The sequence below is a fragment of the Lithobates pipiens genome, unplaced genomic scaffold (assembly GCF_037356315.1).
Source record: "Lithobates pipiens isolate NorthernLeopardFrog02 unplaced genomic scaffold, aLitPip1_a1.2 Scaffold_27, whole genome shotgun sequence".
Classification (NCBI taxonomy): domain Eukaryota; kingdom Metazoa; phylum Chordata; class Amphibia; order Anura; family Ranidae; genus Lithobates; species Lithobates pipiens.
The window spans coordinates 131,200,492-131,344,670 of NW_027507788.1; the positions used below are offsets into that span (position 1 = coordinate 131,200,492).

The 144,179-nt window shown below is 42.1% G+C and overlaps 1 protein-coding gene across 1 annotated transcript; it reads right to left on the minus strand.

Annotated features, from left to right (window-relative positions):
• Positions 1-38,346: 38,346 nt before the first annotated feature.
• KCNJ14 (potassium inwardly rectifying channel subfamily J member 14) lies at positions 38,347-118,463 on the minus strand. Its single transcript, XM_077457450.1, has 3 exons — positions 118,016-118,463; positions 52,559-53,424; positions 38,347-39,696 (listed from the first exon to the last, which is right to left on the minus strand). Exons 2-3 carry the CDS (start codon positions 53,327-53,329, stop codon positions 39,127-39,129), a joined length of 1,341 nt encoding a protein of 446 aa, XP_077313576.1. The 5' UTR covers positions 53,330-53,424; positions 118,016-118,463; the 3' UTR covers positions 38,347-39,126.
• Between the last annotated feature and the right edge of the window lie 25,716 nt (positions 118,464-144,179).

Genomic DNA, 144,179 nt, shown 5'->3' on the forward strand with positions numbered 1-144,179 from the left:
ACAAGTCCTTTATTGTAAAATAGATCCGAGCCGTCTTCTTCCTTGAGCCGTCTTCTCCTGCCACTGTCTCTCCCACTCCCATCTTCTCCCCAAGCTGTGTTTTCTCTGAGCCGTTTGTCCTGCCACCGTCGTCTTCTTATCTGCTGTGTTCTTCTGTGCCGCCGGTTAACCGCTAATGAAAAAAAGGCTGCTCTTCTTTTGTGTTGTCACCCACTGTGTGGCGTCTCTTACATGGGGCGGGCTCTCCTGGTGATATCATCGGATGGCCACGGAAGACCGCCACAGAAGAAGAGTGGCTTTTTTTTTTATTAGAGGGTAACTGGCTGCGCGGAAGAACACAGCAGCAGGAGAAGACAGCGGCTGCAGGAGAGTCGGCTCAGAGAGAAGACAGCTCTGGGAGAAGAAACATCAAACACTAGTAAACTAGTAACTAACCAAAGCAGCATATACTGAAAATAGGCGAAAGCCAATGCACTTTATTTTGGCTGATTCTGTTATATTAACTCTTCAAATACATGCAATGGTATGTAAGTATTCAGTAATATTATGGTGTGGAATTCCAAACATCACACACTAGTTAATGGGCAGTTTATATTTCTTTGTTTGCTTATTTTAATTCGCTTGTGCACTGAAAAAATAAACACAGCTGACGGATGGTAGGTTGGGATTTGAACTCATTTCTTCAGGACTGTGGAGACATCTGAGCAGACCACCAAACCATTGTGCTATGTATGCTGAGACCTGCATAATAATATAGTATGATTAAAAAATGAACATAAATAATTACCGCTTTATAGTCACCTAAATAAATAAAATAGAAAAATATGAAAAAAAAACAATATATAACAAATAGGTAACCTAAATGTTCAATACATGTTTACAGAAGTTTACAGAATAGCATATTACTCTGTAATCATTCATAACTGCATTCATTAGCAAAATAAGGAAAAAACCTAGGAATACTAATTGCAATATACATCTATAGATGCACACAAGGTAGAGCACATTTCACATAAAAATGTTTCTTTCACATATATGGATCATGGTTGCAGTGAAGTGCTATATAATAACTTAGTAGAAATTGGCATTTGCACATCCGGGGAATCGCTAATTAGCGATGATTTCCGAATTTACTAACGTATGTTCATTGCTAACTGCGCTCTTTTTCATTCATACATTCACCTGTTGAAATCTTAATTGCCTAAAATGGGCGCTATGACATGTAATAGCGCCCAGTACTTCCCGGCGCTATAGTAAACCACCCACAGTGTGTGTTATTAGAGTACCATTTCAAAATAATGCTGTTTTTTTTAAGCCAAAGGTGATTAAAGGAGTCATTGTAATCATTTGATGAAGATTTTTCTTTTGTTTGTTCACTTTGCTGCATTCAAATTTAAAACAATATAATTTTTTTTACAATCTTCTCATTACATTGGGGCTTGGTGTACAATCCTTTCATTCACACTAGTGGCCAGTGTGAAGCCCCCCCTTACATTGGTGGTCAGTGTAAATCCCTCTTTACATTGGTCGTTACTGTGAATGCTCCTATTACATTAGGGGTCAGTGTAAATCCCCATTGCATTAGTGGCCAGTGTAAAAACTCCTTTTTATATTGGTAATCATTGAAAAAAATCCAAACTTGCATTTGTAGTCAGTTTTAAATCCTTCCTTACATTGGTGGTCCATAGAGAAACCGCCTTTAAATTTGTGGTGAGAGTAAATCCCCCTTACATTGGTGGCCAGTGTAGAAATCCCCCTTTATAGGCTGATGTAAATTCTGTATAACATTGGTGATCAGTGTACATTTCCGTTTAAATTGGCGGTCAGTGTAAATCCCCTCTAACATTGGTGGTCATTATAGAAGTGTCACCTTACATTGGTGGTCAGTACAAATCTCTTCCACAATGGTTGTCAGTACAAATTCCCCCTTACATGGAGGTCATTGTATATTCCCCTTACACTGGTGGTTGGTGTGAATGCTCTTATTACATTAGTGGCTGTGTAGAAATCCCTCTTTTCTATTGGTGGGCGGCAAAAAATCCCCCATTACATGGTGGTCAGTGCAAATTCCCCCCTCACATTGGTAGAATCCCCCACTATTGTATATACGTGCCAAAGATTTTCAGCTTTACTCTACGATTCTGAATTTGCCACAGTGTCCTGCCTCCTATCTAATTCCATCCCCCACCACTGCCACTGATCATCCCCTCTCCCTCAGCATTGCCATCGATCAACCCCCCCCCCCCCCCAGCATTGGCACTGATCAACCACCCCCCCCCCCCCAGGAGTGTTTTGTCTATTGATGGGTTCCCTCACCTCCCCAGTCCATGGTGTGCAGGCAGTGAGGAGATGATATGCTGTAACCTTTAGGAACTAATCAGTGAGCAGTAATGCTGTTAACTAACCTCTTGCAACCAACCATTGAGTGGCAAGGATATGCAGTAACCTCTAGGAACCAATCAGTGAGCAGTAATAATATGCAGTAACTTCTAACAACCAATTATTGAGTGGTATAGATGTCCAGTAACCTCTAGCAATCAATCAGTGAGCAGCATTGATGGATAGTAATCTCTAGAAACCAATCAACAAGCAGAAGTCATGTGCTGTAATCTCTAGCAAATAATCAGTGAGCCATAATGTGTACTGTAGTCTCTAATAGCCAGTCATTGAGCGGTAATGATACACTGTAACCTCTGGCAACCAATCGCAATCGCTGCCTGATCTGATTCAGTAAACTGATTTTGAGTCTAGTCTATTTATTGTATGTCTCAGAGCATGTAGAGAGCAAAATTGCATGGGGGGGGGGGGGGGGGGCAAGAAAAAGTTGGCCCAGGGTCCAATCAATATTAAAGACAGATTTATGGATTTGCTCTGCTGATAATTTCAGGGTTATACTTTAGTGATATTCAGAAACTATAATGTTTAGTGCATATTAATACCTATTAGTGAGTTTTTTTTGTAGCCACACTGTTTGTCCTTGTTTGGCATTTCCTGATATATTACCCTTGAAACAGTAAATGCTTTTGGATCATTTGGCCAATGACCAGGTACCCATCATGTAACTCCTTGATTGTACAGTGGAAAGGGAAATCGGCAAAATGATCAAACGGCGAATAACTTTAACATGCAGTTTACAAAATAGATAAAGTTACGATCAATAATGCAAAACCGGTTTAGGATGGCAAAACACATGCATACACTGAATAATGAAAGCTGCACAAACATGAACTCTTCACAGCAGCAGTGTTAATTATGACTAGTGATGGACGAACTTCCGACGGGACGTTTCGCGAACGCGAACGCGGCCGATAGTTCGCAAACCGTAATGTTCGCGGCGGGCCCCATTGACTTCAATGGGCGGTGAACTTTACAAACCTACAGGTCAAATTTGCAGCCACAAAATAATTACTAGCTGTGCACACATAGTCCCACCACATGGCCAATGACATAACACATGTATGAGGTGAATCTGGGATCGACAACTACAAGCATTCTTTTTTAATATGTGAAATTGTGACAATTCAGGACTGTGGAGCGCATGAAGGCAATGGAGGAGAGGAAAGGTCAGGATAGGCAAAGAAGAGGGTGCAGGAGATGATCACCAGCAGCGTGACATACTGCAATGACACCAGCAGCGTGATAGAGACGAGCACTGACATCAGCAGCGTGACATAAAGCAATGACACCTGCACCGTGATAGAGTGATCTGACACCAGCACCGTGATAGAGAGCACTGACATCAGCAGCGTGACATACAGCAATGACACCTGCACCGTGATAGAGTGATCTGACACCAGCACCGTGATAGAGAGCCCTGACATTAGCAGCGTGACATACAGCAATGACACCTGCACCGTGATAGAGTGATCTGACACCAGCACCGTGATATACAGCACTGACACCTGCACCGTAAGCAGCCCCAGGAGTAAGTCAGCATAGCACAGGTATGGTGGGAGCCCCTCATAATGAGCATAGCACAGGGATGGTGGGAGCCCCTCATAATATGCACAGCAGAGGTGCAGCCCCAGGAGGAAGTCAGCACAGCACAGGGATGGTGGGAGCCCCTCATAATAAGCAGCCCCAGGAGGAAGTCAGGACAGCACAGGGATGGTGGGAGCCCCTCATAATGAGCATAGCACAGGGATGGTGGGAGCCCCTCATAATAAGCAGCCCCAGGAGGAAGTCATCACAGCACAGGGATGGTGAACTTTACAAACCTACAGGTCATATTTGCAGCCACAAAATAATTACTAGCTGTGCACACATAGTCCCACCACATGGCCAATGACATAACACATATATGAGGTGAATCTGGGATTGACAAATACAAGCATTCTTTTTTATATGTGAAATTCTGAAAATTCAGGACTCTTGAGACAATGGAGGCGAGGGAAGGTCAGGGTAGGCAAAAAAGAGGGTGCAGGAGATGATCACCAGCACCAGCACCGTGATATAGAGCACTGACACCTGCACCATGATAGAGTGATCTGACACCAGCACCATGATAGAGAGCAATGACATCAGCAACGTGACATAAAGCACTGACACCAGCACCGTGATATACAGCACTGACACCTGCACCGTAAGCAGCCCCAGGAGGAAGTCAGCACAGCACAGGGATGGTGGGAGCCCCTCATAATAAGCAGCCCCAGGAGGAAGTCAGGACAGCACAGGGATGGTGGGAGCCCCTCATAATGAGCATAGCACAGGGATGGTGGGAGCCCCTCATAATAAGCAGCCCCAGGAGGAAGTCATCACAGCACAGGGATGGTGAACTTTACAAACCTACAGGTCATATTTGCAGCCACAAAATAATTACTAGCTGTGCACACATGTCATTGGCCATGTGGTGGGACTATAACACATGTATGAGGTGAATCTGGGATCGACAACTACAAGCATTCTTTTTTTATATGTGAAATTCTGAAAATTCAGGACTCTTGAGACAATGGAGGTGAGGGAAGGTCAGGGTAGGCAAAGAAGAGGGTGCAGGAGATGATAACCAGCACCAGCACCGTGATATACAGCACTGACACCTGCACCGTAAGCAGCCCCAGGAAGAAGTCAACATAGCACAGGGATGGTGGGAGACCCTCATAATGAGCATAGCACAGGGATGGTGGGAGCCCCTCATAATATGCACAGCAGAGGGTGCAGAAGAGTAAGGCTGAGTGAGCCACTCAACCAATTCTGGTGCTTCCTTTGACATAATCGCACGCACCTTCTGCAATTTCCCACTTTGGCTCAAGCCTGTTGCTCCTGCCCTACCCTTACCACCCCTGCGGAAGGGCCTGGCTCTTCCTCTGCCTGTCATTTTTTAAATGACCCTGTGATAAAACTCTCTACAGAAGTGCAGTATGTATGTGGAAGAAGGTATATAACACCCCGCTTCAATCTATTGTTTTTGGGGACCACTGGTCTATCACACCAGTTACAATACTTTTTTTTTGGATTGCGTTTGTCACTCTTTGTAGTATCGCTGCAGAACCGCTCAGCAGTCACAATGCTGGACAGTGGAAACGCACTATACTATGCTTTCTATATGTGCAAGTATTTTATACATGTATTACACAACTATATACTGCACGCCAAGTAGTACACCTATACCAGTCCTTAAGGACCTTTGTGGAACTAGTAGGTTGTGATTAGCAGACTGTACCTCACTCAACCCTATATACTGTAGTACACTATACCTTACCAGTCCTTAGAAGGACCTTTATGGAACTAGTAGGTTGTGATTAGCAGACTGTACCTCAGTCCCTATACTGATAAAGGACTGCTGAAGAATAGGGCAGCAGTCAGCAGTAGTGCACCTCAACCCTATATATTGTGGACCTATACCAGGCCTTCAGGATTAGCAGACTGTACCTCACTCAACCCTATATACTCTAGTATGCTATACCTTACCAGTCCTTAGAAGGACCTTTGTGGAACTAGTAGGTTGTGATTAGCAGACTGTACCACACTCAACCCTATATACTGTAGTACACTATACCTTACCAGTCCTTATAAGGACCTTTGTGGAACTAGTAGGTTGTGATTAGCAGACTGTACCTCACTCAACCCTATATACTGTAGTACACTATACCTTACCAGTCCTTAGAAGGACCTTTGTGGAACTAGTAGATTGTGATTAGCAGACTGTACCTCAGTCCCTATACTGATAAAGGACTGCTGCAGAATAGGGCAGCATTTAGCAGTAGTGCACCTCAACCCTATATATTGTGGACCTATACCAGTCCTTAAGGATTAGCAGACTGTACCTCACTCAACCCTATATACTCTAGTATGCTATACCTTACCAGTCCTTAGAAGGACCTTTGTGGAACTAGTAGGTTGTGATTAGCAGACTGTACCTCAGTCCCTATACTCATAAAGGACTACTGCAGCAGAAGGGCAGCAGCCAAGTATAATATTCTTTCTATATTTGGAAGAAAGAATATTATACGTGTACAAGCCTATTACCATACCAGTCCTGAAAAGAACCTTTGTGGACCTAATAGTAACCGCTACTGATTAAACTGACTGTCCCTCACTGCCACACACAGCTTCCTGCTGTCCCTATTTAACCACCTTCAGACCGGACCATTTTGCTGGTAAATGACCAGAGGTCTTTTTACAATTTGGCACTGCGCTGCTTTAACTGGTAATTGCGCGGTCATGCAATGTTGTACCCAAACAAAATTTGCGTCCTTTTCTTCCCACAAATAGAGCTTTCTTTTGATGGTATTTGATTACCTCTGCGATTTTTATTTTTTGCGATATAAACGTAAAAAGACCGCAAATTTTGAAAAAAAATGATATTTTCTACTTTTTGTTATTAGAAAAATCCAATAAACTCAATTTTAGTCATACATTTAGGCCAAAATGTATTCAGCCACATGTCTTTGGTAAAAAAAAAGTCAATAATTGTATATTTATTGGTTTGCGCAAAAGTTGTCACATCTACAAACTAAGGTACGTTTTCTGGAATTTACGCAGCTTTTAGTTTACGACTGCCTATCTCATTTCTTGAGGTGCTAAAATGGCAGGGCAGTACAAAACCCCCCCAAATGACCCCATTTTGGAAAGTAGACACCCTAAGGAAATTGATAAGTGGCATGTTGAGCCCATTGAATATTTTATTTTTTTGCCTCAAGCGATTGAATAATGACAAAAAAAACATTTTTTTTTTTTTTTTACACAAAGTTGTCACTAAATGATATATTGCTCACACATGCTATGGGCATATGTGAAATGACACCCCAAAATAAATTCTGCTGCTTCTCCTGAGTACGGGGATACCACAGATGTGGGACTTTTTGGGAGCCTAGCCGCGTACGGGGCCCCCAAAAACCAAGCACCGCCTTCAGGCTTTCTAAGGGCGTAAATTTTTGATTTCACTTCTCACTACCTATTACAGTTTTGAAGGCCATAAAATGCCAAGATGGCACAAAACCCCCACAAATGACCCCATTTTAGAAAGTAGACACCCCAAGCTATTTGCTGAGAGGCATTTTGAGTCCATGGAATATTTTATATTTTGCCACAAGTTGCGGGAAAATTACAAACTTTAATTTTTTTTTATTTTTTTTTCACAAAGTTGTCACTAAATGATATATTGCTCACACATGCTATGGGCATATGTGAAATGACACCCCAAAATAAATTCTGCTGCTTCTCCTGAGTACGGGGATACCACATATGTGGGACTTTTTGGGAGCCTAGCCGCGTACGGGGCCCCCGAAAACCAAGCACCGCCTTCAGGCTTTCTAAGGGCGTAAATTTTTGATTTCACTTCTCACTACCTATTACAGTTTTGAAGGCCATAAAATGCCAAGATGGCACAAAACCCCCACAAATGACCCCATTTTAGAAAGTAGACAGCCCAAGCTATTTGCTGAGAGGCATTTTGAGTCCATGGAATATTTTATATTTTGCCACAAGTTGCGGGAAAATTACAAACTTTAATTTTTTTTTATTTTTTTTTCACAAAGTTGTCACTAAATGATATATTGCTCACACATGCTATGGGCATATGTGAAATGACACCCCAAAATAAATTCTGCTGCTTCTCCTGAGTACGGGGATACCACATATGTGGGACTTTTTGGGAGCCTAGCCGCGTACGGGGCCCCGAAAGCCAAGAACCGCCTTCAGGTTTTCTAAGGGCGTAAATATTTGACTTCACTCCTCACTACCTATTACAGTTTTGAAGGCCATAAAATGCCAAGATGGCACAAAACCCCCACAAATGACCCCATTTTAGAAAGTAGACACCCCAAGCTATTTGTTGAGAGGCATGTTGAGTCCATGGAATATTTTATATTTTGCCACAAGTTGCGGAAAAATTACAAACTTTTTTTTTTTTCACAAAGTTGTCACTAAATGATATATTGCTCACGCATGCCATGGGCATATGTGAAATGACACCCCAAAATAAATTCTGCTGCTTCTCCTGAGTACGGGGATACCACATATGTGGGACTTTTTGGGAGCCTAGCCGCGTACGGGGCCCCGAAAACCAAGCACCGCCTTCAGGCTTTCTAAGGGCGTTACAGTTTTGAAGGCCATAAAATGCCAAGATGGCACAAACCCCCCCCCCAATGACCCCATTTTGGAAAGTAGACACCCCTAAATTTAGGGGTACACTAGTGAGACTAGGTAATAAATGGCGGGTGCCCTGAAACTATAAAAAAAAAACTAACCAACCAGCGTCACCTGTAACAGTTATATGGTGATCACTGGTGAAAGGGTTAACTAGGGGGCAATCAGGGGGCTTTATGCGGTAGTATATGGGGGTCCCTGGCGCTATAAAAAGCTGCGGCGAACCTAAATACCTACCTGCCTAACAAGCGTCACCTGTGACACTAATACAGTGATCAGAAAAACGATCGCTCATTAGGCTGGGTTCACACTGGAGCGATGCGGGAACGCCACGAATCCGCGGCGGGTTCCCGCATCACATGCCTCCCGGCGGCAGTTCACACTGCCCTATGCGAACTGCTGGGAGTGTCAGTGAAATGTTAATGACACCCCCAGATCAGTTCGCATATCGCAGTGCGATCTGCAAACTCGGATCGCATGGTGTGAACACCCATGCGATCCGATTCTGCTGCGGACCAAAAAAAGGGTCCCGTGCGAGTTTGCGGCGGGTGCGGCGGGTGTGACACGAATTCAGCCATACTATCTGTATGGCTGAACTCGAATCGCACAGAGATCGGATGTGATTTGCACTGCAGTGCGGTGCGAATCACATCCGTTCTCATAAACCGCTGCAATGTGAACCCAGCCTTAGTGACACTGGCGATGGGGGGTGATCACGGGGTTAAACCTTTATTGGGGGGGTTAGGGGGGTACCTTAGAACTAAAGGGGGCTAACCCTAACTGCCCTAACAGTTATTACAGTCACAAATGACACCCGCCGGGTGATCAGGGGGTTAAACCTTTATTAGGTAATAAATGGCGGGTGCCCTGAAACTATAAAAAAATAACTAACCAACCAGCGTCACCTGTAACAGTTATATGGTGATCACTGGTGAAAGGGTTAACTAGGGGGCAATCAGGGGGCTTTATGCGGTAGTATATGGGGGTCCCTGGTGCTATAAAAAGCTGCGGCGAACCTAAATATCTACCTGCCTAACAAGCGTCACCTGTGACACTAATACAGCGATCAGAAAAACTATCGCTTATTAGGCTGGGTTCACACTGGAGCGATGCGGGAACGCCATGAATCCGCGGCGGGTTCCCGCATCGCATGCCTCCCGGCGGCAGTTCACACTGCCCTATGCGAACTGCTGTTAGTGTCAGTGAAATGTTAATGACACCCCCAGATCAGTTCGCATATCGCAGTGCGATCTGCAAACTCGGATCGCATGGTGTGAACACCCATGCGATCCGATTCTGCTGCGGGCCAAAAAAAGGGTCCCGTGCGAGTTTGCGGCGGGTGCGGCGGGTGCGACACGAATTCAGCCATACTATCTGTATGGCTGAACTCGAATCGCACAGAGATCGGATGTGATTTGCACTGCAGTGCGGTGCGAATCACATTCGTTCTCATAAACCGCTGCAATGTGAACCCAGCCTTAGTGACACTGGCGACGGGGGGTGATCACGGGGTTAAACCTTTATTGGGGGGGTTAGGGGGGCACATTAGAACTAAAGGGGGCTAACCCTAACTTCCCTAACAGTTACTACAGTCACAAATGACACCAATGCAAAAAAAAAAAAAAAAAAAAAAAAAAAAGCAATTGGTGTCACTGTGACTGGGGGGGCAGGGGTAATTGGGGGGTGATCGGGGGTAAAGGGGGGTGTGAGTGTGCCTGGCATGTTCTACTGTATGTGGGGTGTGTTGGTGCAACTCACCGAACCTCTCTCCTCGGTGCCGGAACGAAAACTACCGACACGGAGGAGAGAATACATCACTTCCTCTCCTGTGTTTACATTACAGGAGAGGAAGTGATGTCACCGGACATTTTCATTCGCCGGGAGCGATCGAAAGGGGGTGGCCATGAATGAATGGCTGTCCCCTCGTCCGGGATCGCTCCCGAACGAATACCGACCGCCGCAGGCACCGGGCGGGGGCCCGATCGGGCCCCCGACCGGCGGGCAGGTAAGGACGTACATGTAAGCCCTTATGCCTGCCCGTGCCATTCTGCCAACGTACATCGGCGTGCGGCGGTCGGCAAGTGGTTAAACTGACAAAACACAGGCTGCTGCAACAATAACTTGAATAGCACTCAAAACTATATCCTGTACTACTACACCATACCAGTCCTGAAAAGGACTTTTGTGGACCTAATAGTAACAGCTAATGATTAAACTGACTGTCCCTCTCTGCAACACACAGTGTCCTATCTGTCCCTCTCTCAGCACTGACAAAAGACAATCTGTTGCAACAATGACTTGAATAGCAGTGCCTCAAACCTATATCCTGAACTACACCTATACCATACCAGTCCTTAAAAGAACTTTTGTGGACCTAATAGCTAGCGATTTGGGTCACTGCAGTCTCTCCCTGCTCCACACAGCAACCTTTCTACCGACAGTAGAAAGAATGTAAAATGGCAGCTGGATCGGGTCTATTTATAAGTTAGGGGGAATGTCCAAGTGTCCATGTGCTGTAATGTCTCAATTGGCTGTCCTGTACCCCATGATGGATGTGTCATCATAGGTCAAAGTTCTTTTACACAGTAAACACGTAAGTCCGCCGGGCGAACAGCGGCAATAGTCCACCGATCGGGCGGACCGCGAACAGCCGAAATTCGCTGCAAACCGACCGCCGGGCGAACAGTTCGGCCATCCCTAATTTTGACGCCAAATTTCAATCTAGTTTTAGACTATTAATTAAAATGCAATTTTAGTTATATTTTAGTCATCTGAATTGTTTTAGTTTAGTTGTATTTTAATCAAGTAAAATCTCATAAACAAACAAAAATATTGCTTTTTGACAAACAGAAGTACAACATTTAAATTAAAAGTAAAATAAATGTTGTTGGTTGTAATTCCATTGAACATATTACCTGAATATAAAAACATTAACAATTCTCTGTTAATAATGAAAACAAGTGTCAAGTAACTTATTTAGGCCTCATGCACACTGCTGCTGTTAAACTCACGTTTTTGTGAGTTTGGCATTTTTTTTTCTGAACTAAGGGCCAGTTCACACCATAGAAACACAGTCCAGATGCATTCCAGATGCTTTTCTGCATGCACGTATTTAATGTGTTCCAGTGTGTTTTTGTTGCAGTCCAGTGCTTTTTCCCTTTTTTTCTTAACCTTAAATAAGAACATGTGTGTTCCAGTGTGTTTTTTGTGCATTCCTGTGCGCTCCGGTGCGTTCCAGTGCGTTTTTGATACATTTTACAGCATTCCAGTACAGTGCAGTGCAGGAAAAATGCAACATGTTCTACTTTTTTTTCTGGAACTGGAACTGCAAACACTGGCGTGAACTATGCCTTTGAAAAATATATAACCTACTTTCCATGTGCTTTTTATGCAGAAAAAAACGTACTGAACTGCATGTGGTGTGAATTGACCCTATTGGCTGTTTTATGAATATTATGAATGAATGAATGAATGAAATACTTGTATAGCGCACAATGCGAACTGAATCGCCTCTAAGCGCTGTGTTCAGGCCACGAAAACGCTGAATCATAAACGCACATAAACTTTAGGCACATTTAGCACTTCAGCCAGTGGCGTAACTAGAACCTTCAGGGCCCCGATGCAGGAAACCTTGGAGGGCCCCCCCCCGACCTCCGGACAGGGCTCTTTTCTCCGAACCCGATGGTGGAACACCGGGGCCCAGTCCCAAGTGATTTAACCACTTGCCGACCGCCGCACGACGATATACGTCGGCAGAATGGCACGGGCAGGCATATGGGCATATATATAGGTCCCTGCCTGCCCGCGGGTGGGGGGCCCGATCGGGCCCCCCCCCGGTGCCTGCGGCGGTCGGCATTCCTTCGAGAGCGATCCGGGATGAGGGGGCGGCCATTCATTCATGGCCACCCCCTCGCGATCGCTCTCGACGAATGGAAATCCTCCGTGACATCACTTCCTCTCCTGTAATGTAAACACAGGAGAGGAAGTGATGTATTCTCTCCTCCGTGTCGGTATTTTTCGTTCCGGCACCGAGGAGAGAGGTTCGGTGAGTTGCACCAACACACCACACATACAGTAGAACATGCCAGGCACACTCACACCCCCCCTTTACCCCCCGATCACCCCCCCAATTACCCCTGCCCCCCCAGTCACAGTGACACCAATTGCTTTTTTTTTTTTTTTTTTTTTTGCATTGGTGTCATTTGTGACGGTAATAACTGTTAGGGCAGTTAGGGTTAGCCCCCTTTAGTTCTAAGGTACCCCCCTAACCCCCCCCCCAATAAAGGTTTAACCCCGTGATCACCCCCCGTCGCCAGTGTCACTAAGGCTGGGTTCACATTGCAGCGGTTTGAGAACGGATGTGATTCGCACCGCACTGCAGTGCAAATCACATCCGATCTCTGTGCGATTCGAGTTCAGCCATACAGATAGTATGGCTGAATTCGTGTCGCACCCGCCGCACCCGCCGCAAACTCGCACGGGACCCTTTTTTTGGTCCGCAGCAGAATCGGATCGCATGGGTGTTCACACCATGCGATCCGAGTTTGCAGATCGCACTGCGATATGCGAACTGATCTGGGGGTGTCATTAACATTTCACTGACACTCCCAGCAGTTCGCATAGGGCAGTGTGAACTGCCGCCGGGAGGCATGCGATGCGGGAACCCGCCGCGGATTCGTGGCGTTCACGCATCGCTCCAGTGTGAACCCAGCCTAATAAGCAATCATTTTTCTGATCGCTGTATTAGTGTCACAGGTGACGCTAGTTAGGCAGGTAGGTATTTAGGTTCGCCGCAACTTTTTATAGCGCCAGGGACCCCCATATACTACCGCATAAAGCCCCCTGATTGCCCCCTAGTTAACCCTTTCACCAGTGATCACCATATAACTGTTACAGGTGACGCTGGTTGGTTAGTTATTTTTTTATAGTTTCACCCCCTGATCACCCGGCGGGTGTCATTTGTGACTGTAATAACTGTTAGGGCATTTAGGATTAGCCCCCTTTAGTTCTAAGGTACCCCCCTAACCCCCCCAATAAAGGTTTAACCCCGTGATCACCCCCCGTCGCCAGTGTCACTAAGGCTGGGTTCACATTGCAGCGGTTTATGAGAACGGATGTGATTCGCACCGCACTGCAGTGCAAATCACATCCGATCTCTGTGCGATTCGAGTTCAGCCATACAGATAGTATGGCTGAATTCGTGTCGCACCCGCCGCACCCGCCGCAAACTCGCACAGGACCCTTTTTTTGGTCCGCAGCAGAATCGGATCGCATGGGTGTTCACACCATGCGATCCGAGTTTGCAGATCGCACTGCGATATGCGAACTGATCTGGGGGTGTCATTAACATTTCACTGACACTCCCAGCAGTTCGCATAGGGCAGTGTGAACTGCCGCCGGGAGGCATGTGATGCGGGAACCCGCCGCGCATTCGTGGCGTTCCCACATCGCTCCAGTGTGAACCCAGCCTAATAAGCGATCGTTTTTCTGATCACTGTACTAGTGTCACAGGTGACGCTAGTTAGGCAGGTAGGTATTTAGGTTCGCCGCAGCTTTTTATAGCGCCAGGGACCCCCATATACTACCGCATAAAGCCCCCTGATTGCCCCCTAGTTAACCCTTTCACCAGTGATCACCATATAACTGTTACAGGTGACGCTGGTTGGTTAGTTATTTTTTTTATAGTTTCAGGGCACCCGCCATTTATTACCTAATCTCACTAGTGTACCCCTAAATTTAGGGGTGTCTACTTTCCAAAATGGGGTCATTTGGGGGGGTTTGTGCCATCTTGGCATTTTATGGCCTTCAAAACTGTAACGCCCTTAGAAAGCCTGAAGGCGGTGCTTGGTTTTCGGGGCCCCGTGCGCGGCTAGGCTCCCAAAAAGTCCCACATATGTGGTATCCCCGTACTCAGGAGAAGCAGCAGAATTTATTTTGGGGTGTCATTTCACATATGCCCATGGCATGCGTGAGCAATATATCATTTAGTGACAACTTTGTGAAAAAAAAAAAAAAAAAAAGTTTGTAATTTTCCCGCAACTTGTGGCAAAATATAAAATATTCCATGGACTCAACATGCCTCTCAGCAAATAGCTTGGGGTGTCTACTTTCTAAAATGGGGTCATTTGTGGGGGTTTTGTGCCATCTTGGCATTTTATGGCCTTCAAAACTGTAATAGGTAGTGAGGAGTGAAGTCAAATATTTACGCCCTTAGAAAACCTGAAGGCGGTTCTTGGTTTTCGGGGCCCCGTACGTGGCTAGGCTCCCAAAAAGTCCCACATATGTGGTATCCCCGTACTCAGGAGAAGCAGCAGTATTTATTTTCGGGTGTCATTTCACATATGCCCATAGCATGTGTGAGCAATATATCATTTAGTGACAACTTTGTGAAAAAAAAATAAAAAAAAATTAAAGTTTGTAATTTTCCCGCAACTTGTGGCAAAATATAAAATATTCCATGGACTCAAAATGCCTCTCAGCAAATAGCTTGGGGTGTCTACTTTCTAAAATGGGGTCATTTGTGGGGGTTTTGTGCCATCTTGGCATTTTATGGCCTTCAAAACTGTAATAGGTAGTGAGGAGTGAAGTCAAATATTTACGCCCTTAGAAAACCTGAAGGCGGTTCTTGGCTTTCGGGGCCCCGTACGCGGCTAGGCTCCCAAAAAATCCCACACGTGTGGTATCCCCGTACTCAGGAGAAGCAGCAGAATTTATTTTGGGGTGTCATTTCACATATGCCCATAGCATGTGTGAGCAATATATCATTTAGTGACAACTTTGTGTAAAAAAAAAAAAAAAATTATTTTTTTGTCATTATTCAATCGCTTGAGGCAAAAAAATAAAATATTCGATGGGCTCAACATGCCACTTATCAATTTCCTTAGGGGGTCTACTTTCCAAAATGGGGTCATTTGGGGGGGTTTTGTACTGCCCTGCCATTTTATCACCTCAAGAACTGAGATAGGCAGTCGTAAACTAAAAGCTGCGTAAATTCCAGAAAACGTACCTTAGTTTGTAGATGTGACAACTTTTGCGCAAACCAATAAATATACAGTTATTGACTTTTTTTTTTACCAAAGACATGTGGCTGAATACATTTTGGCCTAAATGTATGACTAAAATTGAATTTATTGGATTTTTCTAATAACAAAAAGTAGAAAATATCATTTTTTTTCAAAATTTGCGGTCTTTTTCCATTTATATCGCAAAAAATAAAAATCGCAGAGGCAATCAAATACCATCAAAAGAAAGCTCTATTTGTGGGAAGAAAAGGACGCAAATTTTGTTTGGGTACAACATTGCATGACCGCACAATTACCAGTTAAAGCAGCGCAGTGCCAAATTGTAAAAAGACCTCTGGTCATTTACCAGCAAAATGGTCCGGTCTGAAAGTGGTTAAAAAACATAAATTAAAGCCACTGTGCCCATCAAACGCCACCACTGTACATCAAATGTCACCACTGTACCATCAAATGTCACCACTGTGCCCATGAAACTCGGCCGCTGTGCCCATCAAACTCTGCTGCTGTGCCCATCATCAAATGCCACCGCTGTGCCCATCAAATGCTGCCAGTGTACCCAACAAATGCTGCCACTGTGCCCATCAAATGCCGCCACTGTGCACATCAAATGCTGTTGGTGTGCCCATCAAATGCTGCCACTGTGAATCCCCACCACCCGCTCGCTGTCTGCCCGCCACTTACCCTGTCTGGGTGGGGCAGCGGGTAACGGCCATGAGCGGGGTCCTCCATGCATCTCCTGCCATCCTCATCTCCTGTCCTCTCCTCCTGATAAGCGTCCAATAGCTGCGCCTATCGTTTCAGCCAATCAGGTGATGGGTAACAGACCCGCACACCTGATTGGTGGAGAGGCGGTTCAGTGTTAGGAAAGTGAATATTAATTCACTTTTCTAACACACCTGGGCAGACTGTGAGCGTCAAGCATGACGCTCGCAGTTCACCTATTTTGAAGCCTATTAGAGCCCATGGCTTTTATATTGTGCTAACAGACAGGTAATTATCCATCATCTTCGTAAATATCACTATGTAGGTATGCTTGAAATGTTATTGTTGTATGCTTATTAGGTCAGACAAATAAAAATATATATTGTATGTATTTCATGGTGAGGGTAAGAACATCCACTTTGCTCTCTGAAATGTTTTAATTAAATGAGAAGATGATTTAAAAATAATGATTGAGACCCCAGAACATGATATCTGTCAATCTGACTTCATTCTGGTGCAAGGTGTAAATAGAAATAACTATAGCATCAAGAGCATGCACTGAAGTAGGATCATCTTATTTCTGGCGGTGGAAGGGGAAATGTATCTGGGAAACACTGGTTTAGTGCTATGTCATGATTTAATCAGCTTTTACTTGGTATACTCACGTGAGATTCTAAAATCCGGAGGAGATTTCTTTAAGTAGTTGTCTCTGTCTTTGTCTTTCTGACGTAACTGATGGTTAAGGAAGGAATCCTTCATCCATGTGCCAGAGGTGGGTGTGCTCATGATGATCCTTGGTTAATGCTGACCTTCCTTCAGTTAGGTAAGTAGCTTTATATGTCAAAGTAACTATATTGCATGCAGCAACCAAACTCAGATTTCAAATACCTTGAAACTAACTGGATAAATGGCACTGATGGAACAGTAAAAGAATAGAAACATATAACCTATTACAAGAGAATTTTATGAGCGTTTACAGAAGCCCCAACTAGTAATGATGCTCTGCTGAACCTGGTAATCTCAAACCATGTGGAGCTAACTGATAATGCTCATAACATCTGGGTAGCAATGACTACAGCGTTTAATGAAAGCTGTAAACAGCAAACACGTAATGGAAAGATAAAAACATTTAAAGCGTTATTAAACCCCAAACAAAAAATGTATTATATTGCAGCCTACCAATTATTAGATGTGGTGGCAGAACCAGATTTTGTTTCTTTGACTTTTCCAGTTTGCACCCGGTGATCTGGCCAGTAACACATCTTTGGTATTAGTGAGACATCACTCTGAAGGAATAAGGGCAAGGGGCACAGCAGACACCACCATTGTCAGACTGGGGGGGGGGGGGGGGGGAGTGTTAAATGTATTGGCAGATTTAAGCCAGCCATAGGTTCAAATCTTGGCTGGTTTAGCAGGGACAGGCCGAGATTCAATTCATCTATGGGCAGACTGATTGTACAGAAGTCGATCAATATACACATTGATCCACTTGGATAAAACTAGCATGCTATCATTACCAGCAGCTGTAGCATCTAGCAATAATCATTGTGATCTCCTGGCAGGAACAGCTGGGGACAGTTAGGGACAATCACCCCTACCAGTGTTAAGTAATTTGTCTCATCCATGTAAACTGATACATTCTGCTAGAGAGCTTGTGCTTTTCAAAAACAACAAACTTGCTTGGCTGGTTCACCAGATGAAAATAGAAGAAAGTAGAAGAAAGAAAGCCTAAAATAAGGAAACTAAGGCCAGCCATTCACAGAGAGAATTTTTTTTCTTTTTTTTTTTTACCTTAACCACTTACATCGGCAGAATGGCATGGCTGGGCACAAGCACGTACCTGTACGTTGCTTTTTAAGTGCCCAGCTGTGGGTCGGGAGCGTGCCGCTGGTGTCCCGCGATCGGGTTACAGAGCTGAAGAAGCTGTGTAAACAAACCTCTCCCCGTGCTTCCCTGTGTGGCTGTCACTGATCGTCTCTTCCCTTTTATAGGGAAGGACGATCAGGCCAGGCCACGCCCCTACAATAAAAAAAAATAACGTCATACATAACACCTACACTGCCCCCTAGTCAGGGGCGTAACTATAGGGGGTGCAGCAGTCGCGACCGCAACTGGGCCCTGTGATGCAGAGGGCCCATGCAGCCCCCTCTACATATGGTCGGCAGCAGCATAGGCAGCTAGGAGTACCAGTGCACCATGCACACAGGTGGCTGGAGGTGGAGGGTGACTAGCAGAGCTCCATGCTCGACTATCGCACTGGCTGCTCTTTAGTTGTGCATTCCCCGCATGACCTGTGTCCTCAGCCGTCTCCTCAGAGTACCCCTCTCCTGCTCCATGCATTGCCGCTTAATCCGATGTCTGTTCTCCCCAGCCAGAGTCCCGCCCCCCCCCTGCGTCCGGCCCACACTGCACTCCATACTTCTCCCGGGTAAACAAACTTTAAGCACATAAATGCAGTGCAGCCCTATGAGAGCCCCCCGGAGGACACTGCAGGCTTGCCTGCCAGCCCCCCTCCTCCCCCATCATACACAGATGATGAAAGGTCTTTCTGGGAGATATGCTGATTGCCCGTTCAGCACACTGGATGGAGCCCAGGCCAACATGGATGAGTGAGCGGCCTGCAGCTTGGTCATGGTGAGTGAGAGAACCCCATCCCCCACACACCATTACATACCCCCTCCATCTCCCCCTGGGGACAGGGACCCCCACCTCCCCTGGGGACAGGGACCCCTTCTCACCTGAGGGCAGTAACTTCATCTGCCCTGGAGAAAAGGACCTTATCTCTTCTGGGGACGGGGACTCCATCCTGCCTAGGAACAGTTCCTCAATGGGACACCTAAAAATGAAAAAAATAAAAAATAAAAAACAACGACTGATACCAGTGGTGGAACTACAGGGCTCACAAAGGTCATACCTGTGACCACGCCCTGGAGTTCCACCGCCGGACTCGGAGGGAAGGGCTCTGGCTGGGGTTCAGGGGGGTCCTTCATGGTTTCTTGCATCAGGTCCCTGAAGGTTATAGTTATGCCACTGCCCCTAGTGGTTAACTCCTTCACTGCCAGTGTCATTTACACAGGAATCAGTGCATTTAAATAGCACTGATTGCTGTATAAATGACAATGGTTCCAAAAATGTGTAAAAAATGTCCGATGTGTCCGCCATAATGTCGCAGTCACAATAAAAAATCACTGATCGCCGCCATTACTAGTATAAAAAACAATATTAATAAAAATGCTATAAAACGATCCCCTATTTTGTAAACGCTATAACTTTTGCGCAAACCAATAAATAATCGCTAATTGCGATTTTTTTTTACCAAAAATATGTAGAATACGTAACGGCCCAAACTGAGGGAAAAAAATTTTTTTATATATATTTTTTGGGGATATTTATTATAGCAAAATTAAAAATATAGATTTTTTTTCAAAATTGTCACTCTATTTCTGTTCATAGTGCAAAAAAATAAAAACCGCAGAGGTGATCAAATACCACCAAAAGAAAGCTCTATTTGTGGGGAAAAAAGACCATTCTTGTTTTGGAGCCACATCGCACGTCTGCGCAATTGTCAGTTAAAGCGACGCAGTGCCGAATCTCAAAAAGGGGCTTGGTCCTTTGGCTGCAAATTGGTCCGGGCTTAAGTGGTTAATGCATTTTCTGCATTAAGGTAAAAAACCTTGTGTGTGCAACTCAACCCCTCCCCAGCCCCATCTTACCCGAGCTCAAACTCTAACTGGCATTATGCCCAAGAGTCTCTCCACTCTCTCCCTCCTCGTAGGGCAGATTCATAACAGTTGGAGTCTATGGACACAGGTAGCATGACTCAGGATCGAGTCTTCAGGTGTGCCACAAAAGGATGATGGCAAACCAAGAAGAGAAGCCAGGAGTGCTGGAGGAGGACACTAGAAAAGGACTGTTCTGTGCAAAACCATTGCAAACCATTAAATGTTTAATTAACATTTATTACACCAGAGATTATTGATCCAGGGAATATCAAATTGCCTTCTGGGGATCAGGAATTTACATATTTTGTGTCATTTCTATACTTCCTTTTAGACATGTGCAAAAGGAAAAAATTTGTTTAGTTTCATTTCGTTTTAATTCGTTAACCAATTAATTTAGTTTAGTTATATTCATTCAATTCTTTAAATTCGTTTTCGTATTTCGTTTAGTTTTCTGACGAATTCGAAAAATCGATCACAATCGAAAATATTTCAACCAAATTCAAAAATATTTCAACTGCATTCAAAATGATTTCAACTGCATTCAAAATGATTTCAACTGCATTCGAAATGATTTCAACTGCATTCGAAACTATTTCAACCGGATTCGAAAATATTTTGTGACCCGACTTTAGGGCCATGTATCTCGGGGTCACTTAGTGCTAGAAACTCCCAAATTTGGATATGTTGTAGTGCTAGTTCTATTGTGTTTGCATACCAAATTTGGTGTTTCTAGCTAAAAGTGACCCCGAGATATGTGGCCCCAAATTCGGGTCGCAAAATGTCATTCTCTGCTGCAAAAAAGTACTTTTATATTGCCCATATCTGGGGTCGCTTGGTGGCAGGTGATGTGGCAAGTGGACAATCCACAACTTGGTAACATGGCACTCGTGGCCGGTCACATGACACTTGTGTTAAGTCACGTGGCACTCGTGTCAGGTCACGTGGCACTCGTGTCAGGCCACGTGACACTCGTGGCCGGTCATGTGGCACTCATGGCCGGCCATGTGGCACTCGTGGCCGGTCACGTGGCACTCGTGTCAGGTCACGTGGCACTCGTGGCAGGTGTCGTGGCAAGTGGACAATACACAACTTGTGGCAGGTGACGTGGCAAGTGGACAAATACAATACACAACTTTTGGCAAGTGGACAATGACATACAGCATATGCACTTGCCTTGCGATCGACATCCGTGACTTCTTCAATCAGGCATGCTGACAACTTCATTGATACCATAAATATAAATGAAATAAGATGTGTGTGGTTTTTTTTTGCAGTGGTACACTGCAAGTATGAAAAGTTGATGTGACAGATATATATAAGTAAGTATAAGTAACTAACCATCTTCCAAAATTTCTAATTCAAATCGTAAAGATTAGAACAGAATAGAAAAAAAATAATTTAATAGAATAAAATAGAAAGAATATACAACCATCTTCTGAAATTCAAATTTGAATAGAATAAATTAGAATTTCGAATAGTTTGAATTCAAAATTTTAAATGAATTAATTTTAAATTTGGATAGAAAAGACTATAATAAAATAGAAAATAGACTAGAAAAACGATAGAACAGAATAGAATATATTATATTTTATTATGTTCTGTTCTATTGTTTTACTAGTCTATTCTTTTATATTCTATTAAAATCTTTTCTATTAAAATCAAAATCGGGGGCGTGACCGGATGTCAGGGTGAGAGGTTGCGGCGGGCTCAGACCTACCGTTCGCCCCAGAGACTAATGCTGCCGAGGTAGTGTGGAGGAGGAGGAGGGAAGGAGAAGCCGGGCGTTGAGGTGCCGAAACGAGGGGATGCTGCGAAGCTGTGACGCCACCAAAGTAAGAGCAACGGTACAATTGGTTGACCGAACGGCGCTACAGCGAAGGTATGTGGGGGCCGCCACAGGAAGCTCTCCCATAGAGGAACATCGATCCCCACGTAAGAAACCCTGTGAGAGAGGGAATCAAAGCGAAGGGAGGGATTGAGCGTTACCCCCCCCCCCCCCCCCAGGTGGAAGAGACGTTAGGTCCGAAGGTATGACCAGGAAAAGGGGGGTGGAGGAGGCGGCCACACATAATGGATTACAAACATTACGCAGCTCTAAAGATAAGGCTGGTCACTCGTCCGGGCTGACAGGCGCTGCCGCTGCTGCCGCCGCTTCTAAACTTGAGCGATATGCCCATACGCCTAATCAGACTCCAAACCAAACACCCAAAAAGAACGTGCAGAACGTGAAGAACAGAAAGAAAATGGACATTATTTTTTCTTTTTTTTCTCTAGGACTAAGAAGGAATGCCCCCATATTGCTTGTTTGTCTCCTTCCCTTTCTCCTTCCCCCCTTTCCCCTTTTTTTTTTTTTTTTTTTTTTTTTTGCTCGGCAGCAATGTGGATTATTTTTTTTGTTATAAAAATAAGGGTAATGGGAGTGGGTGGGTAGGGTGAGCAGGTGGGGAGGATATATCACCCGGGGAGGTAAAATCGGTCATGTTGGAAGCCCCTTAGAAGGGCCCCAAGTGGGGCATGGGAGGGTTGGGGAGGGGAAAGAAAAAAGGGATGGGGAGTATGAATGGATGAATGATAGTGAGAGAAAGGAGGTTGAAAGGATAGGGAAGGATATAGGTAGGCATGGTAGAGGATTGTTAATTGCACAAAAAATATTTAAGTATAAAGTTGATGTGTGGAATTGCATTAAATATGGTGGTCAGTGAAAAAGGGCACAAGAATATGAAATTAAGTGAGGCACAAGGAAATAAATTGTTCAATTTATATAAAATGTGTGAAAAATGTGTATAGGAAATATGGTAAATTTGAGATACAAAATATGTGCAGGACTAAAATTTTGGAGCACAGGGAAAAAAGTAAGGGGGAGATCACGTGTGAAAACACAGAAAAAGCACGTAGAATGGAGAATAAAAGTATGATATTGTGATTTAGGTTTTAAATATGGGAGTAAGCAGTAAGGTAGGGAATTTCACTAAAAAGGTAAAAATCTGTTCTTGGAATGTACGGGGGGTGAAGGAACAGTTGAAGAGACGTGCGTTATTTTCTATGGGGAATATGGGTAATTATGGGATGCTCTGTTTGCAGGAGACCCACCTGGACCGAGATACAATCAGTGTGCTAAGACACAGGAAATATAGGATACAATATCATTCTACATACACCTCCTATTCAAGGGGAGTGAGTGTCTTAATAGATCCTGGGTCGGGTCTAACCTGCAAGCAGAGCATCATAGATGTTAAAGGGAGATATGTGTTCCTTTTTTGTGGTACAGAGGATAGAGTATGTGTGATCGCAACTGTGTATATCCCACCGCCATTTAATGCAGAAATATTATATGAATTGTTGAAGTTTATAAAGGATAAGCCTGGAATCCCAGTCATAATAGCAGGGGACTTTAATATGATAATGGATCAAAAAATAGATAGGTTCCCACAGAAGGTTGGTAGTAGGGAGGGTCCTAATGGGTTGTTATTTCAATTCTGTGAAGAAACAGGTTTTGTGGATATATGGAGAAGGTGGAACCCCTTAAGAAAATAGTATTCTTGCCACTCTAAGACGTACTCCACCTTGTCCAGAATTGATATGGTGCTATGTAATGAAGAGGCGCTGGGGATGGTGGAGAAGGTGGAGTACGAGCCAAGGGAAATTTCGGACCATTCACCGGTAATGTTTTTAATGACAATAGGGAGAGGAAGCAGTAGAAGGGAATGGAAGATAAATCCATTTTGGTTAGAACTAATGGATAACATGGAGGGGGTAAAAGAAAATCTAAAATAATTTTTGAGCATAAATGTGGGATCTACGTCCCTGGGAATAATGTGGGATACCTTGAAAGCCTTCTTAAGGGGGGAACTAATAAAAAAAGATATCGCAGATTAAGAAGAATGGGCTAGCAAAGGAAATAGAAGTAAAAGAAAGGGTAAGGAGGTCAGAAGAGAGGTATATAAGGGCCCCTTCAGAAGAGAGTTCTATGGAATGGGAGAAGAATCAGGCAGAATATAAAAGACTTATATGGGAGAAAGAGGAGAAGAAAAGGCAGTTCCAGAGGCAGTCCTTCTTTGGCGAAGGGGAACAAGTGGGGAGGGTATTGTCATTAATTGCTAAATCAAATAGTTCGTCCCCAATAATACCGGCGATATTGGACAGGGAGGGAGGTATGAGGAAGTCAACACCTGAAATAGTGGAAGAGTTTAGAAAATATTATGAGGAACTATATAAAGTTTCAAACTCCGAAGTAGAGGGGGAGATGCAGGAATTTTTTAGGAAAATAACATTACCGAGGCTGTCGGAGGAAGATAGGGAGGGCTTGGAAGCACCATTGACCCTGGAGGAGCTGCAAAAAGTAACAGCAGAAATGATAAATCAGAAAGCCCCAGGTCCGGATGGACTGCCGATATAGATTTATAAAAAATTTGGGGAGATACTTTTACCGGCTCTCCTACAGGTGCTCAATGGGGCTTTTGAAGTGGGGCAGTTGCCGCAATCAATGATGGAGGCCACAGTGGTGGTCCTGGCAAAAGAAGGGAAAAACCAATTGGAGACCGCATCATATAGACCTATATCGTTACTGTGTTCAGATGTTAAAATTTTGGCAAAAGTACTTGCAACAAGGGTAAAAAATATAATATCAAAATTAATACATCAGGACCAAACTGGGTTTATACCAGGGCGGTCCACAAATATGAATGTGAGACGCGCCTATTTAAACATTCAGATTCTTTCAGAAAACAAAGGGAATAGAGCAGTTATGTCCTTAGATGCGAAAAAAGCCTTCGATAGAGTGGAGTGGCATTATTTGAGGAGGGTGTTGGCGGAATTTCAATTCGGTCCGAGATTTATGCAATGGATAAGAATACTGTATACAGGTCCAAGGGCGAAAGTGAGAATAAATGGGGAATGTTCAGAGGGGTTCCATTTGGAGAGGGGGACAAGACAGGGGTGCCCTTTGTCGCCCCTGCTTTTCGCCCTCTCGATGGAGCCTCTGGCTATAGCCCTGAGAGAGGCGCAGGACATCCGGGGGTTTAAAAGAGGGAATGAAGAGGAAAAGGTCGCTTTGTATGCAGATGACGTACTATTGTTTTTAGGGGACACGGGGCCCTCATTGGTGGCGGCAATGACTCTGATAAAAGAATTCGGGTATTTCTCTGGACTCGAAATTAATTGGGAAAAATCTGCTCTCCTACCAGTGGATCCCCTCGATACCCCATTGCCAGTACAGGTATCCCAAATAGAAATAGTTAAACAAATAAAGTACTTGGGAGTGAATACGACGTCAGACCCAAGGCAGTATATAGCAGGGAATTTAGTTCCACTTATGTCAAAATTAAAGCGTAAAATCTGAATATGGAAGAACCTCCCCTTGTCAGTAGCCGGTAGGTGCAATTTAATTAAGATGGTGTGGATGCCTCAAATACTATATGTTATACAAAACTCACCGGTTTGGATTCCAAAATATTGGTTTAAAAAAATGGAAAGTTTGTTTAGAGAGGTGATATGGAAGAACAGAGTGGCAAGAATTAGTTTACAAGTGCTACAGAGACCAAGGGAATGGGTGGGTTGGCATTACCTAATATGAGATACTACTTTCTGGCTGCCCAATTACAGTATATGAGGGGAGGTAACTTAGCAGTAGTGACAGGAAAGGGGAGTGGCCCCCTGGGGAGGGATACCCCACATAATACGGTAGCGGAAGCAGTGGAAGCCGACTCATTTAGGACAAGTTGCCCCACAGTCCAACTGATGGTAAAGTGTTGGGAGGAGGTAAAAGTAATATTGGGGTATAGAGGATATACAGATTTCTCACCAATATGGGAAAATAAAAACTTAGAGGAAATTAAGAAAATGGGGAGATTGGTAGAATGGGATCGGAGGGGCGTCCACTTCTTAGCGCAACTATATAGGGACGGGAGACTGAAAACATTTCAGGAACTAAGGGATGAATATGGGTTACCGCCTTATTGGTGTTGCCACCAAAAAATTAAAAGTAATTAAAATTCATAAAAAAAAAAAAAAAAAAATAATTGACAAAAAAAAAAATTTTTACTCACCTCTAAATACCGGTTGCTAGGGGGTCCCTCGTAATCTGCCTTCCTCATTGCCCAGGCTGGTGACATCACTTCCCCTCGCGCCGCACATTCACCTGGGACCTGTCATGTGTCCCAGGTGACTGTACGGCGTATCACGGCGCCCTGCGCCGCTCGCGCATGCGCAGTGGGTGCCCGGCTGTGAAGCCACAGCCGGGTGCCCACAGTATGCATGACGGCGCCGCGAGCGGAGCGGGGAGCGAGGGGGGGGGCTTCGTTCCCCCGCATCGCTGGACCCTGGGGCAGGTAAGTGTCTGATTATTAAAAGCCAGCAGCTGCAGTATTTGTAGCTGCTGACTTTTAATTTTTTTTTTTTAGGGGGTACCCCACTTTAACTATATACAAATTAAACATGCGCTAGAGGCACAATTTAGAGACAGGAAGCCGATATGGAGTAAGATGCCTGTACTCAGGAGAATTATAAGCTGTAATATATCGAAAGGAGTTATCTCTGAGATCTATAGGTACCTAAAGGGAACAGAACAAGAAGGGGTAATAGAGGAGAAAAAAAAGGTAAAATGAGAAAGAGAGGTGGGCCCAATATCGGTAGAACAGTGGGAAAAGGTTCTGGCATTGGGGGCGAACGTTTCTTTATCTCCATCACATATTATATCTCAAATGTATTTAATTCATAGGGTATATTATACTCCTCTTAAATTGTTCAGATTTGGGAATAGACAGGACGCAGAATGCCAAAGGTGTGGAGATCGAAGAGGAGACCTAATACATATGATTTGGCGATGCCCAAGATTATATAGATATTGGGTAGGAATAATAGGGAAAATTAATAAAGTGTTTGGGTTATCATTGGAAGCAGAAGCTAAAATCTGTATAATGGGATTGTTAGAAGAAGAGGAGGCACGAGGGGATATCCACACAGCTGTTATTAGATGCCTTTTTCAGGGGAGGAAATTAATTGCGTTTAAATGGCAGAGGAGGGAAGCGCCTACAGTAAAGGAATGGATGGAAAGGGTGAAAGATAACATAAAAAAGGAGGAATACATATATAGGAAAAGAGGTAATTATGGGAAGTTTGTTAAAATATGGGGAAAGTGGGGTGAGCAATGAGAGAGGGTGAGTAAGATGTAAGAGTGATGGATGAAGGAGGGAATGAATGAGAGGTGGGGAGGGGGGTGGGGGTAGGGAATAAGTAATTTGTTTAAGTTTGATGTCATTTAACATTTTTTGTATAATTGTGAATTGAATATTATCGGTGGAGGGAATGGGTAGGGGAGAGGGTTGATAGGGGGAGGGGGGATGGGAGGGGGTGATAAGGGAAATTTGTCTGTAAGGGGAATCATTATATGTGATTATTTTGTGACAATATTTGTGAATTTGAATATAAAGCAAATAAAATAAAAAATTTTAAAGATTAAAAAATCAAAATCATTATATACTAAATTCGAATTTCTGAACATGGTTATATATATATATATATATACTTCCAAAATTTGAATTTCATATAGAATGAATTTGAATTTGAATAGAAAAGATTAGAATAGAAATAGAGAATAGACTAGAACAATAGAACAGAATAGAATATAGATACTATCTATTTAATTTTTAATTTTTTTGCAGATTACCATTTGTTTTAATAAGATCTCCTGCAGACTATTAGCATCTATTTAATTTTTTTTGCAGATCTCCTGCAGACTATTAGCATCTATTTAATTTTTTTTGTAAAACTCCTGCAGACTATTAGCATCTATTCTTTTTTAGCAGATCTCATGCAGACTATTAACAGCCATTTCATAGTTTCATAGTTTCATAGTTTGTAAGGTTGAATAAAGACACCAGTCCATCCAGTTCAACCTGAGTGAGTGTCTACAATAGACCCTATCCCTGTGCATTGCACACTCACATTGGTCCCTACCCTCAAGGTGCCCACAATCCAAGGTCCCCATTTATATACTAGGGCCAATTTTGGACAGAAGCCAATTAACCTACCCGCATGTCTTTGGATTGTGGGAGGAAACCGGAGTACCCGGAGGAAACCCACGCAGGCACAGGGAGAACATGCAAACTCCAGGCAGGTAGTGTCGTGGTTAGGATTTGAACCAGTGACCCTTCTTACTGCTAGGTGAGAGTGCTAACCACTACACCACTGTGCCGCCCATTTCACTTATTTTTTTGCAGATCTCCTGCAGACTGTTAGAATCAATTTCATTTTTCTTTTTTTTGCAGATTACTATTTATTTCCATCAGATCTCCTGCAGTATATTAACATCTATTTCATTTTTTGCAGATCTCCTGCAGACTATTAGCATCTATTTAATTTTTTTGCATTAGAACAGTCATTTCCTTTAGATACAGATGCTAATAGTCTGCAGGAGATCTGCAAACAACGAAATATATGTTATTATACTGCAGGAAATCTGATGGAAATAAATAGTAATCTCCAAAAAAATAATGAAATTGATTCTAACAGTCTGCAGGAGATTTGCAAGAAAAAAAAAAAAAGAAGTGAAATGGCTGTTAATAGTCTACAGAAGATCTGCTAAAAAAATAGATGCTAATGGTCTGCAGGAGATCTGGTTAGAAAACAAAATAGATACTAATAGTCTGCAGGAGATCTGCAAAAAATTTAAATAGATGCTAATAGTCTGCAGGAGATCGTATGGAAACAAATAGTAATCTGCAAAAGAAATTAAAAATGAAATAGATAGTATCTATATTCTATTCTGTTCTATTGTTTTTCTAGTCTATTCTCTATTTCCATTCTAATCTTTTCTATTAAAATTCGAATTAATTCTATACGAAATTCGAATGTCGGAAAGAAATATATATATATATATTATAAAACCACCATCTTCCGAAATTCGAATTTAGTATATAATGATTTCGATTTTAATAGAAAAGATTTTAATAGAATAAAAAAGATTAGACTAGAAAAACAATAGAAAAGAACAGAATAAAATATAATATATTATATTCTGTTCTGTTCTATCGTTTTTCTAGTCTATTTTCTATTTTATTATAATCTTTTCTATCCAAATTTAAAATTAATTCATTAAAAATGTTGAATTCATACTATTCGAAATTCAAATTTATTCTATTTGAAATTTGAATTTCAGAAGATGGTTGTATATTCTTTCTATTTTATTCTATTAAATTATATTTTTTTCTAATCTTTTCTATTTGAATTATACACTTTGGAAGATGGTTAGTTACTTATATACATCTGTCACATCAATTTCTCATACTTGCAGTGTACCAGTGCAAAAAAACACACACATCTTATTTCATTTATATTACTTTTCTGCAGAAGAGAATGACATTTTGTGACCCGACTTTAGGGCCACGTATTTCGGGGCCACTTATAGATAGCATGGATATGTTGTAGTGCTAGTTCTACTGTGTTTGCATACCAAATTTGGAGTTCCTAGCTATAAGTGGCCCTGAGATACATGGCCCCAAAGTCGGGTCGCAAAATGTCATTTTTGAATTTGATTTGAATTTCGTTTGAATTAGTTAGCATTGCAATTCGGTAATTCGGATGCATCCGAATGTACGAATAATGAAAATTCGTCCGAATTTCGATTCGTAACGAAACAAAATGCACATGTCTACTTCCTTTTAAGATTGCGGTACAACCTAAGACATATTTACCGGGAGTAAAATATTTGGGGACCTGTCCAAGATTATGATTTCCATTTGGAATAAGCATATTGTTTGATATCTTTGCTGGTTACAAATGCACAAATTGTTAGAAGGGGAAAAAAGGCATGCAGAGAACACCAATGGAAATTAGGGGACATGCAACCTGCTTTCATGGGCTATATGTTGAATAGAGCTTTTGGTGACAGTGTGTCAGATTTTTCCTTAGGTTTTAATCATAAGAGCTTTGGGTTCAGTAAGGGAGGGATATGGGCAGTAGCGGTGTTTGTGTACATATAAAACATGTTGCGCTAAAAAATGAAAATAAGTGTGTACAGATCCAGAGTGGTATCTGTCTCGTATATGCCCTATGTGTATATAGAATTAACAACATACAACACAGATGATAATTATACCATTTCTATTGTGCATATATAGATAAAAAAAGGAAAACATTTGCAAAAAGTAGAGTCCCTTGGTGAATGTTAATACAGTCTTTCCAAAAAGGACAATCAGAAGTCCCCCTTAGTATAATAAAAAGATGAGAATATATATTTTTTTATATACTGTTTGAACTAAAATATATATTTTTAGTGTGTTAGCGGCTTGTTTGTTTAAGATAGCACAGTGTTTTAGGTTTTAATTTACATATAAAACATGGCATGATAAATGCAAATAAATCATCTAGTGCTTCAAATCACATGCTCTATACCCATACACCTACTATAAATCTTCAATTGCAATAATACATAATGACATGTACCACATGAATTCAAAAAAATCAACAGATTGTGTATCAGATTAATCTAAAAATCAAAACACAATAAAAAATCTTTATGTGAACACAGAAAATGAATCAAAATTCATCCGGTTCGGTAGGGACCAGACAAATTGTAATCCATGTATTGCACCCTGGTTGTATAAAAGAACTTCCAATTGACTTCTGTACAACCAGCCTGTTGGGTCAGCTATTGCAAGTGGTACTGATCATTGTATTCTGAGGGCAGGGAAGGCTCCCAGCTGTCAAAACACAATAGCACATCAAAAGGAATCCTTCATCCATATTGAATGTGTGAATGGGGAGTCAGATCATTTTTTTTCTTTCAACCTGGTGGAGTGGGTGGAATCCCATATGATCAGATTAGGCTCCGCAGTCTCTTGACCCAATCACTTGCTCTGTCCCTAGGTACTTGTGTTTTTTTTTTGCTGCTAGAATCTTGCCAGAAATAATGGGATCATTATTGCATGGGCAGTAGGCTGCTCTACTTGCCTGTAGAGTAGTATGGGATGCCTTACTTTATTAGAGAGACCGTTGTGTCTAAAAGTCATGCAAAGCAAAGCCAGGACAGGCCTAACTCCTAATTCAGCTCACTCAATGTAGCGATCCTCTGTATGATGATGAAAGGAAACCATAAAGCTTGCCACAACACCCAACAACTGTATGATAAAGATAAATGTACACTTACATGTATTTTAAAACAATCAGGCTCATCTAGTAACTGCAGGAAAATATCTCAAAATATCTCCAGGTGCAGTGTAAACTCTCACCGCTCACAGAGTGTGAGTGGGAGATGGTGCAGTCCATGGATCTTTTATGAACTGTTTTATATTGTTCTGCAATATATGCATATTTTTTGACCTGATCCTGTTTTGTTACCAAACTTGCAACTGTTTGCTAAATTGCAAGTTACAGTTACTATGGCTAGTTATCCATCCTGTTACATTTGGCTTCTATGAACAGGATCAGCAAGGTCTGACAGGGGTAGTGAGGATAGCACCATTGTGGTGCCCGGTAGCCCCTGCAATAATGATCCCCTTATTGCTGGCAAGATTATTGTGTAAAAAATTACCCAAGTACTCAGGTCGGGGCAGGTGATTGGTTCAAAGACTGTGGGGCCTAAACTGATCATATGGAATTCCTTCAACTCAACAGGAAGAACTCACCATTAATGATTTAGAGGGGGGTGCAAGGTTAATCCTGCAACCTCCCAGCGGAAAACCAGGATTGCGTTGACAGGATAATTAACCAACGTAAAAACGGTACATAGCAAAGCAGTACTATTAGGGGTCCTTAGGGCCCACTTTATCATCAGAAAGCAGGAGAATCTGTTCCACAAAATGCACTGGAACTGCAAGACATAGCAACACAAAGGGAAAGGGAGTAGGAAGGACTGGCTGGGATGATGTGGGTTTATGGCTGAAGAAACATTTTGTAGATGGATTGATATCCAAAAAGATCATAGAAACCTTGCAAAAGAAAAATAAGAGCAACCTTAATCTGAAGTAACAGGAACTGTTAGAAGTGGCCTTTGGGTGTCAAAAGCAGAAACGTACTGGTTTGGCCACATCCATAGCCATCGTAGCTGGGACACTGATAGACTCTGACAAGTACAATGAAGCCAGGAAAGGGCCATTGCCTATGGTAGTTCAAGCCTACAAGTGACTCGGTGGAACCCTGCAAACTATAGCTAATTCAAACTGGAGCTGTTGACCTTGGTGTCCACAGTCACCAAAAGCATTGTTTAGCATCTGACAGGAGCCAAGTTTAAGTTTCTGAGTAGATAGTAGCCCATTGGTGCATCTCTACACAGCAACGTTAGGCAGCTGTCTGGCAAAGATTGAATTCTCCTTTGCATGATCACCATACCACCTACAAAGACAATTTGACATGTAAGAGGTTCATTTGCACCCTGAAACAATTGCTGTGAGCCTTAGTTCGGGGAAACCAAAGAAATAGACCCATTAGTTAGACAAAATGGTCTGGAAATGCAACCATACACTACATTCCTTGACAGGGTGCTCCCATTACCGTGTTACGTTTGACTCTCAGGTGTCCCATCATGACTATAGAAGAACTTGAATATTTTCTGGATTCAAATTGAAACCAAAACCTGTTTGAGGACCAAAAGATTGTTACAGTCCATTCATGGGTGGAATTGGAAGTGTTATACCTTCAGTTTTACCTTGGGGATAATGTACTAATTCCTATGTAAAGGCACACACCAGCAAGAAAACACAGTGGGAAGAATTCCCTGGAGTCATCCTACAACAGCCTATTCCAGGAGTGACAGTTTATGATGTCCAGAGTGAACGCCCCAAAAAATGGGACACCTACACCTACACCATAAATGTCTCAAACATATTGAGACTCACGGAGAGGCCCATACAAAGGTTTTCAAAGAACTTGTCAAAGTTGGTGAGCCACAAATGTCTCTGTCACCAGAGGTTCAACAGTGGCCTGGTGCTATTCCATCATTAACTCAAAGACCCACCCAAAAGAACCCATGGATCCTGACAATATTATACAGCCCAATGGCCACTGAGCTCAGATGCCTGAATACAGATGCATCACCTATTGTCCCAGAAGATGGTATTTCTAGACACTTAACTGTCAAAATCAGTGTGTGGTCAGCCAGGCCAGAACCTAATAGCATGCAGCTTCTCTGGGAGACCATGCAACTGCAGGAAGCACCACCAGAGTGTTCCAGTGTGGCGTTTCCAGTGTCATTGGGCCTTGGATCAGTCTAGCTGTTTTCCAGAGCTACCCTGGAGAATAAGCACAAGCTGTTTGTGCTTGGAAGTGTTTTACTGAAGTAGTGATCCTTAGCTAGACTCTCTATTGCTATAGAGTCTTACATAGAATATGCTATGCAGTCAGGTTACCCTCATTGATACACAGAGACTGTGAGATTGCTGTGAACAGTCTAAATTTGCACAGCTTTTATAATCTGTAAACTGTATGCAGACTTAAAGTGGGCCTTAACTTAAAAAAGGGAACATCTAGAAGTGTTATTTGTGCCTAAACAGTACCCTGAAAATGTACCTTCTTCTCTGGAATTGCTCATAAAAGATAACAGTGGACTTCCTGGCATGTGAGTTTTCCTAGGCACTCCTGTATCTACAGTCTCATAGCTGTATATCTACAGTGTGAATCTAAGAGACTAACTGCTGATCTCAGGAAATATGAAGTGAGGTTTGATGATGTCACTACTGTGTTGCTCATGGTTCTACTTGCTGGAGGCTCTGAAGTAAGGAAGCAAAACCCTTCCTCCACCAAGATGGCCACCTCAACAGATACACAGTGCAGAATAAAGCACAATAAGTCATTACTAGAGAAAAAAATTGCTAAATGGAAACCACAAGCAATATTAGTGACAGCCCCCTGCATGCCTTTCCTTTTTAATCTAAAGGTCGCACTTTCACATAGCTTTTAAAACTCCTCAAATAGCCTCACTGCAAACCATTATGCAAACAGTAACTTTAGAGAGTAAAGCCTTTTTCTTAATATCGGTCCCTCATCATAGTGGTAGAGGATTCAACTTCAGATTCTTGAATCCATTGTTTGCATAAGGGAGCATGGACTCATATTCACTTTAAAGTATATCGAAACCCCTGTCTGTCACAGGGGCAGAGCCAGAATACAAAGTAATAGGACATTCAACATTTTACAGTTGTCACTAGAATAGAAGGTGATTGAAAATCATCCAGTGAGGACACCTGTTCAGATGACAATTATATAGGAAAGAATTTCTCATCGCTTTGGAGACATTTTCTTATTTTTTCCTGTCTCCGGGACAGGAAGTCAAGGGAAATCTCCACAATAGGACACAGACAGCAACCTGTGAGGTAATTAACCATTTCCTACTGTATCCAAAGTAGACTTTAGATACTCAAAACCAGGACAAAATATGTAACATATTGCTATGTTTTTTTACCCTAAGCAACGACTGATCTAATTATGACAACCATAATTGTGGATAAATTTAGATATTTACTGATATGAGTATTATATGTTCAGTGTTTTACATTAGTATTAAAATACACTGTCAGTCACCACTGTAGACTGTGGTCTAACCACAAGTTTCAAAAGTCTTATTTCCTTTTGAGCTGCGAAACACAATTTGTACTTGACTGCTTTTTACTTTAAAGGTAATTTAAAAAATATAGTGTGGATTGAATAGTTTCCACACTGCATCTCTTGTTGTGCTACTCTTTCCACTAAACGTTCCCAGGGGATTGTTGAGAGACCTATAACAAAAGTGATCCTGCAGCAGAAAAAGATCAAGCCCTCTCTCCAGACTTGCTGGACAGAAATACAAATTATTTTGTCAGGTAAGAGTTTTTTAGCAGTATATTTCATCTATGTATTTAGCTCTTTGCATGGAGTTCAGCTTTAAAGATTTATAATCTCAAAATATTATAAAGCATTCTTTAACATATTTTACATTCGGCATGCAAAAAGCACCAAAAGTTCCTTAAGACAGAGCTGGACCTTTAACTCACATTTCTCCCCTTCTTTTTCCTAAATGATTTATCTATTATAAAGTATCTGAATCTTTACAGGTAAGGCGATTTCAACTTTTCGCTTAAAGTTTATAGTTAGAAAGCAAGCCTGCCACTATCCAGATTCCTGCAAAAAAAAAAAAATAGGACATCAATAATGCACACATTAGGAATAAATAATCAATTTCATAATTCAGTTAAGGTCCAAAATATGATTTATTTGTAACAAAGCTGAAACATTTGCACCATGTGCAGGGGTAACTGAACATCATTATGAACATTGCTGAAATTGCCCATCTATACACGTGAATATTTCATTTAGCAATTTTTTTGTATAATTTGTGTTCCAAATAGAACTAATGAATATATCCTGTTAATTTCTTTATTTTGCATAGCTTGTAATAATAATTAGCAAGATCTTTCAATGCTGATTGCCTAGTCCAAGACTTTGATACTTTCCTTGTTTAAACATTCCTGTTAAAGTTAACCCAATGCAATCAACTCTCAGGTGGGTTTTAAAGGCTCATAGATTTGGTTGCCATCTTATGCAGGACATACACCGGTCAAATTCTGAACTAATTTTTATTTTGAAAATCAGAAATGTTGTGTGTTTTGTAATTCAATGGTGCTACCACTGTTTTTGAAATTCTACCAACCAAGCCTTTAAATTTCACCTTATGTTGTTACAGAAAATAATTTTGTGGCTGGGAATCTTTTCTTGCATTCATGCACATTTTTTTTTTTTCAATTATATTTCTGGCACTATTCACCCATCATTGATTAGAAATTTTTTAGTTTTTCCAAAAATTTCCAATATTCCAAACCACTCAAATTTTATGGCCACACGAAAAATTGGCCATTGCTGTAGCCCACTAATGGTGCGAAATTCAAAAGAAAATTCTTAGTTAGGATTTTCGGAATAAAATTTAAATGGGAATTCGACCCCTGTATGGCCTGCTTTAGCTTTGGGTGCTGTCTTTATTCAGGGGCTTCAGGGTCAAGGTTCTTCCACCGAAGATTTTAGTCCAGCCATTACAAATCCACATATGTAGGTCTTTGTCCTCCTATTGCATTGTTGGTGATGTACAACAGATGGAAAAAGCAACAATAATAGGTGAGAAACTCTCCCAATGATCAAGGCATGTGGTCAAAGCTATTGCCAAGAAGTCCCCAAGAGAGTAAATGGTTCATTTTCATTATCTTGTAAAGTTGGATAGTAAGGGAAGGACCCGATTGGTTCCTGATGCTGATTGCTAATAAAATTTTCTGCTTTGGTTGGTGATGGGCGAGATGTATAGCACTTATAGGGTTTTTCAGCTTGGTACCAAAAAGAGTAAAATAAAATCATCTTGTGATGGGCTTGGCAGTGACCTGTTAATCCACTTTTTCTGCAAATGTTTACATTTGGCACTCTGTGTGTAGCTGAGATAAATTTAGACATTTTGACACCAATCTGTTTCAAGTTTTAATAACTGTATAGTGATCTTGAACTGCCAGCCCATCACATTATCTAGATCTACCTTAAAAAACTAGTTGAAAAACCCTGCATTCCACTCAACAAAGATAAAACCACCCAGAAAATAACATGACTAACGAAGACCTTCCACACTATTCTTGGACAGCTGCTGGAAACCCGTTCAACAGTGGACAAAAGCTCAAAAGAGTAAAGATTTAGATTTAGCCACTTTGTTCAGTTAGCCACATAATGTACTGAAAACATTTGTATTCATTTTTGAATTTTTTGGGAAAAAGATTCATATGTTTGCTATGTTACTGAGTTTTGTTTTGAAATAACCTTTGACATCTAAAATTTATGAATTATATCATAGCATATACCCCTTCTTATGTTTTTGCTGTTTTTATGGGGAATTGTTCATTTCTTAAAAGAATAAATGGTGATATCAATACCCTGTATAACAATTTTTTGTAGAGTTGTATTTAATAAATGGTTAACAAGTGCCTGGTTCCTATGCATGTTAAGAAAGCCATTTTGTATTCTGAAGCATTATTATTGTGAATATACAGTATCTCACAAAAGTGAGTACACCCTGCACATTTTTTAAATATTCTATTATAGCTTTTCACGTGACAACACTAAAGAAATTACACTTTGCTACAATGTAAAGTAGTGAGGGTACAGCTTGTTTAACAGTATACATTTTCTGTCCCCTCAAAATAACTCAACACACAGCCATTAATGTCTAATCCACTGGCAACAAAAGTGAGTACACCCCTAAGTGAAAATGTCCAAACTGGGCCCAAAGTGTCAATATTTTGTGTGTTCACCATTATTTTCCAGCACTGCCTTAAGCTTCTTGGGCATGGAGTTCACCAGAGCTTCACAGGTTGCCACAGGAGTCCTCTTCCACTCCTCCATGAAGACATCACGGAGCTGGTGGATATTAGAGACCTTGCGCTCCTCCACCTTCCATTTGAGGATGCCCCACAAATGCTCGATAGGGTTTGGGTCTGGAGACATGCTTGGCCAGTCCATCACCTTTACCCTCAGCTTCTTTAGCAAGGAAGTGGTCATCTTGGAGGTGTGTTTGGGGTCATTATCATGTGGTACTACTGCCCTGTGGCCCAGTCTCCGAAGGGAGGGGATCATGCTCTGCTTCAGTATGTCTCATGTCCTGTTGGTCTCATCAGACCAAAGTACATGGTTTCAGTAATCCATGTCCTTAGTCTTCTTATCTTCAGCAAACTGTTTGCAGGCTTTCTTGTGCATCGTCTTTAGAAGAGGCTTTCTTCTGGGACAACAGCCATGCAGACCAATTTGATGCAGTGTGTGGCGTATGTTTTGAGCACTGACAGGCTGACCCCCCCACCCCTTCAACCTCTGCAGCAATTCTGACAACACTCATACATCTATTTCTCAAAGACAACCTCTGGATATGATGCTGAGTACGTGCACTCAACTTCTTGAGCGAGGCCTGTTCTGAGCGTTAAACCGCTGTATGGTCTTGGCCACCTTGCTGCAGCTCAGTTTCAGGGTCTTGGCAATCTTCTTATAGCCTAGGCCATCTTTATGTAGAGCAACAATTCTTTTTTTCAGATCCTCAGAAAGTTCTTTGCCATGGGGTGCCATTTTGTACTTCCAGTGACCAGTATGAGAGAGTAAGAGCAATAACACCAAATTTAACACACCTGCTCCCCATTCACACTTTAGACCTTGTAACACTAATGAATCACATGACACCGGGGAGGAAAAATGTCTAATTGGGCCCAATTTGACCATTTTCAATTAGGGGCGTACTCACTTTTTTTGCCAGTGGTTTAGACATTAATGGCTGTGTGTTGTGTTATTTTGAGGGGACAGAAAATTTACACTGTTATACAAGCTGTATACCCAATACATTACATTGTAGCAAAGTGTAATTTCTTCAGTGTTGTCTCATGAAAAGATATAATAAAATATTTACAAAAATGTGAGGGGTGTACTCACTTTTGTGAGATACTGTATAACATATTCCTCGACAATTCTAACAGATCATAACACATTTATATGGTCAGGATGCAAAATAGCTCATTCATTCAGGAATGTGACAGGTGCAGCATGTTATCATTGTATGGTTTATTTGCTGTACTTGGTTGTATTTGGCTTTTTGTATGTTTCGTCTGAAAATCTCAGCAAATACTCATATGATATCTAGGGAGAATCAAAATTCTACACTTCACAGAAGTCATTAGAGTGTTCTCCTAGTTAGAATAAGACACCTGTGTCTTTTTTAATGAGGATTTCAACATGACCTTAGTTTGCTGATGCTTTTGACATGATTGATAGGCTTAAGCTGCATTATGTGTGAGTGATAAACTCTTGGCTACTTGTGTTCACCAAACAAAGTGCAAAAGCTGCATTCGCTGAGAAGGAGGAAATGAAATAAAGCAATCTAACATTGTTAAAGTAGGTGACTTGAGTATCCATTGATCATTTGTACAAAGCTGGATGCTGCAGAAGCACCAGTAGAAGCTTTGTTTAGATCATACCTTTGTCCAGCAAATGTGCCTTTTTCTCCCTCAAATATGTCTTTTTCCTGTAAAAGTAGTGGAGAAAAGACATCCTCATTTGTAGCAGATCTCTGCTATGTTCCCACTAAACAAAACCCAACGGTTGAGTAAAATCCATTCATAAAATCATGTTAGCAATATTTCCTCTAGGGGATCCACCACCCTTAGCATGTCTAACTCAAGAGATACCTCAGCATTCAATGATTTTGTGTCCACAAGAGCAGGTATCTCCTCATCACAGATGCAGTTAAGAGCTACTTCATTCTCATAGCAAAAGGAACTGCGGGTCACCATGGAATATTTCCTTTCGGAAAGCTCTTTGGCGCTGCATGTGGGAATATTGGGGACTTCATAAGTACGGTGGAAGTGCAGGTAGTCCACCTCATAATGATTACGTTTCTCAAAAAGGACTGGTTCAAATCGACTCCCCCAAAGAATTTCACATGGAAGATAAGAACTACGACATTGCGTGGTCATTGCTGTAGCTTCTACCATGCCTTCAAGAATGACGACTAGTTCAAAGTTAGCAGTCTCCAAGTCTGCCTTACTGATTTCATACAAGGGGCTCTCTTCATCGATTTCATGGACAATGGTAACTGGAGACACAAGGAAGATTCTGTCTGTTCCATTGTCAAATCCAACGTTGATATCTGTATGGTCCAGTGGTAGGTACTCTCCTTCAGGCGTGACTCTAGGCTATTTAAAACATTGAAGAAAAAAAAAAACATTAAATCAGTGATTACATAATACCATTCAATTAAAGAACAGGTGTCAGGTGAATGTTATCATCATTCAGAAAATGTCTTCTGGCACAGCCTGCAATTGGCTAGTTCTGACTAATCAGCCAATCAATGGCTCATTCTTCCTAACATTGATGATTCAATACAATATAATATTTAAAGGAAAATTTTAGGAAACCACACGTAGAATAAAATTAGTTCCTAATGATAGCAGTTTATGCATTTAGGCAGGGGTCTAAAAACATTTCAGTACATGGGCCACATAGTATATTTTAAAAATATTTGTGGGCTGAAAAAAATGGTTTTAGAAATAAATAACATTTAAATATACGAATAAGTATGTTCCAAGAAATAACTTTATATTGAAAACCCCCAAAACATTAAAAGTCCCTGCTTCACAGCAGAAGCTTCCCCACCACATCAGAGTCTCCCTTTCATTCCCATATCATACATCAGTATCCATGCCAGAGCACCCTCTTACATCAAACCCCCCCCCCCCCCCCCATAAGATGCAGAGGCCAACTGATCTGATTCCCCTTATATGAGTCTGAGGACACACCACTAAAGTCCCATACACACTATTAGATTTTCTGCAGATTTTTGTCTTCAGATTTACCAAAACCATATAATATGAGGTCAAATCTTAAGAGTTTCAATTTGTTTGTAATCAGGTGGATTTTTGTCTTCAAATTTTTTTTGTCTTCAAATGTGCAACTACATGGTTTTGGTAAATTTGAAGACAAAAATCTGCAGAAAATCTAATAGTGTGTATGGGGTTTAACTCTAGCTGCGGGCCAGGAAATGCACCAAAGCACTCAAAACCAAAATCGAATATATTGCAGCTTACCAATCATCAGAAATGGTGGCTGCAACAGTTTGCTTTTCTTAGGCTTTTTCCCCTCTATGTTCACCTTGTAATCTGGCCAGTAATACACTTCCTGTATTAGAATGCCTCCACTCTGGTTGAATGAGCACAGGAGCACTTTTGGACAGAAGCATTGTCAGTTTTAGGGGGAGGGGAATATTATATATACTAGCAGATTTAAATATACTAACATATTGAAGCCAAACTCCTGCTAATACAAAGCAGATACAGCTGTTTTTTTTTCCTTTGAGGATAAAGGTTTTAAATGTATATAGAAAATGTGATCATTGTAAACACCCCTGTCAGTGTTAAATGGTTTGTCTCATCTCTGTAACTGATACATTCTGCTGGAAAGCTTGTTATTTTGGAAAACAGCAGACTTACTGGCTGGATCACCAGATGAAAATAGATGAAGGAAAGCCTAAAAAAGAAAATAAATGCAGCCATCAATGGTAACCTATTATAATGTACCTATTTTGGTTAAATACCACTTTAAGGTATTTGGAGAGATTCATACGGCATAATTTGCAATGGCTGCACAGGGTCAAGACTGCAGAAAAACACAATAAGCTAGGCTTAATTTTCTGGTAGAATACCAAAAAATAATAGGACAAACTTTTGTGTCCAAAAATTTAATGATAACCTATTTTGTCACTTAACATACTGATTATTTGAATGTCTTGCCTGCAATTTTGTTAATTTAAAGAAACATAATTTTGGAATTCAGTGCATTTCAGGTTGACATTGTAAAATACAAAAACACACAAGTAGTAAAATAGTAAAATACACATCAATCACAGTAAAAATTAAGTTATTCAACAATAGAGTTCAAAGCCCAGCGATGACGTAAATGTGCATTACAATATAAAATGTCAGTTTTACCCTTTGGTGGAAGGGGTCACTATGTGTTGGCACATTGCTATATGCCTTATCCACAAAAAGCCCCATTAATCTAAAATTACATCAACATTGTTAATCTATTATAACAATTCTGGTGAACCCCCCGAACTATTCTGATTTCCTACTTCCTTCAAAAGAGGCAAAACATATCCTAAATCAAAAATCGGATTAATATTTTAGCAGAAATTAAATTATGTAACCCTAAATAACCTCCTTTATTCTGTGGTGTAATCACCAATATGACCTTGAGTACTGCTATTTGAACTGTTTGTTTACTGCTTCTTGGAGAACATTGCCATAATGGAAAAAATAAATCATATGGTCAAAATACTTTATTTCAATATCCAAGCAGTTAATAAAAGAGATGATGTAATTTATACAAATAATACACAACATACTTGTATTATTAGGAGAGGAACTTAGTTACATACTTTTGACTTCCTGTCAACTAATCCTTTGGAAGGACACTGATGACATGCTATGCGTGCTTATCACAGCCTCTCTACAGCTTATCATGGCTGATGAGACCAAAGAAACAAACATGTACCATGTTAAAAAGTAGTTTTTTGGCTCCACGCACACTGACTTAAAAAAAAAATTCTGTTTAGACGAGTTTAGGAGAGTTTTACGTTTTTCTGCCACTAAGCTCCAATCAGAAACACAAACCGGAAGGTTTTCTTTTCTGCCTCTAAATGTTGACATCAAAATATGCCTAAAATCATCCCAATGTGCATGGACACATAGGAGAACATTGCGTAGTTTCTACAGCCAGAACACAAAACTCCAGTAGAAGCAATGTTTTTTTAAGCCAGTGTGCATGGAGCCTAAAAGCTAATTTAGGGGCACTTCACATATACACTATACTACCAAAAATATTGGAACACCTGCCTTTACACGAACGTGAATTTTAATGGCATCCCAGTTTAATGGGCCGTATACACGATAGGATTTTCCGACAACAAATGTTCGATGTGCACTTGTTGTTGGAAATTCCAACCGTGTGTATGCTCCATCGGACATTTGCTGTCGGAATTTCTGACAACAACTGTTTGAGAGCAGATTCTCAAATTTTTCGACAAGAAGACTTGTCAGAAATTCCGAGCGTGTGTACACAATTCCGAAGCACAAGAGTCCACACATGCTCAGAATCAGGCAGAAGAGCCGCACTGGCTATTGAACTTCATTTTTCTCGGCTCCTCATACGTGTTGTACGTCACCGCGTTCTTGATGTTCGGAATTTCCGATAACATTTGTGTGACCGTGTGTATGTAAGACAAGTTTGAGCCAACATCCGTCAGAAAAAAATCCACGGTTTTGTTGTCAGAATGTCCGATCGCGTGTACATAGTATTAGTCTGTAGGGTTCCATATTGAGTTGGCCCACCCTTTGCAGCTATAACAGTTTCAACACGTTACATAAAAAATGAATTAGTTGAAAGGCAGTTTGTAATCAGTCAGCTGATCTGCATGGTTGATCAATGAATACCTATGCCCACATTGGGGTCTGAAAAGGAGGCTTCCCTCAAGAGATTATATTATTCAATATAGCCAGTACAGTACCAAGACTTATACTTGGCACCAGAATTTTGGGCTCAAGTCTTTAATTGCTGATCTTCAATATTCTGTAATTTGGTGTTGTGCACCTGCACAGATATCAAATTGGGAGCAGTGGCTATAACTATGTCCTTACAGCATAGTGATGCACAAAACACTTGTGCCTCCCCATGCAGGTTGCACTTAAAATATGCAACTTTCATAAAATAATCTGTGATTCTGCCATAAAAGTCCTTGTTCAGGCACTTCCTTTTGTAGGTTCTTTTGAGTATTAATGCTCTATCACAGTCCCCAAATTGTTTTCCTGAAAAGTCATACTATCACTCGGCTTCCAAGACTACAAGTGGCTGTTTCAACATATAGTATTCAGGAATAATATAAACTTGTCACCATCATGACATATGTCCTAAGAAAAGCCATACAATGGAGTACATTCATTTAGACTGAAGGTTGCTACAGAGAGGCTGATATGCAACAAAATATGAAATAATGTGTAAACAAGTATTTTATTTAAAAAAAGGCAATTGTTTATTGTTTCATTTAAGGTTTACAACTACCTATATTTAACATTTTTATGAAGTAGTAATCACCTTTTTATTCTATTAGTTACTTTATTTATTCATTATATACATTCATATAAGTAATTCACAGAGTTGACTACTTTTCAAGTGACTTCTTTCTGGCAACATTCTGAGTGTATTCAAGTTAAAGGCTTATGGGTCGTAATGTCACCTGTACTTTGTGGTATAAGCATTACTGCAACAGAATTCATGGGTGATGATGTTGTTCCTTCTGTGTTTATATTGGCAATTGGCTTCTAAGGCTTGGCCCTACTACCATAATGTACATAAACATTTGTTTCAAATCTTTCTTTATTATTTCTTTTATAATTATAAAACATACAAAACATCCATCAACATACCTAACATCCATCAACTACTACATATTTCTCAAAAAAATAAAAATAAATATATATATATATATATATATATATATATATATATATATATATATATATATAATCAGCCCTCATCCCTCCCACCTACCCCATCGCTCCTCACTTCCTCACTTACAAATATTCCTTAAGGTTCCCTGAGGTGCAAAACTCCTCCCACTTTTTCCAATGCTTTGAAATCGGATTCTCCACATATCCTTCTTCTCTTATTTGCTTCTCCATATAGTGTGTTTCACTCATTTCACATTTCCACTCTATTATTAATGGAGCATTTTCCTTCTTCCATTTTCGCGCTATTACAACTTTTGCAGCTGTAGTCATACAGTGCAAAAACTCTATCTCTATCTCTTTCTGTGTTAATGATTTAGGTGTGAGAGAGAATAGTACTATGATTATATCTATCTTTATCCTAGTACCTGTCACTTGCTGATATATTTCTGTTATCTTACCCCAAAAATCTCTTAACTTGTAACAGCTATACCATATGTGTTCTAAAGTACCCTTTTCTATTTTACATCTCCAACAGGTTTCAGGGTTCCTTTTATTTATTCTATTCATTACTACTGGGCTTCTATACCATCTTATTGCAACTTTATAGTTTTTTTCTTGGTCCTTGATTGCTACCGATAGTTTATGTATTCTTCCATATATCCCTTCCCATTCCTTCTCTGTCAACACATTCCCTATTTCCTCCTCCCATTTTTTCACTGCTGCTATTTTTTTAATATCACCATAAGGGAGTAATAGATTGTATATCTTAGAAAGTTTTTTATTCGCTTTATCCTTATTTAATACTATTTGCTTGAATACAGTTAATTGTCTATTAATACTTATCATTAATGGATCTATATATGCTTTCAACTGAGAGTATTGCAGCCATTTATTATTATATTCATGTCCCATTTCCTGAAACGTTGGCATTCTCCCATCTATCAGGATTTGTATTATTCGCTCATGCTCCTCCATATTCCATTTAAGAAATGTTTTGCTTTTTAGTGCTGGTCTAAATTCGGGGTTGGCAAATAATGGGGTCATAGGGCCACTCATTGAGGAGAGATTTCCTTTTTTTATTATATCATCCCAAATTTTTAATGTTGTTTTTACAAAAATGGGTAACTCCTTTTCTTCTGGTCTTAAATTAGATTTTATCCATGGTTGATGTTTGATTCTAGCCCCTATTATATCTTCTTCTAACTTTACCCATTGTTTATTTTTTGCATTATGCTGCCAATCTATAATTCTCATTATTGACGCTGCTTGGAGGTATTTGGAGAAGTCAGGCATTGCCAGTCCTCCATTTTTTTTTTTTCTTATTAATGCTTCTCTTCCTATTCTAGGAACCTTATGCGACCATATAAAACTTTCTGCAGCTTCTCTTAAATCATTCATAATCTTTCCTGATGGTATAATAGGGACAGTTTGAAAAATATATAGCATAATTGGTAGTATCACCATCTTTAGAATATTTATTTTCCCTAACCAGGAATAAGTTATTTTATCATAAACATTTGTGGAGTAAAAGTGCTGCATTCCCATTAGACAAAAGAGGGTCAGATCAGCCTGTGGGTTATATAACTTTTTTGCTAGATATAAAAAAAAACATATAACGGTAATATAATTTGGCTAATACTTCAATAGACACTGTTACCTTGTCCACTTGCCAATGCAGGGCAAAGTGATAGAGCCTCTGCAAATGGGCTTTCCTGATCCCTTTATACTCACCTACCCTGCACCCCCTCACTGTTAATTTCTTGGTTGCAGCTGGCAGCCATGTCAGCAAACAGGGAGAGCAGTGAAATCACTCCCTTAGTCATGTAATAGTGCTCCAACTAGCGATTCTCTGCCAGGCCTGTTCACTGCCAGAATGGAGCAGGTCACATGCTCCGCCATATCTGAATGTGCTAGGTAGTGTTGCCGGCTGCCGTGTAGGAAAGAGTGGCAAGTGAGCACATGCTAGGTGAGTATAATATACCTATATATGTGCAGCCCTCATTGACGTCTCTCTGAACCAATCTGCAGTAAATCACTTTTCAGAGGCATTTGACTCGAGGCATGGAATTCATTTACTAAAACTGGACAAGGCAAAATCTGGTGCAACTCTGCATAGATACCAATCATCTTCCAGGTTTTATTGTCAAAGCTTAATTGAACAAGCTGAAGTTAGAAGTTGACTGGCTATCATGTGCAGCTGCACCCCATTTTGCACTCTCCAGTTTTAGTAAATCACCCCAACATGTCACCCCCTCACCACCTGTGTTAAAGTCCATGATTGCTCTAACTCAGCCTAAAACTGAACCCTAAACCCTTTCTAAATCCTAATCTAACTACCCTGTAAAAGGAAGATATATATACATTTTCTTTCTGGATGCTCTGGCCTGGTCACATGATCTCTCCAGCGGCCAGCTTCACGGGAGGGGAGAGATTGCCAACAATGGCTGCAATGCCTGGTTGGTGGCATCACCCGTAGGCTAACTATGTGACATCTGTTCTTCCTGGCTGACCATGTGACCTGACCAGAGCGCACTTAGAATAGGTAAGTATACACATCTTCCTAGATAAATTGATCCTGGACTTCCACATTAATCATTGAAAACCCTCTGCACTGTACCATAACTGCATGCATTGAGAGCACACGCATTCCACCCAATGCAGGCCAGCTTCATTCACTTTAATGGGTCAGATTTTGTGGCAGTACTGCCTGGCAATCATGAACTGTGGTATATATTTTGCTGTGAAGCACCACAGCAGTGTGTACTAACATGGCTGCTGTGACTCAAAGGAGTTGGAGGATTAGTAAAACTGCAGCTCAAACATCTGTTTTTACTGCCACTGATCAATTTAGAAGTACAGAAAAACAAACATCACAATAGGATCCCGAAACCAGCAAGCTTTTTATTGAAGTAATAAAATACACAGTAATTATTGTAGAATGTGTATTGCACATTCATACTTACTCATAAGGCCTTACAGTATAATATGCATTCTGTTGCTCTACTTCAACATAAAGCATGCTGATTTCTGAATCCCATTGTTATGGACCACTTTTCTGTCCTTTTGAGCATTTTACAGTTGTTTAGTTTAGAAAATTTAAACTCTGAACTGGAGCAAATGTTACCCTTGCAGTGGGCCTTCTCCTCACTGCAAAGGTTGAATGCTCATTTTGTCTAGGGCAGCCTTTCTCAACCTTTTAACCACAGAGGAACCCAGAAGTAAATTTTATAGGTCTTGGGGAACCCTTGTTAAAACCAATTTATTAGGGGTCAATGAGAAAATGTCTCTTACAGTAGGAATAATAAAACCCTACAGCAGTGGTAAGAATGCCACCCTTATGGACAGTTAAAATGACAATTGCTGTCATGCTACTGGCTTTGCCAAATGGCAATGACCCTGGAACTATGCAAGTGCCATCAAATGGGAGATCAATCAGCCACAGCTCAAGGTACCCCTGGCAGCCTCTGGAGGAACATTTGGGTTCCACAGGACCCTGGTTGAGAATGGCTGGTCTAGGGGATTGGAATAAGGTCAAATACTTATTTTCCCCATCCCTTCTATAGGTTTCCTTATTGTAAGAGTGGTCCCCAAAAGCTGACCTCTTTGCTGCCTGACTAGTCGCAGATTTCTGACATGAGTACATACAATGCAGGACCAGTGCTTCTGCACAGAGGATGAGGATGCTGAGTGGCTGCTTACATCCTGGGAGCTTTGGAAGCAGAGGAAAGAGCCAGCTGCCAGGGATGCAAAGATTAAGGTAAGAATATTTGTGACTACTTATCCTCCAACATTGGAAGGCAACTGACCCTCCTAAGTTACAGGAATGGATAGCTCAGATGGGAGCCACATTACTCTTAGAAAAGTATATATTTCAACACAGTGAACGGTGAAAAACGTTGAGGCCTGGTTGGCCATATACCTACTGTGTGTCAGATTGTGATATGTACAAGAATATGTACAAGAATCAAATTCATGTATAATCCAATGTTGCACTGGTTTGCCAATTTTCTTTGAACATGTATGTTACATTTTTTATGTCAATAAAAAATGATGGGTAGTGATCCACACCATCCAGTTACAATGCATTGTGCAACAAAATAAAATGCAAAAGTCCAATGAAAGCTGGTTTTAGAGTTTTTACTATGGTTTAGTATACATAACTGCTGTTTGTCCAATGTCTTATTCATATTTATTTAAAAGGGTATCTCCCATCTTTACACCTTCAGAAAAAATAAGACCGATCAATCTAATTTTTTACCAATCCCCAACGTTGCACATCAGCATCTACAATAACCTCCTACAGTAGTAATATATGTTAACAATAGTAATATTATACAGTACTGTATACCGTATATCAATATAATATGTGTCAAACAATGGACGAGGATATGAGAGCAATTTGCTTCATGTGATGCCTTGTGGCTACCAGTATGTGGGGCATACCATAAAAATTTGTTTGGGGGAACATCTTAATATTGAAAAAGCTCCTAAAACTCATATGTCATTCTTGCATTTTAAACACTCTGTCACAGAGGAGACCCTAGGGGCCTAAAATTTTGCATTATTGTTGCCCCTAATTTTATATTTTTTATGAATATACATGACATAATATAGAATACTTATGTTGTTGTGATTTTGCTCTTTTTTTTGATTCTTCATGAAATTTTATATAGTCATTAGATGTGTTTAATAAAAAATACATTTGTTGCGCTATAAAGCAGAAAAACAAGAAAACAGCAGCTAACACAATATTGCTGGACACAATACAGAGTATTCAAAGGTTTCAGTGTAGCGCTCAAAAAACATAACAAAATACAAAGTTCATATATGTTATTTGTTTAATATAATCCTCAAGGGAAGAAAATTCATCTGTGTCAGTCCAAAGAAGTAAGAAAAGAAGGGACCATCACCAGCACCCAACAACACTGACTGTTACCATCAGTGCATTTTAATTATGCACATAAAGCACATTCCTGAACAATCGAGCCCCCCAATCTCCTCCTTATCCTGACTCAGCAATCCAAAATATATCATCGAATGGTACGTGCATAGATCTTAACTCCACCACACTCCAACAGATGTATCCTTCAATCTAAAGCTGCTTCTTGCAGTACTTACATTCCATAACAAGATTTACTCAGTCTTATGTGTTGAATGACAACCCTTCATTATAGTGTATGGAAGTAGAGAGCTGCTTTCTGCATTGTATTAGAGTATTGCTTCAGGCAAGAGAATAGTCAAAGCATAAAAAGACCAAGCACATCCCTTGACTGGCCTGCAACTGTTGGAAACAGAGCAGAGTAGCAGATTGATCAGCTGGAGACTGAGATTGGCCCTAGAGTACAGAGCCTGCTGCCTCTGTTTCCAACAGTTGCAGGCCAGTCAAGAGATGTGCTTGGTCTTTTTATACGTGGGGCTTCCCCTTAAAATCCATACCAGGCGACAGGGCTCGCAACGTGTCAATCTCGCTGATAAAAGCGGCGCGATTGACTTCCTTTTCCAGACTTTAGTCCGTGTGTGGGCTAGTCTGTTCATTTGGAAGTCCGCCGGTCTTCCCAACGGAGTCCTGACGGAGTTCTGGCGGACTTCCAAATAAACCTAGTCTGTGGGAAAATCTGGTCATGTGTGGGCAAGTTCATTCGTTCGGAAAGTCCATCGGAACTCCGCCGGAATTCCGACGGGAAGTCCGTCAGACCTAGTCTGCTGGAAAGTTGTGTGTACAGGGCATTAGGCACAAAATCATGTACTCGTACGTGATTTCTGTTGTCGGCTGTGGGGCAACCGCGATGGATGCTGGGAGTCGCCAGTCGTTCACTGGAGAGGCAGAACGGCGGTCTGCCTATGTAAACAAGGCAGACTGGCGTTCTGTCAGAGAGGAAGCGAACGATCTTGTGTTCCTGCTAATCAGGAACATAGATCGCTCTCTTCCTCCAGTTAAGCCATCCCCTTCATGGTTAAAAAACACTCCCTAGGAGCACACTTAAGCCTTTGATTGCCCCTGATGTTAACCCCTTCCCTGTCAGTGTCATTTATACAGTGACAGTGCATTTTTTTAGCACTGATCACTGTAAAGGGAACAAGCAGCCCAGCGTGGGTGAAGCTTGAGAGGTATCTAGAGTGCCAAGCTAGGGACCCAGCAGAGAAGCAGGGGTGGCGCTTGAGGAAATACCACTGTGTAGAGGAGCTCAAGGGATTCAGTGGCAGTTAATCAGTGGGTCTAGTGAGAGACTGGGAGCTTAATGTACTGAAGAACTACAAGGAGTGATTGTAGTGGAACTAAAGGAACTGTTAAAGCGGTCCTCCACCCTGAAGTGGAAGTTCCGCTCATCTGATCCCTCCCCCCCTCCGGTGCCACAATCGGCACCTTTCAGGGGGGGAGGGGGCGCAGTTACCTGAATAATCCAGGTATCTGCACCCACTTCCGGGACAAGACCGCCACAGATGCCCCCCCCCCCCCCCCGTTGGGTTCTGGGAAACACACAGTTCCCAGGACACAGCGGGGACCAGCAGAGATGTGCAGCGCGACTCGCGCATGCGCAGTAGGGAACCGGGCAGTGAAGCCGCAATGATTCACTTCCCGATTCCCTGACAGAGGATGGCGGCGGGCAGCGGAGAGATGAGCAACTGCTCGTCATCTGCCGCCGACATCGTTGGACCCTGGGACAGGTAAGTGTCAATTTATTAAAAGTCAGCAGCTGCAATATTTGTAGCTGCTGGCTTTTAATATTTTTTTTAAAGGTGCAGAACCACTTTAAGCCTTGTGTCAGGAACTGTTAAAGACTGTTGCCATAGGAGACAGTATTCCTACACATACAGATGTGCCATCTTGCTGGATGCCTTTCCATGCATGGCTGTCCTCCTACTGAAGTCTCAGAGTCTGCCAATTAATCTTGCAACTACCTAAGGGTGTCCTGGTCCTAAACCTCTCTCCCCCCAAAAAATGGTTTATTAAGAGAAATAAACGTTCTTTATTTTGCATCCAAGAAGTATCAGGCGCCCAATAACTTAACTTGACTACTCTACACCCACCATGCCTCACAACCCACTACATACAGAAGGAAGTCAACTATCCCTGGTCCTGGAATTTCTCATTAGACCAAAGGAGGTCTGGGACCTTGCTAAATAAGTAAATAAAATATATGTGTTTTAAAGCATTCTTACTTTACAGCATTTCTTCACACCTGCTTAACACTTTTGCACAGTACTGTGTGTATATATATATATATATATATATATATATATATATATATATATATATATACGCGATATCCAAATCTTAGACCATAGGGTTCAATATTGAGTTGGCTATAACAGCTTCAACTCTTCTGGGAAGGCTGTCCCCAAGGTTTAGGAGTGTATTTATGGGAATGTTTGTTCATTCTTCCAGAGGCGCATTTGTGAGGTCAGGCACTGATGTGGACGAGAAGGCCTGGCTCGCAGTCTCCACTCTAATTCAACCTAAAGGGGTTGAGGTCAGGACTCTGCAAGCTAGTCAAGTTAATCTACCCCAACCTTGCTCATCCATGTCTTTATGGATATTGTTTGTGCACTGGTGTGCAGACAAATTGGAACAGGGAGGGGCCATCCCTAAACTATTGCCACAAAGTTGGGAGCATGAAATTGTCCAAAATATCTTGGTATGCTGAAACCCTAAGATTTCCCTTCACTGGAACTAGTGGGCCCAAGCCCAACCCCTGAAAAACAACCCCACACCATAATCCCCCATCTGCCAAATGATTTGGACCAGTGCACAAAGCAAGGTCCATAAAGACATGGATGGGTGAGGAAATAATGGTGGCCCCACAAAATATTGACACTTTGGGCCCAATTTGGACATATTCACTTAGGGGTGTACTCACTTGTGTTGCCAGCGGTTTAGGCATATATATATATATATATATATATATATATATATATATATATATATATATATATATATATATATATATTATTATTATTATTATTATTATTATTATTATTATTATTATTATTATTATTATTTATTTATTTATTTATTTTTTTCCTTCCCTTTAATATACCGCATTGGATATTTGGGACTATCACAGTTAAAGGGACGTCTTTGTACAGAAAATTGATTGCTATTTTGTTTCTCTTTTTTGTTTTGCTTAATTTTTTTGTTATTTAAAGAGGAAGTTCGCTCCCTCCAGATATTTTTTTAAGCCCCTCTTATCTGTTTTGCAGTGCTGTCTTGGTTTTACATACTCACCTGCCCTTGTAAAGTGTGACAGCCCAGATTTTACCTTGTCATCCTCAGTGATCATGAGCCAGCTACCTCTTTTGGATTCAGGCAGCCAGCCCACAATGAAGTATGCTGCTGTGTGCCCTACTCTTGCAGCTTCCTTTAACAGAGCTATCCCAGTAGACTGCAAAAGTAGGGATATGTTATTCCTGCCTAAACCAGTGGCCAGTGAAAAAAATAAAACATTGTAAATAAATAAAGTGCAAAAAAAAAAAAAGTGATATAGTTTGGGGGCAAGGGGAGTGGAGGGCAGGTTGTATCATGAGGTTAGTTAGTAATAATGCTGCTGCTTACCTGCAGGAGCTGAGCTCGCACATGGGCCTCCACTAGATGGCTCTTGCGCAGATTAGCCACTCTCCACATGAGACACAGTTTTCCATCTCTTTGAGCAATCACTGCATTTTCTGTGAACACCAGAGTTTCATTTCTCTTTTTGGGTTTAGCAATTTTTGCCATGATGGCTCCAATAATGAAGGCATCAATAATGCAGCCCACAATGCACTGCAGCACCACAGTCAACACCGCTAATGGGCACTCTTCTGTCACACTTCTGAATCCATATCCAATGGAAGTTTGTGTTTCTAAGGAGAACAAGAAGGCGGCCATGAAGCTGGTGACTTGTAAGAAACAGGGAGGAGGTGGGGTCGTTTCTGAGCCAGGCTCAGGTGGTGGTGCTAAGTCCCCATGCAAGGAGGCAATAAGCCAGAAAGAGAAACCAAAAATAAGCCAAGAAACCACAAAAGTAAAGGAAAATATAAGGAACATCCACCTCCAACGTATGTCTACACATGTGGTGAAAAGGTCAGTCAGGTAGCGTTGGCTCTTTTCACTGAGGTTAATAAATTCTACATTGCAGTGACCGTCTTTTTGTACAAAGCGGGTACGCTGACGAATAGGCTTTGTGTGTACCTTCCCATTGCGATAGGCAGTTGGCTTCATACCCTGTGTCAGCTCTGATTCCTCTTCCTCTCTGAGTGGGTCTGGAATATCTGTGCTAAAGCGACGGATGGCGCGCGCCACCCCCATGGCCAGGGCACCACGGGGAAGGATGGTGGTGCTACCCATCCTAAGTTTTGGAGACAGCAAGTTTGGTGAGAAATTCAGGTTCTCAAAAGCTTTAAAGGCACAAAAAGTTCATGATGCAAAGCTTTCAACCAGTCCTAAAAGGAAAGAAACAGTAGTTAATGTTTGTGGAGGATATAAAGTTGCATTTATTTTGAAGGAAAACTAAGCACATACCTAAAGTGTCTGTGTTTGTGTGGCAGTGTAAAAACAATCTGGTGTTAATGATGATACACCCCCCCCCCCCATGTATTGCACTGATATGTGTTCAGATATAAGCAACCTTCATGGCCAGCACCCCCATTGCCAATTTTGTTTTCTGGAAACAACAGCATACTGTCCAAATACATTCAGTCCAACCAGTAGACTTTTCCTCCAAAACCTTTCAGCCAGAGGAGTCAGATGAGATCTGAATGCCCCCCTGGGAAAGATTAATTGCAAGTTAAATATTGCAAATCTCCGTTAAGGCAAAGAACCCAAATCCTTCCACATATCATTCTTCACAAATGCAAATAGAGCAGCCTACTTGCAGTTTCTGAAATTTTGTAAAGGTATCATAAAATAGGCTTTTTGTATTATTTGTAAAATCCTTTTTCTAGGAGTACATTTGGGGACACAGGATAGTATTATGAAACACTGGGGTATACTGCCACCTTCAGGAGAATTTAACAGTGGCACGCAAAGCTGTAAAGACAGCCCATTACCCTCCCGCTATCAAGCAATGATAGCAGCAGATCATAAGAAGCAAGGAGAGAGACCTGTGTCTCTCTAACAAAAGACATAAATTCTTTCCTTCCTTTACAGGACTTGGGATAGTATTCAGACACACGGAAACCTCCAAAAGCAGTCTAACTGAGAATTTGGAAACAGAAAATGAGAGGAAGCGTCCACCCTGGTAACATGTAACAAACATAAGATCAGTTGGCAGCCTAGTGGAGTGCACTACACATTGAAAGGGGAAAGCTTGTGTTTGAAGTCATAAACCTGAATGATGTGAGCTGTCATATCCACCTAGTGATAATGAAATGAGAAGTAAGCTATCCCCTATGAGGATAAACAGAGAGTTGGGCTGTCAAAAATAACCCGAAGCTGGGAGATAGCCTCAAACAGCAGGTATCACATCCTGACATGGATGGGAAACCTACTTAGGATGTTTAGCAGCAGGACAGAGAGATGGTAGAACAATGTCCTGGTTAAGGTAACAGGAAGAAATCACTGTGGGAAGAAAAGAGGTCCTGGGCCTCAAAATAACTTTCTGTTTGTGGAGCAAAAGAAGGGGTTCCTTGCAGCTCAAGGCTGCCAACTCAGTAACTTGCCTTGCAGAAGCTATGACAATGAGAAAGGCAACCTCGCAAGTTAGCATAGACAGGAGAATATTCCTAACCATTTCAACGGATGGTCTTTGAAGTTCTGATGGAACCAAGTTAAGACCCCACTGAATCACTGGGGTGCACACAGGAAGAACCGTGTAGGCAATGCCCTGTATGAAGGCCTTCACAAAGGAATGGGAGGCAACCAGTCCCTGAAGCAGAACCACCAAAGCTGAGATTTAACCCTTGATGGAACCCAAGGCCAAACATTGCTCCAGGGCAGGCCAGAGAAAAGACAGGAGTTGTCCTATGGAGAACTTCCTGAGATTAGATTTTCTTGTCTCACACCAAGAGAAATATCCTTTGCAAGTGTAAGGTAGACTATGTGAGAAGTCAATTTCTGAGCTTTCCAACGCATAGAGAGGATTGCATCTGATATGGCCATGTACCTCAGGACCTGGGCATAAACAGACCGGCAGTTGAAGTGAACAACTTAGAAACAGGGTGGCAAAATGGCCCATCGGACAGAAGATCCAGACAAGAGAAATATCCTTTCCAAGTGAAAGGTAGACTACGTGAGAAGTCAATTTCTGAGCTGTCAAGCACATAGAGAGGACCGCATCTGATATGGCCATGTATCTCAGGACCTCTGCTTAAAGCCAACAACTTAGAAACAGTGTGACAAAATGGCTCATTGGAAAGAAGATACAGACAATTGGAGAGAACCCATGGAAAGTCTGCCAGGAGTCTGATGGGTCTGATTAGCACATCTTCCTTGGCCAGCGTGAAATGGGAAACACCAAAATGTGCCCATCTCGATCCTGCAGAGTTTGCAAGGAAGGAGTTTCAGAGGAGGAAAGACATAAATCAGGTTTAACTGATCTTACTGAGTCACTAGAGCATCCACTGTGAAGGCTAGAGAATCCCTGGATCTGGAGGCAAACCTGCTGAGTTTTTGTTGTACCTGGAAGCCAGGAGGCCCAAGTGTTGGTCCTCCACCTGCGACAAAGTTCTTGGAACACTTCAAGAGGAAGAGGCCATGCATCAGAGTCCAGACACTGACAAATGAAGAAGTACATCTGACAGTTTTCAATGCCTGGGATGTCCATGGCTGCATGGCGGTCAGGCTGGAAGTAAAATTCTGCCAAAGCCAAAATTAGATCCAAATCAGATCAGAGCCAAAATCAGATCTGTTTCTCTTTAACCCACAAAAATTCTGGTGCCCCCCTGATGGCTAAAAATAAGCCACTGTTGTGGCATTTTCTGACTGAATCCTGGTTTGATTGCCTCAGAATATTGTTTGGCAGACAAGCTTTTTCTAGTGACCACGTCACTTGTACTGAGAGGACTTCTCAGCCTATGATCAGTCATGGTATAGTCATGGTATAGGTGTGGGTGAACTCCCCTAGGGATGCTCACAATAACACTGAAAAGCAGTAAGGGTTAATACGAACTTTTACTATCACTGAAGGCAGAAGGGATCCCAGAATAAAATGTCCCACAGAATTGTGGTGCAGATGAGAAGAAGGCAGGAAATGCTGAGCCAGGTTTCTGCACAGGTCTGAAATTAAAACACGCTTGCTCTTGGACAAAATCTTATACTTTTTACTTCAGACATCAAGGTGGTCTATGAATGCAACCTTAGTTGTGTGGATGTGACAAATATATGCACATTTAGAATGAAAATAGTTATATTTTTTAGAATATTGCCTTGTGGCAATAATGTGTTTTTGTTCCACACATACCTCAATCAGGAAAAAAAATGCAATATGGCCACTCAGTGGTGCTGATGCCACAGGAACTATATATATTAGAGAAAATACAGTGATTTCCATTCTAAATGTGTGTATGTTCATCACATTGCATACTAATGTGTTATACATACACCCCCTAGTGTATATTGGTATTTCATATCAGTTAATATCAGTTTGATATCAGTTTATGCTTTGCTTTTATTCCTGCATACATTTCAATGTGAATGCATAGTAAATACATGGTATGTGACACATGCGGCTCACTAATGGTGAAAAATTGCAGCCTCGGTAAAGAGGAAATGATAATAATGTCACCACCCACCTGATGCGTATAGCCCAATCGGCTTTCTCAAAGGCAACAAGCAATTATCCCTCTAGCTCCGAGCCCTGGGTCCTCTGAGGACCTCTGTTCATTTTAAAATAAACAGAACCAGTGGGTCGGACCCAACAAAGCTTGTCAAAATGAGGTCTCTAGCTCTGAGCCCCCTGAGTCTGGATCCTTGTTCCTTTTATAACGTACAGAACCAGTGGGTCAGACACAACAAAACCCCATGAAAACGAAAACCCAAACAAAAATATTTTTCAGAGCAGCCACCACAAAAAGTGCAATCAGCACACTAATAAAAAGCATATACCTACAATGATAAGTAAAGCACTCTGTAATAAAATACTCTCCCTAAATTATACATGATCTCTTTAATTAAATTCTCGCCCTAAAACCACTATTTTATTCAAAAAATTGTAAAAATACTCACACGGCAGAAAGAGTAAAAGGGCTTTTTCACTATACAAAAAAACCTCAGCAAAATGGCATCCTAGCTCCACCTAGCTGTAATGATGTTACTGTCCACCTGATGTGTATCGCCCAATTGGCTTTCTCAACGGCTGAGCAATGCATTTCTCAAGCTCCAAGCCCCCTGGTGCGGACCCATGTTACTTTTATATTACGCAGAACCAGTGGGTCGAACTCAACAAAGGCTGCCAAAATTAAAATTAAAACACAGACCCACTGGTTCTGTGTATTTTAAAAGGAACAGGGGTCTGCACTGAGCTCAGCCTTTCAGAAAGCCAATTGGGCGATATGCTGAGCAGTGATGTCATTATATAGGGTGGAGGTAGGATACTATCTCTTGCTGTGGTTTTTCTGTATAGTGAAGAAGTCATTTTTACCCTTTCTGCCATGTAAGTGTATTTTTGCAAGTTTTTTTAATGAAATAAGGGTTACGATCTGCTCTATCTTGCCTTTTCTATGACATCTATATTGGAGAAGCATAGTGATCCTGGATGAAAGTTGTGATACATCTTTATACTAAAATGGCCAGTTCGACCTCTTGTTCTTAGTGGAGTCTATCAAACCAGGTGAGAGGACACTCAGAGAGGAGCTTTGGTGGTAGGGGCACATCAGTGCTATTTCCATTGGGGGACAAAGTGTGAATCCCTTATGATGGAAAAAATTGAAGAAACTGAAGATTGTTGTCACATGAAGATTGGATGGTGTATCGGACGGTATTATTGTTTTGGACAATTTACACAATTTTTCTTTGGGATATATATTTTAAGGACTATATCTGCTATATTATACTGATTTGCATTGTTTATTTGCTTTCTGATGTCTTTGCTATATTACACATGTAAGATACATATTGTTTTGTTTAGATTGTATAATTTAGGGAGAAAATTTAATTACAGAGCACTTCACTTCTCATTCTACACATAAAAATTGTGATATACTCTAACATTAGTGGTCAGTATAGACATAACTCCTTACATTGGTGGCATTGGGATATTACCCCCAGATATTGGTGGCCAGTTTAGGTGAAAAAACTATTTGCCACTGCTCAAGTAACCCCTAGCAACCTCAGGAGGAACCTTCGGGCTCCATAGAACCTTGGTTGAGAAAGGCTGTTATTGCATTTGTTACTTGAAGAGCTTATATAAAGAAAAAGTAGCATAGGTTTTACCAGTCATTTTGTTGCATGATAGTTCTTCATGATTAGTGATGGGCTCGGCATGTCACCTGTATGGGATATATAGGAAGCTGTCACTGTAGGAGCCAATCATCTGCAGCCAAGGCATTCAGTACCCCACATCCCTGTGTATACAAACCCAAGCTACAGATGATTGGGCCATACAGGTAACCACTTCCTGGTGGGCTCTAACATGTGGGTTTGGATTCTAGTCTGAACATGCATGAACTCGTCACTGATCATGATTCACATAACTGGGTGCATGGTAAGGATGTGTCCCTTCCCTACCTATTTTGTGCTAACGGTGTCCTTCTTTCTTATCTCAGAATGTTGGAAAGTAAGTAAACATGTCAAAGTTTAAAGTTAGTTGGCATTATTAATTATGTGAAGGAAATGGTTATGTAACTGCTCAGTGTCCCTTGATCTATGTGGGTCAAGTCCTTCTCATGGCTCTGGCCCTCGTGACTGTTTGCAGACCTCTCTCTCACACACACATACACTTATACTCTCTCTCCGCACAAGAGCTGCTTATGTTTCCATATAAAGCAGATGTGAAGCTTAGTGGCAGCAGACTCGGAATTTCATGACAATGTCATATCTAATCTCAGACAAAGGTATCCAATTTGCATGTAAGGTCAATGATGCAGCAGGAAAAAAAATCTATGCTGTGTTTCCCTTATTGACAGCACTGACAGTCCGCAGCCTATCACATTCAGTGATGTAACATCAACATCTACAGATTTCCCCTCATTACATTTATCTAGAAAATAATCTATTGTCCAGCTTTGATTAAGGTGACCAGATCTTTAAAATGAATCCGGGGACATATTTTTGTTTTACTGGCAATGGCGGCAATCAGCGCTCTCTGCCCATCGCCGCTGCCGCCTGCCTCACAGCCTGTCAAGTATTACTCTCCGGGCCCCGGCTACTACTGGGTGGGGAGCAGAGGAAAATCACTCTCCCAGGGAAGGCAAGGAGATAAGCAGGTTGGTGGCTGGCTGGGACTTGAGCCAAGGCAGAAGAACATGTGAGCGGAGCTGGATGGGCATGCACCCGAAACTGAAGAAATATTCCCTCCGCTGCGACCAGCACATGATCATCAGAAAGGGGCACAGATAATGGGAAAAAATATACCCCCTAAGCTAGTAATTCATATTTTTTTTTTTTTAATTCTGCACTGACTGTCTTTGAAATTGCCCCAGTCCCTGTTCAAATACAATCTGGGGACAAAACCGGGGACAGACTTGGTCCAGGGACAGTGTCCTCAATTTGGGGACTGTCCCCGGAAACTGGGGATGTCTGGTCACCCTAGTTTTGATAGCTACTGTTTAGCGGGTATGCCACTGTGTGAAACGCCTATAAGGTTGTATTGTATATGACATTTTTTATTTTTGATATCCATTTTTACTATACTTTTGTAAAATGAGCGGTTAACATTTTGATTTTAGACTACTTGACTATGCAGTGTTTTTGGCCTATTCAGCAATGTAAAGAATTAATGGCAATATCCATTAGTAACCATTTAGAAATAACCACTGATTCCCCTACAATTGGCTAAAATCTGATTGGTTGATCTACCTTACTGTAGCAGTATTCTTTGCATGAAATAAAACCAATTTGTATGTTTCTTGGTTTCAGCTAAGGCTCCATTCACACTTGTAGGACTCCAAAGTTGCTGACTTTGGAATACAACTTTGGTACAACTTTGATGCAACTTTGGATGGGTGAAACTTGGAGACGACTTTGGCTTTGACCAGTGATAATGAATAATGGACAACTGTTGCATTGTATAACATTAGGGTATGACTTTCATGCAACTTTTGAGGATCAACATTGAAGTCTATGACCCTAAAGTTGCATGAAAGTCATACCAAAGTAGTGCATGAACTACTTTGAAGTTGCTGCAACTTTAAGTAGCATATATACACTCACTGGCCATTTTATTAGGTATACCTTGTTAGTACTGGGTGTGTCCTGGTACTGGATTTGTGGCATAGATTCTACAAGGTGTTGGAAACATTACGCAGAGATTTTGGTGTCCATAGTGACATGATAGCATCACACAATAGCTGCAGATTTGTCAGCTGCACATCCTTGATGCAAATCTCCAGTTCCACCACATCTCAAAGGTGTTCTATTGGATTGAGATCTGGTGACTGTGGAGGCCATTGGAGCACAGTGAACTCATTGTCAAGTTCAAGAAACCAGTTTGAGATGATTTGAGCTTTGTGACACAGTGTGCGTTATCCTGCTGGAGTTAGCCATCAGAAGATGGGTACACTGTAGTCATAAAGGGATGGACATGGTCGCAACAATACTCAGGTAGACTGTGGCATTTATATGATGCTCAATTGGTACTAAGGGGCCCAAAGTGTGGCAAAAAAACGTCTCCCACAAAATTAAACCACCACCACCAGCCGGAACTATTGATACAAGGCAGGGTGGATCCATATTTTCATGTTGTTTACGCCAAATTATGATCCTACCATCTGACTGTTGCAGCTGAAATTGAGACTTATCGAACCAGTCAATGTTTTTCTAATCATCTATTGCCCAATTTTGGTGAACTTTGTGAATTGTAGCCATAGTTTCCTGTTCTTAGCTGACAGGAGTGACACCCGGTGTGGTCTTCTTCTGCTGTAGCCCATCTGCTTCAAGGTTCAATGTATTGTGCATTCAGAGATGGTATTCTGCATACCTTGGGTGTAAGGAGTGTTTTTTTTTAGTTTCTGTTGCCTTTCTATCATCTCAAACCAGTCTGCCCATTCTCCTCTGACCTCAACAAGGAATTTTCATCCACACAACTATATTTATTTATTTATTTTTCGCACCCTGTAATTAAGAAAGCTGCCATTTTAACAAAAAAATATTGTTTTTAATGTAAATACATTTTCAATATTTGTTGTAGCTCAGCGCTGTTGATCTCCTGTAGCCTGTTTTCCACCATTAAAGGAGAAGTACAGCCAAAGCTCTTTTGGTTGTACTTCTCCTGTAACCCATTTTCAGCAGACAGAAGCCCGCTGATGTCACAGAGCCAGACCAGGCTGGGGCAGGATTGCGACTATGCTACATCCACCTAGATGGTATGAAAAAAAAAAACTTCATGATACTCCAGAAAATGTTGCATGTCATCTCTCAGGGCAAGTTTTCTGAAGCTAAAAGCAGTAGATAATGCTTGTATAATGTGCTTTGGCACAGCAGCTTGAAGCAGCAAAGGATTTGGCAGACAACATTGTCACCCTATAACAGGATTATTGGATCTGATTTTCATAAAAGCTGGTGATATGTAACATGTTGCTAAGCACCTCAATCCTCACCCCCTGTAACAGGTGGGGGTTCCTCTCTCCCTCAGCCACTGTCACATTTAAAATCAGCTTAGGAATCTGTGAATGAATAAACTACAAGTATTGTCTGCCACTGTGGCAGATGGACTTGTAGTTCTCAATGAACTAAGAGTGCACTGATCAGCACACTTGTAGTTCATTGACACTTCCTGCAGCTCAATAACTGAAAGCCCATACAGAAGTATAGCCAGGGAGCAGCAGCCTGACATTGCAACCGCATCCCACTGGTGCCAAGCAGTATACTTTGCAGGCACTTCTGTGCAAAAATAATAAATGCTAATTTTTTTTTTTACCTACAGTTTATTTATTTTTTTCCTACATGAGAAATTTCTACAAAAAAACACAGCTCTGTTCTATAGTGTGAACCTGCTGCCCTCTGAGAGACTACCTCGGCTTTGAGTTACCTGCACAGTGCGTGTTTGTTGGAATAGTGTACTGTATTTATAGTTCACTCTCTCTGGGTCCACACACCTACAACAGAACCACTGGAAAAGCATGGCAACAGGAGTCTTTTTCTTTTACGTGTTGCTTTTAGGTGTGTGGACAGGGTGGGAAATAGTTTTTTTCAGCCTCGGTCTACCTTGTCAACGTGATACAAGAAAATATGCTGGTTACAACTTTTACTGGTTATAGCTTCTGCACACTTTCTCCTTGAAATCTTGTAGTTACTTGGAGTACTAGTCTGTAAAAACCATCAGTGATAATTCCAGTACATGTGCATATCGCATACCACACCTCATATATGCCATATATGCTAAACCAGAGGTCTCCAAACCTTCTAAGTAAAGCAGGGGTCTCAAACTGGCGGCCCTCCAGCTGTTGCGAAACTACAATTCCCATCATGCTTCTGCCTATGGGAGTCATGTTTGTAACTGCCAGCCTTGCAATGCCTCATGGGACTTGTAGTTTAGCAACAGCTGGAGGGCCGCCTGTTTGAGACCCCTGAAGTAAAGGACCAGTTTACTGTCCTTCAGACTTTAGGGGGACCAGACTAGAGCCAATGGGAGTAGAAAATGTCCTTATGTCCAGTGGGGGTAAACAATGCGCCACCTTTGGTGTCAGTGGGAGGAATATGGTGTCAGTGGGAGGAATAGCGCCTTACCATTGGTGTCAGTGGGAGGAATAGTGGCCCATCATAGGTGTCAGTGGGAGGAATAGTGGCCCATCATTGGTGTCAGTGGGAAGAATAGTGGCCCATCATTGGTGTCAATGGGAGGAATTGTGCCCCATAATTGGTGTTTGTGGGAGGAATAGTGCCCTATTGTTGGTGTCAATGGGAGGAATTTTACCCCATCGTTGGTATAAATAGAAGAAATAGTGCCCCATTAAAATTAAATTAAAATTGCTGGTGTCAGTGGGAGGAATAGTGCCTCATTGTTGATATCAATGGAAGGTATAGTGCCCCGTCATCAGTTTCAGTGAATGGAATAGTGCCCCAGGGGCTGGACAGTGGCAAGCAAAGTTCCACATTCAGCCCACGGGCCGCAGTTTAGAGACAGCTGAACTAAAAATACAAAATGGCTTGCAGCCAGTGGCCTTTTTAAGAAATGGACATGATGGTACACTGTGTATTAACATGCTCATGGCCACCCTTAATTCTCTCTTTCATCCCTCATTTTCAGAACATATCAGCCCTGTTATTTGTACTTGAGTAATTCCCCTTCCTTACTAAAGAGACTAGCAAACTACTACTGTCATACCCTGCCTATTTGTCAAATAACAAAACTCCAACCTTTGCCACCTTCCATGAATGCTAAAGTAAAACGTATCCATCCCTCTCACCACCACTCATCTGAGCCCCTCTCTGCCAATATCTGAACTGGCTTCTAGGACACCTGAAAATAAAATTGATGTTAAAAGCGAAGTGTGGGATATGAAAAAGGCAAACACCCATACTCACCTAGGTGGATGTGGCATTGGTACGATTCTGCATCTGTCCCCTGATGCCTCCACACCGAGAAATGAGTGATCAAACTCCACCGATCACTCAGTTCTCAGTCTTCAGTGAAAATAAATGATTTAATAAAAATGACAAATGGCATTTTTATAAGATAGCTGGATAGTACAGGTCGTCGTAATGCCATGGCAGCCTCGGGCACAAGCTGTATTCTTTGGTAGAAGCAGGAAGCCGGTCACCACCGCAACCAGCGTGGAATGCAGGATGGCGCCAAGCTGGACGTGATGTCACACGTTGGGCATGTTGGAGGTGCTGACTTGGAGTGGTCGATAATGCGTTTTAAAGCAGCTGCTTCTTTTTCAGGCCAGGGGAGAAGACCTTTCCTTTCTCTGCTGCAGTTTTATTTTCACTCACAAGCTGCCGCAACCCTCCCCCCCCCACCACCACCACCACCACCACCACCACCATGTGACTAGACAGTGAAAGCTGAAGCTGATCTACTCACCTGTCTCTCTTCTCTTGTTAGCATGTTCCTTGCACTGCACCAAAACTCATTAGCTCATTGTGCTGCTTCTCCTTCCCCCTCCCTAGGCTCTGCTGTACAGTAGACTGTAATATATATGATAAAACCACAACAAATTCAGGTATCCACACTGCTTTCAATAAAAAATACATTTAATTATACAATAGTTATTATTGTGATAAATTACCAATTTATTGACCGCAAAGCAGGGAATAAAATCCATCACTTCGCTTAGTAAAAGCATCACACACAGTACACACAAACACTGGCTAGGCACACATTTAACTCTTTGATGGCCCTATATTTTTAACCCCTTCCCAGCCAGTATCATTAGTACAGTAACAGTGCATATTTTTAGCAGTGATTAGTGTATTAGTTTCACTGGTTCCCACAAAAAGTCAAAACTGTCAGTTAGTGTCCGACTGTTCACCTCAATGTCGAAGTTGCTATAAGTCGCTGATCGCTGCAATTGCTAGTATACAAAAAATAAATAAACAAATAAAAATGCCAACATATATAGTATGGTAGTTTGTAGACGCTATACCCTTTGCACAAACTAATCAATATGGTTATTTTGATACCAAAAATATGTAGTAGAATACACACTGGCCTAAATGTAACCACTTGCCGACCGCATGTCAGCATATATACATAGGCAGAATGGCACGGCTGGGCAAAGTAACGTACCCGTACGTTACTTTAAATTTGCCGGCCCATGTGTACGCCTGCCGCAAGCTCCGTGACCGTGCCTGCGGGACCCGCGGACTTGATTGCCGATGGGATACCCACGATCGTGTCACGGAGCTAAAGAACGGGAAGATGCCAATGTAAACAGCATCTTCCCGTTCTGCCTAGTGACAGGACACTGATCGTCTGCTCCCTGTCATTGGGAGCAGCGATCAGTGTCGTGTTATTGCTAGCCCATCCCCCAGACAGCTAGAAACACTCCCCTAGGACACACTTAACCCCTCCCCGCCCCCTAGTGGTTAACCCCTTCACTGCCAGTGACATTTTTACAGTAATCAATGCAATTTAATAGCATTGATCGCTGTATTAATGCCAATGGTCCCAAAAATGTGTGAAAATTGTCTGATGTGTCCGCAATAATGTCACAACAAAAATCACTGATCGCCACCATTACTAGTAAAAAAAATGTTTTAATAAAAATGCCATAAAACTATCCCCTATTTTGTAGACGCTATAACTTTTGTGCAAACCAATCAATAAACGCTTATTGCGATTTTTTTTACCAAAAATATGTAGAAGAATACGTATCGGCCTAAACTGAAGAAAACATTTTTTTATATATTTTTGGGGGCTATTTATTATAGCAAAAAGTAAAAAATAATGTGTTTTTTTCAAAATTTTCACCCCCTTTTTTGTTTATAGCGCAAAAATAAAAACCGCAGCGGTGATCAAATACTACCAAAAGAAAGCTCTATTTGTGGGAAAAAAAGGACGTCAATTTTGTTTGGGAGGGACATTGCACAACAATTGCGCAATTGTCAGTTAAAGTGACGCAGTGCCGAATTCCAAAAAGTGCTCTGGTCAGGAAGGGGGTAAATGCTTCCGGGGCTGAAATGGTTAAGAAGAAATTCGATTTTTTAATTTTTTTTTGGATATGTTTCATAGCAGAAAGTAAAAAATATTATTTTTGTTTTTTTCCCCAAAATTGGCAGCCTGAAAATCGGGTGAAAACGTTGGTTTGTCAGAAAACGTTGGTTTGTCCAACCTTCCAACCATGCGTACAGTGTTGAACGGGCATGCTAGAGAACCAGAATCCAACCAACAGCATCCAATCAGTGCTGGCAACCAATGACTGTGAGAGCTGATCAATGTGTTCTGGTGGGGGGGGGGGGGGGGGCAGAGTACTTACAAACACCTTTAACACCTTGCCAACCAGCTGCCATCATTATGCAGCGGCAGGTTGGCTCCCCTGCGTAAATCGTCATAGCTGTACAGTGGCCACTTTAAGGGCTATAGGGGGCACACGCACCCCCACAGTGTGACCCTGCAGCTGATGCGTGTGGCTGGCAGCAACAATGTCCACCAGCAACCCGCTATCACTCCTCAGAGAGTCAGAATGGGGATCTGTCAATGTAAACAGACAGATCCCCGTTCTGTCAGGGAAGTAGAGAGAGATCGCTGTTCCTGATCACTAGGATCTCTCTCTACTCCCAAACAGTCCCCTCTCCCCACAGTTAGAAAGCACCTCCCTAGGGAACACTTAACTCCTTGATCGCCCCCTAGTGTTAACCCTTCCCTGCCAGTGACATTTATACAGTAATCAGTGGCTATTTTTAGCTCTGATCGCTGTATAAATATCACTGGTCCCAAAAAATTTCAAAAGTGTCCAATCTGTCCGTTGCAATGTCTCAGTCCCGCTGATCACCGCCATTACTAGTAAAAAAAAAAATGAACAATAAAAATGTAATAAATGTATCCCCTATTATGAAGACGCTATAACTTTTGTGCAAACCAATCAATATACACTTATTGCGATTTTACCAAAAATATGTAGAAGAATTCATATTGGCCAAAACTGATGAAGACATTTTTTTTTAACATTTTTGGAGGGATATTTATTATAGCAAAAAGTAAAAAAATATTGTTGTTTTTTTTTCAAAATTGTCACTCTTTTTTTGCTTATAGCGCAAAAAATTAAAACCCCGGAGGTGATCAAGTACCACCAAAAGAAAGCTCTATTTGTGGGGAAAAAAGGACATCAGTTTTGTTCGGGTACAGTGTTGTATGACCGTGCCGTATCGCAAAAAATGGACCTGTCAGGAAGGGGGTAAATCCTTCTATGGCTGAAGTGGTTAATGAAAACATGAGGTCTCTTATCTTTCCAGAGAGAAAGATGGCTGAGATTGAAGTTTATATACAGCCTTATGATCCAAGCTCCTCTACTTTCATGTCTCCTGTTGGACCTCTTGTCTTGGTGGTCTTTGGAGAATGCTGTTCTGGGTATGTTCCTAAAATGTTCCTTAAGGTAAAAGGTTATCTAGGTTCCTTGCTGGTTATGCAAGTTTTTCTGTGTGCACAAATCAATCTCGGTGTCCTCAAATGCCCACCCCATCCAGTGGCGTGCAGACAGACTATGTGCACATACAACACCACATAGTCCAATACTCAAAATCCTTTTTCCCCCGAAGCAGGGCTAGTTTACTTTGCCTTGCACGCGACTACATAGCTTTCCCAAGCTTGTATATCCCAAACCTGTTGCTAGAAACAACACAATACAGTTGCAGAGTCAACAGTTCTAATAATTATGCGAAAGCCATTTCACATTCTCAAAAAGCACAATGACAAAAGTTACACGAAAGCAGCTACACTAGGAACAATTGCTGAACAAATATCCACATCAAGGATACCGACTGTGTTTTCAGGATGATTTTTTTGCCTTAGATCTCAGTTAAAGAAGAGCTTTCTTAACATAAATGTGAATATCATTTCTAATAGTATATTTTTTCGATTTCTGTAAATTTGTGTCTTTTTTTTTTTTTTAATTTTTAAAAACATTTTTTTTTTTTTTTTTTTTACTTTTAAACTTGTGATTTGTGTCTGTGAACATGAATAAATAATATCCTAATCTTTAAGACAGACAGAACTAATTGTTGTCTGTGATTTGAGGGCAGGCAGGCAACAATTTAGACTGGCCATAAATGTAATTACATTTTTTTTAATTTTCTAAAGGTTCATTAGATTTTATCTAAACGAACTAACAAAACAAAACTCGAAACTCATGAATGTGATTTCTGTTTGAGAAAAATCTTACATATTATATTATGTGTAGCACCTTGATGTTTAGGCAGGGTTGCTATTAAATTTATTTGCAAAGTGATATTTGTCTTGACCAGTTGATAGGAGGTCAGTTGATTTCACCCTAATTCTGGAGTTGCTGCACTTCTCTCTTCTGTTACTAGGTGGCCGGGTATCTGGTGGCATTAGACAAGACAAAGGCATTGCAAGGACAGATTAGGAATGAATGGGGTTTCTCAGCTAATGAGCAGGGATTTTCTTGGGTCTCTTGGTCTGCTGGGAGAGCCTATTTATTTGGGTGGAGTCAGGTGATCGGGGTTCTGTGCCACCTGGATGGATGTCTGGGTGTACATGTGTCGTATTACCCCTAAGGCCTATCCCGGGGACATCTGGCTGCTAGGCTATCTGAGAGCCTATCCATAAGTAGTGCAGGGTTGGGACTGCAAGCTTGTAGTCCAATCAAAAGTAACAGTTCCAACGCCGGGGAACCTGTCGTGGTCGGAGGTAGAGGGGAAGCTGTCGCACAACGGCACCATCCATCTTGCTACTGGAGACTACACTAAGTGAACTGAGGCTAGTACCAGAGCAGACTTCTTGCCAACCGGGATGGTGACAAAGTGGGAAAGTATAAGCGAGTGCCAAGTCAGGGACGCAGTGGGAAAGCAGAGGTGATGCTTGTGGAATATCAAGCCAGTGACCTAACATGTCATCAGGGGTGAAGCTTGAGGAGTATCTGTGAGTGCCAAGCTAGGGATCCAGCAGTGAAGCAGAGGTGACGCTTGAGGAAGATACTGAGTGCTACAGTGAAAGAGCTCAGGGGATCCATTGGCTGGTGGATCTGAAGTCTAATGAGAGAGACTGGGAGCTTGTTTAGTGAGGACCCATAGTGAGTGAGTGTGGGGTAAAGAGAACTGTTCGTATTGCAGAAGTTGAATGCCTTTACCGTTAGTAACAGCTACAAGATTGTTGCCATAGGAGACAGCGGTCCTGCCTATACAGAAGTGGTGTTCGGCTGGAGGCCTTCACTTGTATAGCTGGCTACCTAAATAAGTCTCGGAGTCTGCCAAGTAACATTGCATATACCTAAGGGTGTCCTGGCCCTAATCCTCTCCCCCACAGTTCTGTTGAAGAGACATGAAAATCTCTTTGCATTCAAAAAGTGTCTGGTGCCCACCTGTTCATCTTGCATTACACCCACCATGCTTTGTAACCCACCCTACACTGAAGGATGTTAGCGGTCCTTAACTCTGGAGGTCACCATTGGGTTTCAGGGGCCCCCAGGACTTTGCTACATATGCATGCGCTAGGGACAAAAAAAACTACACTATGATTACCAGATTTAATGCTCTGCCAAATGATTTTTTCTAATGGTGTATGGCCCGCTTTATACATGGATATCATTAGTAGGGATGAGCCGAACACCCCCCCACCCCCCGGTTCAGTTCACACCACAGCAGACAAACAATTTGTGCAAACATGGGAACACCGTTAAAGTCTATGGGACACAAATGTGAAAACTCAAAAGTGCTAATTTTAAAGGCTTATATGCATGTAATTGCCATAAAAAGTTTGGGGACCCAGGTACTGCCCCAGGGGACATATAAATGCAAAAAAAAGTTTTTAAAAATTGCAGTTTTTTTCAGGAACAGTGAATTTAAGAATGCTTAAAGTGAAAAAATAAAAATGAAATATTCCTTTAAATATCGTGCCTGGGATCCCCCTAGTCTAACTGTAAAGTAGCACATCTTTCCCATGTTTAGAAAAGTACTGCAGCAAAATGACATTTCTAAAGGAAAAATGTCATTCAAAATTGCTCACGGCTGTAATGTTTTGCCAGATCCCGGCAATATACATAAAAAATCATGTAACACAAAAGCGTGGGTCCCCCCAGTCCATACCAGGCCCTTCGGTCTGGTATAGATATTAAGGTAAACTTCACACCAAATTTTTTTTTTTAATGGCGTGGGGGTCACCCCCCCCCAAAATACATACCAGATCCAAAGGGCCTGGTATGGACAGAGGGAACCCATGCCATTTTTTTCTTAATTCTGTCATAGGGCTCCCCTTAACCACTTCAATACACTATATTATGCATTGTACACTGCACTATATACCATGTACACTGTATTATATATACTACGCTGAGGACAATATATACTCTGAACTGCAGTATATATACTTTAAGGACTGCACTACATTCTCTGCTGAAAAATTGGGCATTAGGTGTTGGTGGTGGCAGAATACGGTAACCCATCACAGTTACTCTTGTTGGGTGTAGGAACGGTCCCTGCTGTTAAATATTATTTCAGAGACTGTTTGCCCTCTTTTAGTGGCCTGTGAACGTCTGCCTCTCCTTGGAGGTCTTCCAGACATGATGGGTATTTTTTTTTTAACACCCACTACACTGTATTATATACTGTGTACACCGCCTGAAGTTTATTTAAAACTGTAAACACTGTTTTATATACTGTGTACACCACCTGCACTGTATTATCTACTGTACACCACTGAATGCCATATATACATAGGCTACACTGAATGCAGAGTATATATATATATATATATATATATATATATATATAGTTTACACTGTATACATAGGCTACGTCGAATACATCTGACTGTATATATGTGTAAATATATATATATATATATATATATATATATATATATATATATATACATATATACTAGTCTGACAGTATATATTTATATATATATTTATATATATATCAAATACACTGCCTGTACTGACTGAATATAGAGTTTACACTGTATATATAAGCTACACTGAAGGCAGAGTTTATGTATATATGTATATATATTAGTCTGACTGTATATATATATATATATATATATATATATATATATATCAAATACACTGCCACCAACTAACCTGCCTGCCTAATCTAGCTCAATCTCTCTATCTCCATCCACTATAACACACTATACGGGCACTGTGTAAGCAGCCTTATATAGTGTGGGGCATGGACTTAGTCCCCCTGAACCATGATTGGCCAAAGGCATTATGGCTCTTGCTGAGGAGCGTGCTATGGTTGACCAAAGCATGCAGGTCAGGTGTATGCTTTGGCCAGTCATCATACAGCAATGCACTGCGGTTTTGCAGTGCATTATGGGAAGCTCAAATTTGCTGTGAACGCAAAAAATAAAATTCACTGCTCGGACTCCAGCAAAGATATGTCCCTTCCAGATTATTCACTCCTGTATGTTCACTTGCATTTCAACATCATGACTGCAATTACTGTATAAGAAAGGTAAAGCTGAAAGTCAGAAGGGTGGAGCTGATGGTCACAGTCAGAGAGAAGGATCTTGCTGTGGTCCTTAATTGATATTAGTCTCCAGCTGGTGATTCCATCCCTTCAAGGAAACCTGTCATAACACAAATTTGTGAGCTGCCATTGGTGAGCTTGTTAAAATATTATCACCTGCCTCACTCACTTACTTGCTGTGGCATGCCGCCAATGAAATAATAACTCCTAAACAAAGATAAAGGATCAGTATGACACCCAGTAGCATTTACAGAAAGAGGTCAGAAGTAGCAGCCTATGTGTTTCTTTCCTGAAACACTTTCTTTAATAAACAAGTCAACCTTCATGGATGCAGCGAACTGTATATTGCCTACAATTTTTCATTATAGCTAGAGATTTGGTCAATAATCTTAATTTTTGATGAAATGGAAAGCGCAGAAACTCATGTTCATAGAAAGAGCAGTAGACCTTAAACAAATACATATTAAACACAAAAAACAAAATAAAAAATAAAATAAAAAGTAGGCACTTTGTTTTCTCTTCCACTGTGTGGAACTAAGGTTTACAGAAAAAAGCCCTTTGACCAGCTCCAAATCCACTACTACAGCAGCTTTTAACACGGACCCCCACTACACCCTACCTGCTAGCATTAGATCTCTATGAAAATAAAAAGCCAGCTACAGTACACTCTTGGGATTGGAAATTGCTTCTAGACCCTATTACACGGCACCACCTGCAGCTCTGGAATAGTATAAAGTATGCAGGAAGTCTGCTCTCCCCACACCTTCCGTTATTGTCCATCATTTACAACCACTCCTTCCCCCCAGCTTTTGAAGCCCCTGAAGTCTTCAGGCATTATACCAAATTCCAGTGATTTGTTTTCACTCCTTGTTGACTTCTAGAGGATTCAAAGCATTTACAGACCTTCAGAGGTCTCTTTGCTTAAGCCTGGTGCATACAGGCTGAATATCAGCCAGTATTGGCTGGTTCAACAGAAAATGTCGGACATTTGGCTTGTGCATACAGCAGCCTGTTCAACAAAATCTGGATGAACGTCCGGTTTCTGTAGAGCAGGCATGCCAGAAAAAACGTGTCGATCGGCATCTGGTCAGCACTTGCAGCAAGCACTGACTGGTGTGTTCTGGCAGGGGGCCAGTCCCCCTGTCAGAACTCAATAGCTCGGCGGGGAGATCACTGTACTAACAGTTAGTACAGAGACCCCCTCACAGGCTCCTCAGCTCATTGTGTGTTCCAGGCATAACTTCTACTGAACTATTCTGGTATTTGAAGGTCAAACACTACATGCTGTCAACTGTGTGCCTTGAGGGGAGACCCCTTAACATTGACTACCTTTTAGTCTAAGTGCAAAAATGATCTACATTTAGCAGGGCTAGTCTCTTTACTATATGGAACCCTAACCTTTAAACAGCAGGCAGAATGCCTAAGCTATGTTGGCAAATGGGAAAGCGTCCTACAATTAAATGTTGACCCCGACCACTAGAACCAAATCTGTGCCACTACTAAGTTTTCTTCTTGTAATTCTGTGGCAGTGGAGGTAATTACAAAGTACTAATCTGGTGGAACGTGGTCCTCACTTGGCTAGCCCACATCAATCCCAACACTTCCATGCACTGCTATCAAGGCTGTTCAGAAGCAGGCACTTTTATTCATATCTGGTGGACCTGATCAGTATTGCAGTGTTTGTGGCGCCACATACACTGAGCACACTAAGGAGGGCTTATCTAAACTCCAATTCACTCTAATGATGCATATCCTTACAGCCACTAAGCAAGTGATTGTGAAAGCATGACTCCGAGGCTCCTGTTGGCCTCAGAGGTAAAATCACGTGTACATTAGATGCGATTTAATGAAAAACGTACTGTTCCGGACTCTGGTTCTGGGCCTACACCTCTCACAAATTACACTTGCTCCTCACCATTATTATTAAAACGTCATCAGGATATTAGGTATCTTACTCTGATCCGTTCACAATGGCAAAACCGCACTGTAGTTCTAACAAATTACTCACTACTATAGTGTCTATCAATGTTAGAGGGTTGAATTTGCCTGAGAAGCGATCCCAAGTTTTACTCGGGCTCCACAGATACAAAGCAGATGTGGCCTTTCTCCAGGAGACGCACTTTAAGACGGGGTCTACACCGAAATTTTCCAATGCCCGCTTTCCTACCTCATTCCATGCCACTAACCACACGGCGAAAACCAAAGGGGTGTCCATCTTGATAGCGAAACACTGTCCATTCCGCCTTAAGGATACTTGTATTGACAAGGAAGCGCGATTCCTTTTTGTTAAAGGCACGCTTTACGGCAAACCTGTCACCTTTGCCAATATCTATGCACCCAATGCTGGTCAAGTCCCGTTTTTCAGTGCGACTCTTCGAGAACTAGCCGAATTTCAGGAGGGCATGTTAATCTTGGGAGGGGATTTCAATGTCCCTCTGAACCCTTCCCTCGATACGTCTAATGGGGCTTCCTCTGTACCTTACATTGCACTTAAGACAATTAAGAAGCGATTGCGTGAACTAGCAGTGCATGATTCTTGGAGAACATTAAACCCCAATGTCAAAGACTTCACATTTTATTCATCTCCTCGTAATAAGTACTCCAGAATAGATTACATGTTTATTTCACAAGCTGACCTGCCCTCAATACGCGCCACTTCGATCCACCCCATGTATTTTTCAGATCATAATCCGATCTCATTGACTGTAGAGGTAGCACATTCTATCCCCAACAGATCCTCTATATGGAGACTGGACCCATCACTTCTTACGGACGAAACTGTCACCACTAACATAACTCAACGACTGAATCTATACTTTCAAGAAAATTCCTCACCAGAGATCTCCCCTATGGTGCTTTGGGAAGCACATAAAAGCACTATAAGGGGAGAACTCATGGCAATCTCGGCCAAAAGGAAAAGAGATAGGATTGCACACATCTCTAATCTATCAAAGCGGATACACGTTTTGGAAACTGCCCATAAAAATTCTCTAGCATTAGCAGCCCTTCCAGAGTTACTTCAGGCCCGCAAGGAGCTTCTAGAGACACTAAATGTTCAGATAAGACGAAACTATGCCATCGCACATAAAACCTTTTACGAGTATGGCAACAAGGCTGGTAAATACCTAGCCAGGGCACTCAGAAAGAAAAAAGCAGATATGACCATTCATTCCATAGTTGACCCTCAAGGTAAGAAACTATCGGCTAATGATCAAATTGCAAACCAATTTGTTCATTATTATTCCCAACTATACAATATATGCCCTAATGCACCCCCCGCACATGTTACTTCTCGTCTTCATTTGATTGAAGACTTCCTTGCTTCTTACGCTCCCGACTCTCTTTCAGAGGACGCCGCTCTAGACCTGGAACGACCCTTATCATCAATGGAACTGGATACAGTTCTCAAACAATTGAAACCTGGAAAAAGTCCGGGTCCGGACGGGCTGACGACGGGGTATTACAAGACTTTTATAGATTCCCTTAAATCACACTTTTTGAAAGCATTCAACTCTCTAGCTTCTGGTTCTCTCCCTCCTAGAGATCTACTAACAGCCCACATCTCCGTAATCCTCAAACCGAATAAAGATCCTTCCCTAGTGACTAATTATAGGCCCATTTCCTTACTAAATGTGGACCTAAAAATCTACGCTAAAATACTTGCTAACCGTCTCTTGCCTCTCCTGCCCGACCTGGTCTCCTTAGATCAGGTAGGATTTATCCCTGGCAGAGAGGCAAGAGACAATACAACCAAAGCTATCAACATTCACCATTGGCTCTCATGTTCCCAATAACAAGGCTTCTTTCTGTCCCTTGATGCGGAGAAGGCGTTTGACAGGGTAGCCTGGGACTATATGTCGGCAGTTCTCAAAAAGATAGGTTTACGTGATCGCATGCTTCAATATATCTTAGCCCTTTACTCAGTCCCGACCGCGAAGGTGCGTGTTAATGGCACCCTGTCGAACGCCTTCTCCGTATCAAATGGAACGCGCCAAGGATGTCCCCTCTCCCCCCTGATATTCGTATTGACTCTTGAACCGATGCTTCAACGACTTCGAGCCAATCCTGACATTAAAGGAGTCACAATAGCTGACACCACATATAAACTTGCCGCCTTTGCGGACGACATCCTCCTTTTCCTGACAGAGCCCCACACGTCACTTCCTAACCTACTCGCAGATTTTGCCACCTTTAAGACCATGTCTAACCTCCAGATTAACTTTACTAAGTCAGAAGCCCTGAATGTCTCTCTGCACCCAGCTGATCTCTCACGGTGCAAAGCAAATTCCCCTTTTAGATGGGTAAATGACGCCATCACTTATTTAGGAATCAAACTCCCGACTCGCCTGTCCAACCTATACTCATCCAATTACATCCCCCTGCTCCAAAACATTCAGAAGGATCTTAAAGCTTGGTCGTCTGGAATGTTTTCCTGGTTTGGCAGGGCGGCCATACTGCAGATGAACGTCCTCCCACGCTTGCTTTATATTTTTCAGACTATCCCCATTCACGTACCCCCGACATTTTTTGCCTCATATAGGGCTGCCATCAGTCAATTCCTGTGGGGTAAACAACGTCCTAGACTCAGCCTTGAGAGACTCTCCCTACCCGAATTGAAAGGGGGTATAGGATTGCCAGACGTAGCCAAATACCATTGGGCTTGCCAACTAATACGTATCATTGATTGGAATGTACACAGGCGTTCGAAAGCTTGGACTAACATAGAACAGGTATTTGCTCGACTCCCGCTAGGTTCACTACCTTGGTTGGCCCCGACTCATACCCCCCAACTTTGTACGCAACACCCGCTCATAGGAAGTACTCTAAAAGCATTTCAGAAGGCATGCAGACTTCATCGTCTCTCCTCGATGCAGAGCCCCCTGACCCCAATCAGACAAAATCCGGACTTCCCGATAGGTTTATCTGCTCTCTTTATGAACGAATTTTGGCCTTTTACCGAGTTTCAGGCTCGACACTTTTTTGCTAATGGGAAGTTTCTGAATCTCTCAGATGTACCCTCGAGAAATCCGGAACTACATTGTCCTCTCTGGACGTACTTCCAACTGAGACACTTTCTTAATGATCCCCACAAACGTGCTGACTTCTCTAGACCACTTTCCCCATTTGAGACCTTATGCTCGCAAACGGAACAGCAAAGACACCTAGTCTCCAGCGTGTACTGGACACCTACTGTACCCCTGCTATTCTCGACTCATGACCCTAAATCCAACATAGCCACCCAAAGTTGGGAAAGAGACCTCTCCATCAATCTTTCCTCTGCAGATTGGGAAAACATTTATACTCTTATCCACAAGGGATCCATCAATGTGACAGCCCAAGAAAATGGTTTAAAAATTTTCTCTAAATGGTACAAAACCCCAACTAAGTTGAACAAGATCTCCCCATCCATCCCTCCCACTTGTTGGAGATGTTGTGAGGGTATTGGTTCAATGTTACACATTTAGTGGTCCTGCCCTAGAATCCAACCCTTCTGGAAAACAGTACACAAAATTACTTCTGATGTCACGACTTATCATATTGACTTTTCTCCAGCCCAAATGCTACTACATTATTCTTCCATTCCCTTCCGACATTACCACCGCTCACTTGCTTTACACCTAATTAATGCGGCAAAGATGTGCATCCCTGCATTCTGGAAATCTACGAAAACTCCCACGACAGCAGATTGGTTTCGGCGCATTTCCAGAATTGCTGAGATGGAGGAGCTCATTCATCAATCTAAAGATACAGCTAACAAATATAGGAATGTTTGGTCCTGTTGGACTCATTTTAAACTGTCCAATGAATATAAACTTTTACTCACAGATGGCGAGGTGTAGTTTCCAGATCTAAATTATGGGTGAGCCCTACTCCTCTTACCCTCTTTAGGCAGGATTAAATCCTTTTAACCCCTCCATGCTTATTGACCCAAACATTACTCAGATGTGTGGGTGAGGAGCATACCGCCCCATCGTAGGTATTTCTTATACCCTTCTCACTTCTCACTCCCCTCTCTTCCCATTTATGGGACTTTGTTTTTCTTTTTTATTATTTATTTATTTTTTATTTTTATTTATTTTTCCCTGGTTTTTCCTGCACCCCCTCTACCCTTTATGGGCTGAGTTACTGTTTTCTTTCTAGAGGTCTCTTAAAGAGGGATCGCTAGAGGTCCGTGACCGCATCCCTCCATCTTTCTTGTTGTTACTGAAGTGACTAAGTGACTTCGAGTTCCTTTTACTTCTTCAGTTCCGTTAGTTATGTTTTTAGACGCTTTTGTTCGTTTATGTTACAGGCAGAAGCTATAATATGTCCACAGACATGGCGCATGCCTCTATTTACTATACCCTGCCTTTGTTAGTAGTTTACTGTTAGACTTAATCAGATATCAGACCGACTAAGCATTATTGCTTCACAACTTCTTCACCTGTGATGATGTTGGTAAAAGAATGTTTATATGTTAAGTGCTTTCGTCCATCGCACTGTGACTACGCCCTCTGTATTACAATGTAAAGGCCTTGTTTTACGTATACTGTATGCTGATTGTTTGTTTCCAATAAACCTTTTCACTTGGAAAAAAAAAAAAAAAAAAAAACGTACTGATCCACAGCAACATGTCCAAATTTCAGTTTGGGAACCATGGGTTTCAACTGCTGATCGTTAGACCTTTAATGATAATAGTCGCAGAGCATCTAAGAACGTCAATAGCAAACCCCCCCCCGGCCGGCTCTCCTCTTCCCTTTTGATGTATTCTCATTTTATATGACTTTCTCGATTTATATGACTCTCTGAGTGTCTTTTCTAAGTCAATACCATTATGCAAACAAAATCTTACATTTTGTATTTAGCATATTTCACAGATTATTTTTCTTAAAAATTCAAAAGAATTTATTGAACAAGCAAATAAAAAGCCAATTTAGTCTTGTCTATCCATATATGATCAGTCAGAGAAAAAATTGGTTCACTGACATGGTCAACTGCCCATCAACAATTTATATAATTTAAAAACTAGCCTAAACCTATGCAGGTTAAGGGAGTCCAGCTTCTCCCTGGTTTATATGACTGGATGGCACTCGAGCCATTGCTTGCACAGCTTCAACTGCTGCATAGTGCCCAAGAAAGTAAGGGTCTCCACTGTGAATGTATGGGGAAACCACAGATGAGATATAGGTAGCTTAGATGGAGGTCTGTTATTTCCTTGGTTGAACCCCTCACCTGATGCACTCTGTAGATAACCCAAACCTTGAAACAGATGTTTTTATGTATTGGGCGGATCCAAAGATGGTGTAAGTGAAGATCCAGCTGGAGCATCTTGAGTAGCAATGCAGTATGTGAGAAACAGCCGGGAGCAGTAACAAGATGAGATTGCAGATGCAAAATACTGTAGGACACATAGGGATTTAAAGTGGAACTCCAGGCTGGCCTTAAAATGAAAAAGTACAATTTTCTCCACATGTGCATGATATATTCCTTTTTTTCTAAGAGAGATCTAATAGAAAGGAATACTTACCTTACTTCATGGTTTGCAGGCCTCCTCCCTGATGGTTCCAAGTCAACCAGTCCCCTGAAGCTGCTCCTCTTCTCTGGTCATGTCACTTCTCTATATTTCTGACGTCATACCATAAAGCTCAGGACTAAAGGCATACAATTCAGGACCAGCAGGTACAGAGGCCCACATTCTGGGACAGAGAAAAGAGGAGGGAAGAAGACTGGAGCAAAGAGGAGAGAGGGACAGAGCACCATTTGCCTCAGGATTTTACAATAAGGTAGGCAGTAGATCCTCCATAGACGAAACAAACAATAAATCCTGCATATGCTTGGCAGTCAATTTTTTTTTTTTCTTTGAGCCACCTCCAAGTTGTGTTTTAAAGGAGTTTTTATATTTTTCACTTGGTTGGTCACATGTTCAATTTAAACACCTAACTGTGAGTAGAGGAATTAAAAAAAAGAAAAAGAATCGGAGTACTGAAGTAATTGCAGCATCACCAAGAAAAGTAAATTAATCCCCCAAGCTCCTTGTCATGTAAAATCACGACAATAAGGCATACCAACATGCATTGCAATAGCGATGAGAATAAATATAGTAGAAAATAGTACAGGGCCTATTTGCAATCCAAATATCTGATTTAATAAGTTTTTTTTTTTTTTTGTGAAAACTAATATCCAACCATGTAAAGGGGAAGTAAAAACAATAACAAATTTGCTTCCCCATGTATGGATGTCCACTTAGCACAGGTGAACATTACCCAATTTTGAGTTTCAGTAAGTTTCAGCCCTATGTCTGATTTATGATGTCACCCACAATCGTTTGAGGTCCTTGGTACCCAATTGCTACCCACAAGCAACATTTCACAGATCACATGAGAAGAGAGATGATGTTATCACACTATGCTTTAAAATAATGTTAGAGCAAATGCAGTCCTGCAGATCAGTACTCATCATTAACTGAGGTTGAAGCTTTCAAAAGCTGGCAAAGCCTATCTCTGGGCCAGCCTAATTTACTGATGAGGAGGTCTCCGCAACCCAGTGCACACCCCCCACCTCTATTTTTTTCTCTCTTACCTCTTGGTTCATTTGTTTTGGTATACCCAGACAGCTTTAAAGTTATCTCTTTTATTGAATTTTGCTGAAATATCTGTAAAAGAGCACAAACAAGTTCTAAAGAATGTCCCTTTCTGTAAATCTCATTCATAGCCTGACCCCAGCTTACAAAATGTGCCCAGTTCTTGGAAGGAATTTGCCTAGGTCTGTTATTTTATACAGCCTCGGGCAGGGATTTCTAATGGTTCAGGGTTAACTGTATAGTTATTTTAACGCCTCACTCAATCAACATCAATAATAAAGGTCTTAACATCTTTCAGCCTATGGTGGATGAGCAACAAAGCGGCACGTGTCATGGCGCTGAAAGCCTTAGTAAGAAAGCATGAGTCATGAGACTTTCCAGGAGAATTTTTATATAAACGGTTGAAAAATTGTGGATGTAGTGGGGCTTAGCGATGTAATCTCATCACTTTAAGCATGGGTGGCATAGCATACGGGACAACATTGGATACATTGCAAATATTGACAATTTAAACTCTTCATCTATCTACTGTGTAGCATTTATGCCTTTGAACAACTTACAAATGCAAGTTTTGCCATTAGTCTAAAATTCACACAGTGATAATACTGAGCAACTCCAAGCTACTAGTAAACTACTAATGCTATCCAGGAATTTGAACTAATAAGAGTCCAATTATTTCACTGTGTGTTATTCAAAGTCATTATATGCTATGTAATCTCCCTCTCTCTCATCTTTGAAAGTTACAGAGAGATATCAACATGCAACTCTTCCTAATTCCTATACTGTATTTTAGGAAGCTTGGATGGTACTGCCTAAGGGTCTGTGTTGATGAGCTTTTGATCGCTTTACACAGGAGTTACACTCCTATACAAGTCTATAGGACTGCAAAACTCATTTGTAGCAGGTCAAATGTAAGTAAAAATCTCAGGCTTTATTTTCTGCAAATCAAATGTGTAAATGCAGAAAATACTGCATTATGGCCATTAAATAGCACTGAGGAGCATATTTATTTCCTATTATAGTCAGTGCCAGCCAGCGGCCATAATATGGTATTTTGTGCATTCACACATTCAAATTGCAGAGAATATAGCTGGAAAACAATCAATTTTGCCACCTTCGCACATAACAAATTTACATGCACTCCTAAGTTTTAACCAACTAATACCATAATACCTAATACCATAGATCCTATTTTTAATGATATTTAAAGGCAGAATTATATGCAATAATGATACAGAAAATCGTTATTTTATAACATAGCCATAAAAACAGTCTAAAATTATTTATGAGCACTAAATGATTTACCGTCATATACAGGCACATATAAGTACCACCTACAAATCTGAGTTCATGTTATTGTTGCAGAAATGTATAAACCTCAGCAAAAAGATATATATAAATGAGAAAAAATGGCCACCGATTGTAGATTTTAGGCTTTCTTCATTGCCCTATGGAATTTTTTAACATTAATATTTTTTTTTTATGCTCAGCTTTAGGCCAGTTGCACACGGGCGTAATAACATACTGATGTTTACTCAGGAACTTGTTGACAGGAAGTACATGAGTAAAAAAACTGTTTGAAAAGACCTGAGTAATGTTTAGTAAAGGCAAGTAAAATTGTGTAAGTGCATAGACAAGTAAAATTCTTCTTCATTGTGTTGTACTATAGTCAGTTATACTAATGTAAACACGCTTATAGACGAATAAGCACACGTATGCAAGTAAATTACTGCACTCAAATGTAACATTTTCTATTTTTTTTTCTGCTGTGTACACAACACCATATTACTGATCTTTACACAGCTGCATACATGGTTCCATAGACAACAATACATCTTTTATTCTCTATTAAAAGAGAAGTATGTTTTTTTTGGATATTCATACTTACCTAGGTGGATGTAGCATCAAACCGATGCTGCATCTGTCCCCTGCCACCTCTTCACTGAGAACCTCCAGTTCTTCACTGAGAACCTCCGAACATCGCCGATGGCTCTGTTCTCTCACCTCACTGAGCGGAGAGCTGCTGACTGTTAGTCAGCATCTCTCTTCTCTTCTCCTCCACGCTCATTGGAGCACTGAGCTTTGGCGGGGCAGGGAGCGGCCATCTAAGCCAGGCAGCTGGCAGATCCAGACTTCCTAAGTCAGGATGACGTGCTGCCTCGAATGATGGCAGTGACGTCAGCGGAGAGCGGACTTCAGACCACTGTCCTCTGTAAAAAGCTTTAAATCAGTAAAAAAAAGCAGTGTGCAAAAGGCCTCATAGAGCTGGGCAACCATAACACAAACTGAGATAGGTAGGTGATACTTATCATATGCATATAATGGTGAAAATTGTTTAGCAATGTTATGTGAATATTAAAGATATTTGTTCTTATGTATTTCATTTTCTTTAAAAATGGGATCTTTGGTAGTGGCATAAAGAGGACAAAAAGTTTTCTTGTTTTTGTGCATTGATATACTTACCCAGTGACTACGGACCTAAGTGGAGAGTGTTGCGGTCTCTCTTTCTGTTTTTTTTTTGGGGGGGGGTTTAAATATGGATCTAAAAAATGTATCCACCAAAGAGAACAGTTGGTGGGTTATGGTAAGGGAAGAAAATGAGTAAATGATAACATTTTCATTTACTGCTTCATTTAATAAACCAATGCTGAAAATATTGCAATGTTTCACCAGTGCTCTCAGTATACTCTTGCAGCGGGAGGCTGCCATTTACTGATTGCCTGAAGGAAAAGTGGATATTTACCACTGATTCCCAGGAAAAATTTACTTATGCTGATAAGATGAGCAGGGAAAAAAAATCGCTATCCCCTACTCTGTCAGTTATTGTGTTTGTAGGTTATTAAAAGAGAAGTATGGGGGTTTCTTCTCTAATCATACTTACTTTGGTGGATGGAGCATCAGACCGATGCTGCAGCTGTCCCCCAGTGTCTCTGCACTAAGAGCCCGAGCCACCGAACACCACCGATGGCTCAGTTCTCACTCCTCCCTGAGCAGAGCGATGCTGACTGTCAGTCTCCTGGTCTGCTTCTCCACGGTCATTGGAGAGATGAGCTGTGGAGGGGCGGGGAGAGGCTGTCTCAATGGCTCGCTGAGATGCTGAGACTGTCATCGATCAAGGCAGTTGGCGGATCCAGACTTTGGAAGTAGGGATGACGCGCTGCCTCGACTGTAGGCAGTGACGTCAGCGGCGAACGGACTTCAGATTGCCCTCCGCTGAAAACGGGTCACAGGAGTGCAAAATTAATTGCCCTCATGTGACCCAGAGGAGAAGCCCAGCCTAAAAAGCTCAGGCTGGACTTTAAAGTGGAACTAAACTGTATCTGAGCACACAAATTGAAAATGCTATTCAATTAATTTTAATATTCAAAGCAAACTCCCCCATCCATCCATGTCTTTATGCTTTATTTAGCTGAGAAATCACTTTGAAAACCACCCCCTAGCATTTCTTCCATTGTCCATGCTACCCCCACCCCAATTATTTCTGGCTATGACCATCCTACAAGCTCTTGTTGCTTGTTGGATGGTCATGGCTATCCAACAGGCCTGGAATGCGGGTTCTTACTGATAAAGTCTGGAACTCAGCAGGTTTCCAGGTTTTAGATACACACAGATACTGCAATGATTATACTTATAGAACACAGGAACACTTGCCTAATATTTTCTGCTTCTCGTCTGGGTGAAATACAGAAGCAGCAGTTCCTGCATGGAAGGTCATGTGGTCCAATTCTGTCTCTACTTCTTAGAAACTCACCTTTTTATAATATCACAATCCTCCAATCAGGGTTTCTGACCCAGCATAGCATACCTTTCTATAACCAAATAATTACTTCTTCCTAAGAAGTACTCGCATGCATCCCCTTATTTTCCATCACAACAATATTCTCGCTTAGCGAGTCACTTGTGTTGATTTACTAAGGTACAGATTCTTAATTTTGCTGAATAAATTTTCACTTTACTTAATTGGCCAAAACATTGCACTAAAACTGGTTGAATTGGTCACAAGGCTTGGAAATATTGTATAGTTAATTGTCACTCAAAGTGACTGAATTGTAATAATAAACCAAGCTACATAAATATGCCCTGATATAAAAAAATTTCAGGGTTATCAATACTTTGTCTGTTATACCTTTTCAAATGCTTAGGTTGCCTAGATTCTCACAATTTATACACCATAAAGCGACTCAACAAAACTTTTACTGTACATTCTGATAGGACTGTGCTAAAAGGTCACACTGCATTTCCATTATTGATGCTTTGTTCCGATTGTAAAATTTTCCACATCCCTCGGGAGAATCCTTATATTTTCCCAACTCCCATTATAGCCAGTGACCCAAAGCCCAGTGACACAAGGGTAGCTTCATTCTTATTGTCTTATCAATTATTCATATTATTTATGGATGTACACATCCTTTCGATTTTATTTTCAACTGTAATAAATTATTCAATTTCAGCTGCTAGGCAGATGGGATTCGAGTCTGTTAAAAGATTCTGCATAACAATTTTAAATTTCATGTCTTTTAATGAGAATGTATAGCATTTCCTCTTTTACATAAAGTGTACAAGAGATTGGCTGATATAGATAATTTTGTCTTTATGTATTGATGTGTGAAAAACCTTATACTTATTAAAACTGTATTATTATTATTATTATTATACAGTATATGTAGAGGGGTCAGCATAATTTTCTTAAAACATAAACAGGCTCTGCTTCCTACTACTAATCAATGAAACACAATGATTGCGCTTTACTAATTATTCTCACAATACAAGTCTATAGGGTCTATTCATAAAAAATAGAAAAACATCACTGTGCAAAAGTCTCAAGTATTCATACAGATTTCACAAATAACCCTAGTAATTTGCCTAGTTGGTTTCCTATGGTCGTCAGCTCCATCTAGGGGCCATAATGCTTTATTTTCCTGAAAAACCTATGAAAAAAAATACAGCATAATGGCCACTTGATGGAGAAGATGATCATTTTAAATACGCATTTTAGGCAAATTACAGCGATTATTTGTGATGACTATGTGAATGTTTGAGACATTTGCACAGCAAAATATTTATAAATAGATCAATATGAGTTATGTGGACTCTATCTTATCTCAACATTTGAGTAATTGCACTAAGCCAATGATAGCTTCTTCTAGTGCCTAATTTATATAGTTAAATAGTTTTGCATATATTTTCTTTGATTATTGTTTAAGACTAAAAAAAATCATTTTTGAAAAAAATCTTTTTTGCATAGAATGCATTAAGCCAGGAATTTTTTTTGATTTTAGAGCCACTTTAAGGATCAATATGCCATCAGTGTCTGAAAGTGATTGGCCAGGGCAGAGATGTGACTTTTAATGGTACTCAAGGCCAGATGCTAGTCCAGACAAGAATGGAAAAGGGACAGGATGCATCTTACAGAGTACTTCTTATGATGGATTTTCCTAGACTTGCACCATGCAAAACAGGCCTTCCAGGTGCATTGGTAGACTTTGCGAGAAGTTGACTTGAAAGCCTTCACAAGGGTAGGGAGGACTTAATCTGTCAGACGCCTGTCTTTCAGGACTTAGGCTTCAACAATCAAGTCTTTAAAACCAGCATCCGAGAAGCAGAATGGTGGACTGGCTTTTAGCAAAGAAGGTCTGTATGATCTGAAAGTGCCTACAGAGCAGTCGCCAGGAGTCTGAGTGTTTTTGAGTACCGTATCCTCCTGGGCCAGTTTTGTGCAATGAGAATTTAAATTCTGCAGAACAGATGAGGGAGGGGCCATAGAGAAAGATGGAGTCACCAGAGTGTCCAGTGTGAAGACAAGATGGTCAATGACAAAGGGCTTGGAACACCTCTGTGTAGAGAGCCCATTTCCCCACATCCAGATACTGAGAGCTGAGAAAGTCTGCTTGCCAATTTTCCACATCTGGCATGTGGAGGGGGAGCCAGAACTTGGAGTTTCTCCCAAGTGAGAATCAAGTGCACTTCTCTTTGAGCGGGGCTTCTGGTGCCTTGTCAATGGATGATGTAAACTTCTGCTGGGGCATTGTCAGACTGGATTCTGGTTACATGACATTGCAGCTGATGTTGAAAAGAAGTTAAGCTTCCTATGACAAGCAAGTCCCTGACACTAAAAGAGCATCCCCAGCCTCAAAAGGCTGGCATTTATTCTGAAAACTTCCACTGGGGAAGGAGTTTCCCTGACTCCAGCACTGATTTAGAAATCCAAAACATCAAGAAGATTGCGGCCTTGAGGGACAAACACGTGGGACAGCCTAAAGACCGTGTCTATTTATCTGACATTGCCAAAATTTTGCAATGGTCTGGAGCTAAATTGAGTGAACAGCACTTCCTTTAATGAGATAATATCAGACCCAGGACCATTATGCAAGCACAAATCAGAGGACCCAGGCATAACAGCAGAGGGACAGAAACTTGTTTTGGGGCAGAAAAATGTAAACATACAGCATAATATACAGTACATATAAAGTGCTGCATAAACTGCCTAAGCTATAAAAATACTTGTATTAATACTAATAATATTCCTGGGCAGGAGTGCATCCAATGTCAGACTGAGATACTCAAATCGGTAAGTTCCAGCAATGACTTTCAAAGGTTCAGCTTTGCAGAGCCTACACTATCTGATGGACATTGGCTGACAGAGTTAGGGAGGACTAGTCCTTAATGGGAGATCATCCAGCTATCCTACAACATGTATTCCCTGAGAATGAAGCGGAGCTAGGACCAGGGCATGCACCTTGGTGAAGACCCAGGATACCATGCAGTGTTAATTATGTCAAAAATATTTCCATTATAGTTTTCATCAGTGGCATGTTTTCAGTGACGAAAACTAAATGAAAATCAATTACAATTTTCATCAATTGACAAAAACAATTGATTTTCGTCACTGAACGAAAATGGAAAGAAAATGTGAGGGAAGGACATTTAGCCACCTGAACTTCCGCCTTCCTCTGAGATCCCCCTGTCTGTTAAAGCCCCGCCCCCCTGACAAGCTGTATTGGCTGAGTAATGCAGGCTCCCTCTGTCAGCCTGCTGCCTGAGAGTACGGGAACAATGCCCTGCAAACCACGTGAGTGTTTCCACTCCCAGCAAGGTAGCAGTGCTTAGCACTGTGTAAAGTAACACCCAGTAACAGACCGGCTCTCTGCCCTGTCCCTCCATCAGTCCTATTTACTGCTCCATCCCCCACTACACGTTAATCGTTTTTTAATCCAGGAGTATATAATGTGCTAGGAAATTTGAGAGAAATGTTTAAATAATGCATTACAGTTTAACTAAATCTGTTAAATTTCAGTCAATTAAAATTATTTTAGATTTTTAGTCAACTAAAATGTGACTAAAACGAAAATAATTCAGAAGACTAAAATACAACTATTGACTAAAACTAAATTGAAATTTGATGTCAAAGTTAACATTGGTACCATAGATAGGTCAGATTGGTAATGTTGAGCACCCACAGCAAAATGCAGACACTGTAACATTGATAAGAAGAAAAGATGAGTCGCAAGACAGGCTCTCTAAGAGCAAGTAGGTTGGGAAGGTCCTAGCACCACATCAATAAGAGTAGCAATGGTGGGATCTTAGCTATAGGTGTCTCATCCTGATTTGATTCCTCAAAAGTAGGGGGGTCTTTCTTGTCTACCTTCTCCACGGACAATGTATCAGCCACAAGGGCAATGTCAGAGACTGACTCAGGAGGTAAGACTGAAGGGCCTCTTTTGTGACCCCTGCAAGGTACAGTCTCCATGAGGACTGGTATCCTACATATAAAATCAGACATAGTGGGAGAAAGAAAGGTGTGCAGCTGAAGTGCCAGTAGGGTTCCCAGAGGATGGCAGGACATCAAACTGGGGACACTTCTCTGAACTGGGGCCTTTTGGAGAGAGACTATTTTTGGATAGACTATTACCCCTTCCTCCAAGCCATTTGCTGAGTCTGTGCCAGCTAGATCATCTGACCTCTTTCCCCTGCACCTATGATCTGCCATGTACAGTGCAAAATCAAAAGAATATTCACAACCTTAGCTGCTAGTAGGAGTGCCAGGCACTGTAGGCTGCTGAACCCAGGAAGGAGTCTACTGATCCAGAAATTTTCTGAAGAAGAACCACAGTGGCTATCGTGCAGCTGTGAACTTGATCTTAAAAAAAACAACTCAACATTAAGGAGTAGGGAAGAGCCGAACACCCCCCGGTTCGGTTTGCATCAGAATTTTCGAACGGACCCCAAATTCGAACGAACTTTAGAACCCCATTGAAGTCTATGGGACTCGAACGTTCGAAATGAAAAGTGCTAATTTTAACGGCTAATATGCAAGATACTGTCCTAAAAAGGGTTTGGGGACCTGGCTCCTGCCCCAGGGGACATGGGTCAATGCCTAAAATGTTTTTAAAAATGGTCGTTTTGGCGGGAGCACTGATTTTAATGACGATTAAAGTGAAAAAAAAAGTGAAATATTCCTTTAAATGTGGTGCCTGGGGGGTGTCTGTAGTATGCCTGTGAAGTGCCACGTGTTTCCCGTGTTTAGAACAGTCCCTGCACAAAATGACATTAAACGGAAATAACACCATTTAAAACTGCTTGCGGTTTTAATGTTATATCTGGTTCCTGCAATATGGTTGAAAATCATTGAGAAAAATGGCATGGGTAGCCCTCCCTGCCCATTACCAGCCCCTTTAGGTCTTGTACGCATATTAAGGGGAACCCCGTACCCATATTAAAAAAAGGAAATGCGTGTGGCCCCCAGGCCCTATATACTCAGAACAGCAGTATACAGGCGGTGCAAACAAGACAGGGACTGTGTAGGTTTGTTGTGTTAAGTTGAATCTGTTTGTAATTTTCAACTGGTACATTTTTAAAGTGTAGCTCCAGTCAAAAAAACTATTTTTAAGCTTTTTGGAAAACATAGGGAAGGGTTATCACCCCTGTATAATTTGTTTTGTCGTCCATCTTTTTTCATCTCACTTGCTGTTGTCTCCTTCCGTTTGCAAGTAGGAGATGTTTGTAAATTGGATGTTTTGAAAGTAGGGGCCTGCCCTATATGCTCTGCAGAAATGGCGGAACAAGGTGTTGGTTTTGCCACAACATTGTAAGCCCTGAAAGTGACTCTTGGTGGGCGCTGGAGCGCCCTGCTGTGAACGATTATATCAAGAATTGGAATTACATTCCATTGTTGAACAGTGGTAGAAAAATTGACCTTTGGTGGTTGTGGTGCTGGTGCCACAACACTATAAGTCCTCACCGTTACTCTGGGTGGGCACAGGAAGGGGCCCTCCTGTGAAATATTATATCAAGAATTGTAATTACATGTCCCTGTTAAACAGGGGCAGAAAAATTTGGCCTTAGGCACTGCTGCTGGTGCCACCACACTGCAACCTCTTCCATATACTCTAGTTTTATTGCAGGAATTAGCCCTGCTGCAAAGCATTGCATCAAAAATTTTAATTAAACGCCCCTGTTAAACAGGGGCAGAAAAATTGTGCCTTAGGCACTGGTGCTGGTGCCACAACACTGCAACCTCTGCCATATACTCTAGTTTTATTGCAGGAATTAGCCCTGCTGCAAAGCATTGCATCAAAAATTGTAATTAAACGCCCCTGTTAAACAGGGGCAGAAAAATTGGGCCTTAGGCACTGGTGCTGGTGCCACCACACTGCAACCTCTGCCATATACTCTAGTTTTATTGCAGGAATTAGCCCTGCTGCAAAGCATTGCATCAAAAATTGTAATTAAACGCCCCTGTTAAACAGGGGCAGAAAAATTGGGCCTTAGGCACTGGTGCTGGTGCCACCACACTGCAACCTCTGCCATATACTCTAGTTTTATTGCAGGAATTAGCCCTGCTGCAAAGTATTGCATCAAAAATTGTAATTAAACGCCCCTGTTAAACAGGGGCAGAAAAATTGGGCCTTAGGCACTGGTGCTGGTGCCACCACACTGCAACCTCTGCCATATACTCTAGTTTTATTGCAGGAATTAGCCCTGCTGCAAAGCATTGCATGAAAAATTGTAATTAAACGCCCCTGTTAAACAGGGGCAGAAAAATTGGGCCTTAGGCACTGGTGCTGGTGCCACCACACTGCAACCTCTCCCATATACTCTTGTTTGATTGCAGGAATTAGCCCTGCTGCAAAGAATTGCATCAAAAATTGTACTTAAACGCCCCTGTTAAACAGGGGCAGAAAAATTGGGCTGATGGCATCAACCAGAACCAGAAATGTTCTTCCAACATATCAGCGGAGGAGGAAGAGGATAGACAATCAACATAACAGGGCAGTCACTCAGCATCAGCATAGGCAGTCTTGAAGGGATGTGATATTTCAAAAAAATTTATTCTGTTACATCAGCTTCAGGTGCTTGGTAGCTGTGGGTGATCCAAGACTGATTCATCTTGATGAAGGTCAATCGATCAACTGATTCGGTGGACAGGCGCACCCTGTGATCAGTAACAAAGCCACCAGCAGCACTGAAGGTGCGTTCCGAAAGAACGCTGGATGCAGGACAGGCCAGTAGCTCAATTGCATACTGTGCAAGCTCTGGCCAGTGATCCATCCTCAAGACCCAGTAAGCCAGAGGATTTTCGGTGGGAAAGATGTCCAAGTCTGACCTTGCCCCTAGGTATTCCTGCACCATGTAAATCAGACGCTGGCGATGGGTGCTGGAACCGATAATACCTTGGGGCTGCGGACTAAAAAATTGTCTGAAAGCATCAGTCAGACGGCCACCTTCTCCACCGCTCCTTCTGACCGATGCCTCAGCAACACGTTGTCCAGGACCAGGAGTTTGTAACCTCCCAGTCTCTGGGAACGCGTTGCACAGACCTTTCTGCAAGGCCTCCCGGAGATGTCTCATCCTCTGCTCCCTCTGCGATGGCAAGATAAGGTCGGCAACCTTACCCTTGTACTGTGGATCAAGGAGAGTGGCCAGCCAGTAATGGTCCCTCTCCTTGATCCGAAGAATACGAGGATCCTTCCGCAGGCTTTGCAGGATCAGGGAGGCCATGCAGCATAGGTTAGCTGAGGCATTCGGTCCGGAGTCCTCTGGGTCACTAAGGACAACATGATCCGCAGCTACCTCCTCCCAGCCACGTACAAGTCCACGTGTTTCTTGGGACTGTAAATCATCCCTACAAGACTGCTGCTGCTGATGCTGAGTGCCAGCCTCCACCTCCATGCTGACACAATCATCCTCCTCCTCCTCATCCTCTTCCTGTGTGATGGGTGGCACAGCAGGAACACTGTCTGGATAAAGGGGGCCTTGAGAGGCAAGGAAGTCCTCCTCTTCCTGCCTCTGTTCTGCCTCAAGTGCCCTGTCCATTATTCCACGCAGCGTATGCTCCAAGAGGTGGACAAGAGGTACAGTGTCACTGATGCATGCACTGTCACTGCTCACCATCCTTGTGGCCTCCTCAAACGGTGACAGGACAGTGCATGCATCCCTGATCATGCCCCACTGGCGTGGTGAGAAAAAACCAAGTTCCCCTGACCCTGTCCTGGTGCCGTAGTCGCACAGGTACTCATTGATGGCCCTCTGCTGCGTGTGCAGCCGCTGCAGCATGGCCAATGTTGAGTTCCATCTGGTGGGCATGTCACATATAAGGCGGTTCTTGGGCAGGTTCAACTCCTTTTGGAGCTCAGCCAGCCGAGCACAGGCATTAAATGATCGGCGGAAATGCACACAGACTTTCCTGGCCTGCTTCAGGACATCCTGTAAGCCGGGGTACCTGCCCAAGAACCGCAGCACCACCAGGTTAAGGACGTGAGCTACACAGGGCACATGGGTCAGTTGTCCCTGTCGGAGGGCGGAGAGGAGGTTGGTGCCATTGTCACAAACCACCATTCCTGGCTTAAGCTGGCGTGGCGTCAACCACCTCTCGGCCTGCCCCTGCAGAGCTGACAAAACATCCGCCCCAGTGTGGCTCCTGTCCCCCAAACAAACCAGCGCAAGCACGGCATGGCATCGTTTTGCCTGCGTACTTGCATAGCCCCTGGAACGCCTACGAAGCACCGCTGGTTCTGAGGACAGAGCACTGGAAGAGGCCATGGAGGAAGAATAAGAGGAGGGGGTGGAGGAGAGAGGTGTGTCACAACCAATAGTAGCATCTTGGAGGCGTGGTGGCGGAACAACCTCCAACACTACTGCACCTTGTCCTGCATCCTTCCCAGCTGCCAGAAGAGTGACCCAATGGGCCGTGAAAGACAGGTAACGTCCCTGTTCATGCCTGCTGGACCATGAGTCAGCGGTAATATGCACCTTACCGCTGACCGCCCTGTCCAGCGAGGCAAGGACATTGCCTTCCACATGCCGGTAGAGAGCCGGAATCGCCTTCCGTGAGAAAAAGTGGCGTTTGGGGACCTGCCACTGAGGAACCGCACATTGTACAAACTCACGGAAGGGGGCCGAGTCTACCAACTGAAAAGGCAGCAGTTGAAGTGCTAGCAATTTAGCCAAGCTAGCATTCAACCGCTGGGCATGTGGATGGCTGGGAGTGAACTTCTTCCGCCGATCCAGCAGCTGGGGAAGGGACATTTGCCTGCTATAATCGGACGTGGGTGTACCGCTAGCATAGTTCCCCGAAGCACTTGGCTGTGACACACCTAATTCTACACCTTCATTCCTCTCAGAGCAGGTTTCAGAGAGGACTGAAGGTCTAGTGGGGTTGGAGATGCCAGCTGATGAGGAGCAAGGAGAGGTCCGCTTTGTTCTTTGGTGTGGGTCTTTGAGGTACGCTTGCCAACGGTCAAGCATGTGGTGCCCAAGCGGCTGATGTTTTGGCCACGTGAGATACGCTTGAGACATATGTTGCAAATAGCAGCGGTGCCATCTGATGCACTCGTCTCAAAAAAGGCCCACACCAAAGAACTTTTAGAATAACGCGCAGAGGCAGCGCTCTGCACAGGCGGAGCTCTGCGGTGTGATTCAGTCGGTGTGCTGCCCCTAAGCTGGCCCCCGGAGGGCATCCTGCCTCATTGGACATGTGCCTCCTCCTCCTCCTCCCTCCTTCCAGGCACCCACGTGGAGTCAGTGCCCTCATCATCCCCTCCCTCTTCATCGCTGTAGCAAACCTGGCAGTATGCTGCAGCTTGTGGAACATGACTGCCAGATTGCTGTCCTTATTGAGCATCCCCTCTCTCTGCGCTCACGCTACTGCCTTCCTCTAGCTGAGTGTCATCATCAGAGCCCACAAAACACTGGGCATCCTCCTGGAGCATGTACCCAACACTGTGCTCAAAGAGTTCAGGAGACTCCTCAGGAGGACGTGGTGGGTCTAGGGAAGGAGTCACTGATGATGACATTGAGAGGAGGGAAGACGATGCGTTGGCAGCTGCTTTGCTAGTACCCTGAGACTGGGTGAGAGAGGATGAGGAGGATGAAGAGGGCTTGGTCATCCACTCTACCAAGTCGTTGGCATGTTGCGGTTCAACATGTCCAGCTGCCGAAAAGAAAGACAAGCGTGTCCCATGGCCACGTGCTGATGACAATGCACCGCGTCCACGACCAGCACTGTTGTCTCTAGACACAGAGCCTGCTTGCCCTCTTTTATCGGCTCGCGCCTGTCTGCCTCTCCTTGCTGGCCTTCCAGACATGGTAATGGCCTGAAGGGAGTTGGGTAAAAAAGCAGTTGGGTAGTGTATATTGTGCTAGAGGCACAGAACATCCACTAACTCCTGCAGATGCCTTTATTATAGAACACCAGAGATAAAGGGGTATATACAGATGTATACTGTGCTGTGCTGGAGGCACACACAACTTCCAATAACTCCTGCAGATGGCAAGTGGGCTCAAATAGAGAACAGCTATGTAGGTGGATATAGCGGTATGTACTGGGTACAGAGCACGCAGACAGCACGCACTATCTCCTAACAGTACTGACTGCAAGCTCTATTATAAAAGATATATCACTAGCTATATAGGTGAGGTGAATATAGCGGTGTATACTGCGGTCAGGGCACGCAGACAATAACCACTACACAACAGCAAGATCGAAAATCGGCCGAAAACGATCGGTGTGTACTGTGTTGAAGGTACACAGAACACCCACTGCTTCCGATGCCAACACACTACACAAGGCCGCCGCGCTGGCGGCCTTATATAGTGTGGGGCGTGCACTACACAGCCTGAGCTATGATTGGCCACAGGCATCCTGCCTGTGGCCAATCATGGCTCTCCTCACTGCTGGCGCTGCGATTGGCCAAGCATGCGGGGTCACAGTGCATGCTTGGCCAATCATGAGCCAGCAATGCACTGCGCCATCGCAGTGCACTGTGGGCCGTGAGCGCCACACGAATTTGGCGCGAACGAACCAAAATGTTCGGACTTCGCCGAACGGACGAACAGCCAATGTTTGAGTCGAACGTACGTTCGACTCGAACACGAAGCTCATCCCTATTAAGGAGGTAAGTTTCTTTCTCCCAGTCGAAGGAAAACGAGAACATCCATCAACTAAGAACATTGGCAAAAAACAGAGGCTTGAGAGAAAGGGATATCACCGCTCCAGGCAGGTCATATTGAAGTGAACCTCTCCTCTAGTCTGGAAGCCACAGGTGCTGGCAATGCATATAGCAATGAAATTTGAGAAAAATTCTGCCTTTATTTATCAAAAGAAATCAAAAAATACATGCCACAGCAGAACGGACAGAAGAGTTGACGCGTGTCACACTCTCAAACAGTTCTTAATCAAAGCTAACAATCACAGAAATTAATATCATATATATACTTTTGTCTTTCGACCATGTGATCAGATAAGTGAATAATTAGGTCCAATCAATAAACAAGCAAGTGCTGTGAACACAATCAAAGACATGAATAACCTCTGTGATTAAGTGAAGTGCTCAAAAAAATGTTTTAACTAGATAAAGAAATATAAGTGAGAAACTATATATATATATATATATATATATATATATATATATATATCTCTGTGCTAAAAGGGGATTTTTTTTTAAATTCTATTTGATTTTTTATTTATTATTTCTTAGGTATATATATATATATATATATATATATATATATATATATATATATAAGTATTTTCTAGCATATACAGAATGGATATATGGAATATGTGCAAATATGTAAAGAAAGGTATTATATGTAGATGAAAAATAGACAATATGAAGATGAGGTGAACATTTGCATATAATAAATACATGCTGTGTACATAGCATCTCCCTTTGGCTCATGTGAATCATATTATTACTGTAAAAAACAGAGGCTTTCTGGAGCGGGAAGGGTTAAATTGGTAAACTCTACAATTTTTCTTAAATACAGTATCTCACAAAAGTGAATACACCCCTCACATTTTTCTAAATTTGACAATGTTTCACAAGACAAGAAGTGCGGAGAGCTCTCCAACAGCAACACAAATACAAATAAAAATTGTCTTCTGTAGTAGAGTAGTAGTAGAGTAGGGAAAGTCTAGAACCCATCAGTTTTTTATTTATGCCTTCTTCCCTGTTACAGATTTTTTTCAGGAAAAACCTGGTTTATCAACACCTTTGTGGTAGGTTGCAACAATTATACATACTTTAGCGCATTGCAGTGCCATTTCTTCAGAATGGCATCCCAGCATACTAAGCCCTTGTACACACGGTCAGACATTCCGACAACAAAATCCGACGGATTTTGACCAAAACTGGTGTTGCATGCACACGGTTGGACAAAGTTGTCGGAAAATTCGATCCTTCAGAACGTGATGACGTTCGTTCGTTACGACGGGACTACGTTCAGGCTAGTAGCCAATAGTTTTGTTCTCATAATTTGTTCTGAGCATGCGTGGCACTTTGTCCGATCGGAATTCTCTACAAACGATCAGACAAAGTCCGATCAGATCATGTTGTCTGAAAATTTTATATCCAGCTCTCAAACTTTGTTGGTCGGACATTCCGACGGAAAAAGTCAGATGGAGCCCACACACGGTCGGATTATCCGACAACACGGTCCGATCGGACATTTCCGTTGGAATGTCCGACCGTGTGTACAAGGGCTAAGGCAATGCAGCTCCGACACAAATGCACAATAATGTACTACCATGAGTTGTGGTATGCCGTGTTGCCAAAGAAATGGTGCATGACAATCATGTTAAATGGGCTGCCTTATTGCATACATTATTGAGCGCAATGCCCACCTGTTGGTGCTTTATTCAGTGTCATTTATAAATAGCTCTTGGTAAATTATCATCCACTACTTTGGCATTTAAGGACATATGTCAGTGATTAGGTAGTTAAAGTGATTTTAAAGTCTTGTTTTTTTTTCTTTTAAAAAAACAAACATATTATACTTACCTGTTCTGTTGCAGGGGATTTGCACAGAGCAGCCCGGATGCTCCTCTTCTCAGTGCCTCTTTGCTGCTCCTGGCCCCTCCCTCCTACTTAGTGCCTCCACAGCAAGCAGCTTGCTATGGGGTCACCCAAGCCAAGCTGCAGCTCTGTGTGTCCATTCAGACGTGGAGCTGCAGTTCAGCCCCACCCCCTCTCTCTCCTGATTGGCTAAATGACTGATTGACAGCAGCGGAAGCCAATGGCGCCGCTGCTGTGCCAATCAGAAGGGAGAGATACACTCATGGACATCGCTGGACAGAGATGTGGCTCAAGTATTGGGGGGCTGAGGGGGCTGATGCACATAGAAGACTTTTTATCTTAATGCATAAAATGACAATCACTTTAACCACATGCCAACCGCCACACGCCGATTTACATCGGCAGAATGGCACGGGCAGGCAAAAGGGCATACCCGTACGTCCCTTTGAAATTCCCACCTAGCAGGCGCACGCACACTGCTGGAGTGTGCCTGTGGGTCCCGTGAACTTGATGTTTGCTGGCGGCCCTCGATTGCAGTGAGGAGAGGCAGAACAGGGAGATGCCTATGTAAACAAGGCATTTTCCCGTTCTGCCTAGCAACATGACAGGGATCTATTGCTCTCTGTCATCGGGAGCAGTGATCTATGTCATGCATTTAGCCCATCCCCCCACAGTTAGAACACACTGAGGGAACACACTTAACCCCTTGATTGCCCCCTAGTGTTTAACTCCTTCCCTGCCAGTGAGATTTATACAGTAATCAGTGTTTAGCTACAAAAATTTTGCTCTGATCGCTGTATAAATGTCACTGGCCCCAAAATAGTGTCAAAAGTGTCCAATCTGTCTGCCGCAATGTCGCAGTCACAATAAAAATCGCAGATTGCCGCCATTACTAGTAAAAAAAAATAATAATAATATAAATGCCATAAATCTATCCCCTATTTTGTAGACAATATAACTTTTGTGCAAACTAATCAATATACACTTATTGCGATTTTTTTACCAAAAATATGTAGAAGAATACATATCGGCCTAAACTGTATTTTTTGGAGATATTTATTATAGCAAAACGTAAAAAAATATAGCTTTTTTATCAAAATTGTCGCTCTTTTTTTGTTTATAGGACAAAAAATAAAAAACGCAGAGGTGATCAAATACCACCAAAAGAAATCTCTATTTTTGGGGAAAAAAAGGACCTACATTTTGTTTGGGTACAATGTTGCACAACTGCGTAATTGTCAGCTAAAGTGACGCAGTGCCAAATTGAAAAAAATGCTCTGGTCAGGAAGGGGGTAAATGCTTAAATGTTAGCCACTTCAGCCCCAGAAGATTTTCCCCCTTAATGACCAGGCCATTTTTTGCAAAACAGCACTGCGTCGCTTTAACTGACAATTGTGTGGTCTTGCGATACTGTACCCAAATGAAATTGATGTCCTGTTCCCACAAATAGAGCTTTCTTTTGGTGGTACTTGATCACCTCTGCAGTTTATCTTATTTTGCACTATAAACAAAAAAAAGACAAATAATATTTTTTACTTTTTGCTATAATAAATATATGTATGTATATATATATATATATATATATATATATATATATTTATAAAAAGTGTCTTCATCAGTTTAGGCCAATGTGTATTATTCTACGTTGTCCTTCCTTTTCTCCCAAAGAGGCAGTCACATATTCCCTGGATCAACTTTACCTAAAAAAATTTGTATCCAGTTATGTTATGTGCATTTTGGAATAAATCCAGGCCTTTTTTAAAACAATCTACTTGGGCGAACCAAGACATAAGGTGGTTGAAGTTGTATAACACAGAACACAAGTTGTTAGCTTATGCTGATGATGTGCTATTTCACCTTATGGACCTCCTAAACTCACTGCCTAACCTATGCAGCAATGTAAGAGTTTTAGTATGCTTCCCAACTTTAACCCCTTCACACTGACTTAGTGCAAATTCAGCTTTAGGCTGGGTTCACATTGCAGCGGTTACGAGAACCGGATGTGATTCGCACCGCACTGCAATGCAAATCACATCCGATCTCTGTGCGATGCGAGTTCAGCCATACAGATAGTGTGGCTGAATTCGCATCGCACGCAGCCCAAACTCGCACAGGACCCTCTTTTTGGTCCGCAGCAGAATCGGATCGCATTGGGTGTTCACACCATGCGATCCGATTCCTGTCCGAGTTTGCAGATCGCACTGCAATATGCAAACTGATCTGGGGGTGTCATTAACGTTTCACTGACACTCCCAGCAGTTCGCATAGGGCAGTGTGAACTGCCGCCGGGAGGTATGCGATGCGGGAACCAATGTGAACCTAGCCTAAAGGGGTTGTACCGGGGTGATGCCTGCAGCTACAGGAATCACGCCGGTACTGTTTTTTTTAGAGCTGACGGTCGACTTTCTTGTAAAAACAACTGATGTGGCTAAACAGTCGCTCGGCTGTTATTACAAGTAGCAGGACAGGACTTCCCCCCACACCCGCTGCCTTCCGTGGCTCGCCCGGGCTCTTCTGTCCCACAGGGATGCCTAAGCAACCAGCCAGCACGTCCAGAGACCCAAGCAAAGCCAGAATCGGCTTTGCTCGGATCTAATAACCTGGAAACAATGTCATTACATCACTTCCTGTTTGCTGGAGCCTTAAAGGCGCCAGATTTTAAAAAACGTCGGTATTCAAAACAGCCAAACTTGGAGTTTTTTTAATGCTTTTAAGTGCAAAGTAGGAATTTTTTTAGTGTAAAAAAAAAATACATAAGAAAAAAATAAAATTTAAAGCACCCATCCCTCTGTGCTCACACGCAGAAGCCGAAGGCATACGTAAGTCATGCCCACAAATGTAAACAGCGTTCAAACCACACACCGCCACGATCATTAGAGTAAGAGCAATATATCTAGCAATAGACCTCCTTTGTAACTTTAAACAGGATTTTTTTTTAAATGTCGCCTATGGAGATTTTTAAGTACATTTTTTACCATTCCACAAGCATGCACAGTTTTAAAGCATGACATCTTAGGTATCTATTTATTTGGCATAACATAATCTTTCATATTATACAAAAAAATTGGGCTAATGCTACAGTTTTTTTGTTTAATTCATAAAAGTTTATTTCTTCCAAAAAAAATTCCTTTGAAAGACTGCTGTGCAAATATTGTGGGACATAAAATATTGCAACGACCGCCATTTTATTCTCTAGGGTCTCTGCTAATTATATATATATATATATATATATATATATATATATATATATATATATATATATATATATACATATATAATGTTTGGGGTTCAAAGTAATTTTCTGGCAAAAATCACAAATTTTAACTGGTAAGCAGCAAGGGTCAGAAAAAGGCTTAGGCTCCAAGGGGTTGAGATCAATTATGCTAAATCTGAAGTTTTGCCCATTGCACTACCCTCGGCTCTTGCAACCAACCTCCAGAAACATTGTACACTAACAACCACCCCACCCTGCTGAGTGCAGTATGCTAGAACTTATCGATCTGGACAAAGACAACCTTTATCTGGTTAGGCAGGTAAATCTCATTAAGATATAAGATGTCCTCCCACAGGTACTCTTTTTCCTGTAGATGGTGCCTGTGCCCTTACCTAGAAGTTTTTTCCTGCAACTTAAAAGTATGCTTTCTTGGTTTGTGTAAAATTGGCGGACACCGCAAATAGCTATGAAGGTACTGAAGTGCTCTGAAAAGGCAGGTGGCTTAGGAATTTCTGATATCCAGCGGTATTATGGGGTTATCAGACCAAGGGGGACCAAGTTATGGGTCCCACCTGAGAAATGTATGGCAGGATGGAATCTGTCTTACGCCCCATGGTTGCACCGGGAATTCAGAGGTATGTCGGAAGCCACTTCCCCGTTGACAACTCACGCCACTCCTGGGAAGGTTCACAATGTTCCAAGTTATCTCAATTTATGGATAATGGCTCTCCCCATGGTTCACTGGAGTTCTAAAGCCTTAGAAATTGATTTGAAACCCTTCCTAGACAGATACATGTACATTATTTTGTTTCTAATCTGTTCTTTAATTTTTTTATATTGTGGTGTGATGTGTAGATTTTTGTGATCTGTTAGCATGCTTTACTTTGTCAGACAGCTTCTATTTCTGTGATTTCTTGATTCAACTGATCTGGCAGTAATCTGGCCTCGGTGTGGCAAGTGAAATTTAACGCAGCTTTCCAAAAAACTGTTGTTATTCACAATTCATCCATAATTCAGCATGGGAGGGGGCAATTACTTTTTCACATAGGGCCAGGCAGGTTTCAACAGCTTTTTTCCCTTAGTAAATGAAATAATAATTAGAAAATTGTATCTTGGATTTACTCGGGTTATTGTTGTGTAATATAAAAATTTGTTTGATGATCTGAATCATTTAATTGTGAGAAATATGCAAATAAATAACACACAACTGTACATTAGGGTGAACATTCATGCCCATACAAATTATGCTTAACATTCATGACTATTCACATTATAGTAGTAATTCAATATGTAACTGCTGCTAAAAAATCAGGTAGAAGGTGTGACCAGGTTTGTTTCCTGGTTCACCTCTAGCCACCTTAGAGAAATAATTGATTAAGGAGTTATATAATTCCCCTTCATATATTGTAGGCTGTATATGAATGGTTGTAGAGTATTACAGAAATCCCAATTAATCAAAAACCTTTTATATGGCTTTTTGACGTTGGGATAGCAAGTGAGGGGGACAGACAAAAAAACAATTGAAGATCTAAACCTTCCTCACTTTGTGAAAAACTATAAAAGGTAAACGATAGATAGATAGATCGATAGATCGATAGATCGATAGATCGATAGATAGATAGATAGATAGATAGATAGATAGATAGATAGATAGATAGATAGATAGATAGATAGATAGATAGATAGATAGATAGATAGATAGATAAATCTTCTGTGTTTTAACAAGGAATAGTTTGTCCTCTGTGTTATGGGTGTTAATGTAAAATTGTAGAATTCTTTGCTGAGCTGTTCTTTATGTTTGGATTTTGCCAACATCGGCTTTATTGAAAGGATCCTGTCGATCTACATCACCTACTTACATAAACTTGACATCTAAGAGATGACATTTGAGGTTACACAGTACATTACCATTCTGCTAGACATTGATGCTGAGTTTTAGCAATTGGATTTCCTAACCGGAGAAGATTGCACTTTGATACCAGAGAACACACAATACACATCAGTAAATGTCCAAAAATTAAAGCAGACCTTCATGCATGTTTTTGAATTTTTAGGTGGGTGGTTTTGGGTTCTGACCTCCCATCCTATAAGCTTATTTATATATTATTTATCACAGAATTCTAAGCCCGGTTAGGTTAAAAAAACATATCAGAGGGGTTGCTATTTAGGGTGCTAAAAGTTATGTAACAGTGTACAATTTTCTTTCTGTTTGTTTTTGCTCTAGTATCTTCAGCCTGGGAAATTCTAAGGAGTAACTTATTCTGAGCACTTACATCTTGTTTTTCAACCATTTCTACAGCCAAACAAATCAGTCCAATCTTACCTAATTTTTACATAACTGTGACTGAATGCAGGTGTTTTTTATCGACATTTGGCTTATGTAGCTAACAAAATGACATAAAAGTGCTGTAAAGTTTAGTCTTATGCCGCGTACACACAACCGGTCTTCCCGACGGACTTACGACGGACTTACGACCGAACGGACTTGCCCAAAGTCCGTTCGTTGTGAATGTGATGATGTACGATGGGGTTAGAAAAGGAAGTTCAATAGCCAGTAGCCAATAGCTGCCCTTGCGTCGTATTTAGTCCGTCAGACCAGCATACAGAAGAACGGTTTTCCCAATACAAATTGATTCTGTCAGACAGATTTGAAACATGTTCTATTTCTAAGTCCATGGGAATCTTTGAAGAAAAAAGTCCAGTGAAGCCCACACACGATTGTAACATTCCGTCTGACCTTTTTTGCTGGAAAGTCCAGTCGTGTGTATGCGGCATTAGAGGCAGTATCGTAGGAACCCAGTTAATATAGATGTGGTTGAAATTGGATCCCTTCTTCTGGATAGCCATAATTAGCCATACTCAAACATCCTTGCCATCACCATCACATTGACCAAATGTGTGAATTAATGTGTACAGGCAGTACAAACTGAAGGTTTTTATGTAAGTTGGAACAGGTACATTTTTTACATGTAAGTTGGAACAGGTACATTTTTTAAGTGTAACTCCAGCCCAAATTTTTTTTTTTACATTTTTGGGCTAGCCTAGGGAAGGTTTAACGCCCCTGTAATGATTATTTTGTTGTCTGTGCCCCTGTTCAAAAGATTTCACCTTTCTGTCCCTGTGACAATTGGATTTTAAAATTTTTGGGTTGTTGTGGAAGCAAGGATTGGTGATAAAGATTCAGTGGTTTTATTTGGGTACAGTGTCACACGTTCAATTGTCAGCTAAAGCAATGCAGTGCAGTATCACAAAAAATGTCCTGGTCAGGAAGGGGAGTAAACCTTCCAGAGCTAAGTGGTTAAATAACTTTGGAACTGGCCAGCATTGTTCAGCATTCATTTTCCCTACATAAATGGAGTTACTGTTTAAATTCACATATTTATGGATGTATTTTGAGAGCACACTCATTTCTCCACTCACAGGCAATCGTGTATCCTCCTTGATTCCCTGGTGTCTGCTCTTCCTACAATCCACCATCCAAAACACAGGCCACAAACTGAAGAAGTTTAACTCCAGCCAAGGTTTATGGCAATGACAGCACACCGCTCACTCCCACCCAAAGCCAAGCACCCAACACGTTTCACTCACAGCATGGGGATCACCCTATGATTAATTGATTGCTGTGGGTGAAACATGTTGGAGGCGTGGCTTCGTATGGGAGCGATCGGTGTGCTGTCGTTGCAATACACCTAAAAGGGATGATATTTTCATCTCCCTGTCATAATTCACTACACATTTCCTGTCTTCCTGAGGCAGCATGTGCACTTTCTTCCTAGGATGCATTGTTTGGGCCTGAGCGACCAATCACCAGGCCCTAATACTGTGACTTGAATAAGGAGGAAAGATCAACCCTGTGTAGGCTTGGATACTGACCATCACAGAGCTTACACAGAGTTTAGTGGCAACAAAGTTAAAGATTTTCTTAAAGACCCCCTTCATACCTATGCATTGTGAACATTGCACAACACACATTGCATTAAAAATTCACTTTGGGTCTGTTGTTTGCTGCTTTGTGGTGCATTGGGAACACTCAAAAATGAACTGGCTGCCCTAATGCAATGCATTTCAATGCAAGAAACAGCACATGTTAAAGTGTGTGGAGTAGTGCAAAACGAAGGTATGAAGGGGGATAAAATCTCTTCAAATGCCGCGTACACACTATCCGGCGGACTTAGTCTGGCGGACTTTCCGCCGGACTGTCCGCCTGACTTTCCGAACGAGCTACCTGCCCACACACGGTACTTTTGCGGCAGACTAGGTACGGCGGACTAAGTCCACCGGACTATCCGCCGTACTTTTAAAATTAACGGACTCGACCACACACGCGGAGGAAAGTCCGCTCATTTTGAGCGCATCTCCAGGTAGCTGGGACCAGTGAAGGAGGCGTCGCTGGCCCCGTCACCTGGTATGGACTTAAAGGGGAATCCCTACGCCAAAGAAACGGCGTGGGGGTCCCCCCCAGGTCCATATCAGACCCTTATCCGAGCACGCTACCCGGCCGGCCAGGAAAGGGGGTAGAGACAGGGCAAGTGCCCCCCCCCTTCTGAGCCATACCAGGCTGCGTGCCCTCAACATGGGGGGTGCCTCGGGGAAGGGGGGCTGTGCGGCCCCCCCACCCCAAAGCACCTTGTCCCCATGTTGATGAGGACAAGGGCCTCTTCCCGACAACCAACGGCCGGGGGTCTGCGGGCGGGAGGCATCCTCTGGGACTGTGACATCATAATGGGTGAGGACATCATCCGGTGATGTCCCTATATAAGTCGCCGCACGCCGCATGTCCTGTCATAGTGACCGGAGACATCGACGAGGCAACATCTCCAGAAGAGAAGAAGAGAAGAACAGAAGACGGCGACAGAAGACCGGGCCACCGCTTGTAAAAGAGCTAGAAGAAGGCGCGGTGGCCCGGAAAGAAGAACCGAAGAGGGGGACAAGACCCCGAAGAGGGGGACGGGACCCCCGAAGTTGGAAGAATAAGGCGGCAGCGAAGAAGAAAGCCGGGCTCCTTGGCTAGTGAAAGAGCTAGCAAAAGAGCAGAAGATAGCGGAAGAGTCCAGCGAGAAGACCCCCGAAGATGGAAGAAGACCCCCGGAGCTGTGCAATAAACTATTTTAACCCTTGTGTGTTGTGTTTTTTTTTTTACTTTTTTTCACAGGTGAATGGGTAGGGGTACATTGTACCCCATACTCATTCACATAGGGTGGGGGGCTGGGATCCGGGGGCCCCCTTATTAAAGGGGGCTCACTGATTCCGATAAGCCTCCCGCCCGCAGACCCCGACAACCAATGGCCAGGGTTGTCGGGAAGAGGCCCTTGTCCTCATCAACATGGGGACAAGGTGCTTTGGGGTGGGGGGGGCGCGTTGCCCCTCCTTCCCCAAGGCACCCCCCATGTTAAGGGCACGCGGCCTGGTATGGCTCAGAAGGGGGGGGGCACTCGCTCGTCCCCACCCCTTTTCCTGGCTGGCCGGGTAGCATGCTCGGATAAGGGTCTGATATGGACCTAGGGGGGACCCCCACGCCAATTTTTCGGCATAGGGATTCCCCTTTAAGTCCATACCAGGTGATGGGGCCAGCTAAGCCTCCTTCGCTGGCCCCGGCTACCTGGAGCCACGCTCAAAATGAGCGGACTTTTCTCCAGGCGGGAAAAGTCCGTTCATTTCAAAAGTACGGCGGACTGGCACACACACGGCCGTACTGTCCGCCGAAATGCGAGTCCAGTGGACAGATTGGTGTGCAAAACTACTTTCTTAGTCCGCCGGACTTTTGGGTAAAAAAAGTCCGCCGGAGCCTACACATGGGCGGATTGTCCAGCGGACTTGAGTCCGCCAGACTTTTCCACCGGATTGTTTGATCGTGTGTACGCGGCATAACTGCTTATTAAAAGCTACTAAACTTTGTACATTATGAGTGATTTTTATTGTGCTATTTGAAATTGTACTGTATGACTAAATTAAAAAGACAGAAAAAAGCACTGTCCTTATCTCATCTATCTATAGTTAACTCTTCACCCACAAGTTAGCAATGATAAGCCTGTTTACATGAGCACAATGTTACATAATGCAGTTTTAATTATCCTAGCAATGGTCAGTGCATTTGTGAAGGCCCTCAGGGAAAACTGTACAAAAAGACATGACTGGGAACCAGACACTCCTGTGCACGCCAGAACCAGAAGAATATTAAGGCAAACACATTTACAACCCTTCTTTACACTAAACATTTTAATTGTTCTATAGTAATTCTGTTGTGCTGTGAACATGTTTTAACCTTTGTAGATTAATTTGCTAATTTGTTCCCAAATCCTGGGAGTTTTAGATCATGGTTATTTCAGAGAATTAATGAGAAGTGTAAAATCCTACATTAATTGAGGTGTTTCATGAATTTATTACGAGAATTTAGCCTATTTTTTATGCCATTTTTATTCATTTTCATATGGATGCTGTTTTAATGGCAATACAAAAAATTCACTAACAAAGCATCATTTTTCTCAGTCAGTCTTTCTTTCAAACAGCCAGGGATGTGATTACTAGAGGGCCTGATGTCTGAACACCTAATTATGTGGTCATCTGATTATAATCGGCACTTTCACACTGTGGGACTGTCTCTCCATTTTCCATTCATCCATTGATAGATGAAAAATGGGCAGCAATGCATTTCTACAGACCAACGGATGTGAATGGATGATCATGCATTTACCATCTGCATAGCTCCCAACTGTCCCCAATTTGGAGCAATGTCCCTCTGTCCCTCTTTCCTCCTCATTTGTCCCTCATTTTTGTCTGATCTATAGAGTTTAGGGCTGATACTGATTACAATTTTTGTGTTTGATTAATCAATTTTTTTTAAATCGATTAATGGACCAATTTGGATTAATTATAACACACATACAGATCCAACTACTTTTAGCGATCTCCTTGCATTGCACAGTGGTAAATGTGGCATACACTATATACAATCACCTGACACTAGTTAGTTTCCACAATCCATAACTTAACTTCACAGTTCACACAAATACGTTTTAAATTCAAACTGTAGCACTGACGCAAGTAATGTTTTTTCCACAGTAGCGTCCCAATCCCTCCACCTCCGCTCTAACTAATCACTCTCACCTTATGGCATGGACCCCTGTGCAAACAGGTGGTCATGCAAGCCGGTATCAAAAGGGTTAACATGGACCATAAACTTCTCATGGGTAGAAAGAAAAGATATAAGTGCTCACTGCTTAAGTATAAGATTTATTTTTTGTGTTCAAACACAAACTACTCACATAAAGATAATAAAAACACAGAATGTAAAGCTGACAATCGCGTTAGTTCCATAGGGCAGCAGCAGGTGATGTCATGTGTAGCTCCTCCCCTGTATACGTTACGTTCAATCAGAACTTCAACATCATGGACTCCTCCCCCCTTCCGTTCGTTAGCAGACGGAGGCACTTGGGGTAGGGGGGAGGAGTCCAGTGACGCTGATGTCCGTGATGTCACCGGATCTCTGACGGAACTCCCTGAAGTCCTGGGAAGCCAGCGGAGAGGTGAGTACCGATCAAAAGAATTTTGATTGATCAAAAAAATGAATCAAGGAATTAATCTTTCATTTCCACAGCCCTAATAGAGTTGTATATAAAATGCACTTTTTATCTTTCAAAAAGTGTTTCCTAGTGTTAAACCTTTAATCCAAATTCTAAATGGCTGCATTTGTAAATTTGTACATTTTAAAAGCCAATATAAAGTAGTGGTAACAAAAAGCCCTTGTGGATTTAATTAACCTTTTTTTTTTTTGTTAATTCTCCTTTAACCACTTTCAGACCGGACCATTTTGCTGGTAAATGACCAGAGGTCTTTTTACAATTTGGCACTGCGCTGCTTTAACTGGTAATTGCGCGGTCATGCAATGTTGTACCCAAACAAAATTTGCGTCCTTTTCTTCCCACAAATAGAGCTTTCTTTTGATGGTATTTGATTGCCTCTGCGATTTTTATTTTTTGCGATATAAATGGAAAAAGACCGCAAATTTTGAAAAAAAATGATATTTTCTACTTTTTGTTATTAGAAAAATCCATATTCAATTAATTCAAAATTCAATTTTAGTCATACATTTAGGCCAAAATGTATTCAGCCACATGTCTTTGGTAAAAAAAAAGTCAATAACTGTATATTTATTGGTTTGCGCAAAAGTTGTCACATCTACAAACTAAGGTACGTTTTCTGGAATTTACGCAGCTTTTAGTTTACGACTGCCTATCTCAGTTCTTGAGGTGCTAAAATGGCAGGGCAGTACAAAACCCCCCCAAATGACCCCATTTTGGAAAGTAGACCCCCTAAGGAAATTGATAAGTGGCATGTTGAGCCCATCGAATATTTTATTTTTTTGCCTCAAGCGATTGAATAATGACAAAAAAATAATTTTTTTTTTTTTTTACACAAAGTTGTCACTAAATGATATATTGCTCACACATGCTATGGGCATATGTGAAATGACACCCCAAAATAAATTCTGCTGCTTCTCCTGAGTACGGGGATACCACACGTGTGGGATTTTTTGGGAGCCTAGCCGCGTACGGGGCCCCGAAAGCCAAGAACCGCCTTCAGGTTTTCTAAGGGCGTAAATATTTGACTTCACTCCTCACTACCTATTACAGTTTTGAAGGCCATAAAATGCCAAGATGGCACAAAACCCCCACAAATGACCCCATTTTAGAAAGTAGACACCCCAAGCTATTTGCTGAGAGGCATGTTGAGTCCATGGAATATTTTATATTTTGCCACAAGTTGCGGGAAAATTACAAACTTTAATTTTTTTTTTTTTTTTTCACAAAGTTGTCACTAAATGATATATTGCTCACACATGCCATGGGCATATGTGAAATGACACCCCAAAATAAATTCTGCTGCTTCTCCTGAGTACGGAGATACCACATGTGTGGGATTTTTTGGGAGCCTAGCCGCGTACGGGGCCCCGAAAGCCAAGAACCGCCTTCAGGTTTTCTAAGGGCGTAAATATTTGACTTCACTCCTCACTACCTATTACAGTTTTGAAGGCCATAAAATGCCAAGATGGCACAAAACCCCCACAAATGACCCCATTTTAGAAAGTAGACACCCCAAGCTATTTGCTGAGAGGCATGTTGAGTCCATGGAATATTTTATATTTTGCCACAAGTTGCGGGAAAATTACAAACTTTTTTTTTTTTTTTCACAAAGTTGTCACTAAATGATATATTGCTCACGCATGCCATGGGCATATGTGAAATGACACCCCAAAATAAATTCTGCTGCTTCTCCTGAGTACGGGGATACCACATATGTGGGACTTTTTGGGTGCCTAGCCGCGTACGGGGCCCCGAAAACCAAGCACCGCCTTCAGGCTTTCTAAGGGCGTTACAGTTTTGAAGGCCATAAAATGCCAAGATGGCACAAACCCCCCCCAAATGACCCCATTTTGGAAAGTAGACACCCCTAAATTTAGGGGTACACTAGTGAGACTAGGTAATAAATGGCGGGTGCCCTGAAACTATAAAAAAATAACTAACCAACCAGCGTCACCTGTAACAGTTATATGGTGATCACTGGTGAAAGGGTTAACTATGGGGCAATCAGGGGGCTTTATGCGGTAGTATATGGGGGTCCCTGGCGCTATAAAAAGTTGCGGCGAACCTAAATACCTACCTGCCTAACTAGCGTCACCTGTGACACTAATACAGCGATCAGAAAAATGATCGCTTATTAGGCTGGGTTCACACTGGAGCGATGCGGGAACGCCACGAATCCGCGGCGGGTTCCCGCATCGCATGCCTCCCGGCGGCAGTTCACACTGCCCTATGCGAACTGCTGGGAGTGTCAGTGAAATGTTAATGACACCCCCAGATCAGTTCGCATATCGCAGTGCGATCTGCAAACTCGGATCGCATGGTGTGAACACCCATGCGATCCGATTCTGCTGCGGACCAAAAAAAGGGTCCCGTGCGAGTTTGCGGCGGGTGCGGCGGGTGCGACACGAATTCAGCCATACTATCTGTATGGCTGAACTCGAATCGCACAGAGATCGGATGTGATTTGCACTGCAGTGCGGTGCGAATCACATCCGTTCTCAAACCGCTGCAATGTGAACCCAGCCTTAGTGACACTGGCCACGGGGGGTGATCACGGGGTTAAACCTTTATTGGGGGGGTTAGGGGGGTACCTTAGAACTAAAGGGGGCTAACCCTAACTGCCCTAACAGTTATTACAGTCACAAATGACACCCGCCGGGTGATCAGGGGGTTAAACCTTTATTAGGTAATAAATGGCGGGTGCCCTGAAACTATAAAAAAATAACTAACCAACCAGCGTCACCTGTAACAGTTATATGGTGATCACTGGTGAAAGGGTTAACTAGGGGGCAATCAGGGGGCTTTATGCGGTAGTATATGGGGGTCCCTGGCGCTATAAAAAGTTGCGGCGAACCTAAATACCTACCTGCCTAACTAGCGTCACCTGTGACACTAATACAGCGATCAGAAAAATGATCGCTTATTAGGCTGGGTTCACACTGGAGCGATGCGGGAACGCCACGAATCCGCGGCGGGTTCCCGCATCGCATGCCTCCCGGCGGCAGTTCACACTGCCCTATGCGAACTGCTGGGAGTGTCAGTGAAATGTTAATGACACCCCCAGATCAGTTCGCATATCGCAGTGCGATCTGCAAACTCGGATCGCATGGTGTGAACACCAATGCGATCCGATTCTGCTGCGGACCAAAAAAAGGGTCCCGTGCGAGTTTGCGGCGGGTGCGGCGGGTGCGACACGAATTCAGCCATACTATCTGTATGGCTGAACTCGAATCGCACAGAGATCGGATGTGATTTGCACTGCAGTGCGGTGCGAATCACATCCGTTCTCAAACCGCTGCAATGTGAACCCAGCCTTAGTGACACTGGCGACGGGGGGTGATCACGGGGTTAAACCTTTATTGGGGGGGTTAGGGGGTACCTTAGAACTAAAGGGGGCTAACCCTAACTGCCCTAACAGTTATTACAGTCACAAATGACACCAATGCAAAAAAAAAAAAAAAGCAATTGGTGTCACTGTGACTGGGGGGGCAGGGGTAATTGGGGGGGTGATCGGGGGGTAAAGGGGGGGTGTGAGTGTGCCTGGCATGTTCTACTGTATGTGTGGTGTGTTGGTGCAACTCACCGAACCTCTCTCCTCGGTGCCGGAACGAAAAATACCGACACGGAGGAGAGAATACATCACTTCCTCTCCTGTGTTTACATTACAGGAGAGGAAGTGATGTCACGAAGGATTTCCATTCGTCGAGAGCGATCGCGAGGGGGTGGCCATGAATGAATGGCCGCCCCCTCATCCCGGATCGCTCTCGAAGGAATGCCGACCGCCGCAGGCACCGGGGGGGGGCCCGATCGGGCCCCCCACCCGCGGGCAGGCAGGGACTTATATATACGCCCATATGCCTGCCCGTGCCATTCTGCCGACGTATATCGTCGTGCGGCGGTCGGCAAGTGGTTAAGGGGGTGTGGCAGGGGGCGTGCCCTAAGCCTACATATGTTTGTTAGTAGGTGTCCCTTATTCCCATCTCAAAATGTTGAGAGGTGTGCATCTGTTTACATCCACATCCACTTTTTTTTAAACGGACAAGGCCCTATCCAGATCCGTTGAAATGGAACAGAGCAGATGTAAACGGATGCCATTCATTTACGTTTGTTACGTTTATGTTTATTTGTAGGCAAGAAATATTTTTGTTTATATTTTTGTAACCTCTGATTTTGTCTCTGCAACAACTTAAAGGGGTTGTAAACCCTCGTGTTTTTTCACCTTAAGGCTGGGTTCACACTGCTGCGGGGGGAGATCCGGATGTGATTCGCACCGCAAATCACATCCGATCTCCGTAGCGCTGCGAGTTCAGCCATACAGATAGTATGGCTGAACTCGCAGCGGTCCCGCAGCAAACTCGCACGGGACCCTTTTTTTCGTCCGCAACAGAATCGGATCGCATGGGCGTTCACACCATGCGATCCGATTCTTGTGCGAGTCTGCAGATCGCACTGCGATATGCGATCGGATCTGGGGGTGTCATTAACATATCATTGACACTCCCAGCCGTTCGCATAGGGCAGTGTGAACTGCCGGCGGGAGTCGTGCGATGCGGGAAAACGCCGCGGATTCGCGGCGTTCCCGCATCGCAGTGGTGTGAACCCAGCCTAATGCATCCTATGCAAATTTGGGTAGCTTAGTGTGTTGGCTCTAAAATTCACTTTAGTGTGTTATTTACTGACATTTTGCGTTTCCTAGCCCTTTGCGGCAATTTATCAAGGAAAAAAATGTTGGTCTTACCTTACTGCCTTTTTTTTGGGGGGGGGGGAGGGGGTCACTTTAGAATTCTCTGCCTATAGGCTCCTGAGAGGTAAATCCTGCCCTGGGTGTAGCTTTCTTTCTGATTTTATGGTGAAAGACAAGGCCTACAGGCATGGTAGTTGCATTAAACAATAATACATGGCATCCGTTCCATTTCAACGGATCTGGATAGGGCCTTGTCCGTTTAAAAAAAGTGGAACTACACTGTATCTGAGCACCACAAATAAAAAAACACTATTTAATTCATTTTGTTTTAATTTAAAGCAAACTCATCCATCCATCCATGTCTCTATACAAAATTTTGCTGAGAAATCACTTTGAAAACTACCCCATATCATTTCTGGCTAGGACCATCTAGAGTAAGGGCAGATGATTCATGTAGCATTTACTCCCTGTAGTCCATCTTCCCTTAGCTGAGGCATGCAAGCAGAGAGGTGTGCTGAGCTGTGAAAACCCATATTCTTTTCCTGAATACTCCCGGGGGTGTATGACATCATTTGCCTAGGCCTGGAAACCAATATGATATCCTTTCCTATTTACTAATGCTAGCAGCATAAGGATTAAAAATAGTCAGTGTTGATTGAGAGAGTGAAGTTCCACTTTAAACTGATATGGCCCCTGGTCTGCATGGGCACATTAATGCAAAAGATTAACTTAGCCTTTAAAGTAGAACTAAAGGTAAAAAAATAAATTTTTGATTTTTTTCCCCATCCGTGTTCCATTGGGTAGATTTCCCTTCACTTCCTGTTTCATAGCCAAACAGGAAGTGCAAGGAAATCCCTGCAAATTAAGGGAATACCTTGGGGACCCCCAGGTCACCAGAACTATTGTACTCATTGGAAGATTTCCCCTCTATTACTTTTCTGGGGATAACCCAAAATTCTGAATTTTCTTTTACTTTCACTTCCAATGATGATAATAAACAGGTCCTTAACGGGGTACAGACAGCAATAAAAACTGACAGATGTTCTATCCCCTCTCTAATCTGTCCAAAGCTAAAAAAAAAAAAAAAAATGTACAAAGCCCGAAAGGAACTTCTCAAACATCTGCACCATTAATAATAAAGTTACCCAAAAAAGTATATCACTTGAACTCCACACTTTCTGCATTAATCAAAGGCTAACAAGGTAAAATATAGTACTACTATGGACACTGATGAAAAACATGTGAGGAAGATGTTTTACCTGCCTAAGTAATTGTATGTCTGCCTAGTTGTGAGCTTTACACAACCCAGCCACACAGCATAGCCCGGCAGGTGACACCAATTTCTATATGAAATCTCCATATTTGGGAATGTTTAAAAATGTATGATTCCTGATAATGGGACAGAGCAGGGGGTGGGGTAGTTGCAGGAAAGAAATTTGTGTGATTCCCCCATCAACACAGACAGTGCTGACAGGGGGATCCCTCTTGTCGAGCAATCGTCTGCTCCCGACGGAGGTGAGTGGGGGAAGCCATCCCCACTGGGTGAAGACAGTTATTGTTGCTAGCTGCTATAGCAGCCACTAGCGATAATCACAAGCAAAATCCGCAGGCTGGCTGTACCCAAGTTGATTGATCGATTAATGTGATACGATCAGCCTATCCCCACAGGGTTCAAATCTATGGCTGTCTATGGCCGGCCAAAATTGTTCTAATTCCCCCCACCTTTCCTCCACAGTTGCCTTTCTGCCTTAATTTCAGGGCTGCTGCCTTCTCAAGTTTTCCAGCCTCTCCAACAAAAACCTTTTCCACACTTGTCACACTTGCATATTGACATGAATGGAGCCACACTTCAGATCTGGAGGAAGCCGCAGCTCTGGAACTAAAGTAAGCAACTAGGGAGGGGAAGGTTTGTGATGTTTAGCTTGCCGGGGTGGATTTAGAGCTAGTTGTTAGAAAGGTACAGCAGTAACTAAAAGGAATTTTATTTATTTAAACTTTCCCTGATTATCACCTATTTTATGGACATCTTCTACAGGAATATATTTTATGCCTTGAATTAGTGCCAGAGCCAGTACATTTGATATTACTATAATACATTTTATAAATTACTCAAACAAAATTTATTTTTATCAGTTTTGGTAATTTTATAGTAAGGTGTAAATTACAGGCAATGGGAAAATAACTGTTACCAGATCAGGTCCTAAAAAAGTAAGAGGAACTGCTGGTAAACCTAAATTGGGAGAATCTAAGCTGTTGCGTATAATGAGATAATATTACAGCCCAGAAAATAATATAACATACATAAGACAGAGTACATAATGAACAGTGTGATTACACAAATAAAATGAACACATATTCGGTTCTTACTTTTGAATATATTATCACTTAAAGATTGAATTCTAGCTGGATCCAATTTTATTACACAAGTTTGTAACATTTGTGAGGTCAACATTAGTTATGTACTTTGTACAAATTGCACTGTGCATTATCGTAATACATAGATCTTAACAGGCTCTCGGTGTCTGACATACCAGTTTCTTAAAACTCTAATGCCACATACACACCATCGGACATTGATCGGACATTCAGACAACAAAATCCATGGGATTTTTTCAGACAGATGTTGTCTTGCATACACACGGTCACACAATGTTGTCGGAAATTCCGAACGTCAAGAACGTGGTGACGTACGACAAGCCGAGAAAATTGAAGTTCAAAAGCTAGTGTGGCTCTTCTGCTTGATTCCGAGCATGCGTAGAACTTGTGCTTCAGAATTGTGTACACATGATCGGAATTTCCAACAATGGATTTTGTTGTTGGAAAATTTGAGATCCAGATCTCAAATTTTGTGTGTCAGAAATTCCGAGAGAAAATGTCCGATGGAGCCAACACAAGGTCAGAATTTCCAACAAAAAGCTCCCATCGAACATTTTCTGTTGCAAAATCCGACCGTGTGTACGCGGCATTAGAGGTAACATCTGCTGTGCCTATTAGGAGGGGTTCCAATCTCCCTGGATTTTTTTTATTTTTAATATCAAGGAGAACAGATCAGGAAAAGCTGGAACACACAGAGTTGGGCATATATCCTCCAGGTGGAGTAGCGTTGGGAGGTCTTGCCATTGGAGTATCAGACATAGAAGAAACCAGGAGCTGACTCAGATCATCAGGCTCCACCTATATCTTAAAATGTCACCTTTTGATATGCTAACCCTTGAGTAAGGCAGTCAAAAAACTAGAAGTACTACAAGAATATTGTAACCTATAATGATCACATCTCACATCTCACATCTCATCTACACATCCCTACATCTCGCCCTACATCATTTTACAGCTGTTCCACAAATAATTGGTTGCTGTGGGTTTTTATGGGTGGCATGTCGTATTTTGTTTAGAAACTATGAAGAAAAAAGAAAGCAGGTTAGTTGTTTTTTTATCCAGTATGTAAGTGAAAAATCACCTTATGTTTTGTCTCTGTAAAAAACACAGATAAACTCTGATAGATACAGCGATGCAAGAAAATAAATAATAACTTAATAATGTTATATTGATATGATTCCCTCATGCATAAAACCATAGTGTAAATTCTTTGGCTGTATTATAATAGACATTAACCACTAGGTACAGTCTCAAAGGGTAACTCTGCCTGCTATTATATACCCTGTAACATGAAGTTTAAGAATTATTAAATAACATAACTAAAACAGAACATTATGAACTAAGACCAAAGCTCTCAACAGCCTGGATCTAACACATGAAAATGTTGCCCCCTCCTCTTCCCCCACCAGGCCAATTTAATGGTTGTGAATTTTTTGATGTGCACAATTTTATTTAAGTTTATTCATCTAAACTAAATGATGGTGTGTGTCCAAATCTTTAATTTTTTAGTGTTGCAAAGAACAGGGAAAGAGTCAAACCCCTGTTGAGTTTTACTGCTAATGAGGCTCTATTGACAATGGTCTCATCAGACAGGAAGTGATGAAAAAACTGCAAAAGGGACACAGACAACAATAAAAAAAAGTGATGGGGTTCTAGCTTTACCCTATTCTACTTAAAAAAAAAAAAATCTGTATTGCTGTTGGAGATGGTGAGCCCCAGATAGTGGTAAAAACTGAACAGCAGTCTTAACCTTCCTCACGCTATTCAAAACAAAACAAAAAAAAGTTTTGCCTGGACATATTGCACATTTTAATTACTAATAGGCTTAAATGACTACTCGAGTTGGTTATAAAACAAGAGTCCAACAAAGTAAAGAGTACAAAGGAAAAGTTTGCTCATTTGTACGTTACCTGTATTTATAATACGTATGTTGCCAGTTACTAGTACTATATTTACATATTGTTTGTTTTTATGTTTGTTTTTTATTTAAAAAAAAATGATAAAATACTGGCTGCTATAATAAGTTTCACAATAACTACAAATGTCTGTCCTCCTTAGATACCACACTGGTTACACATTTTGCAATGATTGTACGTTCACTAAACTTATGCTGAAATGTGTGCAAAAGACAACATATGCGTGACTCCCCCCCCCCCCCAAAAAAGGCAGGTTAAAAATACAGAATGGACGTGTATGAAAGAATGGTGAACTTGAAAATGTTTTACAGTAGTTATATACTGTATATTTAACTGTACCATTTGGATGTCACCTGTGGCAGTTAGCATGCTTGTACAATCAGAACATTTAGGTGCATAGAGACATTTCACAATATTTTAGGGCCTATTCCACTTGAGGCTTTGACTATGATATAATAAATATTTTTCTTACAGCAGAATGCAAGGGTGGCTCTTTATCATTGTGTCAATAGAATTATTTAAAATACACATTCAATAGTTTTTATTGCCATATGTGGGGATACTGAATGAAGCACCAGAAGACCAAAACAAAGTAAACTGGATTGTAAGCGATGAATTGCAATGGATGTGGCTAACATAAGAGTACTTTTTTTTTTAGACTACTAGGAAGAAGCTTGGATATAATCTGATCAAACACTATAAAAAAGTCACACTAATCAAACACTATAAAAAAAGTCACACTTGCAAATAAAATTCTAGGATGCATCACTCGAGGGATCACCAGCAGGAGGAAGGAGGTCCTGATTCCCCTATATAGTGAGACCTCATTTAGAATACTGTGTCCAGTTCTGGAGACCTCACTTACAGAAAGATACTGATTAGATAGAACAATTCCAGAGACGGGTAACACAAATGGTGAAAGGTTTGGGGGGTAAAACATTTAGAGAGCAACCTCAGGAACTTAATATCTACAGTCTGGAGGACAAAATGGAAAGGGGAGATGTGATTGAAACATTTAAATACATCAAGGGGGTGAATAAGGTTCAAGAGGGCAGTGTTTTCAATATGAAACCAAAATCAAGAACACGGGGACAGAACTGGAGGAAAGTTCAAAACTAATTTTAGAAAGTATTATTTTACTGAAAGGGTAGTTGATGCTTGAAATTAACTACCAGCAGAGGTAGTGAGACAGTCAACAGTAAACATGTTTGGGACAAATATAGATCTATACTTAGACAAAAAAGTAAACGAAAAAAAAAAAGCCAAACAAAACATAAAAAAAAATTTAAAAATGGGCAAACTTGATACCCAGCTCAGTCTTTTTTTACCATCACTTTTCTCTGTTTCTATAAAGTTTTACAATTGTTTGAAAGAAGCTATCTATCCTTAAATTTACTGGACTATTTTGTAAGGTAATGAATGCAACATACAGTGACCAGGTACAAAGTGCAGTAATCCAGGGCAACTAATCCAAGAATAATCTCTGAATTTACCACAAAAAAAAACAGAAAATGGGTTACCACATTTTGCCCATGGTCACTGCACCACTGCTCGTAATTTAGAAAATGTTAGTTCACAGCTAAAATAATAATGATAATAATATAAATATGATAATAAATATACTATAATAATATTAATAATAATATTATACCACCACTAATTATAATAATAATAATAATAATAAATATGCTGCTACTGCTGCCGCTGCTGCTGCTGATGGTGATATTGATATAATAATAATAATCTTGACTTTCCTAAAGCCAAGCAATTTGCTACTTCTTTATGTCACATAATATTAAAAAATATGCAATTACACAACAATACAAACTTTAGAAAAAGTATATGAATTTTCGAAATATACACAGAGTTCAGTATTTTCCTGCCTTTTCTAACTGTCCTTGTTTTTTCTTTTAAGTACGTGTCCTCCTTTTGCCCTATTTTATTAATGGCTCAGAAGTGTTTTTAGCCTTTGCGTGCCAGTTTACATCCTGTTCTTTGTGGTGTTTTTCTTTTCACCTCTTCAATAAGGATCAAGTGATTTTGTCTGTTTCCCTTAAGCCTGTCTCTCTTTCCTCTAATCCTTGTGTCCTGGCCTCTCATCACCTTACCTCTGTATGACTCCCAAAGTACCACATATTATTCTGTACACTTAAACTCTAACGCAGTTTTTTTTGTTTTGTTTTCCTATATAGAATATTAAATAAAAGTGATCCTTACCTTTGAATACTGCCTGCTTTGACATACTTGATTTGTTGATATTCTGCTCTTGCGTTAAAAGTTTTCAGATCCCCTAATTTAATTAAGCACTTTTCTTTTGTAAAGCCTCCTCATTTGTTCCGACAGCTTGGGAAGCACCCTTATTTTATAAATAAAAAAAAATTTAAAAAATCAAATCTGGTCCTGATAGCAAGCCCCTTCTGTCTGTCAGTCTGTTTGCTTCACTTGTCCAGGCTCACATGTGGGAATTTCAGAGAATAAAATTAAATCACCACCGAGGTGACTCAATCCTTTGATCCAATCACTGTACTGCCCTAGGCCTTTAGCCAATCACCTTTATTCTCAGTCCCCTATGAGGATGAGCCTTTCTTAAGCAGGCTTGGAAATGACTGCAGCGAAGTCCTCCCCACACTCCACTTGTAATGCTAACTGGAAGTGCAGGGCTGCAGTGCTCATCCAATTGCTGCAAGTTAGCAAACACATTGGAGGGGACGCAGCCAGAGCAGGAGAGACAGGCGTTTGCTTACTGATGATTCATTAATGAACTTGTCAGGGCATGGGCTGAAGCCTGCTTCAATGAAGAGACCAGTCAATAGGTATATTGATCTCAATAGATAAAGCTTGCAAACTGCTGTGTATTTAGTTTCCCATTCAGACCAGACATACAAATGTATTGAGACACAGATTAAACAGTTTTATGTGTATAAGTAATTCATAGTCTCGTCAAAAACGTAAACCCACTTAAATTTACATTTTCCATCCAAAATTTGCAGATTTAAAACAATTTCTGTGTGTAATGTATATTTTTATCCAAAGAAAAGCTCTGGGGCATCTTAACTCTAGGAAAATAGCTAAATTTTGTCCATCCGGTTCTGAGATTTATATAGCACAGTCTTGTCTGACATGGGGAGCGTTCCTGATTTTATTTCTAGGACTCTTTAACACGGGCGGCCTAATGGTGGTAGAAACAGGTGGCTGAGTTGCCCCCCACCTAAATTGTAACATTACGGCCAGATGGGGCTGTACTGTACACAAGCCGGGGCATTTTTGGCTTGGCCTGCAGAGTTTGACAGGGAGCACCACCTGTTAAAGGAGAAGTCCAGCCTGAGCTTTTTAAGTGCGTCATCCCGACTTAGGAAGACTGGATCCACCAGCTGACTGGACTGATGGTCGTCTCAGACTCTCAGCGAGCCTCTCCCCGCCCCTCCACAGCTCATCGCTCCAATGAGCGTGGAGGAGCAGAGAGGAGAGCTGCTGACTGACAGGCAGCAACTCTCCACTTGGGGAGGTGAGATAAACGAGCCATCGGCGGTGTTCGTGGTCTGGTTCTCAGTGAAGAGGCGGCAGGGGACAGATGCAGCATCGATCTGATGCTGCATCCACCTAGTTAAGTATGATTCTAGAAAGAAAGAAAAAATACTTCCCTTTTAAATTCATCCATTGGCTCAAAGTTACAGTGTGATATTTTAAAACAAACCCCCTTGGGATTACAAAAAAAAAGACATTCAGAAGGTGGCAGGATCACCTCCTGATCACCTGCCAGCCTCTGCTATACCTCCGCAGATTGCTTTTCAGCAGATGCTAAGCACCTCCCGAATGCCTGCCAGCTGCGGTTATACCACCCTCTTAAAATCAATCCACTGCGGTAAGCAGGGGCTGACTGGAAACGTTTGGCACAGGGGGCAAGTACAACCCAGAGGCACGTGATGCAGCAAATTAGCGCCCTTCCCACTTCCCTTCTTCCCTGCCTCCTCCCAAACGCTATCCCAGGCTGAAGCTTTGTTCCGGGTACTCTCTTTTCACTGGGCAGGACACTGCTTGCTGCACTAATTCTGGGTTTGTAAACTGTCTGGCAGGTTACGGCCCGGGGGCAGCTGGGTCAGGGTTGGCCAGAGGAGGAAAACCTTTGGTGGGGCACAGAGCGGGCCTCTGCTTGGACACCGAGTACACCATCCATGCCAGGGGCGACCTGCTCTCTGTCCTTGTCCTCACCCTTCACTCGGTAAGGCACCGGAAGCAGTGCAGCCTTTTTTACAGGCCATTAATTGCCTCCCTGCCCCCCACTCAGTCTGCCCCTGGCGGTAAGCACTGCTGCATGTTAAAGAACCCTTACAGGTTTCCTCCCCACCCACACCCTGTGATTGGATAGTGAAGGAGAAGCAGCAGACTGATGAGCTCACCCCTTTGTCACTCTGCTCCTTCTTCTATCAGCATGTTTTTTGTTAATATGTAAGCACTGGGGGCCTTATTTGATATATACCAGTGTTTTTGTTACATGGCCCTGCGTGGCCAACTTAAGGTGATTTCTATTGTATACGCCACTTGTTGAAAACTCAATCAAAAGAATAAAAATTAAAAAAAACATGTAAGCACTGCAGTATACTTTATTGCTCCTTGTGCTGCTTCTCCCTCCCCCAGTCTGAGCTCTACCATACAGGGGTTGGAAGAGACTAATAACAAATCATATTCATACTTATACTTTCTTTAAAATACCTATACCTAAAATACATGAACGAATAAAAGTTGCATTTTTTCACTTACCCGGAGTTCAGCTTTAGCAGGACTTCCCTGACTTATCATTATTATTATTATTATTACTAATATTTAGTGAGACTTTTGGTAGTAAACCTGAAAATACTGGTTGCTCGCACATCTAATGTCAAATGTCTTTATTTGCTAACTCAGAACAGATAAGAACTGACTGTCCTGATCTGCATCAAGCCAGAGGGTCAGCACACAGCCAGACAACCAGCATTTACAGAAGAAGGTTAGCAATGGCTGCCCCTTGTTCTTTTCATTACAGGTTTACATCTTTGCACTGCAGTAATGAGTAGAAACACACAGACTGCAGCATGTAGCAGCTCTGTTCATTTTCAGTGGCACCCCGACACACATCCACAATACACCAAATAGACCTACATTTAGTACACCACAAAGCACAGATGTTAACAATCTGTGTGTTTTGGTGCTCTGAAAGTCTTTTGTGGCACATTGGTAGCCCATTCAAAACGAATGGGGTATCTATTACAAAGCACATTAACATGCATGCAGTTATGCTCTGCAAAGGTGGGAATCAAACTTTAAAAATGATCTCCGGCCTTTCCTTCGGACTTACAATGTTGTGCAGGCTAATCTCTGAAATTGTACTGAAATTGCTTACTCTGATTTGACTGCACACTGTTATCTTCTCACAGTGTGTATCAGAATCTGCTGCACATCAGACAAATCCCACATCACCTGGAAGTTGTCCAGCATCCTCTTGCTCTTTGCCCCCCCCCCCCCCCCCCCCAGCCTGACTGACCCAGTCCCATCCCTTCTATTCATTAAATTTCAATTCTTTTAATCATGGAGACTTCACATGTGAGCATTGCCTAGGATATGAATGCATCCTTCCTAGGAACATCCACTTCTCCAGATTGACATCGGCTCATCAAGGCATTTGGATTTTTGCATAATTCCTCCCAATGACCTGCATCAAGGCTGAGAGTTCTAAAGAGTAATACGGTCAGCCATGATGTGCCTGTATTACATTAAAAAGCACGGGGATCCAATGACTACATTACTGATCTTACATATGTTATGTAATAAAAACAGAAAGGCTATATTTGATAAATTCATTAGCATGTTAAAGATGTAGAAAATGAGGAACCGGGGAGGGCAAAATATAAGCAGAATATAAAGTCAGCTTTAAGGCCAGATGACTCAACAGTACTGAATAGTAGAAGTGTGTATCAAGTGAAAAGGATCATTCATAGATAATGAGAGCCACTCTTATATGGACACGTTACATAATGATTCTAATTATCTATTGGGTCTCTTTGGGTTGGAAGGCTCTGAATTAAATGAATGCAAACCATACAAAGAGAATCTTCTGAATGGAGAAAAGCTGTCTGAATGAAGAATGAAGTTTCATCCTGCTCTTTGTTGTGAACACTGGGGTCCCCTAATGTGACAGTTGTATTTATTTAGTTAATCCAGTGGTGTATTTAAGTATTTAAGGAGATAATATAACAATTACACTTTGTTTTAATAGATGTACCATAACTGCACTGAATTGACCCTGTCCTCTGAATCTGATCCTTAGTTTGATATAAAGGTGTACCTGGAAATGGCTGCTATTGAGTTCCACCCAAAAATGGAACTTCCGCTTTAAGTGAAGGTGACCCCCTGACATGTCCATTAGAGGGATCCAGCTCCCACTTCTTCCCAAGGCACCGCGGTGCCGGAAGGAAGTTTACCTCTACCCCTCCCTCTCGGGCAGTCATCTGGGACTCGTCACAGGTCCCAGATGATTGCCTGGCCAGTCACAGTGCGCCACGGCTTACACATGCGCCGTGTGAAGCCAAAGTAGGACGCCCACAGTGACAATGCTGGCACCGCAGAAAGGAGGGGGAAAGGAGTGAAGCTTCATTCACCCTCATCACTGGACCGCGCGACAGGTGAGGGTCTGAGTAATAAAAGTCAGCAGCTACTCCTCCAAAATACAGTGTGTACAGTTTCTACTACACTTCTGGTGGTGTACACAGTATACAATACAGTGCAGCCGCTGTAAAGTTGCTAATACAGTGCAGGCAAATACAGTACATGTACAGTTTCTAATAGACGTCAGGCGGTGTATTAATAAATATATATATATATATATATATATACAGTCTAATATATATATATATATATATATATATATATATATATATATATATATATATATATATATATATATATATACTGTATTTATTGGCGTATAACACTCACTTTTTCACCATGAAAATCGGGTGCAAATAGCATGTGCGTGTTATACGCCAATACAAACATTTTAGTTTTTCCTGAAACTTCCCTCCTAAAATGAATGTGCGTGTTATACACCTGTGCGTGTTATACGCCGATAAATACGGTATATATATATATATATATATATATATATATATATATATATACTCTGCATTTAGTGTAGCCTATATATACAGTACATTCGGTGGTGTATACTTTCTAATACACTTCAGGTGGTGTACACAGTATCTAATACAGTGTGTACAGTTTCTACTACACTTCTGGTGGCGTACACAGTATACAATACAGTGCAGCCATTGTACACTTTCTAATACACTTCAGGCGGTGTACACTGTATCTAATACAGTGTAGTGTGGTGTTGCAAAACAAAAAATACCACCAAGCCACCAAGGAGAGGCAGACGCTCACAGGCCAGTAAAAGAGGGCAAGCAGCCTCTGTGTTTACAGTCAACAGTGGTGGTCGTGGACATGGTGCATCCTCTGCAGGTGGCCGTGGGGCATGCTTGTCCTTTTTTGCTGCTGCTGGCCGTGTTATTGAGCCACATGCAGTTAAGTTGGCAGAGTGGAAAACTAAGCCGTCCTCATCCTCCTCATCCTCTGTCACCCAGACTCAGAGTAGTTTGCCTTCCAATGCAGCTGCAAAAGCGGCCTATTCCATCGTATCCTTGTCCAGTCACTCCTTCCATAGCCCCACCATCATGCACGGAGGGGTCCCCGGAATTATTTGACAACAGTGTTGATTATATGCTGCTGGAAGATGTGCAGCTATTTGAAGGCTACAATGTTGGTTCACAGGTTGAGGAAGGGAGTAACGTGAGCCTAGAGAGATGGGGTGCCATAGAAGGACAAGAAACTGGCAGTTATGTTCCCCCAGCTGCAGCATACAGCCAAGTTTGCTCCAGTGACAGGAAGGGAGGGGATGAGGAGGTCACTGACTGTACTTGGGTGCCTGAGAGAAGAGAGGAGGAAAGTGAGGAGGAGGAGGCACAACTTAAGGGCAGCTACCCTACTGCATCACACCGCAGAGCTCCGTATGTGCAGGGCGCTGCTGACTCCTTGCTGAAGCAGATCACACCATTGCTGTTTATAACCTATGTCTGAAGCGGATCAAGCGTGGCCAGAACAGCAGGCGCTTGAGCACCACATGTTTGACCAAACATATGACGACCTGCCATGCAGTCCATTGGCAACAGCACTTAAAAGACCCACATCAAAGAAAAAGGCAGGCTTCTTATTGCTCCTCATCTGGGATCTCCAACCCTACTATACCTCCAGTCCTCTCAAAAATCTGCACTGAGAGGAATGAAGGTATAGCAATAGGCGTCCCAAGTACTTGCAGCCAATCTGCTAGCAGTACCCCACCAATTGATTTTAGCAGGCAAATTTCCCTACCCCAGTTGCTGAACCATAAAAAGAAATTTGGTCCCAGTGTCTACATGCTAGTTTGGCCAAATTTCTAGCACTGCAATGGCTGCCTTTTCAGCTGGTAGACTCCGCCCCCTTTCGTGAATTTGTGGAATGTGCTGTACCTCAGTGGCAGGTTCCAAAACGTCATTTATTTTCAAGGAAGGCCATTCCGGCTCTCTACCGGCATGTGGAAGGCAATGTTTTGGCATCAATGGACAGAGCGGTCAGCAGTAAAGTTCATATTATTGCTGGCTCATGGTCCAGCAGGCATGGGCAGGGACATTACCTTTCCATCACGGCACACTGGGTAACTCTGCTGGAAGCTGGGAAGGATGCAGGACAGGATTCAGTGTTGCTGGAGCTTCTTCCACCACCACGCCTCCAAAATGCTAGTGGTGATTCTGCCACAGCTCTCTCTTCCACCCCTTCCTCTTCTTCTTCCTCTATGGCCTCTTCTGCAGATTTATCCTCTTAACCTGCAGTGCTCCAGAAGCATTCAAGGGGCTACGCAAGCAGTCAGGCTAAAAGATGCCATGCGGTGCTTGAGTTTGTCTGCCTGGGGGACAGGAGCCACACTGAGGCAGAAATTTTGCCGGCTCTGCAGGGTCAGGCTCAGAGGTGGTTGACGCCATGCCAGCTTCAGCCAGGAATGGATGTAAGCGACAATGGCACCAACCTTCTCTCCGCCCTCCGACAGGGACACTTGACCCATGTTCCATGTTTGGCACACGTTCTGAACTTGGTGGTGCAGCGGTTCTTGACCAGGTACCCAGGCTTACAAGATCTCCTGAGGAAGGCCAGAAAAGTGTGTGGTCATTTCTGCTAGTAATACAATGCCAGTACTCGACTGGCTGACATTCAAAGGGAATGCAACCTGCCCACCAACCGCTTCATTTGTGACATGCCCACCAGGTGGAACTCAATGTTGGCAATGCTGCAGCGGCTGCACACACAGCAGAGGATCATCAATGAGTACCTGTGCGAGTATGGCACACGGACAGGGTCAGGGGAGCTTGGCTTCTTTTCGCCATGCCAGTGGCTACTGATCAATGATGCATGCACTGTCCTGTCACCATTTGAGGAGGCCACAATGATGGTGAGCAGCAACAATGCATGCATCAGTGACACTGTCCCTCATGTCTTCCTGCTGGAGCACACACTTCGTGGAATCATGGACAGGGCACTTGAGGCAGAACAGCGGGAAGAAGAGGGGGACTTCCTTTCCTCTCAAGGCCCCCTTTATCCAGATAGCATTCCTTTGGGGCTGCCAAACACACAGGAAGAAAAGGAGGAGGATTGTGTCAGCATGGATATAGAGGATAACACTCAGCAGCAATCTTCAACGGATGGTTTCCAGCCCCCAGAAACCCAAGGAATTGTACGTGACTCGGAGCAGGTAGTTACGGATAATGTGATCCTTCGTGACCCAGAGGACTCAGAATCAAATGCTTATGCGAACTTACGCTGCATGGCCTCCCTGATTCTGCAAAGCCTGTGAAAGGACCCTAGGATTTGTGGTATCAAGGAGAGGGATCATTACTTGCTGGCAACCCTTCTTGATTTACGTTACAAGGGTACGGTTGCAGAACTCATCCTGCCTTCGCAGAGGGTGTAGAACATGAAACATCTTCAGAAGGCCTTACAGAAAGGTTGTGCAACGCATTTCCTGATCCTGGGAGGTTAACATTTCCTAGTGCTGGACAACGTGTTGCTGAGGCTTCGTTCAGTCAGAGGAAGAGTGGTGGAGAAGGTATCCTCAACGCCAAGGTCTGATTGGTTCCAGCAACCATCGCCAGTGTCTGCATTATATGGTGCAGGAATATCTAGGTGCAAGAGCAGACTTGGAGACCCTTCCAACAGAGCATCCACTGGATTACTGGGTCTTGAGGATGGACCACTGGCCAGAACTTGCTCAATATGCAATTGAGCTACTGCCCTATCCTGCGTCCAGCATGCTTTCTGAAAGCACATTCAGTGCTGCTGGAGGGTTTGTAATGGATCAAAGAATGCACCTGTCCACAGACTCAGTTGATAGGCTCACATTCATAAAAATGAATCAGTCTTGGATCAGCAGCTATTAAGCACCTGGTGTTGACGTAACTGATTGAATTTGCTATGGATGAGCGATCTCTTGAAGACTGCCTATGCTGACTATCCTATTCCTCCTCAATCTTGATAATGCTAGCTTCCAACAATATTTTTGATTTAGGGCACCACCACTACCATCTAAGGCTCAATTTTTCTGCCCCTGTTTAACAGGTGCATGTAATTACAATTTTTGATATAATGTTTCAACGCAGGGCCCGTTCCTGCTCCCAACAAGAGTAACTGTAAGGGCTTACAGTGTTGGGCACCATTACCACCCAAGGCCCAATTTTTCTTCCCCTGTTTAAAAGGGGCATATAATTACAATTTTTGATATAATGTTTCAACGCAGGGCCCGTTCCTTCTCCCAACAAGAGTAACTGTGAGGGCTTACAGTGTTCTGGTGCCACCAAAATCAAAAGCCCAATTTTTCTGCTCCTGTTTAACAGGGGCATGTAATTAAAATTTTTGATCTAATATTTCACAGCAGGGCCCGTTCCTGTGCCCAACAAGTTCATCTGTGAGGGGTTACAGTGTTGTGGCACCACCACCACCCAAGGCCCAATTTTTCTTCCCCTGTTTAACAGGGGCATATAATTAAAAATTTTGATATAATGTTTCAACGCAGGGCCCGTTCCTGCGCCCAACAAGAGTAACTGGGAGGGCTTACAGTGTTCTGGCATCACCAAAACCAAAAGCCCAATTTTTCTTCTCCTGTTTAACAGGGGCATATAATTACAATTTTTGATTTAATGTTTCAACGCAGGGCCCGTTCCTGCTCCCAACAAGAGTAACTGTAAGGGCTTACAGTGTTGGGCACCATTACCACCCAAGGCCCAATTTTTCTTCCCCTGTTTAACAGGGGCATATAATTACAATTTTTTATATAATGTTTCAACGCAGGGCCCGTTCCTTCTCCCAACAAGAGTAACTGTGAGGGCTTACAGTGTTCTGATGCCACCAAAATCAAAAGCCCAATTTTTCTGCTCCTGTTTAACAGGGGCATGTAATTAAAATTTTTGATCTAATATTTCACAGCAGGGCCCGTTCCTGTGTCCAACAAGTGCATCTGTGAGGGGTTACAGTGTTGTGGCACCACCACCACCCAAGGCCCAATTTTTCTTCTCCTGTTTAACAGGAGCATATAATTAAAATTTTTGATATAATGTTTCAACGCAGGGCCCATTCCTGCACCCAACAAGAGTAACTGGGAGGGCTTACAGTGTTCTGGCACCACCAAAACCAAAAGCCCAATTTTTCTTCTCCTGTTTAATAGGGGCATATAATTACAATTTTTGATATAATGTTTCAACGCAGGGCCCGTTCCTGTGCCCAACAAGAGTATCTGTGAGGGGTTACAGTGTTGTGCCACTACCCCCACCACCTCCCAAGGCCCAATTTTTCTTCTCCTGTTTAACAGGGGCATGTAATTACAATTTTTTATATGATATTTCACAGCAGGGCCCCTTCCTTCCCCCAACAAGAATAACTGTGAGGGCTTACAGTGTTCTGGTACCACCAACATCTAAGACCCAGTTTTTTTGCAGAGTATATAGGGCAGACCGTATAGTATATTTACTGCTGTTCAGAGTATATAGTGCCTGGGGGCCCTCCACGTAATTTTTTTTAAAATTTGGTGCGGGGTTCCCCTTAATATCCATGGGGGGGGGGGGCATCCACGCCATTGTTTTTTGATACTTCTGGTATTTTTATCTATATTCCCGGGATCCGACAATACTTTACAGCCGCGAGCAGTTTTAAATGAAATTTTTTCCTTTAGAAATGTAATTCTGCTGTGGTACTGTTATAAACATGGGAAAGATGTGCTACTTTTCAGGCATACTAAGGCCACCCCCCAGGCATGATATTTAATGGAATTTTTCATTTTTATTGTTTCACTAAAATCACTGCTTCCGAAAAAATGGCAATTTTTAAAATGTATTTTTGCATTGATACATGTCTGGGGCAGGACCTGGGCTCCCAAACACTTTTTATGGCAATAACTTGAATATAAGCCTTTAAAATTAGCATGTTTGATTTTTAACATTCGTGTCTCACAGACCTTAACGGCGCTCGCACAAATTTTTTGCCTGTTCGCATGTCCTGCTGCAAACCGAACCTGGGGGGGTTCCAGTCATCCCTAGTTGTCACATTAAAAGATATTATAAAATACTTACAAAAATGAGGTGTACTCACTTTTGTGAGATACTGTAAATTGAGTTTTAGTTCAGTGAGTAAAATAAGTATTTGATCTCCAAGCAAAACATGGCTTAGTACTTGGTGGAGCAACCCTTGTTGGCAAGCATAGAGGTAAGACGTTTCTTGTAGTTGGTGACCAGGTTTGCACACATCTCAGGGATTTTGGTCCACTCTTCTTCACACATCTTCTTTACATCCTTAAGGTTTACAGGCTGTCACTTGGCAACTTGAAGTTGCAGCTCCCTCCATAAATTTCTATAAGATTAATGTCTGGAGACTGGCTAGGCCAATCCATGACCTTAATTTGCTTCTTCTTGAGCCACAGAAAGAAGTCCGCTCACATGCTGCATCAGGCCACGCCCCCAGGGATCACATACATTTTTAATAGGCCACCAAATTAATGTGATGCCCCCAGGCATCACATTCATTTTTAATGGGCCACCAACACACATCAGCACAGATTACCTTTAAACATATCACAATGCATAAATGTTAATACACAAGAGTTGTGGTACACTACATTGACCAAAAATAGATCAGGTATGTCCTTGAAACTTGGAAATTAATGAGCAGATGCAATGTAAAACACACTTATTTAGCTGAAGTAAACATACTGTAAAAACTACACCCACCAGCTTTACCCAAAACCAGAATCTATATTTGGGTATTGATAATTTCACCAAAGCTGCTAGGCTGGAAGTTTGCACCAATAGAAAAATGTCAATGTAAAAGGGAAGGGGAAAGTTTAGCTCACATATTGTGTGTCATGTCAGCCTGTTTGTATTTTAGGTATCAATTTCTTATCTGCCTCACACAAATGGATTCTAAAATACTGAAGCACTCTATTAGGGCTAAATCAGATGATTGAAATCTATGTTTGCAATTTAGAGCTTTCCGATCATAATCCTTTGTACAGTATACTGACCTATTACGCATTAGGTATCAAAATAGCCACACTTTCCATTTACATACATTAGTATTGTGTAATGCATCAACTACCTTTCTGTTTAAATGGCAGACGAGGGACAATTTGCTCTGGAAAGATGCATTTTCTGTTGGGTTGAGTATTTGCCAGATGCCACACAGTCTATCATACGCTAATAAAAAGTGAGACCACTCAGTTACTCACTGGCTTATTTCTTGAAGACTTGTAATGTCTGTAATGTAGGCACTTGTATTTCCAAAGCACAGCAAACCAGCACCAATGAGTATGCAGATCAAGGAACCATGTATACCCTGAAATTAAAGCAGAACTCCACCCAAAAGGTGCAGTTCCCCTTTAAGGCCCCCTCCTCTTTAACATTTGGCAATCTCTCTGGGGGGGAGTACCTGGTTTAGACAGTTGTCCACCCGCCCTCCCCGCAGTCTTCTGGGACACGTCTAAGGTCCCAGAAGACTACGAGACCAGTCACAATGCGCAGCGCCGCTTGTGCATGCACAGTGGGCACCCAGCTGTGAAGAGCCAGGTGCCCACAGTTAAGATGCCGGCGCCTGGGACTGAAGACAGTCCCCGGCGCCCCCTCAGGTGAGCACAGCGCTGGGTCCTGGGACAGGTAAGTGACTGTTTATTACTACAGTTTTTGTAGCTGCTGAGTTCTAATTTTCACAAAAACAACTGGAGCTCCTCTTCAACCACTTAAGCCCCGGACCAATTTGCAGCCAAAGGACCAAGCCCCTTTTTGCGATTCGGCACTGTGTCGCTTTAACTGACAATTGCGCAGTCGTGCAACATGGCTCCCAAACAAAATTGGCATCCTTTTTTTCCCACAAATAGAGCTTTCTTTTGGTGGTATTTGATCACCTCTGTGGATTTTATTTTTTGCGCTATAAACAAAAATAGAGCAACAATTTTGAAAAAAAATGCAATATTTTTTACTTTTTGCTATAATAAATATCATTAAAAAAACATTATATTTTTCCTCATCGGTGCATTCCCTTTGAAGAAGCACCCCCCAAAAAACATTTTTTTTCCTCAGTTTAGGCCGATACGTATTCTTCTATATATTTTTGGTAAAAAAAAATCGCAATTAGTGATCATTGATTGGTTTGCCCAAAAGTTATAGTGTTTACAAAATAGGGGATAGTTTTATAGCATTTTTATTAATATTTTTTTTTTACTAGTAATGGCGGCGATCAGCGATTTTTATTGTGACTTTGACATTATGGCGGACACATCAGACATTTTTGCCACATTTTTGGGACCATTGTCATTTATACAGCAATCAGTGCTATTTAAATGCACTGATTCCTGTGTAAATGACACTGGCAGTGAAGGAGTTAACCACTAGGGGGCAGTGTAGGGGTTATGTATGACGTTATGTGTTTTTTATTGTAGGGGGCATGGCCTGGCATGTGACATCACTGATCCTCTTTCCCTATATCAGGGAACAGATGATCGGTGACAGCCACAGTAGGAAGCACGGGGATAGGTTTGTTTACACAGACCTCTCCTCGTTCTTCAGCTCTGTGACCCGATCGCGGGACACCAGCGGCGATCGGGTCCCCTGGTCCCGCGTCCACGGTCACAAAGCTCAGGACTGGGTCGAGAGCGTGCGGCCGGCAGCGAGCTCCCGACCCACAGCTGGGCACTCAAAGAGCAACGTACAGGTACGTGCTTGTGCCCAGCCATGCCATTCTGCCAACGTACATCGGCGTGAGGTGGTCCTTGAGTGGTTAAAGTAGTGGTAAACCCCAAAGCAAAACTGTAATATATTGCAGCCTAACAGTCCTTAAATGTAGTGGCTGCTTATTTAATTTTCTTATTTTAGATGTTTTTTCCATTATTTACACCAGATGATTCAGCCAATAACACACTTCCTGTCTTAGGATGCTTTACGCGCAGAGGCGGCTCTAGACTTTGTGAGGCCTTAGGCAAAACTTAGACATGAGGCCCCATTCACGCCCATAATGGGAAAAATATTATAAAAACAATAAAAATTAACTGTATAAATGTGCATATATTAACTTAAATCCTATGAACCATGAATTCACAGTTTCTATAAATTTGTCTAACCAATTATTCTTTAATCAAATATTAAACATATGGTGGGTTGGTGTGTGTATATATATATATATATATATATATATATATATATATATATATATATATATTATAAATATATATGTTACACGCACACGGATATAGATCAAATTGTGCAGCTGCCTGCTTATTATGCTCTGTGATGGTCATAGACTGCGGAAAATTATACAGGAGATGGTCAGAGCCTGCGTGTGGACAATGATATAGGAGATGGTCAGAGACTGTGTGCGGCCATAATACAGGAGACGGTTAGAGACTGTGTGCAGCCATGATACAGGAGATGGTCAGAGACTATGCAGCCATGATACAGGAGACGGTTAGAGACTGTGCCGACAGTGATACAGGAGACAATCAGAGACTGTGCAGACAATGATACAGGAGACGGTTTTATGGTAATGACAAGCAAACCCTTACCTGGCTAACACGGTAAGAAAAGTTGAAGCCACAGACAGGGTGCTGACAGACAATCACACCAGAAAGATACAGGAGATGGTCAGAGACTGTGCGGAAAATGATACAGGAGATGGTCAGAAACTGCGCAGCCAATGATACAGGAGACGGTCAGAGACTGCACAGACAATGATACAGGAGACGGTCAGAGACTGTGCAGCCAATGATACAGGAGACGGTCAGAGACTGTGTGGCCACGATATAGGAGACGGTCAGAGACTGTGCGGCCATGATAGAGGAGACGGTCAGAGACTGTACAGCCATGATACAGGAGACGGTCAGAGACTGTGTGGCCATGATACAGGAGACGGTCAGAGATTATGCAGCCTTGATACCGGAGACGATCAGAGACTGTGCTGCCATGATACAGGAGACAGTCAGAGACTGTGCAGCCATTATACAGGAGACGGTCAGAGACTGTGCCGACAGTGATACAGGAGTTTTATTATGGTAATGACAAGCAAACTCTTACCTGGCTAACACGGTATGAAAAGTTGGAGCCACAGACAGGGCGCTGAAAGACAATTACACCACAAAGATGCAGGTGATGGTCAGAGACTGTGCGGAAAATTATACAGGATATGGTCAGAGACTGTGCAGACAATGGTACAGGAGACGGTCAGAGACTGTGCGGACAATGATACAGGAGACGGTCAGAGACTGTGTGGCCATGATACAGGGATAATCAGAGACTGTGCGACCATGATATAGGAGATGGTCAAAGACTGTGCAGACAATGGTACAGGAGACGGTCAGAGACTGTGCGGACAATGATACAGGAGACGGTCAGAGACTGTGTGGCCATGATACAGGGATAATCAGAGACTGTGCGACCATGATATAGGAGATGGTCAAAGACTGTGCAGACAATGATACAGGAGACGGTCAGAGACTGTGTGGCCATGATACAGGGATAATCAGAGACTGTGCGACCATGATATAGGAGATGGTCAAAGACTGTGCAGACAATGATACAGGAGACGGTCAGAGACTGTGCGGACAATGATACAGGAAATGGTCAGAGATTGTGTGGACAATGATACAGGAAATGGTCAGAGATTGTGTGGACAATGATACAGGAGACGGTCAGAGACTGCGCAGCCATGATAACAACATAATTAGCATAATTGATAACTGTCTAATGCTTCTTCATCGTCAGCAGGTTTATGGAGAGGGTAACACTGCTGTATTACTTAACTGTAATAGAAAAGGTGGTACTGTCACACCATTCTGGGTGTACTGTCTGGCAGAGGAATATGAATCACAAAAATATCTGCACAGAATTATATATCTTTTGGTAGAGGAAACATTTCACATATGTGTGTGAATAGATGTTTGCCTGGCGTTAATTTTGAAAGCAGAATGAGCAAGATAAGTAGCAAGATAAATAATTAAAATAATTAAAATTAAAAATAAAATAAGCCCTCCAGTTTGAACAACAGCCAGCCTCATTAAATGGCATTCAACTGGAATGTACATGCCCTCAGCCTGTCATTCAACAAGTAAGGAGAAGGGCACAATGATGATCCCATCCAGTGGTGGCTGGCGCTCAAATTTTTTTGGGGGGTGCAAACAAACTGTGCCATCAAACGCAGCCACTGTGCCCATCAAACGCAGCCACTGTGTCATCAAACGCAGCCACTGTGCCCATCAAACGCAGCCACTGTGCCCATCAAACGCAGCCACTGTGCCCATCAAACGCAGCCACTGTGCCCATCAAACGCAGCCACTGTGCCATCAAACGCAGCCACTGTGCCAATCAAACGCAGCCACTGTGCCCATCAAACAAAGCCACTGTGCCATCAAAAGCTACTAAGGTCCAAAGAGAATAAGAGAACCAACCTTCAGTATGGTGGAACTATTTTAATCCTATTGATCCAGGCAAACCAAAACCTCAGTAAAGCAGATGACAAGTTATTTTTACAATATGGGAAAATAAAACTGTACATGATACATGAACTATTATTAATTTGAGAAAAGAAGCATTTTGCCATGAATGAAGAAGCTACTCCAAAAATTGATAATATGACCTAAAGCCCATGCAGAGATAATATAGTCTTTGACTTGGGGGTGCATTGTTGTAGTTATAAATATATATATATATATAGTGCATATATATATATATATATATAAAATATTGTGCTTTCGGCTAAGTCAATGCTGTATTCTAACTTGACATTACATTGGAGCAAGTACAATTTACATTATATATATATATATATATATATATATATATATATATATATATATTACAGTTATAGACACTACCTACCCCTGCTCCTCGCCTTGCTGACTAAAGGTGGCAGGATTTAGAGAAGCAACACACAATGCTCTCTCTGTGCCCTGCAGTGCAATCTGGGAGTTGTAGTCTCTGCAGAGCACAGGCACAGTGGAGCCTGCTATTGGACGCAGGCAGATTGACCATGCCCACACCATGTCGAGTGACTGTGGACATTAGTGTTATCCCCCCCCTCATCCACCAATGCGGAGCGCGGCAATGGATAAGCTCACTCTGCTCCACAGCTGTGTGCAGCCTGCCCGCCGCCCACTCCACCTGCCGCTTGCAAATCCCAGTCCCAGTGTCCCACACTGAGACACAACAGCAGCACAACACCTGAAAGGCAAATTAGGCAATTGCGCGACGGCGAGGCCCTTTCTGTAGGCGAGGCCTAAGGCAATCGCCTAATTTGCCTAATTAAAGAGCTGCCTCTGTTTACGCGGGACGGTAATCTCTTGGATGTGTCCAGAGGAGTGCCTGGTTCAAAAGTTCATCTCACTTGAAGGACTTTTTGAAACATTTAGTGGTTCTAAAGGCAGAAGGTTTTTTTGATCTTAATGCATTCTAGGTATTAAGATAAAAAAGCTTTCTGTGTGCAGAAAGTTCAACCCCCCTAATACTTACCTGAGCCCCATCTAGATCCAACACTGTTGCACAAGAGACTTGGCTGGTCGGGACTCTCCCACCTCATTGGCTGAGACAGCAACAAGCACCACTGGCTCCCGCTGATGTCAATCAAAGCCAGTGAGCCAAAGAGGAGAGAGAGAGGGAGGGGCCAAGCCACGGCTCAATGTCTGAATGGACACATAGAGCAGCGGCTCGGTCCAGGGCCACCATAGAAAGCTGCACTCGGCAGGAGGGAGGGGCCAGGAGCGGCGGTGAGGGACCCGAGAAGAGGAGGACCTGGGCTGCTCTATGCAAGACCACTGCAAAACCACTGCACAGGGAAGGTAAGTATAAGTATAAGATGTTTGTTATTTTTAACCAAAAAAAAAAAGACTTTAGTATCACTTTAAGAGCATCAAAGAAGGTCAACCCATCTCGGGGGGGAAGCTTCCACCTTCTTCAGGATTTGCACAGTCAATGTTAATAAAATAACACAATGCACCAAGGGATGTGTGGAAAGGCTCGATGAAGACTAGTTTCTCCTGACAGCACTTAAGGCAGCCGGCTGAGTCAGTAGTGTTAAACACCCGGCAGACAGCCCATTGTAAGCACACCTGACAATGTTAATGGTTTATCCCAACCCTCTAACTGACACTTCTGGTGGACAGCTTGGCCTGATAAAGAAAAATGAAAAACAGTAGACTAATGCTGGCTGGGCTCTGTGATTGGCCCCCCTCATCAAGTGATGTCCAATCACAGCTGTCATGTGATGTAAATAGAAAGTCAGTTGCTAGGCAATTGGCTCTCTTCTCCTCACTTGGAAGTTGTCAGTGAGGAGAGGAGAGCGGATCACTGAAGCTAGCCAGTGATCAGTGAGTATGAGCTATTTTTTTACAGCTTTTTACACACTGATCACAGGGCCAGTGTCCCCACACATGTCCCCAAACAATGTAAACACACAATGTCCCCAAAATAGTGTCCCCAAAACACTGTCCCCACACAGTAAAAACACCTGTCCCACCTGTCCGTGATCACACAAACTGATTATTATACACTTAACGGGATTTTTTTGTACCAAAGACATGTAGCAGAATACATTTTGGCTTAAATGTATGACAAAATTTGATTTTATTGGATTTCTTTTAAAAGAGAAAGTAGAAAATATTGTTGTTTTTTTTAATTTCCGCTCTTTTTTTCAATTAGATCGCAAAAAAAAATAAAAAACTGATTTGTGAATAAATACCACCAAAAGAAAGCTCTTGTGTGAACAAAATGATAAAAATTGAATTTGGGTACAGTGTTGCATGACCGTGCAATTCTTATTGAAAGTGAAAGAGCGCTGAAAGTTGAAAATTGGTCTGGGAAGGAAACGGGTGAAAGTGCCCAGTATTGAAGTGGTTAACCATGATGATATTGAGAGAAAGTAAAAAAAAAAAAAAAGAGTTTGAAAAACAACAGGTTTATTTTTGTTGCCAAAGGAAAGCAAAAAAAAAAAGCAAAGAAAATTAATTTTCAGTGAATATTTGGTAAATGTTGCAATGGCAGCTTTAAAATATTCCCCTGCTCATTATTTAGAGGGTGTGTTTGTGTTTAGGGTGTACTTAGAGTAGTTCAGTTTTAGTTAAAATAGTAAGGCTAATGACATTGATGTTATATAACTGTCTGACTGTCTAGACTGGTTTAAAGGAGCTTTCATATCCCACCGGAGCCATTTAGAGCATATTGCACCCTTAAAAAAAATATTTATTACTCCTTTCCTAATAACTCCGATGCACTTCAACAAAAACTACTGATTTTAGACATAAAATTTCTGAGAAATAAAAACGTTTAATTTTTAAAGTACAGAGGGTACACTCCATCATCAACTGTGTATTTAAAAGAAAAACTTGTTTTATGTTGCATCAATAAACATTTACGTCTCTAGCTGTATAACTGCCTCAAAATGTAACATTTAATTCAAATTGACATCTACCCATTTACAATACTGTACGCATAAAGCAAAGAAAAAGCAAAGCAGGGAGCAATTACAGAGCAAATGTAAATATATGAACCAAACGCAAATTATTAAATCAAGTATAGATGAATGATTTAAGAACATGTTAAAAAAATGAAGGAAAGGGGAAAAAAAGGAAAAACAAGGTCAGGTCAAATAAAAAGGGATTGCAAGCAGGCAAAATGGGAGAAAGTAGAGTAAACGGGAAGAAGTGTAAGAGGATAAAAAGAGACCAGAAATAGTAGGGATTACTTCAACTTGGATTCAGATGTATTCTGGATAGCATGCAAAAGGATATACTGTACATGGAATGTTTCTAATTTGCTTTAAGAGAATGTGTCAAGATATTTCTCCTGTGAATGGGGAGAGAGTCTAAGCCCCTGTACACACGGTCGGAGATTGCCACAACCAAATCCGTGGGATTTTGCCCGTCGGATTTTGTCCGTCGGATCTTGTCCGAAACTGTTGCATACACACGGTCGGACAAAGTTGGCGAAAAATTCGATCTTTCAGAACGCGATGACGTAATTTCGTTACGATGGCACTATATTCAGGCTAGTAGCCAATAGCTTTGATGTAGGAATTTGATCTGAGCATGCGTGGCACTTGGTCCGATCAAAATTCTCTACACATGATCGGAGGATGTCCGATCGGCCCAGTTGGTTGGGAAATATTTCCAACATGTTGGAAAATTGGGTCCGACGGATATTCCAACGGAATCAGTCCGATGCATACCACACACAGTTGGATTATCCGACGACACGGTCCGATAGGACACATTCCGACGGATTCTCCGACCGTGTGTACAAGGGCTTAAGCTGCCCAAACTCTATACAATCTGATTGTATATTCTCTATAAAGTTTACCAAAACTATGTAATATATGGAAAAACCAAAACAATGCATGCATTCAAAATACGCCAATCAATCAAGCCCTTACAGTACACCACATAGTTGATGGTAGACCTAAAGAAGATTATATAATCAGATTGGCTTGAGCCTCTTCAATTGCAATAGACTTTGTCAGACTTAATTATATCATCAGCACTAGGAGGTTTTTCAGAATCCTATATTAAGTTAGCCAAAAAAAATTTCTAAGGTAACTTAGATACCACAGTGAGTTCTCCCACATGACACAAAATATGCTAAACTTAGGACATGACTCTCCTATATATAAATAAATGTGTACCCATTCATATAATGACTTTAGTCTCATGAGTGATTATACACTACTGGTATGAATTATCGCATCGTATGAATTCAGACAATGCTTTTTTATAATCTGGTCAGGTGGGCCAGCGCTATACAACTAACCATTTCAGGAAAAAGCTGATGGTGGGAAGTGGTCGAGGAGGTAAAGCAAGAACTGATCATGGACCATTGGGAGGTGAGGCAGAATGGGAACTGACTGTGGACATTTGTGGGGAAAAAAGACAAGACAGATAGGCAGCTGATCATAAAAGGGGGAAAGGGTTAGATAAAAGGGGGCATAGAGGTGTAAATTGGAGGGGCAAATTACTGAGGGTGGGAGCGAGAAAGTAGTGACAGCTGAGCATATTTGGAGGGTAGGCAGAGCAGAGGCATAGCATGAGCTGATGAGGGACTAGGGGAGATATGTGGAAGAGTAGGATCTAATTGTTGAGAAATAAAATAGGATGCTCAGCATTGGGTGATTGAGGACCATTTAGAGAATAGCTAAAGTGGAAGCTGAACATTGTGAACGTGACTGAGGAGAAGATAGTTGGGGAAAGCAGGGTGGGATGAAAAGGAGCAACAGCAGCTAATTATATTTTATTTGGAGAGGATACAGGGCAGGAAGAGGAAGCAGAGAGAACTGAAGCAGGGAGGGAGAAGGCAGTTTTTTGGTTGACTGTAGACAACAAATAGAAGAGGCAGAGTAGAAACTGATCATTGCTTTAAGAGGTACAGCTTAACCACTTGCCGACCAGTGCATGCTGATATACGTCCTAACCTTAAGGACGTATATCGTTATTCGGTATCCATGTATTCGGTGGGCAGTCAGCTACAAGATAAAAATGGTGAGATCACCTTTATCGGCGGTGAGAGAGGGCTTCGTGCCCTCTGCCGCTTATCTTACCAGGGCTGTCGGCAGCGGTGGAGGCGATTCGGTCCTTTTCACTAGCTGTGCATGGAAAGGAGTGAGGGGAAGATGGCCCCCACCCATCTCCATGACATTGCAGGGCGGAAAGGATGTCAAAACGTCCCTTCCACACATAGCTCTTAAAGGACAATTTATTTTATTTTATTGCATTTTAGTATAAATATGAGATCTGAGGTCTTTTTGACCCCAGATATCATACTTAGGAGGTCCTGTCATGCTTTTTTTCTATTACAAGGGATGTTTACATTCCTTGTAATAGGAATAAAAGTGACAATTAAAAAAAATTAATAAATTAGTGTAAAAATAAAAATGAAAAGGTAAAATAAATAACAAAAAAAAAAATGTTTAAACATGCCCCGTCCAGACGAGCTCGCGTGCAGAAGCGAACGCATACATTCAAACCACACATGTGAGGTATTGCCATGATCGGTAGAGCGAGAGCAATAATTCTAGCCCTAGATCTCCTCTATGACACAAAACATGCAACCTGTAAAATTTTTTAGATGTCCCCTATGGAGATTTTTAAGGGTAAAAGTTTGTCGCCATTCCACGAGCGGGCACAAGTTTGAAGCGTGAAATGTTGGGTATCAATTTACTTGGCGTAACATTATCTTTCACAATATAAAAAAAAATTGGGCTAAATTTACTGCTGTCTTATTTTTTAGTTTAAAAAAGTGTATTTTTTCCCCAAAAAAAGTGCGCAAATTTGCTGTGACAGAAAGTATGGAAACGACTGCCATTTTATTCTCTAGAGTGTTAGAAAAAAAAATGTATAATGTTTGGGAGTTCTAAGTAATTTTCAAGCATAAAAAACTGTTTTTAACTTGTAAACTTGTAAACAACAAATCTCAGAAAGAGGCTCGGTCCTTAAGTGGTTAAGCCAGTCATAGATGGTGCCATAGATGGTGCAATTTTCAGGGAATTGGTTGCAGGAAAGAAGATTAGTCAATTGCCCCATCAACACTGACTGTGTTGAGCCTTCTTGAATCCTTCCCACAGAGCTATTGTGTTCTCCCAAGTGGGGGTGGGGAGAACACGTAGGGATTATTGTTAGTGGCTATAGCCGCTGGCAATAATTGCATGAAAAATCTGACATGCTGGTTGTACCTAAGTTGATTAATCAACCAACTCATTGTACCCAATCAACTTGGGTACAATCAGCTTTCCCATACATGATTACCGTCTATGGCCGGCTTAAGGGTAAGACTAAAAAATTTAGAAACTGATGCATATTTTGACATGTCAATCTAAATTTCATATGTGCTTGAAGCTCTGTCTTGATAACTGCTACTGGGCAGTGTTTGAAGTAAGCATTCTGAGAAATTACAGCATTGTGGAAAACAGAATAATGCACAAAAGTGATGACAAAACAAATAGTGCTGTTCTGAAACCAGCAAATAGTGCTGTGAATAGAATATGGGGTATAGAGTGGCGTAAAAAAATATGGTAACATGATAAGACTGAATTGTACAGATTTGGCAGAGGGGTCTGTCCCACCACCATAGCCTGAGAGTGACAGAGGGTTAATCCCTATTGCCATGGGGAAGGACATGATCTGTTACACTACCATTCTCATGTTGACAGAAGGATCTGTCTGCTGTGCCCATTGGCATGTCAATGGAGGGTATCAGTACCATTGTCATGACGGCAAATGGCTCCATCACTTTGCATTAGCAATAAAGAATAATACACCACTGCCATGAGTTTTGAGCTGCATGGGGATAAATTGTCTGATAAGGACACTCCATCCTTAGTGTCGCTTCTCACCATGCCTCCATGACTGTCACCTCAATTGATCCCAGGCGCAGCTTGGCCCTGCTTGCACTACATAGTTATTGATAGATCTAAAGGGGATGGTATAGTCAGACTGTAATGTGTGTTGAAAGTCCATATAAATTCCCAGAATGGCTTGTAGAGTTGTTTATGATCCAAATGTCTTGGTAGAATAGATAATGCTTGAGTAGTGTAAAAAGGGTTTGGGAAATGCATTCATGTTTATTAGATTTATCCAACCCACAAAACTAGAGTCATATAGGAACATTTTCTGAGTAATTGCTAAACTGTGCATATTAGAAGACAATGCCAGTAACACTAACTTGGGCACATTTTAATGTGTTAAAAAAAAAAAGTGTTATAATAGGTGTCCTAGAAGGATATTTATTGGTGCATCAGAATTACAGTGAGAATAGCAGGTTAGCTATGAGGAGTGGCCCCACACAGGAGCTACAATCAGACAGTCCTGGCAGGTAAAGGCATAAAATCGCTATACAGAAAGGGTGGTTGTTTTTTCAAAAATTCGAATGGAATTAATATCATTAACTCTAATGTTACTTGGCCATTTTAGATACAAGCAGTGATAAATGAACCTCTAGCTAGCTTTTTTGTATATTTATTATTAATTTTACAGAATATCAATAAATGTAGACCTCTTTGCTGCCTTCGACACAGTTTATCATCTGCTCCTCCTCAGCAAATTACATTCCCTTTGGCTTCCGTGATTCTGCTTTATCCTAGTTCTCCTCCTACCTATCTCAGCGCACTTTCAGTGTCACAACTCCATCTCCTCCACTCCCCTTCCTCTTTCTGTTGGGGTATCCCAAGGCTCCGTCCTTGGGCCTCTCCTATTCTCACTCTATACCTCTTCCCTGGGCCAGCTGAAAACCTCCCATGGCTTCCAATACCACCTCTATGCCAACGACACCCAGATCTATCTCTCCACTCCTCAACTCACCCCCTCGATCTCCTCACGGATCTCAAACTTACTGAATGCCATATCAATATGGATGTCACACCACTTCCTCAAACTCAATCTTTCTAAAACTGAGCTTGTTATATTTCCTTCTTCACGGTCATCCCCGTGACTTCACTTGACTCTGACCTCTCCTTCAGCCCCATATCCAATCACTGACTAAATCCTGCCGCCTTCACCTCCGCAACATCTCCAGAATTCTACTCTTCCTGACTAATGACACCACAAAGCAACTTATTCACTCCTTGATTATTTCCCGCCTTGACTACTGCAAGTCTCTCTCCTTAATGGCCTACCCTTAGGGGCCTACCCCTTCAGTCTATTATGAATTCTGCTGCTAGACTAATACACCTCACTAACCAATCCATGACTGCTGCTCCTCTCTGCCAATCCCTACCCCACCATGTAAAATTCAAAATGCTAACCATAACATACAAGGCCATTCACAACATCACCCCCAGCTACATCACCAACCTCATCTGCACATATCACCCAAATTGTCCCCTCCGCTCCTTCCAGGACCTCCTGCTCTCTAGCTCCCTTGTTACCTCCTCCTATGCTCGCCTTCAAGACTTCTCCAGAGCCTCTCCCATCCTCTAAAACTCCCTGCCCCAGTATATATCCGATCAACCCCTACCCTGTCCACCTTTAGGAGATCCTTGAAAACTAATTTATTCAGGGAAGCCTATCCCACACCCACCTAACTGTCCCCGAGCCACCCCCATCAAATCATTCTCTGCATTACCTTTTGTACCACCACCCCCTCCCTTTCGAATGTAAGCTCTCTACGAGCAGGGCCCTCCTGTATCTTTTTTATTAAACTGTACTGTAATTGTGTTGTCCCCGTATACATTGTAAAGCGCTTCGTAAACTGTTGGCGTTATATAAATCGTGTATAATAATAATAATAATTTATTTTTAACTTCATGATGTAAAATAGATTTACACGGCTGGTCCAGAGACTACTATGAAATCTTTGTTCATGTGGACAGGTTTCCTGATGTCACAGACTGCTGCAGGTAATATTCCCAACTTACTGCATAACTCAATCTATGCAGAAAGTTTTATCGCTATCTACATAACATTTTATTTAATGCTACATTATATTTACTATTAAAATGGTAACTATGCTTTGCTTCTTCGCTTGTCATAAATAATTGAAACTTGCTTATCACAGAAACAGAGCGGTTATAAATTGTGCAGTGAAACATTGGCCCTTCCATGGTGGGGGTATCCTCACTATTATAAGCATTGGCATTATGTAATTACATCCTGTTTCATTTATACAGAATGTTGTAAACCCTCCAGCCAATGTTCAATATAGATTATACAAACAGCTTCCTGGATATTTTATGAAATGCTCATTAGTATCTATACGATGTTGCCTACGTGGAAAGTTTGAATCCTTTTTCTTTCAGGATAAGAAGTGTTGAGCCAGTGTATGAGAAAGATTCTACTTTTATACAGTGTATATTTACAGACATCCATGTCTTGTTGGATTCAAGTGGGTAACCTTCTTGGCTGTGCTGTGTTCTCATGTTTTCATGAAAAAAATTCTAAGTTGTGAGGTGGGGCCTCCATGTATATGACTTGTTTTTCCAGCACATCCCACGGATGCTTGTGGATTAAGATGGGAAGAACTTGAAGGCCAGGTCAACATCTGTAACTTGTTGTTATGTTGCTCATGAATTCCTCAGAGCAGGCGACCTTCTTTCATTGCTCCATGGTCCAGTTCTGATGCTCATGTGCCAATTGTAGGTGCTTTTGCCTATGGACACGGGTCAGCATGGGCACCATGACCAGTCTGCAGCTATGTAGCCCCATACTCAGCAAATTGCAATGCACTGTGTGTTCTGATACCTTTCTATCAGAACTAATATTAACTTTTTCTTCAATTCAAGCTACAGCAGCTCTTCTATTGGATTTTTGCTTCCCCCAGGGCGTTTTGCAGGCGCTATAGCGTTAAAAATAGCGCCTGCAATCCGCTCTAAAGAAGCTGCACCATTGTGCGTAGTGTGAAAGCCCCGAGGGCTTTCACACTACAGCGGTGCGCTGGCAGGACATCAGAAAAAAGTCCTGCCAGCAGTTTCTTTGGAGCGGTGAAGGAGCGGTGTGTTTACCGCTCCTCCACCGCTGCTCCCCATTGAAATCAATGGGGCAGCGCTGTAATGCCGCTGGCAAAACGCCGCTATTGTGGCATATTGCCGGTGGTTTTAACCCTTTCGCGGCCGCTAGCGGGGGTAAAAGCGCCCCGCTAGCAGCAGAAATGCGCCGCAAATCTGGCGGTAAAACGCCGCTAAAAATAGCGCAGTTTTACCGCCGATGCAAAGGGCGGTGTGGTGTGAAAGGGGTCTTAATGCAACCTTAAAGGTAACACAGGAAAAACAATAATCCTTTAATTTACACTCTTGTGTAATGCCTTTAAGCTGTATGCGATGATACAAAACG

Excerpts from the sequence above, each read along its gene's own strand:
- KCNJ14 (XM_077457450.1), bottom strand. The coding sequence starts at position 53,329 with ATGGGTAGCACCACCATCCTTCCCCGTGGTGCCCTGGCCATGGGGGTG. Across the intron at positions 39,697-52,558 it reads TGCGAGCTCAGCTCCTGCAG|CCTAGAGTCACGCCTGAAGG; the intron begins GTAAGCAGCAGC and ends TGTTTTAAATAG.